The sequence below is a fragment of the Lampetra fluviatilis genome, chromosome 38 (genome assembly GCF_964198595.1).
Source record: "Lampetra fluviatilis chromosome 38, kcLamFluv1.1, whole genome shotgun sequence".
NCBI classification, from domain to species: domain Eukaryota; kingdom Metazoa; phylum Chordata; class Hyperoartia; order Petromyzontiformes; family Petromyzontidae; genus Lampetra; species Lampetra fluviatilis.
The window spans coordinates 9,831,097-9,958,119 of record NC_136312.1 but is presented as its reverse complement, the minus strand read 5'-3'; the positions used below and the strand labels follow the sequence as shown (position 1 = coordinate 9,958,119).

The 127,023-nt window shown below is 53.3% G+C and overlaps 2 protein-coding genes across 3 annotated transcripts; one reads left to right on the top strand and one right to left on the bottom strand.

Moving 5' to 3' along the window:
* The first annotated feature begins 28,554 nt into the window (after window positions 1-28,554).
* LOC144945625 (protein Wnt-7b-like) lies at window positions 28,555-50,400 on the top strand. Its single transcript, XM_078874162.1, has 4 exons — window positions 28,555-29,210; window positions 36,859-37,085; window positions 43,924-44,216; window positions 48,712-50,400. Exons 1-4 carry the CDS (start codon window positions 29,140-29,142, stop codon window positions 49,192-49,194), a joined length of 1,074 nt encoding a protein of 357 aa, XP_078730288.1. The 5' UTR covers window positions 28,555-29,139; the 3' UTR covers window positions 49,195-50,400.
* Window positions 50,401-67,289: 16,889 nt separating this feature from the next.
* Window positions 67,290-126,477, bottom strand: ATXN10 (ataxin 10). Of its 2 annotated transcripts, XM_078874160.1 has the most exons (11): window positions 126,255-126,477; window positions 118,623-118,805; window positions 117,850-117,935; window positions 117,628-117,724; window positions 116,743-116,907; window positions 115,944-116,024; window positions 115,637-115,817; window positions 115,006-115,114; window positions 112,027-112,196; window positions 94,577-94,640; window positions 67,290-68,586 (listed from the first exon to the last, which is right to left on the bottom strand). In XM_078874160.1, exons 1-11 carry the CDS (start codon window positions 126,452-126,454, stop codon window positions 68,393-68,395), a joined length of 1,530 nt encoding a protein of 509 aa, XP_078730286.1. In that variant the 5' UTR covers window positions 126,455-126,477; the 3' UTR covers window positions 67,290-68,392. The 2 variants fall into 2 exon arrangements, with proteins under 2 accessions (XP_078730286.1, XP_078730287.1); XM_078874161.1 differs by lacking the exon at window positions 112,027-112,196.
* Window positions 126,478-127,023: the final 546 nt, after the last annotated feature.

The window sequence follows — 127,023 nt, the reverse complement described above, 5'->3', positions numbered from 1 at the left end:
CGCACACGCAGTCGCCAAACTAGAAGACTCGCATATCTCCACACTCGCTCACAGACGCGCAAACACGCGCACGCGTAAAGACAAGCAAGCATACGCGCACACACACACACTCGCCAAACATGCACCAAACACACACACACACAGACGCGCACACATTCGACCAAACGCGCGCACGCGCACACAAACAGGCCGGCGAAAATCCGAAACCCTACCCTGCACGCCCCGGCGCTCCATCCTCGATCCCACCAGCATCACCGTGCACACTGTACTGTGCTCGCACTCAACTTGGCTCAAGGCCAAGTCTGCGAGCAGCACGCAGAGGGAGGGCCGACGGGAGGGAGGGAGGGCGAAGGGGTGGGAGGCTGAGCGGGGAGCACGATCGCCCGTGGGGGGGGGATGGGCGGCTTGGCGGGCAAGAGGGCGAGGGCTTGCGTCCCGGCTGGGAGTTGCGGAGAGGAGGAGGAGGGGGGGGAGGCGAGTGGGGGGAGGGGGTAGCGCCGCGAGATGCTGGATGGCACGTGGGGTCGAGAGTTACGCGGCGGGAGGAGCTGGGCGAGTGGGAGAGAGTGGGAGAGAGTGGGAGAGGGTCCTGGGGAAATGGGCTCACAAGTGAGAAGAGGTTGATGGCGATCGCGGCGGAGCGATGGAAGCGATGGGGTGATGGGAGTGATGGGGCGATGGGAGCGATGGGAGCGATGGGGGCGATGGGGGCGATGGGGGCGATGAGGGCGATGGGGGCGATGGGGGCGATGGGGGCGATGGGGGCGATGGGGGCGATGGGGGCGATGGGGGCGATGGGGGCGATGGGGCGATGGGGCGATGGGGGCGATGGGGGCGATGGGGGGCGATGGGAGCGATGGGAGCGATGGGGGCGATGGGGGCGATGGGGGCGATGGGGGCGATGGGGGCGATGGGGGCGATGGGGGCGATGGGGGCGATGGGGGCGATGGGAGCGATGGGAGCGATGGGGGCGATGGGAGCGATGGGGGCGATGGGGGCGATGGGAGCGATGGGAGCGATGGGGGGCGATGGGAGCGATGGGGGCGAGCGCCGCCCCAGAGACTCGCACTCTCCTCGGTACGCCACGTGTGAACAAAGGAGAACGAAATGGATTGAAGCCAGAGGCACAGAAACCGGGGTGACATTGAGCACAAAACCACTCAACGGTCATGACGACAACCAGAACGTCAGCCACTAAATCATTACGGAGCCATCAGATGCCGCCTGCACGACAGGTGAGAACCGATGTGGAGGTGCAGCTTTGGCCAACGTCGATGCCATGTAGGCCCTGAGTGGAGCCGATTGCAATCGGGCTTGTTCGCGAAATACCCACCCGGTCCGATTTGGGATAAACCGAGAGCAAAGGCGGGACTACCCCACTCATCCGACCACGTGGCTCTGCGGTCAGAGCGTGTGCGGGGTCGCAGCCACGGAGTCGCCTGAGGTGAAATTCTGCCGGGAAGCTGACTCGGCAGGGTGGCGACACTCGCGTCTCACGGCAAAGAGGGGCCCGGGTTCGATTCCCGAATCGGTTCCTCCCCTGTTCTGCATGGGGTTTCCTCTGCGTTCTCCGGTTTATTCCCATAGCTAAACAAAATCGCACAATGTAACCCTGGTATTGGCCAAATAGCCCAAATGCTGGGGAAAAAAATACCTACAAACAACTCGATTGGGATTACGCGCAGCAGCGGCAGCAGCGTCGTCATCAACTCACCCCCTGCTGTGAAAACTTGGCAGGACCCTCCTGGAAAATAATCTCGGGACTCGGTGAAGCTATCCCCGAGTAAAGGTCTCTACGATGTCCTTCATTACAGCAGGACTTTGTCAACTTTCAGAGAAATGTGGTCTTCATGCCACTGCCACTTCGGATCCCACCAGCGAGAGACGGCCACTGCCGCCACCCCCCCCCCCATCGCTTTGAGCAGGAGGACACTCTGACCTTGACCTTGACACCGAGCCCGTGACGTTCACTCACGACGGGAGGAATCGTCGGAGCGAGACCGTGGTGGGGGTGGGGGGTGGGACGCCATTCGGAGGGCACAAGAGCCGTGGCCGGCCTACGGTGGAGCCAGCAGGGTGGACCAACTCGCTAAGCGGTGGGGAGGCGGGGGGTGGACCCACCGCTTCGACGTTTCACGTCAAGAAAAGTCCGTCCCAATCCCCGCGTCAAAAATTTCTCATCCCAGTCCGCGCCAAGGCTGCGGCAGATGCCACGGGTCGATCGTAGCGAGAGACGCCGAAGGGTGGACGAAGCGAGCGAGCGGCAAACGGCGAGCGAGCCGCTGCAATTCACGTCGCCCTTGGGCGATATCCGCCGAAGGGGCGCGAGAGGTGTCGGGGGACGTCGGGGGGGGGGGCCGGGAGCCTAACCGCCCGTGCTGCGGAGAGAGCGACGTAGTTCGCGGGCGGCCCCGAATGACGACAAACAAACAAACAACAAGCGGCAGCGGCGCGTTTGTCGCCGCGCTGCGCTCAGACTCGAGAGATCGCGCCGAGAAACGTTCCGGAAGGGGGGGGGGTCGGTCCCCGTCGGATTCGGCGACGGACGGACGGAACCAACGCCGAGCGGAGCGACGAGAGAGGGACGATACACGACGGGCGCGCGGGCAGCCGCCGAAACAAGTAGGGGGCAAAGAGCAGAGGTGGGGGGGGTGGGGTGAGAGTGGGGCACGGCAGCGAGAGCACTGTAACGGACAAGGTGACAGGATGAAGGTTTATGGCGTAGTCTAGACAGGAAATTTATGGGCTGTTGACACAGGCCGTGAAAAAAAAACTCGCGTAGCCTTACCTGACCCCTCCAGCCTCCTCCTTCCCCCGTTTTTTTGGCGTCAGAAAGCTGCGTCCGTCCCGGCTTGGGGGGGTGGAGAGTCCGGGGGGGGCGTGGGGGAGGGGGAGGGCGTGGGGGAGGGGGAGGTGGCGGAGGGGACGGTGCGCGAGAGAGGAGCCGCGGGACGATGAACGTGTGGCCCGGGGTTACCGCGGCGCCGGACCCTCGCGGTCGCGTCGGTCACGCCGCTTGCGGCCTTGCCTGCAGAGAGAGAGACACGCACGCAGCAACACGCGCGTGACAAATACGGCACGCACCGCCCCCACAACACACAAATATTCACGTGACATGCAACATATATACGCCACACACAATTTGCATGAATACATACATACGTGCAAACACGACGCAAACAACACGCACAAATGCACACGCGTAAATACAAACACGACAACACACACAAAAGTCCACACAAAGAGCATGAACAAATGCACACAGCATACACACACGGCACAGGCAACACACACGCAGCGTACACAACATGCAGGCACACACGACACACACAACACACATACACCCACAGTGTGTACACATGCACACAACTTGCACATACGACGCATGGCACAAACGCACAAACACCCAACACACACGGTGGAGTCACGCGAAGATCCCCCGTATAGCCACAGGGGCTGTCGCGGCAAGTTTTCTTAGCGAGCACCTATTAAGGTCCGCAACGGTGTTCAAGGCGGTGGTGTGGCCGGCACCACGCCTGGCCATCTTTGTCTTCCCTCCCCCCCTCCCACCGTGGTGACGTTCACTCGCCGCGCCGGATGCTCATTTGAGGGCCGAGTCGACCTAGGAGAGGCGCGTGAGAGGTTTCGGCAGCGCTCGCCACCGAGGTCATCCGAGGACAGGCTTCAAAAAAACTTGCTGGGCTCTCGGCGAGGGTGTGCGGGGAACCACAGCGCCACCACTCCCCAAAAACGTGCACAAGCGCAGCCACACACGGACATACACATCGGCAGAGACCCCCCCCACAGCTATCCACGGCACAGGCATACCACACGTCCAAACCTACACGTGAACACACGCGAACTGCACACGCGCACACGCGTGCACGTGCGCGTGTGTGTCGGTATGTTGAATTTCTTTCGCACCGCAGTACGTAGCCAACCGCGCTAATCGGAGCTGGCTTTTCAATCCACTCTTGCACGAGGGTCTGCCCCACACAGTGCGGGCCACGGGTGATATTTGACCATACTTCACCACGCCGGTCAGTGCGAGCTGGTAGGAGAGGAGCAAAGGCTACAATCTAATCTTATTTTCTATTTATATAGAGGGCCTTCAACTCAAGGCGCTCGGCGTAGTTTAAACAGCGGTGACAGAATAGAATCATTTCAACGGCAGGAGGGGACGTGCACGAATTGAGTCACCGTGATTGAGGGGTTACGTTGAGATCACGAAGAGGGTGGGGGGGGGTAGGGACGGTGAGGAGTGGAGGAGGAAAGACGAAGGGAATGGGCGCTAGACAAGAGGTGAGGCTTCAAGAGAGCTGCAGCCATCCAGGCCTCTGTCCAGGCTCCAAACTGCTTAGCTTCTGAGATCCAACTGGATCCAGTCCCTTGCTGTTGATTCGATCGTAGAAAAATGCACACGTGGGTGCAACTTCGCCCACCGATTCCTCCCATCCAGGATGAGGACTCGGGTCTACCAGACTGCGTCATCTCCATGCACACTGCAGGTCACGGGAACACACTCGCTCACCTCACTCCCAGCCCCCCGCAAGCCCACTCACCAAAAATCACCCACCACGCACGGCGTCTCAACACTTCTCTTCCCCCCGCTTCTTCGCTCGCACTGAATCGCTCTGAAAAAATGCCCTCCCGCCTTAGACACAGAGCCGCAGGTGGTGTGATTGTGTCCATGCAGCCCCAAGTAGGGACCAGCGAGTAAAACCCGCTGCAGTCTGCGTTCCTTCGAGGGAGGAGCAGCGGCAAAACGACACGAGCTCTCTCCCTCCTGAAAGCCCTCTCGTCGTCGTGGCCCGCAGACCTCGGCACTGGCACCTCGCTCCAGAACACATTGCCATTAGGTAAGAATATAGCGTTGAAAACAAGACGTCACGAAAACCACGCTCAATTCAACAAATGTGCTGCACACTCTCATCTATCACAACGCTGCCAGTGCTCCTCGTCGCTGGCTCCTTGGCGTGTCGTGTTGGGTTTTTAGTGATTGTGCTCAGCAACTGTTTAAAAAGAACAAATTGCATCAGCCCCCCTCCCCCGGGTTGACTGTTCCCCCCCTTCAGCAGGTGGATGCGTCGGGTGCATAGGCCCGGGGGATACTCACATACGGTTGTTCGCGAGTAGCCCAGCGCTTTGCTACGGGGCCTACTGCCTTCCTGTGTCTAACAAAAAACGAACACAAATATTTAATAGATCTTCTTGGTTCTTTCGGTAAAGTCACGTAGAATGGAAATAATAAAATAATACAAATAAAACCTGTTCTCCACCTGAGGACGGCTGCTTGCGTTGTGACTGAAACGTCGTGAGAATTATTTTATTATGTTTTATTTGTATTATTTTATTATTTCCATTCTACGTGACTTTACCGAAAGACCGAAGAAGATGAATCCCTGCCGTCACGAAAGCTTTAAATTGATATTTAATACATGTCAAAAAAAACTTGCGCATGGACTCACTTCTGAAAGCGGAAATACCAACGTTGAAATCTCGATGCCGACGATTGGGAAAATCCCTGGCCTTGGCGTGAGCATTGCGCAGAGCTGACCTGCACCGTCCGACTCATCTCGGCCTCGAATACTTGTGGAAGCCGGTGGATTCCGGTGAATTCTCGCCTCCTGCCAGTCGTGCTGACGCGTCTGTCTCGCCGCTGCCGGCGAAAAGAGCTGCGGTCAAATTTGTCCATTGCAGGACCATCTTCCACGTAGTACAATTCAATTTAACACGTAGGCTCTCTCGACCGATATCATTCATGTTTTTTTATGGGTTGGAGCACGTAAACCAGCTTCACCTGGCGATTTTGCCAGATGAAGCTGGCTGCAATCACGAGCGAAACATCGTACTCAAGTTGTAAATGTCGTAGGGGGTTTACTCTCCAACACACCGGTGTGCTGAAGCAGTCACTAATTGGCACGCTTTGTTTACGTCACAAACCTCACTTACATTTTGATTTAAAGCTTTCGTGACTACAGGGATTCATATTCTTGATTCTTTCGGTAAAGTCAATTAGAAGAGAAATAATAAATTAATGTTTTTTTTTTATTTCCCTTCTACGTGACTTTACCCTTCTACGTGACTTTACCGAAAGAACCAAGAATATAAACCTCACTTAGTTGGCTGCGTCAGGTGGTGGTGGGTTATCAAACCCAAAAAAAATTACTTTATTACGAGAGTGAGTCAAGCACTTCATAGATTAACACTGCATCGAACGACTTGTACAGCACCCATACACTTTCACCCATTTACATAGGACACACAAACTTAACACAGCAACCATAAACTAAATTTGGACCCGTACACTAATACAGGACCCAAAGACTAACACAGGAGCCCGAGTGTAACTAGGGTTGTTAAGTGATAATCGGTAAACCAGTAAACTTTTTTCAAATTTTATTGCTGTGGATTTCACACCTGATGATGATTGCTTGTGTTGCAGTCGAAACGTCGTGAGAATTTTTTATTGTTTTATATTTATATTATTTTATTATTTCCCTTCTACGTGACTTTACTGAAAGAACCAAGAATATGAAACCAATAAACTTTTCAGAATCGATTACCCGTTCTCAACAGTCAGGAGCCGGTCCCCACTTTCCCGTGGAACGCAACGAACGCACCACGTTTGGCGTGCGCAGACGTACAAACCGCACGGCGGCAAGTCACCGCGTGGTACACGTGCCCTCGTCTCTCAGTTACCAAGGTAACGGTGCGACGCTGCAGTTTGCGGCTTACGCCAATTCTGGCGGAGAAGCCTCCACTGCAGCGAGGACTAGCTGCGAACATCTTGCCACCGTGGCTAGGAGATGTTAACTACCTCGCATGGTATACAGGAGGTTGTGGGCTCGATCCCGACCCCGACACCTGCTGCATATTTGGAGTTTGCAAGTTCTCCCTGTGGTCGCGTGGATTTCCGTCTTTTCCCTCCACATTTAGAATCACGCGTTTCGAGCGTTTGGCTACTATACATTTCCACATGAGCCACTCCGTTATCATTTGTGGCCAGGGCGCTTGTGAAAATGAGCTACATAACTCAGTGGGTCCTTACCTCATAAAATAAAAATAGTTTAGTTTTTAATACTTGGCCTAATCTTCCACATTGACCAGCGATCTTGGAAGAGGCAGGCGTACACCCCACACTTTACCCCATTACACACAACCAGGGCAGGGGCGGGGGAAGGGGAATTGAAGAAAATTAATGTTGATTCAACCGCCACGCCGCACAATTTAATCCGACCAGCGACCTCCGAGTTGCAAGTCCTGTGGGCTGACCGTGACGCCGCGGCGACATCTTGCCAGTCAGAATCTCGCGAATGGGTAAAACAGGGCAATGCGTAAATTTTTGTTAAGACGTATTACTCGCGAAACGTCGTATTTAAGATTTAATCGTTGGGGATTTACTCTCCAACACACCGGTGTGCTGTATTAGTAACGAACTGGCTACGTTCTGTTTACGTGACAAACCTTACTAATTGGCTGTCGGTGGGTGGCGGGTTTAACGACACATTTATATTCCCCAACCCAAAGAAAACCCTGTATTATGGGTGTGAGAGAAGTTCAACATCGATACATATATACAAACGTATAAATGGAGCAGAGAAACATAATTCAAATGTCTGCAGGGTTGAGCGTGGATGGTGAGTAAATGGGTGACCGGCACACACGCGCTCGGTTGTCATAGCTGGCTACGCGGTGGACAACGCAGCGCAGTCATGCAACAAAATCCATTGTTGTACCGTACTATGCTCCCACGTCAATGCTTCCCACCTTCACCAACTCGCTCTGACCAGCATGGTGAAGTGTGGTGGAATAACCACACCCATCCCCCCACACCACACCCATGCACACGCACACCCCAACACCACACCTTCACATTTGTTTTACAAATGTAAAATGCTGTGGCCGCATTGGGTGCAGGCATGCTGCAAGGTTAGGGCAGGTCCCCCATAGCCAACTGTGAAGTTCACTAAACATTAACTCACAAACTGTTGGCAAATATTAAACTTTGGCCAGAATCCATGAAGGGGGATGGAGAATGGGGGGGCTGCCTTTTTTTATCAAAGAAGCAGGAAAGGATGCTGACGCAAAAGGCACGCTCTGTCACAGAGGGCACGTCGGCCTGTCACCAGCGTCACCGCGGTGATTCACCGCTCGCTCACAAAGACAAAGATCTCCCGCATAGCCTTAACAGACTTTGGGGGCAAGTGCCGTTAGCGAGCACCTATGAAGGCCAGCACGGCACGCAAGGCGGGTGGGCGGCCAGCACCACGCCCGAGCGCCTTTGTCTCCCCGGTGGCGGTGTTTACACACCCGTATCAGGCACTCATTTGAGGCTGAGTCGACCTAGGGGAGGCCCAGGACCGGTTCAGATAATCGTGACCGGTGTTGGCATGTGAGCGGGAATCAAACCTCGGGTCGGCGGATTCGTAGCACGGCGTACTCACCGCTGCACTCCCCACCAATACCAACACCCACCCTTCGCCACTCAGCGACGATGACGACACCACGGCGCCTGTGCCAGGCCACACCACCGTGCACACGAGGCACGTGTCACGGTGTCACGTGTCGCGGTGTCACGTGGGGGTGTACATGTGTTAGACACATGTGTTAGACACAAGGCCATTTTTTACAAATCCCGGCTCGATCACAAGGGTTCTTTGACCGCACTCCCCATCACGATGGTCCGCGAGTAACAACGTCGGTATGCAGACAATGCGCCTTTCACGTGTATCTGCCTCTCCATGTCAATAACAACAATAATGATAAAAGTGTTTCTTACACAACTAATTGGCTGCAACGGGAACGCATTTCAGCAGCATTGATTCGGTGCTGTACAAGCAAACTATGGACCGGTTTCGACATGCAGTCTCTCGTCAGCAGTAACAGTTTCTTGGATCATCAATGCTGGTGAACTGGCAGATGTTATAGGCAAGGAACCTCACTTTAAGATAAGGGTACGGCGCAAAATTAAGAAGTAAAACGTAACTCCGAATGGTCACAAGCGTCGTTGTGTCGATAGGCAACACAGATAAGCATTGTCTCCTTCATATATCTGCCTCTCCGCATAGAACAATCTAAGTATTCTTCACATAAGCCATCAGCCTCACGGCCTATGAGACACTGTGTGTGGTGGCGCGGTGTTGTCTCCCTCACCTAATATGCAGGAGGTCGCGGGTTCGATCGCGGACCCGGACAATGCCTGTTGTTTATTTGGAGTTTGCGTGTTCTCTCGGCCCGTCACGGTCGAGTGGATTTGTGGTTCCTCCGGTGTTGCCCTGCACATTTATAAATATAATGCTAGATTTGAAGCTTTCGTGACTGCAAGGATTCATACTCTTAGGTTTTTTCGGTAAAGTCACGTAGGTAAAAAATAATAATAAAATGAAATAATAATAAATGAAAATAAGTCAATTAAATCACGACGTTTCGGAGGCAACACAAGTCTCCGTCTTCAGGTGGGACCGTCACAGCCAAATTTACCGTATCAAGTGAAGAGAAATCCAAGAGACAAGATCTTATATACTGGTTAAGGGGAGGGGGGAGGAGCTTATCTAAATGTGTCAGTCAGGGACTGGGAGGGTGGGGGGGAAAGTGGGCGGGGCTAGAAGGGAAAGTGGGCGGGGCTAGAAGGGGATTTCGCGCCACCGACTTCCGACGTCCTTCTGGGCCATATTCCCCGCGTGAGATCAGAAAGGAATTGATGCGTTTTACTGCAACCGCAGCGCTAGCTACAAAGACATCAGTGTGGCTCGTCATGACCCAGACTGCTCTCCATTTCTCTCTCTCCCTGAAGAGCGCAGCGGGAAAGCAGCCCCCCGTCTCGTTGCGCTCGCAGTTCACGACAGTTTCGAGAATTCGCGCTAAACGAGCGGAGACGCGGGAGTCACACGCAGGCCCACGCTCACAGCGCCTCCCCATCGCCGCTTCGCACTCCAGCGTGCCGAATATCACACCAAACAATTTCATTCTAAACGCCCCGGGTCTCATTTGTGAATCTCGCAGAGCCGCTGCATTGAGAGGTGGCCCGGGAGATAACAGCACAGCAAGCGGGTGAATGAAACTCATACACTCGGATCTTCGAGTGTAATCCTACACGCCTCGTGGCCGGGACGTTTATATTGACACCGATCGCTGGTTCTCTACTAAAGAAACTAAAACGATTTTTACTTTACCAGCTAAGGCCCACTGAGCTATAAGCACTTTTTCAGAAGCGACCCGGCCACAAATGAAAATTTATAGCAGCCAAATATTCTAAACGCACGTCGATTCTAATTGTGGACGGAAAAAAAAACCGGAGGACCCGAGTGTGACCATGGGCCCCAGGCTGCGCCCGTGGACACCGCAGCCGAAGCATGAACCACACATCGGACGACACTGCCCCCCACGTACACCATTCACCAGGCAATATCGAGAGAAATCCACTACATCGCAACATCACCCCTGCAGCCTGCGACTGGCTCAGCAACCAACCGATGTTCACAGAGAACCACGGGCTGGGCACCCCTCCACCCTCTGGGCCATATGACATGAGAAGGAAAAAAGCGTTTTCCTCTGGTACGCGTGGCGGTCGGATTTCTCGGGTCTCCCTCGGTCCCCTTCAAAAACGTGACACACGTTCCAGAGTAGGGTTCTTAATTTTGCGGGTGGCATGCGTGTGCGTACGAGAAGTTTATTTCCCGAGTAAAGCCCGATAAGATGTGGACAGCTCGTCCATGCAGACAACAGCGGCAGCAGAGCGCTACAAGTGACCAGCATATGATTGACACTGCGCACGCGAGTTTGGCCTGTGCCTTAATTTCCAAAGCGTCTTGCGGACCGCAGGATAAGGTACGCACAAAGCTTCTCCATCGATGGCGTTGTGCAATGTACGTATGTCTCCGAACCGCACGTAGCCAACCGTGCTACTCGGAGTTGTGCAACGGACACCAGGTTAAGTCGGGCAAAACACACAAACCATTTTCTTTCCTCGCAATGGCAACAAAACAGCCGCCCGTTATAATTTTGAATTTACCCGTTATTCAGTAAAAAAAAACTGCCGCTCAGCCCGACTCTACTCTAATTGGTGGCTGTAATGCGACGGTAATGAATCATTATAATTTGTCCCCGGCGAGAGGTGACACGCCAAAAGTCGCCAGCAGAAGCAGCCGCCACGCTCCGCGGTGGTTTGAGTAATGAAACACGGGAACGCGTTTGTAAATTACGTTCGTGCTGCTTCAGCAAGACGTAGAAACAAAACTAGATAATTTTTTTTAAAGCAACGCAATTTTATATTTTCACGTTGCCGGAAAGCCTAACGCCGATGCCTCGGCCGACAAAGATCAAGACGTCGGCAGGACCAAAGCCCTCGCTGCTGCTGCTGCCACCAACACCTCCTTGCTCCCAACGCTCTCCGCCACCACCAGATCCCACGGCAGCTGCTGCACAGTCGGCAACCGACCTCCAAGACCAGCCCCGAACAACGATCTCGGCATCTGGTGGCCTAAGATGTTCTCTTTTCACTCGGTGACCGGATTTGAGACGATTCTAATTTACCCTTTCGGCAATCCGTTATCCTGCACGCAACGTGCCCCACACCCAGCACAACCGTTTTTGCTTGATCATATCTCAAACACTTGTCCGCCACGTTCCCTTAAAGACCTCTGCATTGCTTATATCGTCTCTGGGCAGATAATTCTCAAGCGTCCATCTTAGATACCTGTGCTCAAATAACAAACATCTATTATTTTCGAGCAGCTAAGTTATGGTCCAGCTCTTCGATTCATGCAAAAATAGACAGCCGACAGGCCTTGAAGAAAGGCATGATGGGAAGCCTGCAGTATAGAAATGGTTCGTCATCAAACCGCACAGCCAGGAGACAGGACATAGTGATACGATTTGCATTCATAGGACACATGCTTGAATGCGTCAATATCACAGAGCGCCTGACATCACACCTCATATCAACCATTACATTGCCCGTCGGCAGTCTTGGCTAGGGGACCCCCCGTGGTAACCATCCCTACGCAGTGCAATGTGTACGCAGCACCGGCCTCCAAATGTGATCTACATGACGATACGCACCACATCACCGTGCACGCCGCAATGCCAATCGGCAAACATATTATGGGACTCACCGTAGCACACATTACACAACATGTTGCACATCACAGTAAACACCACAGCACACACCACAATACACATCACGCGTAACAATACATAGAAAACACGCCGCAACAGAACACACGAGACCACCTAACAGCACACGGCACAACCACCGCGGCACAACCACGAGGGACGCGGGAGCATCGCACGCGGTCCCCATCACTGTCACCGCTCCCGGTCAAACACGCCGGGGTTAATGGCAGATTACGCGACACCTAAAAGGCTTGTTTTTTTGTATTCCTGCGCAGGAAATTAATCGAGTTGTACAAGTCGACGGCGGCGGCGGCGACACGGCCGCCGGTAACGGAGCGGCGCGCGTCTGCACTAGCGGAGCGCAGCCTCGTGCCGGTCATCATCAATTACGCGTAATTAGCCGAGTGGTGCCGGCGTGGAAGTGAACGAGCTCGTCGGGCGGCGCCGACAGGCGGCGGCGGGGGCTTCCACGCTCTCGCGCGCGTTCCCGATAATCCACAGCAACAAACCGCGGCGGGCTTAACGCGATTTAGGCGGCGCGTAATTAGGACGTGTTTATTTTGATGTGCACGCCGAGGGGGGGGGGGCGGCGTGGAGGGGGGCGGGTTTCCGCAGGCCGCTCCTATTCATCGGCGCGCGGCGTTACCGTAAATTTAGCATCGGAGACGATCGCAGCTGTTCCTGGCGTAATTCAATAATGAAAACACCTCTTACCCGAGGCCATGCTGCCTGCCAACTCGCTCCTGCCGACTCTCCGCACCTCTACCGTCGGAGAGAAGTGGGGTGGATGATGTCAGCCTTCTCGCAGCACACCCTGTTAGGCGAAGTTTACAAACGAAATCCAATACGAATGACATCGCTGAGGAAACCGTATCTTGCCTGGGTCATAGCAGAAAAGAACAATCCTGGCAACAAAGGTCCTCCTCAGAGCCAGACGTGCCGATCCATCGGCCCCCCCTTGGTTCGAACCATGCCAGCTAAATGTCGAGGGAAGACAGATGTCCTCGCAAATATCCTTCAGTGGGATTAGAAAAGTGGCGGCACCTTGACGGGGGGGGCTTTCATCCAACAGTGTACTGGTCTTGGCTTAATGATGATTATTATCTCCGCAGGGCGAGTTGATCTGCGTGCTAACACTGCGGCGTAATGGTTGGCACCGCGGCAGTTAGTGCAATTGTGCTAATTTATTAAATCTCCCCCCCCCCTCCACCACAACCATCCAGCGGTATAAATGGGTATCACCACAGTTAGTCGACTCGCAAGTCACACGTGGTGGGGGACAATGTGGGTGCTCCGAACTCTATCAAGACGTCTGGCTAGCATCGGCCAAAAATATCTCCTAGATTGACTCAGAGACCTCCCTCTAGTGGAGGCCCTTCCACCAATCGCGGACTGATGAGCGGCACTACCACCTCCCGTCCCACAAAGTGGTACATATTTTAACGACGCCAAAGTGGTGATGATGTGATGATGATAATGGGATGACCCTGAAATATCCCGTGACTGCCCGCCACTGCCGACGGTCTTGGGATGTAGTTCGTTATTGTAAAAAAAGCTGCTTATGCTCAATGGGCCTCGCCAATTGAGTCCGAGCTGAAAAGCGGACGGGGTAATTTTCCTTCTAATTTGAAACTGGGAGCGGAGCGTTCCCATGCATGCCGATCGGATTGTGGACGCGGAATGTGTGCATGACTGCATCGTTACTCAGTATCTAGAGCACAATCGTAGTCGATTGCCTTTGACCCAAATCACACACAATGTTCCATGTCTCCGATGCTAAGCAAGTTTGCACCTGCTGTTACTGGCTGGGCGACCACAAGACTTGACCGTTTCCCAACTAAAAGAAAATAACTTTATCGGTACGTCACCAGGTCAGAAGACATACCGAGGCTCCCACAAGGCCATGCCGGGTGGGCGTGTGGCAGTTTGGTGCCAGCTATGGTAGAGTGCGGTCGTGTCACTACAGTTCTCTGCGGTGAGTAAAACGTCTTATAAAAACAACTGCGCCACGCCTCTCTAGATAAAATGAAGGCTGAGCCGCTTGCGTGTTCCGAGATTCAGCGGTGAAAGGGACCCACCCTGCAACTTGCAGATGTCTTGGAATGGGAAAGGGTTAGCAGGTGTTATAGGCTGCTGTTAGCAGAGCGCTGTGCAGCCAAATGTACGGACCAGCGTTGTGAAGAAAGGTCAAATAACGCCCACGAAGCTTGGAAAACACGGCCTAAAAGCAAATAAAAGACCAGTGCATAAATATGAAACGGGAGGATACGTACGCATTTCGGATCAGTGTTTAAAGGTAAAGGTGCAGCCCTGCAGTTGTTCACTCACACCACTGCAAGCAGATAGGCCTCCACAAGAGGAAGCCGGAGGACCCTCTAGAGAATGGTTAGAATGTAAAATCTTTTTCAGCTACACACCTTTTGATTGTTTTTCAAAATTTTCCACCTCATTTGTATCGCTCGCCCCATCCGTTCGTCTGGTTTTCATGCATTGTCCGTCTCGTTTCTTCCACGGGCCTGAATGTAAACTAGCGCATCGCTTGCAGTGCACCTTAAACAATCGATTCTCACGCTCGCACACGGCTCCAAGGCGCGCGAGGACGAATCGAGCGCGGCTGATGAATCGATGCATCGGCGCTCACCCGCTGCACTGTCCACCCCACCCTCCGTGCCCTGCCCGCCCGTGTCCGCTCCCTGGCAGCCCACGGTGGGTCAACCGCCACCGAGTCGGATGGCGATGGGCGCCTGCGCAGTGTTGCCCCGGTCTGCCCCCAGCGCTGGCGCCATGCCAGCACAGACCAGGGGGCACAACAGCTCATCCTGCACGCGAGAAGCGGCGGCGGCGGCGAAGGGACCGCACGCACGCCCTCTCCCTGCGGCGAGAAGCACGACGGCTCTCGGCAAAAAAGGCCTGCCGCACAGAGGTCGCAAACGCGTTTTGATTCCTTACCTGTACCCGGCCGCACCAGGGTCACAAACAGGTACCCGTACCCGGCCGTACCCGTACCCTACCCGTACCCGGCCGCTGCTATTGCCGCCGCTGTTGCTGCTGCAGCAGCAGAGGTCGCAACCGGGTACCCGATACCTGTACTCTACCCGATACCCGGCAACCCGTACCCGGCCGGGTACGGGTAGGGTACGGGTATCGGGTACCTGATTGCGACCTCTGGGATGAAGCCATGTTGCAGGCGCGGGTGGGTTGATTCTAGGAACTTGAATTGTGAGAAGAAACAAGACGTTGGGAAATGAGTGACAAACAGTTACTCACCAGTGACTCACGGGCTACCCGTACCCGACCGGGTACGGGTAGCCGGGAATCGGGTAGGGTACGGGTATCGGGTACCCGGTTGCGACCTCTGCTGCCGCAGCAACAACAGCGGCGGCAATAGCAGCGGCGAGCGCAAGGTGGTTATCTCACCGCGATATATGGCTGCGAGGACTGTTAAACTTACCGGTGAGCCGAGACAAATATAATAATTGGCGATCTGAACGCTTGCACGCGTGACAATTTCACTTTGTTTTGCCACGTCAGTTTGTGGAAGGCCTTAAGGAAAGCATTTCGCCAGGTCACTTACATGGCCCAACCCAAAGGTCAACTTATTAAGTTAACCTTTGGCTTACCTGCCACGGGGTGATGAGAACAGCGGAAACGTCGAAGAAAACAGGGATCTCTCCCCCAGCCGCCGCCACAGTCAAATGCAGTGGTAGCCTTCTACAGGCGTGAAAACCTGCAGACGATGAACGCAAAAACACGCGCACGTCAAGACAATCTCAAAGCAACGAGAATTTTTTTTTTTTAAACACGCTTTAAGGAAATGTACTGTACTCGTAATGGCAGAACTCCACGACTCCAGGAAGTGGCCCCGCAGCTTGCCACAGCGTAAGGGGCCGTCATTTACAGGCAACGTGAGTTGAGCGTGGACAATTAGACCCGTAAAAATATTGTTAAAAAATATATTTTTAATTTTTAATGATAGAATATAGTATTGTCATCAGTATCACATACCTATACCAAGTTTGCAGTGGATACGGCATTGGGAAGACGGTTGAAATTGAGTTACAAGATTTGAGGATACAACAAGACAGAGCGAGTTAAATAAAAGCATGTAAAATGTTTAAAAATATATATTTTTTTGTATGATAGAATATAGTCTTGTCATCAGTATGACAAAAGTATACCAAGTTTGCAGTCGATATCACATTGGGAAGTGGGTAAAAATTTAGTTACAAGATATTTTTTAAGGATATGTGACTGAGTTGAGTTAAATAAAATCGTGTAAAAACTCCCACTAAGGACGTGCACACAAACACAACGAGCCATGGGTCCGGCACCTGAGTTTAGACGGCTACAAGCAATGAGAAACCTCTTCCGTCACGGCAAAACATGTGGAGCATGGAGTTGATCAGCATACGTTCATGTATTCATGTAGAGCAGTCGTTTTTCATTGCAAGGCTCACGGGCCAAGTGGCGGCCCCTGGTGACCTTTAGTGGGGCCCCCAACAATACACAAAGATCCCCCGTATAGCCTAAACAGACTGCAGGGGCAAGTGCTGTTAGCGAGCACCTATGAAGGCCGGTACGGCACACGAGGGGGTGGTTGGCCAGCACCACGCCCGACCGCCTTTGTCTCCCCAGTGGCAATGTTTACTCACCGCACCGGGTGCTAATTTGAGGCCGAGTCGACCTAGGGGAGGCCCAGGACCGGTTCAGATAATCGTCACCGGTGTTGGCCGCGGGCGGGAATCGAACTCGGGTGGCCGGGTTCGTAGCGCAGCGCGCTAACCGCTGCGCCACCGCTCCCCACGACAGATGTGAAAACGCCCGCATGCCAGCAAATGAGGGCAGGGGACCTTGTGGCCTGTGATTTGAGATACAGACCGCTTGTGTTGAGATCGTCGTGGGGTTTTTGGCTTTTATTATTTTCAATAAAATAATATTTTATTTTACTTTACTATTTTTATCGTGTTTTGTTGCTTTAATTTTCAATTAATTTTATTTAAAAATTTTATTGTATTTTTTTTTCTATCTACGTGACTTTACCGAAAGAACCAAGAATATGAATTTGAGATGCAGACACGCGCACAAGAGAATCCATAGACTTGCATTGAGACCCGCGGACTCAAATAGACGCTCCTTTTTATATGCGCACACTTTCACAGCAATATGTTATTGGGTGTGTGAAAGTTGTTTTATTGGCATTACGTCTACACGATCTAAAAAGTACGTACGAATCATCTCTTTCTTGCGTCGAAGACTTTTAAAAGAGGTTAGCGAGTGAGCCAATGGATTCATTGGGGTTCAGCAGCAGAAGCCTGGTGCGGTGCCGGATTAAGGTTCTTACAGGCCCTCGGCACTTCTGTTTCGTAGGCCTTCAAGTGATAACTTTCTACAATTGCTGCTGCCCCATTGCTACGACTACCGCCGCCGTCACTCGTGGGGCACTTCGTTCAGTCGCCGGACAGACGTCGTGAACTGCCGACACGACGTTTCATTGTTTAGTCTGCGCACTCGGCAAGCAGATTTAATTTTAAATGACTAAAGAAAAAACACGGTAAGCCTAAAAAAATATTACAAAGCGAAAATGTCTCCGACAATCTTTTACAGCTTTAAAAGGATGCCGTTCATTATCATCGATTAACAGATTCGGGGACACCCTGACAGGGCCGACCACGTGGCGAGCGCCATTTTGCTTTACACTCGTTTAAACTTTAAACAGAAATGTTAGAGTATAGATATTAGGCTGTTATTTTAGGTGTTAATATGCCACACTTACAAGCCGAGCCAACGACTTATCGACACTTGCAAAGAAATTTCAAGGAGCGACCATCGAAATATATTCATTCACAAGAAGATATCTTGTTTAAAAAAAAAAATGCATACATACTAACAAAAACATGGTTTCAAAAAGCATTTTGGCATGAATACAAACAAAAAGATGGTTTTAAAAACATTTTGTCATACATACAAACAAAAACATGGTTTTAAAAACATTTTGTCATACATACAAACAAAAACATGGTTTTTAAAACATTTTGGCATACATACAAACAAAAACATGGTTTTAAAAACATTTTGTCATACATACAAACAAAAACATGGTTTTAAAAATATGTTAGTAGGCCGTAGGCACAGTGCCTCGTTGACAATACCTGGCCTGGTGGACACGTGAATGGTGTCAGACGGTGCTGGGGTTTCTCCAGTGTTGGTCCACGGTTCGAGATCTGTGGCCGCAGTCCTCGGCCACCGGAGTTCAATTCCCGGCCACGGCTAACATCAGTTTGGCGAAGTGGCATCCGACCCGGCGCTTTAGTCTATTACCTCTCTGCTACATTGTTACAGACCGATTCAGACCTTACTGGTCACCCCGTGCACCTTATAAATGTCAACGTTCATCTTACAAAGTCTCATCACAAGGGAGAAACGCCGCATGGACCTCAAAACTAATTTCCCTCCACGGGAACACGAGTTTGTTCAACCCCGCATTGGTTGACGGCTATCTATAAAAAAGGCAAAGATCCCCCATATAGCCTTAACAGACTGTATGGGCAAGTGCTGTTAGCGAGCACCTGTGAAAGCCGGAACGGTACACGAGGTGGGTGGGTGGCCAGCACCACGCCCGACCGCCTTTATCTCCCCAGTGGCGATGTTTACACGCCGCACCGGGTACTCATTTGAGGCCGAGCCGACCTAGGGGAGGCCCAGGTACCGGTTCAGATAATCGTCACCGGCGTTGGCCGCGGGCGGGAATCGAACTCGGGTGGCCGGGTTAGTAGGGCTCACCGCTACGAGCCGTACAACCTCATCGGTGTTGTTGTTGTTGTCTACAACAACAAAATCACAACAACAGAGTGCCACGTGTGGCGTTGGGGAAGTGGGGGGGAGCGGTGGCGCAGTGGTTAGCGCACTGCGATACGAACGCACGACGAAGGCGACGATCGTCTTACAGCACCCGGGCTTGGACCTCACCTAGGTTGACTCGGCCTCAAATGAGTACCGTGCCTGGCTCTGCGTACACGTCGGTGCTGGGGATAGAAAGGTTGCCGTGCGTGGTTGCTAGGCCACACAACTCCCCAAAAAAGTCTGCTAAGGCTGTTACATAAGATAATGTGATTCTAATGATTAATGTGATTCTAATAATTGGAAATGTTACGGTGGTGCAGACGGTTGATCTTGTTGTGTTTAAAGTCGCGGTGACCCAATCACGAGGCCTCACGTGGCTCTGTTGGGGTTGTTAGCAAGGCTCGGAGGGGTTTCCACCACGTTGTGAGTTGAACAAGGGCGTTGCTGAGCAAGGTTATGATTGTTAGAACTTGGTGGCAGAGAGAGAGAGATGCAATAAGCAGCAAGAAAAGTTAGTTTTACCTGCAGTGGGGTGGTTGCAGAGCGGGTTACAAAACGGTCTGCAGTTGATGATGATCAGCGTGCTCACGCGGTTAATGATTGTGGTGATCGTGGTGGTGGTGGTGGTTGTGAATGTGATAATGGTGGTTGTGATGATTATAATGGTAGTTGTGATGGTGATAATGGTGGTTGTGAATGTGATGGTCGTGGTGATAATGGTAGTTGCGATGGTGATAAATGTGGTGGTGATAATTGTGGTTGTGATGGTGATACTTGTGGTTGTGATGGTGATTATAATGGTGGTTGTGATGATGGTGGTTGTGATAATGGTGGTTGTGAAAGTGATGGTGGTGGTTATTATTGTGGTGGTGGTGATTATAATGGTAGTTGTGACGGTGATAATGGTGGTTGTGAATGTGATGGTGATAATGGTGGTTGTGAATGTGATGGTGATGATTGTGATGGTGGTGATGATTGTGGTGGTGGTGGTGATGATTGTGATGGTAGTGATGATTGTGGTGGTGATTATTTCAATGGTGATTATGACTGTAACGGTGGCGGCGGTGATGATGGGTGCTGATAATGTTAATGACAAGTAATTACGAATGCGATGGTGGTGGTGGTGGTAATGGTGATGAACGTATCCGTGTGGAGTACGGCACAACAACAGCAGGACGTTCAACCTTTACGTGGAGCGAGCATCCCCCTGCCTTAATGACGCCGGAGAATAGACAGCCTCCTACATCACATTCACAATGGCCACACACACACACGTGCCTTTAGGGGCCGTCCATAAATGACGTCACGCACCTGGGGGGGGGGGTCAGATATTTGTGACGATGGGGGGGGGGGTGTGAGAAATGTGACGTCACATCAAAATGCGTAACTTTAAATAAATATAAACACGTTATACTTAATTAAATATACTTGTTGATGTTTTCTCCTACATCACAGTGCAGCGCCACATTGTATCGCTTTAAACAATAGTTTAAACCGATTTGAAGAATGTTTTTTTTTTAAAAAAATTGGGGGGGCAGAGCTTTGTGACGTCATATCTGAGGGGGGGGTCTGACTTTTTGTGACGCCGTGTGACGATGGGGGGGGGGGTCCAAAAATCTACCATAATCGCGTGACGTCATTTATGGACGACCCCTTATTACCACGTGCCATGTTGCAATCTCCTTGTCAATCCACTGCTGGATGGAGGCCTCCTTTCCCGGTGCCGTGCCGATCGCGGGGGTGATTGGACCATACTTCACCCCGCTGGTTCAGCGACAGCATAGGGGAGCATAGGGAGTAGAGTACAGCACCACTCTGCTGAACAGGAACCAACCACGACTGGTCGCTGCGCTCATTGCCTGCCCCCTGCTGGCGAACTTAGCCAAAACTCCCGGAGATTAATTATTTATTTGTAAAAATGGAACCAAAAGAGAGATTTACACCTGTGGGGGGGGCCGAGACTCCCTGGAAGACTTGGTCCCCCCCAATGTTGACTCCATGGCTACGACATTGGTGTGTGTGGTGTGTGAACATCTTAGCGCCTGCTAATTATTGCCAGAGAGGGTCAAACCCCATTGTTGAGGTGCCGTGATTCCGTAGTTATTGTAGGCAGTAGATACAGCTGGCGGCAACCAGAGGGCGCTCTGACCACAGCCACCACCACCACGACCACCACCACGATACCAGCATCAACACGACCACCTCCCATCACGACTACCACCATCACGACCACCACCACGACCACCGCCACCACGACCACCACCACGACGACCACCACGACTACCACGACCATCACAACGACCACCACTACCATGACCACCACCACGACCACCACTACCATGACCACCACTACGACCACCACCAAAATCCTCCACCATTGAGTCATCGGACGACACTGAAAAATCCATAGAATTAAATCAGTATGTGTCTATGTATGTATGTATGTTGATCTTTCGCACCGTACGTAGCCAACCGTGCTAGTCGGAGGTGCTGGCGAAGGACAACAAACACACACACAAAAAGCAGTTACAAAGAAATCCGTTTTCAATCCGGACTTAAAAGTGCTCTTCCTCGTATCGGAAGGAACAAGAGCGTTCCAGACGGCCGCAGAAGCGCATCCGAAAGGGAGCGCGATGCGGTTGGCGAACAAAAAAATCCGCGGCTGCTGCTGCGATGGATGATGAGCGAAGTTTGCGCGATGGTGGTTTATGCTCCTTTAGTGGCACTAGTTTGTGTGCATGGCTCCAACAAACAGCAACACAAATGGGAGTGACAACTTGCATGGCAGTGGTGCTATACTCTACACTGTACAATACACTATACACTACATACTACACTACTGTACTCTACACTATACACTACAATATACACTACATACTACACTACTATACTCTACACTAGACACTACATACTACACTACTGTACTCTACACTACACTATACACTACATACTACACTACTATACTCTACACTACACACTACATACCACACTGCTATACTCTACACTATACACTGCACTATACACTCCTATACTCTACACTATACACTACATGCTACACTACTATACTATACACTACTATACTACTATGCACAAACACGAAGAACAAAATCACCAGTTGATACCATTGTGTGAGAGTGCGCATGCGTGGCTTTTAAAGGGCAGATATACAATAAAGCGACGTTTCGGGCAGTGGTCCTCTTCAGAGTGCACTCGCTAAATGAGGTTAGTGCACGAGTCAAGGTGTTGGGTACAAAACTCAAATTCTTAGTTCTAGATTTGAAGCTTTCGTGACTGCAAGGATTCATATTCTTAGGTTTTTTCGGTAAAGTCACGTAGGTAAAAAATTAATAAAAATAAAATAAAATTACGACGTTTCGGAGGCAACACAAGCTTCCGTTTTCAGGTGGAACAGTCACAGCACGATAGCTGTTATTAATTTTAAATTTTTACCTACGTGACTTTACCGAAAACACCTAAGAATATGAATCCTTGCAGTCACGAAAGCTTCAAATCTAGAATTAATACAAAACTCAAGTTTTGCCATCTACAGAGGGCACCAACAACGCAACAAAAGTATTCTGTCTGGGCCCATGGACTATGTTACAGGGGTCGTCAACCAAAATAAGAGGCATTTTTATTTCTAGAATTCGGTGAAAGAAAATAAAAACTCAATATTCAAAGAGCCGCGATGCACTGTGGCGGTGAATACGAGACCGGCTGGGGGCTGCCTAATGACCAACGCCACGGGGCAGTCCTTGAAGAGGCAGCAGTCTGGCTAGGGAGCCCAGGAGGCGTGCCGTGTGGGAGCCTGGACAATGCTCGCATGAGCTACCACCCTCGATACCCAAGGATGCACAACACAATCGATCGTTGTGGCGTACATCTATGCTCCCGCGTTTCCGCTCCTAGCCTTCACGAACCCCCCCACCCCCCGCACCGTACTGATCGGCGTGCTTGAAGTACGGTCAACATTATCTCCAGCGAGGATCATCAGCACGACGTGGGGAGGCCTTCATCCAGCAGTGGATTTATAGCGAGCCGTATCACTGATGCTGCACTGCGCACGGACACTGGAATTAATTCGGCCGGAATTGCCTGCGACAATGTACTAGATGTTATGTTGGCACGCCAAATCCATGGCACCTTATCCCTAAGAGTATGATGTTGATTAAGCTTTTACACTATGAGACATCTCCTTTACCAGTGGCAAAATATAGTAATAGGTTTTTACCCTTTCAACTGGTACAAAAACTGACACCTTTATACAAGGCATCATGTTTGCAATAACCACAACACAAGCAGTCAAAATGCAAACAAAAAGATCAACTCCGATGATGATGATAATGATATGCACGGTCTTGAAGTTGATTGGTCCACACCCGAGACAGCTTTTCTTAGAGCCTATTATTATCTTCATCAGAGTTGTTTATTTTTGTTTGCATTTTGAATGCTTGTGTTGTGGTTATTGCAAACATGATGCCTTGTATAAAGGTGTCAGTTTTTGTACCAGTTGAAAGGGTAAAAACCTATTACTATGTTGATGAAGCTGTTCGTAGAATTTTAGAAATACAGTATATGCAAGTATATGATTTATTATTATTCTTGAGAAACACAGAGTAGATATTATACTCTCGTGGAAGTGCCTTATGCATAGCCTAGAAGCAGCGTCCTGGAAAAAAATATCAAATGCGAATTTAAGTCCTGCCGATCTATCATAGCCCTGACCAACAAGCCAACCCAGGGCGCTATCCATGACCGTCCACATCACTCAACACTCACCCTTATTAACCCGTAATGACACCTCTGGTGCTTGCAAAGCGCCAGTAGCTTTCACGTTGTGTTTGCCGGTCCGTCTTGATGTCCACATGCGCTCGCCTGATTTGCGCGACCTTAATTGCGATGGGTGTTACTTAATTACGATGGATAATCAAGGGGATGATTTACGCGGCCATTAAACCACTTTGATCATCACGGCGCACGGGCTGATGTCTACGTGAATGTTTGAAGTGAAGTCATTTACAACGTCAGCTCAATAAGATTTAGGTCGCCTCCATAATAGGGGCAGCGTTTAACGTGTAGCGAATTGTCAATTCACTGCTGGATGGACGGATAGATTTTAGATAGATGATTTTTTTGAGAATTTTAGCAGGAAGAGACCAATTAGCTGCTAGACTATATTCCATAGGCGTCTTTGAGACTGCGCAGATGTTACACAGTCCAGATCTTACAATCACTGTTGCATCGGTCGGGACAGCAAGTATCGGGTTATTTGACCATACTTCACCAGTCTGGACCAGTACGAGTTGCTGAATGCGGCGAGCACATCCGTACGGTCTACAACCTTGCCGCGTGCTGCCCAGAGCGTGCCCTCGCAGCCTGTAACACCCGTTACGCATGGCGGTCGTGAACCCCTGCCGTCCAGGATTGACCCCCTTGCTTAGCTCAGGAGGTCTGACGATTTCGACGGGTCAGCAGGCAACTCCCCCAGTGCGGCACCGGTGCGTCATCTCTGCAGGCGGATTTTGAACCAGTGGTGGACATTCCACATTCATATGACCGGGAGGGCGGTGCTGGGCACCCCCTGTGAATTGACGTGCCCACAATTCCTGTTGACGTCCCACACAGTTCTGTTGACGTTATTGACTCGACGGGGGGAGGGGGGGCGGGGAATCTGCTGAGCCGCGCGCGTTCGCTTCCCATGCAAGAGACATCGGATTAGCTCCGTTGGCTACCGATTCAATGCGTAAGCGCCAATGCGTCGTCTCACTTCGTTGGTATGATCACGCTTGTTTACCCGGCATTGGCTCAAGCAGAAGAAGAGAACTGCCACTGTTTGGACACACGTGTGTGGGGGGGGGGAATGACAACAGGAAAATTTAACGTGTTGTTCGGAAAAATGGAAGAAACCGGACAGAGAGGAAGACCTAACGGAGAGTGGCTTGACTTAGGACGACATCGCAAGAGATCGGTGCCAGGAGGATGTGGCCCACTACTTGGGCATATTGGCACAAGACGAAGGAAAGTGGAAATAAAATGACGAAATGTGTAGTGGATACCCGTGGGCCTTCTGCCCATGCATGGATTGTGATGATGATGGTGATGATAATTACCCAGCAAAGCCTCACTGAGTCTCGGCGCTCTTTATTCAGGAGGTTCCCTGCGGAGTTGTTCGCAGTCGAGAGCGATGTTGCCGATGCGTAGCCCCAAGGGAGTCAAATTCTGCGGGCGACATTTCGCCGTTGCGATGTTTGGGAGACACCGGTTACACTCTGTGATTTTGCTCAGCTGTGGGAAGCAACCGATGCAGAGATACGAGAGACGCCCGAGTTTGGCATCGAACCCATGGGTTTTTGCTGTGAGTCACGAGTGTCAATCACCACTGAGGCACCCAGCCACCCGGTAAAGGGTATACACGGTAGGTATGTTAGCTCCGTGGTGGTGATGATGATGATGATGTTGATCGTAAACAACGATGAAAGAATGGTGAATATAAGTAACACGATAAATACACCGACGATTATACATATCTGTTGTGTATTGATGTGTTCGTCAGTTTAACACGTAGGCTTTCGCGACCAATGTCGTCCAAAATACGGGTTTTTTGGGGGTTACATCGCGTAAATATATAAATGTGTCGTTAAACCCGCCACCACCCGACACAGCCAACTAGTGAGGGTTGTCACGAAAACAGAACGTGACCAATTCGTCACTAGTACAGCAGCACCGGTGTGTTGGAGAGCCAAGCCACAACATTTACAATCTGAGTTCGTATGTACGTTGAACTTCTTTCGCACCTTACGTAGCCAACCGTGCTAATCGGAGGGGTGGGGGTGGGTGGGGGTGGGTAAGGATAACAAACTAAAATATATCTTTTTTTTGCATAGGACTGTAACATATCTAACAGAAAGGGTTTCTTGCCTATAAACATCTGGAAGTTCACCAACGTTGATTCACTGACGCTGCTAACGAAACACAAAATGTCGAATTGGGTCGAGAATGTGCTCATATCAAACCAGTGCTGCTGAAATGATGCACTCCCACAAGGCCGTGCGGCTCATGGGTGTGTAAAATAAACGTTGATTTATGTTGAGAAACAGACATGTAAAGGAAGAATATCGTCTGATTGTTAAGGATGATGTTGATCGGTGATGAAAATAATGACTCCGATCATGATATTGCTGATGATTATCATCATCAGCATCAGCCACCATCACCATCAATAATAATGACGATCGTAATGCTTTTACTGCTGCAGATGATAATGATGACAATGAAGATGATTATGATGCTACTGATGCTACTGATACAGCTGCTGCTGACGATGTTGACGATTGGTGTAAACGATGCTGCTGCTGATGATGACGCTGCTGATGCTGCTATTGATACTTACACTGATGCTGCCGATAGCTACGACGATGATGACGATCACAATTATGATCACGATCGATTTAGATGATCTTCTCATGGTGATGCTGCTGATGATACTGGCCGTGTGAAGGGACAAAAACAAAGACAAAGATCCCCCGTATAGCCTGTGACAGACAGTTGGGGCAAGTGCTGTTAACGAAAACCTATGAAGGCCAGCACGACACACGAGGGGGTGGGTGGCCAACACCACGCCCCACCGCCTTTGTATCCCCAGTGGTGATGTTTACACACCGCACCAAGTATTCATTTGCGGCTGAGTCGACCTAAGACAGGCCCAGGCCCCGTTCAGATAATCATCACTGGTGTTGTCCCGTGAGCCGGAATCGAACCCGGATCGTTCTGCGGGTAACACAGCGCCCTGACCGCTACACTACCGCTCCCCACACACACGCCACGCACCACACACACGTCCGCACCCTCTCGCTGTGGTGAGAGCCCCACTGGCTGATGTATTAAACTCGCTCTCGTCGCACGCACGCACGCCGACCAACCACACTACCGTTGCCATGAACGCGCATATACGAAGCGAGGGGGGGGGGTGTCGGGCGAATTGATGCGGTGGGGGGGTTGTGGGGGGTGGTGATGTGGAATGGGGGGGGGGGGGACTTAAACAATTATATATGTTAAAAGTCACTGAGTCACTTATAAACGAGGAGGCGAGCAGCCCGTGAACCCCCGCACCCCCATCAGTATGCATGCCTGGCCGAGACCGGCTTCGCTCCAAAGTTACAAAAACCCCAAAGCCTCAATTCCTCAATTCTCGCCCCTCCACTCCGTTTCCCTCTCGCTCAAATGAACGATTATTCCTCTAAAGAAACGAGAGGGGGGGGAGGGGGCGGAGGGGGAGGCAATGGGAGCAGATAGACAGAATAAGAAAGGAATGAAAAGAAGAGCATTAGAACGCAGCGGCGTGACTTTGGCTTTGAGCGAGAGGGGTTTTTTGAAAAGGTGCAAACAGCCGCTTCTTGCGGCAGGAGAGTGATGGTGTGGGATGGCTACTCGGTGGTTGTGTGGATGTCAGCAGTTGGGGTGATGCTGGCCCATTATAGGGGCCCTAAGCAGAATAATTATTTTTTAGGGGGTGGGCCCTTCTCCCGTGGAGCGATAAACTCCCAGCGAGATATGGACACGACATGGAGGTGGAGCGAGATTACAGATACCAGCGGTCGTGAGATGAGAGAGGAGTGATGACAGAGATGACAGCCACGATCGAGATGAGAGATTCATGAGCGTGTTAATGTCCATTTAGGTTTTGAATTTGAGCTGACATTTGGTTCACCGCTAATTTACGTGAAATGTGTGGACCCTTGGGCTGCTTGGGACCCCAAGTGTTGGCTTAGTATGCTTATTGCAAACGTCACCACTGAGTGTCATCACACGAGGATGCGCGGTGTTCAACGTAACTTTCATCATAGTGATAAGAATGCACGTATTCCCATTTGTTTGCCACGGTGCAAAATTCGCCGAGTCTCAAGAACCCCTTTTCAAGAGGGTCCTACTGCATCGGGATTTTTGGCCAAAGTCCATTAATGAGTTGCCTGTCTTCGAGTGGGAGGAAATCTGGGAACGGGGAGAAACCCCACCACGAATACGACGCGGGTAACGCTTAAAACTCCGCACAGATAGGTTCAAGGATGCAACGTTGTGCAATACTAACATTTCCCGGTCACCTCGTAGCTCTCTGGTCTACATAACACCTCATGGGCCCTGGCAGTTTCCCGTACGAGTGCGAACCAGGCTCAACAATTAAATCCGTATTATCTCACGATATTGGGCACATTGAGGGCCCATTTGGGTCAGCAGCGATGACGATTATTATTTTCATCATCGCTTCACCCGCGCACACAAGCAGACAGGTTTTCGCTGGGATGAGCTGAAAGTATTCGTGGTTTGATCGTTGCTTTTTTAAAAAATATTTTTGTGGTTTGATCGTTGCATTTAAAAAAAAATGTTCATCCAATGCACGAACAGCAGTAGCAACCATTCCATGTAGCACCACACCTCGCCGGAGCTCCCACGTGGCCGAACGCGCACACGGTTCACTGCATGAATACTGATAGGGGAGGAGGAGCAGGACTCTGGGAGGGGAGGTAGGGATGTAGGGAGGGAGGGAGGTAGGTGGGTGGGTGAGTGAGTGGGAAAGAGCGAGGGAGGGTGTGTGTAGAGAGAGAGAGCGCGCGGGAGAAACGGAGAGCGAGAGAGACACAGAGACACCAAACTCCGGTGGAAGTCAGAGCAGACGTTTGCCTCAATGCGCCGAGACTCCGAGACCCCTCAGCTCCAGGGACGCGGCCACCCCATGCTGCCCCGGGCGAGCATCGCGAACCCAGGAGCAGTCGACCTGGAGGAGGAACTCTCCTCTCGTCCCACGCCAGACTTCGCCGCCCTCAATCTCGCCGGTGTCACGAAAGCAGCAGTCGCCGCGTTTTACTTAAACGCCTAAAAGGGAATTATCAACGACGTTTTTTTTCTTTTTTTAAATACATTTTCATCTTATTCCAAGAACTGTCACGTGCATCGCGCACTCGGTCACAGGACCCGCGGCGCGCACTCGGAGTGCGCGCGCGTGCGTGTGAGTGAGAGAGAGAGAGCGAAACAAAACGTCTGTTGCGTTTGAACTTTTCACTGGTGGAGCCGGGAGTGGAGCCGGGAGTAGGAGGAGGTGGTGGTGCTGGCGGTTGCAAGGTGGCCCCCGGTGCTCACGTGTAAACCCGAGCGGCTTTTGGGCTCCCGCGCGAGATTTTTCGCCCAGCGATGAGCCGGGACCTCCAGCGTTGGCTCCCGCAGGTGTTGCTGTGCCTCGGCCTCGTCTACTTGCGCATTGGGTAAGAAGGAGAAGACCCCCCCCCCACACTCCACCCCCCGAACGCGCGCGCGCACACTGCTCACACTCGGCTCCGATTAAGCACGGTCGGCTACGTACGGTGCGAAAGAAGTTCAACATACGTACGTACACGCGTGCTCATCTCCATCACTGCTTACACGCTCATCGATCGATCGATCCCTCCCTCTCTCCGGTCCACCAAAATCTGTTTTCCTACTCACCTGTCCATCTCTCTGATAACAAAACAGATACGCAGACAACGCATCTCCTTTATATGTTTGTCTTTCCACGTAGCGATGAAAAACGCGTTTCTTGTTTAGCACGACCGATACGACCCACGACCCCCTGTGAGTGAAATCATTTCGGCACTATCGATTGAGTTGATACAAGCAGACTGTGCGCCGGTTTTGACATCCCGTGTCCCATCGGCAGAGTCGGACTTGCTTGAATCAATCAATGCTGGTGAACTGGTAGGTTTCAATCGCTAAGGGCCCTCTCTTTAAGACGCGGACTCGAGATCGACTCACACTTGTGTAATGCAGAGAACCCTAATGCAGCTGCGTGATACATCAGTATCTAACCACCTATCTCTCGAACTCACCCCCCACCCCCCCCGGGGTTCTCAGTTGGTTCCGCGGAAGCGATTTCGCCCAAGGTGAAAGGCGCGCACAGCGCGGTGAGCATGGTGGAGCCCTTGGTGCCAGCGATGAGAAATGCCCCCCCCCCCACCCCATGTTCAATGCCCCCCCCCCACCCCATGTTCAATGCCCCCCCCCACCCCATGTTCAATGCCCCCCCCCCATCCCATGTTCAATGCCCCCACCCTCTTGGTAGTCCGCCGCCTAAGCCCGATTCGGCCCCTGGAACCCAGAATAAGAATCAGAATGTTGATTTATACGCGAGCTGTAAAGCTTCATTTTTGTTGCACAGATGTCCAGTAGTCCGGCGCAGTTGCACCGCCTGCTACCACAGGCCACTTGGCGCAAAGTCTGAGTCTCGAGGCTATCGTCCAAGAGGCTCCTGCGGAATTTGTACATTTGGTTGATTTCATCAGTACAAGTTGTTTGGCTTCGCATGGGAGGAAACCAGAATTGCCCCGATAAAGTCCACATAGCCGCCGAGCAACTAACACTTAAAAGCTCCGCACAGAGCGGTGCGTTTAAATCCACCTCGCAAGCCAAGAGCCAGCAACACGTGATGTTATTATTACTCGGCACGAACCAGGCTCAGCGCTGCTTAGCTTCGAGCGCACGCGTGCGTGTACGCTCAACTTCTTTCGCACCGCGCGTAGACAACCGTGCCAACCGGAGGTGCGTTGCTGGTTCGGCGGCGAGCGTGTGATCCTGTTAACGCGTTGCACGAGCTCACCGAAGCGGAGCGGAGACTTTGGAGCCAAATCTGTGGCGTGCGTAGACGTGGGCTCCCCGCATTCGCCAAACACGCGCTGACTACCAGCGCGGTGAAGTATGGTCGAGTTAACCCCCACGCATCCCCAAGGCACCGGGGGAAGCTGGCCATTCCTCCATCCAGCAGTGAGTTGGCAAAGGGGCTCTACACACGCGTGCGTGGGTGTGGGTGGGTGTGCGCGAAGCTGAGTGGTTTGACTCGAGCATTGCATGTTGCTGGGAGTTTAGCAGGTGAGTGGCAGTCATTCTCACACGAGTGGACAGAGACAAAGATGCCCCGTGTAGACTTAACGGACTGTTGGGGCAAGTGCTGTTAGCGAGTGCCTCTGAACGCCGGCACGGCTTTTATAGGAAGGGGGGTTGATAGGTAGGTGGCTAACATCACGCACGCCTGGCCGCCTTTGTCTCTCCCGCGCCGATATTTACACATCGCACCAGATAGAAATTTGAGGCTGAGTCGACCTAAGGGGCGGTCCGAGACCGGTTTAGATACTCTTCGCCGGTGTTGCTGGGTTTCGCAGTAACGGCAAAGCAGTTATAAGTAACTCAGAATTGTGCGCAGTTGCGTATCCAGTACACGACTTCCCTGAAGGCATCAACACCTTCAGTGAGCGCGATGCCGATCACACGACGCGGTTCGAATTCGACCCTCGATCGATGGCTGCGCCATCGCCGCACACGCGTCGAACAAAAAACAAGGGACAAGTCCTTACTCACTAGCGCCCGCTGTCTGTGTACAACTATCCAGATCTGGCTCCCCACTCGCACGCCTCCCGGATTATAAGACGCATCCCCAACTTTTGCCTAAACACGGATAACCATCCATAATGCAGGGTTCTTTTTTGGGGTTAGATCGCGTAAATATATAAATGTGTCGTTAAACCCGCCACCACCCGACACAGCCAGCTAGTAAGGTTTGTCACGGAAACAGAACGTGGCCAATTCGTCACTAGTACAGCACACCGGTTGTGTGTTGGAGAGCCAAGCCACAACATTTACCATCTGAGTACGACGTTTCGCCAGTCATTACAACCAGCTTCATCAGGCGACGGGCAGATTTGTGGAACAGGTGGACTTCTCCACAAATCTGGCCGTTGCCTGATGAAGCTAGGCTCTGGGTTAGATTGCGTAATTTACGTAATTTACGCGATATAATCTGTATTATGGATGATATTGGTCGCGAATGCCTACTACGTGTTAAACAGATAAGTATGGTATCACAGACGATCGTGGTGGTGGTGGTGAATATCTAACGCCAATATGTGCAGAAGAGATGTACCGGTAGAGGAAGATATTTTACCACTCCACTGCTGGACGAGGGCCTCTCCACGTCGTTCGTGTTGTGTGTGGGGACGGGGGAGGAGGGAACAGTGCCGGATGATCCTAGTAGCAAAAGTAGCTACAACACGTGTAGTAGCTGCAACACGTGTAGTAGCAGCTGCTACTACACGTGTAGCAGCTGCTGCTACACGTGTTGTAGCTACGGGCCCCGCACTTTCAAGGGCCCCGCGCTAAATGCTTTCAAGCTATCAATTCCGGTTCAGTGATTCTGCACTTGCTCTATTACTATAGTACTATACCGCCTTCAACTTTTATGAACGACTGGGTGTTTAAGGTTAGCGATTTGTCGTATTATCTGTGACTGTATAGCAAATAAAAAAATACAATTACTTTACTGTGCAAGTAAAAAAACAAATATTTTTATATATGTATTTTTTTTTATTTAGGGCCCCTTTATAACATATGCTACAGGCCACGCACTAGCTTAATCCGGTACTGGCTGGGGGGTATATTTGACCATACTTCACCACGCCGGTGCGTGCTGGTGAAGGCAGGGCGCATCTTCGCTTGCGGGCATGGCGCAGTACAGCAATGGATGTCGCTCGACTGCTTCCTGCTGCAAGCAGCAACAGCAGCAGCGGTAGAAGCAGCCTACAACACCTGTTATGCATTGCGGAGTCAACCCATCCAAGCACGAGTCAGGGGCAGCGCTGCTTAGCGTCCGAGATCTCACAAAGTGTGTCCGTGTCTCTGTGTGTGTCTCCGTATGTCTGTGTGTGTCTGCGTGTCTCTGTGTGTATTCGTGTCTGTGTATCTCCATGTCTCTCCGTGTATATTTGTGTTTTTGTGTGTTTCTGTATGTCTCCGTGTTTTTGTGTGTGTATTTGTGTCTGTGCGTGTGTCTGTGTGTGTTTGCGTGTCTGTGTGTGTCTCCGTGTCTCTGTGTGTGTCTCCATGTCTTTGTGTGTGTCTCAGTGTCTCTGTGTGTGTGTGTTTCCGTATCTTTATGTGTGCCTCTGTGTGTGTCTCCGTGTCTTTGTGTGTGTCTCCGTGTCCCCGTGTGTGTCTCCGTGTTTCTGTGTGTGTCTCTGTGTGTTCGTGTGTGTCTCCGTGTCTCTGTGTGTGTCTCCGTGTCTCTGTGTGTGTCTCCGTGTCCCTGTGTGTGTCCTCTTTTCCGCAGGAAAGAATCGCGACTCTTAGGACTCAGCTATGCGTTACGGTTAAAATCGCGGATAATAGGATTAAATAGAGCGGCGGTTAAGAGGGGTTTTCGCGGACCATTTAGCTTTTGGACTTAAAACTTTCGTGACTGCAGGAATTCATATTCTTTGTTCTTTCGGTAAAGTCACATAAATAGAAAAAATTTGTAAATAAAAATGATATTTTAAATGTATTTTGCTACATTTTTAAAATAATTTTCAAATAATTTTTTTATTTAACTTTGTTGTATTTAAATTTTTTTCTTATTTTTTATATTTTTATATTTACGTGACTATACCGAAAGAACCAAGAATATAACCATATAGCTGCCGCGGATAATAGGAATGCGGGTGCTGTATTCAGTACTGTGAATTCACTGGCATATATATTGTAGTCATTTTTGTATTACTTTGTTGTTTAGTTTCTGACTTTATGTGAACGAAAAGACACAAATTCGCCCGTTTTCTCATTGAAAATAGGTACATTTCTAAATATCACTGTCCTGGTCACAAAAGCAAAGTTTGTGGGGAATAATAGCTATTTTCTGTACTTTTGAGGCATAAGCAATTTGGAAATAACACTACCCAGGAACAAAAAAAATTGTTACCCGGTGTTATTCAACTGACTCTCACATGCCGGAGCATTGATAGCCTCGATTCATGCACACTGTGTTGAGTGGAGCTTGGATTATGCATGTGTAGTGTAATAGCGCCAGCTGGTGGACAGTAGCGGCAACTGTGGTGGACAGACAGGGCACCCGCCGGTGAGGGTGTGCACGGTGTGTTGGCAGAGCGGAGAAACTGGGGTAAGGGTCACGGAGGACCCCGTCTGGAGGCCCCTGGAACCTGCTAGCGGGTTCGAGAAGGGAGGCGCGGTCAGAGCAGAGCCAGGCTGCGCTGGTAGCATAAAAGGAGCCAAGAGCGGGGAGCTCGAAGCTGCCGGTTCTGGGCGTGGACTCGTCTCATCGTTGCTGTCGTCTCGTCGCCATCGTCGCTGCCATCTCCGCTAGATATTGCGCTACGAAGGATAGTAGTTGGCTATCTCAGCCAGTGCCATCAGTGTTAGATGGCTGGTGTTGTGTACAGGCTAGGCTAAGCTTCTGTGGAGAGTGTGTGGACGAGTCCGTGGTAGTTGTTAACAAAGAAGGTGCCTCCTATAAACTCTGTCTCTGAATCGTTGACACTACAACTGGTGTCAGAAGTGGTTGGAAAATTTTACAGGCATTAGAGTATAAGTTACAATGTCGAAGCTATCCAGGAAGAGGAACCCACCCGTAGTGTCATCAGAAGACGAGGACGGCGAGACGGTCATCCCTCCGACAGCCTCGGGACCTCGGTTAGAAACCCAGTGGGCATACGGGAGAGAGGCACCGATCCTCCTGAGTCGCGAATGGGGTGGCGCGAGGAGGTTGGCCGCCTCAACCTGCTCCCCGTGACCATCAGCCAGCTGGTCACGCAGCTCTCCGCGTCCAAACCTGCCGTCCAGGGGACGGCGAGTGGGCCGCGAGGCTCGTCAGAGCTGCCGCTTGCAGCGGTGATTCCCACGGCGGAGACCACGCGATTGCCGGGCGCCATTTTGCCCGTGGAGGGCACGGCATGGCCGGCAGGTGCCATTTGGAGTGGGACGCGGGACGACGCTAAGGCGGTGCTACAAGGGGCCGAATGCCGACCATGATGGTTGTCTCCCTTTCGGGAATTTGTGGCGGCGGGAGGCGATTGGACGGCGTTCCATCATCGCTTTGAGGCAGCTTGGTTTTCCGTCGGGTGAATGGAAGAGGATGCCCTGCGAGCCCTACCGATGGCCGTCGATGACGATGCGTTGGTGGCATTTAGGGCCATCCCGGAAGGTGATCGGTCAACTCTCCAGCGGGCATATGCCCAAATAGTCGGAGTCTTTGACCCGCCATACAACGCCCGCAGTAGATTTTTGCAGCGGAAGTGAGGGGAGGCCAAGATGCCTCTCGCGTTTCGTAGGACTCTGCTGGCATTGGGGCAGGAGGCATATCCCCACATGGACCGGATGGCGCTCGACTCTCTAGCAGTGAAGAGGCTGCTATCGCTGGCACAGGAGTTGGGGGTCGTCCTGGCAATCATGGAGGACGATGAGTAAACGTCTTTGAAGGTGGCCCGGTGGATTCATGCCCACAATAACATGCAGCAGTGACTCAAGGTGGCGACTTGGACTGGAGACGCCAAGGCACAGGAACCCAAGTGCCAGGAGGTGGAGATGGTGGCTGCGGTGTACGGCTATGAGATGCGCTTGGAGGGGCTTCTTCCGAAGGCCGACGGGATAAAGTTGGTAAGAGTGGCTGCCCCTTCCACCTTGGAGACCCACGGCCACCTGTTTCAGGAGTGGTCGGCCGGGCCACGTCGCAAGAGAGTGCCGGGGTATCAACGCGACATCGGTAGCACCACCAACGCCCTCCACCCTGCTGGCTTTTGCCCACCAAGCCCCACAGGACCCAAGCCTTTGATGCCAGAAAATATTCCGAGGTCGCCGTGTGTGAGAAATCTGAGGCTGGAGCCTGGTCAAGTGCTGCTAATGACTCCAGGCAGGGGCCGTGCCCTTTCGGCTGTTTTTTGTGTATTCCTCGGAGCCCCACAAGAAGTGCAAGATCCTGCCCAATGTGGGGGACTGGCGTCAAGGACCCGGTTCACATGATCAATGTTCCAGTAAAGCGGACTTTCCCTTGTACTGTGTGATTGGGGAAAATTGTGTGTTAAGGGTAATGGGTGCTGAGAAGGGGTTTATGGTGCTGCGTGTTTTGTGTTAATGGTTGTTGTTGTCGTTCATGGGTATTTTTTGCCTGCGCCGCGCGCCGAGTGTCACATCTGTTGCGTTGTCAGTTGGCGGGGGTGCCGCGGTTGTGCTGTGTGCCTGCGTGCACGCCGACTTGCTCAGGTGAAGCAGGTGTTTGGTTGTTGGTTTGCTGGGAGTATCGCGACGATGGTTTGGTTGGCTGTTTTTTTTTGGTGCTTTTTGACGTTCCTCGGTTGTGGGAGTTGCTCTGCCTGGCCACCCGGTTGCGTTGCTGTGTATCAGCCGGAATGGCTGTTTTTTTTAAAGAAGCGGGGGGGGGGGTGATGTAGTGTAATAGCGCCGGCTGGTGGACAGCAGTAGCAACTGTGGTGGACAGACAGTACACACGCCGGTGAGGGTGTGCACGGTGTGTTGGCAGAGCGGAGGAACTAGGGCAAGGGTCACAGAGGACCCCATCTGAAGGCCCCTGGAACCTGCTAGCGGGTCCGAGAAGGGAGGTGGGGTCAGGTGCTGGGTTGCATTAAAGGAGCCGAGAGCGGGAGCTCGAGGCTGTCGGTTCTGGGAGTGGACTCGTCTCATCGTTGCTGTCGTCTCGTTGCCGTTGTCGCTACTGACTGTCTCCGCTAGATATATCGCTACGAAGGATAGTAGTTGGATATCTCAGTCAGCGCCGTCAGTGATAGACATGGTAAATTGGACTTTCATGGTTAATTAGACTCCCATGGTGAATTGGACTTCCATGGTAAACTGGGCACCCATGGTGAATTGGACTTCCATGGAAAACTGGACTTCCATGGTAAACCGGACTTCCATGATGAAATGGGCTTCCATGGTAAACTGAACTTCCATGGTGAATTGCACTTTCTTGGTAAACTAGACTCCCACGGTAAATTGGATTTCCACGGTAAATTGGACTCAAGTGGTAAACTGGACTGCTGCTGCTGATATTGCAACTGATGACGATCCGCGTGCACCCCCCCCACTCCCCCCCCCTCTCCCCAGGGCCTTATCGTCCGTGGTGGCGCTGGGGGCTAACGTGATCTGCAACAAGATTCCGGGGCTGGCGCCGCGGCAGCGCGCCATCTGCCAGAGCCGGCCCGACGCGATCATCGTTATCGGCGAGGGGGCCCAGCTCGGCCTCGCCGAGTGCCACTTCCAGTTCCGCCACGGCCGCTGGAACTGCTCGGCGCTGGGCGACACCACAGTGTTTGGACAGGAGCTGCGAGTCGGTGAGTCACACGGCGGTGCTCGCTGACAGCGCTTGCCCCAACGGTCTGTTAAAGGCTATACGGGGGACCTTTGTCTTTGTACTTTGGTGGTGCCGATGGTGGCGGTGGTGGTAGCGGTGAGCTCGCCGCACTACAAACCTGGCGGTCCGAGTTCGATTCCCGCTCACGACCATCAGCACCGGTGACAATTATCTGAACCTGTCCTATGCCTCCCCTAGGTCGACTCAGCCTCAAATGAGTACCTGGTTCGGTGTGTGAACATCGCAACAAGGGAGAAAAAGGCGTGGTACTGGCCACCCACCCCCTCGTGTGCCGTGCCGGTCTTCATAGGTGCTCGCTAACAGCACTTGCCCCAACAGTCCATTAAGGCTATATGGGGGATCTTTGTCTTCAGTGGTTGGGTGTTTGTGGTGCATCGGTCAGTCATCTTTGTCGGCCAACCCATGGCACCTGGGTCTGTCCCGTGACCTCCTGTCCGCGAGCCTTCGACATTTCACCTGGCCTCGATGTGCACCTCGCCTGGTACAAGCGCCATGGTGACGTCACCGCCACTTAGTTGCGAACAGCGATTTTATGTTGTTGCTGCGTGTGATGTGTGAGCTATGATACGATTCCCATTCACGGCCAAAACAGTGGCGAATATTTGAACAGGTCCTAGACCTTCCCTAGGCTGACTCGGCCTTCAACGAGTACCTGGTGCGGTGTGTAAACTTCAGCACTGGGACGACAAAGGTGGCCGGGCATGGTGTTGGCTACCCACCCACTTCGTGTGCCATGCCGGCCTTCATAGGTGTCCCGCTAACAGCACTTGCTCCAACAGCCTGTTCAGGGCTATATGGGGGGGGATCTTTGTCTTTGTGAGCCCGAGTAGTGCGTATTTGCCGAGACCAGCCTAACCATAGGACAACCACTGTTGATGAGCCACAGGGTGGTATGACTGCCGTTAATATAATAACCCAATGTGTCCTGACTTTTTTGGGCCACCCCTGTAGAGAGCGGTCTGACTGCAGAGGTCTCACTCTGACTTGGCTGTGCAGCGCTGTGTGCCAGCTGCCTGCCAAGGTAACTCCACACGTAGCACCTGGGCCTTCTCATCCGCAAATATTGGGCCTTCTCTCTCTACCCTCGCAATTAAAAACATAACCCCCAATGCAGAAACGCCTACGCCGGCATATGCCTTACAATCCATCCTGTCTATAATAGAGGTTTTTTTGGGTTAGATCGAGGAAATATGAATGTGTCGTTCAACCCGCCACCACCCGACACAGCCAATTATTAAGGTTTGTCACATAAACAAAATATGCCAATTATTTGCTAGTTCAGCACACCGGTGTGTTGGAGAGTACTCGAACGGTGAATGTTGTGGGTTTACTCTCCAACACACGGGTCTGCTGAACGAGCATCAAATTTCCATGATTTGTTTACGAGACGAACCTTACAAATTGGCTGTGTGTCTGGTGGTGGCGGGTTTAATGACACGTTTCATATTCACGCGACCCAAACCCAAACAGACCTCTATCATGGACAAATGTGGGTCGCGAAAGCCAACGCGCTGAGCAATCCATCCTGTGCTTTAGATTCCGAGAGGATCTGAGCAGAGTGCCTTCAGCAGGCGAGGAGGAGGAGAAGGAGGAGATTGCGACGACTGTGTTTGCGTTGTCCACGCGTCCAAACCGCCGCACGTTTCGCGCAGCTTCCGTGTGTCCCGCTTCTAAGGGAGGCTCATGGAATTGCAGCCCGGGCTAGAGAGGGGATGGGGCCATCGTGCCACGCAGAGGCACCTGGAGCCCCGAGTCGTCTCGGCAGGCACTGGGAGGGACCGGGGGGGGGGGGGTCGTGAAAGACGCTACTAGGCAGTGGAGGCAGCTGCCCTCCACAAACAAAAAGGACACGCGGAGAGAAGCTCGTAACATTTAGTGGAGTTACACGGCGGCTAAATCAACGAGTTCGGTATGTTTGTGGTGCGCGTGCCGATCGCCTCGGTCCGTTAACCCGTAACACTTGGGTCTGTCCCACGACCTCAAAGTGTCGGTAGCCTGGAGCAAGCACAAGGTTATGTCACTGCCATTTATCGGGGAATAGCAGCAGCTGGTGGTGGTGGTGTTTATGAGTCCCCAAGTAGTGTGTGCATCTCAGTGGTCTCCATCTGCACATGGATCTCTGTCCCAGTAGTGTGCACACGTCTGTGTAGCGGTTGCTCCTGAACAGCACTTGACCCAACGGCCTGTTCAAGCTATACGGGGGGCCTTTGCCTTCGTAGCGGTTAGCACGCTGCGTTACGAACCCGGCGACCCGAGTTCGATTCCCGCTCACGGCCAACACCAGTGGCGACTCGGCATCAAATGAGTACCTGGTGCAGTGTGTAAAATCATCGCCACTGGGGGAGACAAAGGCGGTGGGGGCGTGGTGCTGGCCACCCACCCCCTCGTGTGCCGTGCCGGCCTTGATAGGTGCTGCTCGCTAACAGCACTTGTCCCAACAATCTGTTCAGGCTATACGGGGGATCTTTGTCTTGGCGTGGTCCCCATTGATTATAAGGAAATCGCCTTGAGCGCAACAACCATTGAGGCCTGTCCCCTGCTCGGCGTGCCTGTGTAACGTTACAGGGCAGCTACCTGACCAGTTGCTCCATACGAAGTCATTTTTACAGCAACGCCTGCACCGGCTTGAAGCATTCAGGCCGATCCGGCCGCGTGATACACCCTGGGTTCAACCGGGCAATATTGTGCGAGGAGCTCACAGATCATTGGAAGCTCTAAGCACGATCTAGTTTGAGGCGCCATGGTAGCGAGATGTTAACTACATCGCCTGGTATACATGAGGTCGTGGCTTCGATCCAGACCTTGACGCCTGCTGTATAATTGGGGTTTTCATGTTCTTCTCGTGGTCGCGTGGATTTTTGTTTCCGGTCCTCCGGTGTTTCCCCTCCAAATTTATAAACGTGCGTTTAGAGCGTATTTGGATGCTACAAATGTCCACGTGATAAGCCACTTCCTTGAGCTGTCATTTGTGGCCAGGTCGCTGCTGGGAAAAAAAAAAGATCTAGATCGCTCAGTGGGGCCTTACCTGGTAAAACAAAATAAAAAGTTGAGTTGAATAGTTTTCGTTCGGCACTGGCACGTGCCGAGTGGCAGTTGTTGCCCTGTTTGTTCTCGTCACGTGTGCGCACGACACGCAAGGGTTGTAGTTCCCGGTGTGGGTACACGGGTGAGCACGTGCGCGTGTTCCATGCGTGTGCATTTGACCTAGCACTGTGTGCGTGCGTGTGCCTGCATGTGTTCCATTCGCATGTGGGGAGCAGCGGCGCAGAGGTTAGATTACATGAACCAGTCCTATGCCTCCCCTAGGTTGACTCAACCTCAAATGTACGGAGTGTAAGCTTTGCCACTGCAGAGACAAAGGTGGACAGGCTTGGTGCTCGTCACACCGACCCCCTCGTGCGCCATGCCCCGCATCTCAGATTAGCACGGTTGGTTACGTGCGGTGAAAAAGAAGTTCAACATACATACATCTGTAGTGTGCCAATTCACAGACACTCGTAGGAGGCGCTCTCTCTCTCTCTTATTCCGGCCTTCACAGCCTTAGGGGATAACCACACACCGGGTCGGGACAGCCAACATGCTGCCAGACCCACAGCTAGAAGAATGCAAATATCACAACGACGACGAGGACACGACGTGTTCCACTCCAGCTCGCAGCAGCCCCGAGTATAAGTCGGAGCTCGCCCTTTTATCCTCCCCAGCGTGGCCAGGCTACGCTCTCGGCCCCGCCCCCCTCTGGATCCCCCAGAGGGCTTCGTGCCTTGCCCACAGGTGCAACTGGTAGAACGGGCTGCTACCCATAATTCTATTGTCTACCAATCTCCCAGCCTGCAGAACGCGCTACAGTGACTCATTCCATGTGCTCGCAAACAGCACGCGCCTGAACATCACGTGTAAGCTACATAGGGGATCTTGATCTTGGTGCGCTCGGGGAAGCTTTCAACAGCGCGTCTCGGTAAAGTGCGAGATTTGACAGCACGCCTATCCCAGCTGTTCAGCAACGTGGTCATTCGGCGAAGTGTCGCAATTCGATTCGCGTGAGAATTCACGTTTCGTCTCGTTTGCGTTGCATGTTGTTATTGATTTTTTTCTTCTTCTCCGTGTCGCTCGTACACCTTTTTGTTCACCCCATTAGCCGAAGCAGGATATCAATCGCAACCGCTCGTCCGTTTCTCTCGCACGCGATCCGACGTGAGCAGAAGGAATCCATTTGAAGAGACGCATCGAATGCGGACACGCCAAGGTCGTGAACGAAATATATCACATCGATCGTAACCTGCAAAAGTCTGCTGCATGCAGAGACGCAGGCTTGGAATTACACCTGCCGACAAAACAGAGAGAGAGGTGCACGTGGGTTAGAGAATACACACACACACAGGTTGCATGCCATCATCCAAAGTATTGAGAAAAGTGATTGTGGCTTGGGCAGGACGCGTCAATCAATCAATCCGAGATTTGTCACGCGCCACGCTTAGCAGCAATCTGAGATGGAAGGGGCGGGCGGCGCTGAGAACATTCAACCGAAGGCGAGGAGCAGAACAAAAAGCAATGTTATTAGTCCGATCTTAAAATCACCGATCGTCGCGGCTGAGCGGACTTTCAGGTGGCAGAGCCTGTTCCAAACCACGTGCCTGCCGGTGAGAAGCTGCGTTCTGCTGTCCTAAGCCGAGTGGATGTTAAACTAAACTGAACACATTTTTTTATTTACCAGGTAAGGCCCAATGAGCTGTATAGCTCTTTTTCAGAAGCGATCCGGCCACAAATGATAGCTCACCGAAGTGGCTTATCATCATCACGTGTAAATGTATAGCAGCCAAATACTCTAAACGCGTGATTCTAAACGTGGAGGGAAAATCCACGTGACCACGGGGGAAAAAAACATGCAAATTCTAAATATACATATATATCCTAAATACCTGGCGAGATAGCTAACATCTCGCCACCGTGCCAGCAGGTCCATGCCGTCACTGGAAGGGTCGATGTATCGATGGTCAAGCATAATAACGGAGTGGCATTCAAGGAACTGAACGCATCCGAGGAGATGGAGCTGTGAAATCGGTGCAATCACAAGGTCGTCAGAGGTGACGACGGCTTGGACAGGCCTTCATCCAGCAGTGGATTGGCCACGACTGATGATGATGAATAATGCGTCCTTACACGCCCACTTGTTAGAGTGAAGTGTTTGTGTGACCTTCAACAAAGGGCTTGGGCGATCTGGCCAACTCACATTACCGGGTCTGACCCGGCGTGATGTGTGGGTATGTGGTGCTGTTGGGGCGTCCTGTGGGGAGCGGTGGCGTAGGGGGTAGCGCTACGCTGCGCTACGAAACCGACAAAGACCTGAATTCGATTCACGCTCGCGGCCAACACCGGTGACGATTTGTCTGAACGGGTCCTGGGCCTACCCTAGATCGACTCAGCCTCAAATGAGTACCTGGTGTATGATATGTAAACATCGACTTTCGGGAGACAGAGGCGACCGGGCGTGGTGCCGGACACCCACCCCCTCGTGTGCCGTGACGGCCTTCATAGGTGCCCGCTAACATCACTTTGCCCTTCCAGCCTGTGAATGCTACACGGGGTGTTTCGCCGCCGTGCCGAGGGAGATGTGATCGCCCTCGCCTGTTGCACAGCAGCGCGTGGGTTCGATCCCGCACCCTGATCGATGCCTGTTGTATATTTGGAGTACGCGTGTTCTCTCTCGCCCGTGGTGGTCGCGTGGACTATTCGCCGAGCTCCTCCGGTTTTTTTTTGCTCTCCAAATTTATATAAAAGTGTCCACGTGTGGTGATGATCCCAGCCACTTGGATGGGCTATCGTCACACGCGGTGGCCAGGTCGCCCTCCGAAAAAAAAGAGCTCATCGCTCGGTGGGCTCTTTACGTGGTAAAATAAATATTAATTTTTTTAAATGTTAGTTTCATCTTAGTCTCTTGGTGGCGATGACCAACCACGCCCGCTGAACTTCCTTCGTACCGCAGCAAGCCAGCCGTGCTCATCGGGAGGCAGTCGGGCGGTTGTGGCGCGCATTGCCGGGTAGCCGGAAAGGCCACCTCCACATACTCGCTGCTGACCGCCGGGGCCACCCGCGCCGTCGCGTCGACCTGCAGCCGCGACACTCAGGGCCCATCCATTGAGTCCGTACGCATGGAGGGGGGAGGAGGGAGGGGTCAACCCAAATGTGTTCGCTTGCGTATGGGAGGTCTGCTGACAAAAGTGCGTACGCATAGGAAACGGGGGGAGGGGGGTGAAGCCTCGATAATAATTTGTCTACAATGGCCTTCAAATGAGCCACAGTTCAGTTTCTTTAGCTGTCAGACAAGTACGACCGGGAGAAGTGGGACTGTGGGAGAGGTGTCACTCGTGTTCCACCGTACCCCTGACCGCAGCTATCACGCAGCTCAGCAAAATAAGTGGCCAAGGTACGCAACTTAATTATTTAATGCAGCCGGCGGTGGACTATCTATTTGCTTAAACACGTTAATATTATTAATCCTTGATCGTTTCTGCGTGGATTAAATATCGGCCGTTCTGTAGGATTCGGGGTTGGGGGGGGATGTAAAAAGTCCGCGTGCGTACAGAGAGAGGGGGGAGGGGGGCTCAAGTTCTGACAGATTTTTGCGTACCGACTAAATGGATGGGCCCCTAAGCCAGCCGTGATAATTGGGAGGCGTTCGTGCGGTTGTTCACGTCTCGTGGCGCTGCTGCTGCTGCCGCTGCCGCTGCTGCTGCTGCTCCTGCTGCTGCTGCTGCTCCTGCTGCTGCTGCTCCTGCTGCTGCTGCTCCTGCCGCTGCCAGGGAGCCGAGAGGCCGCCTTCACCTACTCGGTGCTGGCCGCCGGCGTGGCCCACGCCGTCACGTCGGCCTGCAGCCGCGGCAACTTGAGCGAGTGCGGCTGCGACCGCCACAAGCAGGGCTTCAGCGAGGCCCTCGGCCTCGCCGGGGAGCGCGACGAGGGCTGGAAATGGGGCGGCTGCTCGGCCGACATCCGCTACGGCCTCGACTTCTCGCGAATATTCGTGGACGCGCGGGAGATCAAGCAGAACGCGCGCACGCTCATGAATCTGCACAACAACGAGGTCGGTAGGAAGGTGAGAGAGCGGCACCCGGCCCCCCCCCCCACACACACCCCCCCCCCCCCCACACACACACCCCCCACACACACACCCCCCCACACACACCCCTCCACACACCTCCCAACCCCCCCCCCCACACACACCCCCCCCAACCGCCCCCCCCACACACACCCCCCCCACACCCCCCCCACACACACCCCCCCCACACCCCCCCACACACACCCCCCCCACACCCCCCACACCCCCCCCCCCAACAAACACCCCCCCACACATCCCCCCACACACCCCCCCCAACCCCCCCCCCCACACACCCCCCCAAACCCCCCCCCCACACATCCCCCCCCCCACACATCCCCCCCCCACTTCTTTGGTCATCCGTGGGGGGTTTTGTTGTTGCGCGCGGCCCCCATCTGGGCGAGCTCGGAAGCCGCTCGGTGGTGCTGCAGAGCAGGTGGGCAGAGCCGTTGGGCAGGGCAGGTGAGCAGAGCGGGTGGGGAGAGGCGGTGGGCAGAGCGGGTGGGGAGAGGCGGTGGGCAGAGCGGGTGGGGAGAGGCGGTGGGCAGAGCGGGTGGGGAGAGGCGGTGGGCCCTCTCTTCCCTCCTTGCCGCTCTTTCGCTCCTCCTGTCACGCTGTCATTCTGTCGCTCTCCCTGTGCCTCTCCACCACTCTCCCTGCCCCTCTCTCTCCACCACTCTCCCTGTGGCTCTCTCTCCCTGCCCCTCTCTCTCCCTGTCCCTGTGGCTCTCCACCACTCTCCCTGCCCCTCTCTCTCCCTGCCCCTCTCTCTCCCTGCCCCTCTCTCTCCGCTCTCCCTGTCGCGCTCCCCACGCCGCCGCCAACCCTGTGAGTGATAGCGGCGGCGTGGGGAAGTCTTCACCCAGCAGCGGATAGACACTGGCTGATGAGGCTCCTCATGGTGATCATGATGACAGCTGTTGATAATGGTAACGATACCAGCTGCTGCTGCTGCGACTACTGCTGATGATGATTTCCCTGCTGCTGCTGTGACGACGATGATGATGAGGATGATGATGAAGAATACACTGCCCTCGGCATTGCATTCCTCCACACAAAGTCACAGGCAACTGCCAAACCGGAGTCGCCACGTGTGGCAGGGCACGTGTCTCTGCCGGGGCTCATTGAGAAGTCGATCCGAAATGTTGGCTCCAGTGATCTCGAAGGTCTGAGGCTCAGGCTGGGAAGATACAAAAAAAATGTAAAATACATTTGTTCATGTTACCAGGTAAGGCCCACTGAGCTATGTAGCTCGTTTTCAGAAGCGACCTGGCCATTACGAATGACGGCTCCACAAAGTGGCTTGTCACGTGGACATTTATAGCAGCCAAATACTCTGAACTCGTATTTCCCGCACTGAGACAGAGAGAGACATGAAAACTCCAAATATTCAGATGTAAGGATGTTATAAGCACCTTTAGCAATCACACAGGCATCATGGTCGGGATCGAACCCACGACCTGCTGTATACCAGGAGAGGTAGCTAACAGAGGCGCTAGGAGGTGGGCAGCGGCAGGGGGCGACCACTCACTCGACCTCCTTCCCATGGGTGCTGCTCATGCGGATGGGAAGGACGGCTCGATCTGATCTCTCCCTGCCTCTCCCAGATCGCGCACGTAGCCACACGGGTGCAAGGTGGTAGTGGTGGGCTATCGAGTCATGCCTCGCCATCTTTGAGCCTCCCTCCTGTCTCCCTCCCTCCATCCCGTGTCTCACTCCCTCTAACCTCCTGACTCACTCTCCTTAGCTCACTGCTGTCTCCCTCCCTCCATCCCGTGTCTCCTTCCCTCTAACCTCCTGAATCCCTCTCATTACCTCCCTCCTACGCCTCCCTGTTCCGTCCCTCCCTGGCTCCCCGCTCGCTTCCTTCTGAGACATCGCCAAGCGTCTGCGGCCGTCTGGAACGCTCTTTCGATGTTAGGAAGCCACTGGAGCTATGCGATTCTAAATCATTGAGCTTGACAACGCATTTCTTTAAAACGGATTTTTATGTTGAGATTGTTGTCCTTCTCTCGCACTTTCGATTGGCACGGTTGAATACATACGGTGCAAAACAAGTTCTACATACATACAGGAGGGTGATCACTGATCGTTGCAAAGGTTAACGGTTCTAATCCAGCGGGCCACCCTGATTAATACTGCGTGGTGTAATACAACTAAACTTTTTTTTTTTACTAGGTAAGGCCCACTGAGCTATGTAACTCTTTTTCAGAAGCGACCTGGCCACAAATGATAGCTCAACGAAGTGGCTTATCGCGTGGAAATGTATAGCAGCTGAATACTCTAAACGCGTGATGTTGATTATAAATGTGGAGGGAAAATCGGAGGACCCAGAGAAAAAGCCACGCGACCATAGGGAGAGAGACACGCAAACTCCCATATATATAGCAGGCGTCAGGGTCGGGATCGAACCCACGACCTCCTGTATACCAGGCGAGGTAGTTAGCATCTCCTAGCCACCATGATGATGATGATAGTGAGAACACGCAATCACCAAATATACAGCAGGTGTCAGGGTCGGGATCGAACCCACGACCTCCTGTATACCCGGCGAGGTAGTTAACATCTCCTCACCACCATGGCGCCCCTGGCCGCAATGCCACTACGCGCCGTCTGCTTCACGGTGGACGTGAGAGATCCCGTGACGCCGTTGGCAAGAGTATGCCAATGGGGTGTTGGCGTCAGGGTCCTAATTTGCCACATTTCAAAAACGACACCGCAAATTACACGGCTGGGATTATGCAGCCAGCAATAAGTGCCCCCCCCCCCACCCTCACTTCCCCCGTGCCCCCACCGGGCCAGCAGATTCATTGCCCAGGCCACCCTCTCGCAGACGAGACGATCCCTCGTCGCTCGAGTTCTCGCCGCGTTAACACGGATCGACTCGAGACGCCACTCCTGCGTCGCGACGCTGCCTCCATCGTTGCCGCCCGGCCACCCCGACGCGCAATGACGATTTTGCGATACGAAACGATCGACGTTTTTTTTTCCTATTCAAGTTAACGACGACTATCGCGATGTCGGTTTAGCGGAACTTCGCAGTCGTACATTGAGCAGTTTCGCTGCGGTGTGCTTCGCCGCTCGTCCCAGTGCGCGTAACGACGGCCTTACAATCTATAGCATAACGCACGTGCTACGAGTTTCAACTAGATATCAAAATAAACAAATAAGTCAAACTACGAAAATAATTACTCGACAAAAAAGATTTACACCAAGCGCTCACTTACAGGCTGATAGGTATTTACTTAGAAATTAATGTATTATCTTTGTTACGTTGTAAATATAGTGTCAGCAAATAAATAACCGAGCCAAGACAGCGGAACGCCGTGGTGGCGAGATGTTAACTACCTCGCCTGGTATACAGGAGGTGGTGACGCCTGCTGTATATTTGGAGTTTGCGTGTCTCTCTCCCCGTGGTCGCGTGGATTTTTCTCCGGGTGCTCCGGTTTTTCCCCTCCACATTTAGAATCAACAAAACGTGTTTGGAGTATTTGGCTGCTATGAATTTCCACACGATGATAAGCTACTTCGTTGAGCTATCATTTGTGGCCAGGGCGCTTCTAAAAAGTTGAAATATATAGCTCAGTGGGCCTTACCTGGTAAAATAAAAAATAGTTTCGTAGTTTTACTTTAGTTTAATTCCGTTACCACCCAGTACACACCCCGAACAAATCCCCAAGTGAACTCGGACTCGACTATGCGCGTCTCTCGCTTGTCTCACCCCCTAAACGCCTCCATAGTCCCACACAATCAACCACACGTCCACCTAACTGCACACCCACGCAACTCGTACAAACACACATCCACCCACACGATAAACCATACACGTAGCTACCCACACATACACACACCAACACACACAAGCATCCAACTACACACACACAACCAAATATTCACAAAATCACTTACCCAAACACATCCATTTACCATGATACTCACCCAACACACAAACGTATCTACTTATTAACACTTCCACCAACACACACACACCCAACCACTTCTCATCGACACACACTCATCCACACACCAATCCACACAACCACCCACCCACACACCTCCATACCCCCCAACACACCCACACACACCTCCATACCCCCCAACACACCCACACACACCTTCATACCCCCCAACACACCCACACACACCTCGATACGCACCCACACACCCACACAAAGACAAAGATCCCCCTATAGCCTGTAACAGACTGTTGGGGCGAGTGCTGTTAGCGAGCGCCTACGAAGGCCGGCACGGCACACGAAGGGGTGTGTGGCCAGCACCACGCCCGACCGCCTCTGCCTCCCCCGAGTGGCGATGTTCCACCCCGCATCGGGTCCTCATTCGAGGCTGAGTCGTCCTAGGCGAGGCGCAGGACCAGCTCAGACAATCGCCACCGCGCGTCTTGGCCGTGTGCGGGCACTCGATCTCGGCTCGCCGGGTTTCGCGAGCGCAGCGCGACGCGCTAACCCACCGCCACCACCGCCGCCGCTCCCCGCAGGTTCTGGAGGAGCGCATGAAGCTGGAGTGCAAGTGCCACGGCGTGTCGGGCTCGTGCACGACGCGCACCTGCTGGACCATGCTGCCGCGCTTCCGCGAGGTGGGCCACGCGCTCAAGGAGAAGTACAACTCGGCCGTTCACGTGGAGCCGGTGCGCGCCAGCCCGCACCGGCGGCCCGCCTTCCTCAAGGTGAAGTCGACGCCGCGGAACTACCGCAAGCCCATGGAGACCGACCTGGTGTACATCGACCGCTCGCCCAGCTACTGCGAGGAGGACCCCGCGTCGGGCAGCCTGGGCACGCGTGGGCGGCTCTGCAACCGCACGTCGCCGCACGCCGACGGCTGCGACCTGCTGTGCTGCGGCCGCGGCTACAACACGCACCTGTACACGCGCTCGTGGCAGTGCAACTGCAAGTTCCACTGGTGCTGCTACGTCAAGTGCAATACCTGCAGCGAGCGAGTGGAGGTGTTCACCTGCAAGTGACGGGGGGGGGGGAGGCGGAGAGACAGGGAGAGAGACAGTGCTGGGATTAAAGCGGAGAGAGTGACGGGGAAATGTAGGTGGAGGAGGGTGGTGGAGAGAGAGACAGAGAGAGAGATAAGACAGAGGGAGGTGCAGGTGGTGGCGGAAGAGAAGGGAAGAGGAGGGCGGTTGCCGGGGGTTAAAGGCGGGGGAGATGTGCGTTGCGGACGGGACGCGGAGGAGACGGGAACGTCGGACGGGTTGGAGGAGAGATGTGCAAGTCGTCGACCGGGTGGGATGGAGCAGAGAAATTGTGGATGTTACGACTGGAGGTGGGACTTTGAACGTACGGGGCGATCGTGGTGCAGCACCATCATTGTCGGCAGAAGCAGCAGCAGCAGCAACAACAGCTGTAGCTGCGTCAAAATCATTACCATTGTCATAGCTGTTACCATCATCATCATCATCGTGATCATCCTCATCAGCAGCAGGAGCAGCATTAGCAGCCGATAACGCAAGCCAAGAGACTATGAACTCCTCTGTCGGACGTGAGGGTGGCGTGCCAGGGGCGCATGCCTCCTCCGCCCAGGCTATGGGCTTGAGCAATAATTGCTTGATAAATTTGAGCAATAAGGCCACTGTGGGACAATTTCACGCGCACATTTTGGGTTTATATTTCATGGATCCCTCGACCACTCTACATTGGTGGCCTGGGCCACGTAGGCCCTCACCCCAGGCCCGCCCGCACTCCCCTAATATATTAATATATTTGTTAACCAGGTAAGGCCCACTGTGCTCTGTGTCTTTTTTTCAGAAGCGACCTGGTCACATTTTATAGCTCAACGAAGTGGCTTGTCGTCACGTGGAAATTTCTAGCGGCCAAATACTCTTAACTTCACAATTGTTCCCACACGAACTCAGTTCCACATTGGTACGAGGTAAATAAAAACGAGTGCCACTTTGTCGGAGAGTCCGCAGTGCTTGTGCTACGATGAAATGGCTCATCCTCGCCAAGGGAATGGGGAATTTCCACCACCCGCCAGAGAGGTGAGCCACGCCTTGGCGTCATTGTTTGAGTGGTTGGGCCGGCTTGGAAGTTGACTTTTTTAATAAATGGTAACCACAAAATATCTTTAAAAAAAGATTCTAAAGAGAGATATATTTTCAATATATATAAGGGGCGGTCGAAAATTGTTGATTTCTATTTACTAGCCGTGCAAGGCTGCATTGGGTTCACCCCTTAAAAATCAAATCGTCCTCTCGTGGGTCGTGCATCAATTAGTTCGTTGGAAGACGCGATTATTTAGAATTCCTGCAAATCGTATGCAGGTTAGAAGGTCGTGCAACAGTTGGGTTAATGGGACAAACAAAAACAATACAAACGAGACAGGGGGGAAAAGAATCCCCCACCTCCCTCCACCAAGAAACAACGCGGACGACAACTCACGACCCCCCCCCCCCCCCACCGATTAATCAGAATTTCTGCGGGTGTCGAATTGTCACGTGACTACGATCGATGCTCCCGACACGCTTGTAGCCGTATGGAGCAATGGACCGTAACACCACGGCACGAGCATATACTGCACCGGCTGTGTGGTGATAGAAGTAATGAGGGTTGTGTAGGCACAAAAACGCAAGCAAGATGCCGGTCTCATTGCATTGTGGGTGGTCGGATTCAGACCTCCGCCGAACCGGGCTGGAACGCGTGGGCGCGATCTAGTCGCCAGACCGGTGATGACGGAGACCAGGGAACATCTTTGCCGAAACTCGGGACGGAGAGAGGCACCGTCGGTCGTGACGCGGTTTCGGGCCGCGTGGTTTTGTGCCGGGGGTATTTTACACGGCTCGTTCTTGAGGTTTGTTTTTGACAGCCCGTTGCTTGCATGCGTCGCGTGTGTACGCGCGCACACGCGTGTGCGTGTGTGTGTGCGTGTGTGTATATATAAGTTATATGGCAGGTTGCACTGGAATAACGTACCGTACACTTAACCGGAAGAGCGTCTCGATTCGATCACTACAAAACTGTAATTTTTCACAAATGCCGCGATATTGTGCGAGTGACACCCATGTTTGAACTTCTTCATTAGCACCGCACGTAGCCAGCCATGCTATGTGCGACGTCACCGGAGGGCCAAGGGGGTGGCCGTACAGCAGATCGGACGACTGAGTTGGTAGACTTTTGTAGGCAATTAATGAACCCTTTCCCATTCCGATGGCGTGCATGTACGTCATCAGTTTTTCTTCCAATTCCATTCTGATGACGTACGATTCTATTCCGATGACGTACGATTCCATTCCGACGACGTGAATGGACGTCATCAGTTTTTCTTCCAATTCCGTTCCGATGACATACGATTCCATTCCGATGACTTACGTGCATGTCAACGGAACGGAATTGGAAGTAGAAGGCCATGCGGGAGGGTGTGTGGCTCAGTTTGGCACCAACCATCGTAGAGTGCGGTCGTGTCGATACATTTCTTTGCGGGTAAGCACAGTACAATGTCTTTAAAAACGACGACGCTACACCTCTCTGAATAAAATGAACGCAGATCCACTTGCGCGTTCCGAGCTTCGGCAGTGAACGAGACACCCACCCTGCAACTTGCAGACGTCTCGGAAGGGGAAAGGGTGAATTGACCGAGCGAGAAAGGAGGTCAACTCACAACGAGGTCCAGGCGATTTCTGTCGCTCACTTGCCCCAAGCCTAACCCCAGTGGTGGCCCTCGGCATAATCAAACTAAGCGACTGTGTAGGGCCCCCAAGTAGCGCAAAGGCCCTCCAGATTCGTGAAGAGGGATGAAACAAAATACCAGCTCAAATTCAAATCCGAATATTCAAAGTCGCAGATTGGCATTAAAGGGGCTAACTCATCCCTCTCTCATCCCCATCTCGTCTGAAGTCTCTTATGGAGCTTCATTTTTGTCTCTTGGCTATACCTCCCTTATTTCACTCCAGCTGTCTTCTCTGCTGATGATCTCGAGTCTCTGATCTCACTACGTCGCTATCTCGTGTCTATGTCTCTCCTGTCATCTCATTAAGAGTTTATGTATCGAACGGAGGGCCCCCAATGAACCCGCACGACTACTGACCTCAACCCTGGACTCTAAAATCACATTTCCGGCTATTTAGGAACAACCGTTGCAATTATTTGAGACTTCTACCAATTTTGAGGGCATGTGAATTTATATTTCTCCTGAACGTTCAGTTTGTGTGGAACTGTCAGACAATCTCGGTGGATTGTCAGGCTGTCCTAGTGGATTGTCAGGCAGTGTGGGTGGATTGCCAGGCAATCTTAGCAAAATTGTCGGTCAGTCTCGGTGGGCAGTCAGGGAGATTCGGTGAAAAAATCGGGCCGTCACAGCGACCTGCGAGGAGGCCCAGAAACAGCTCGAAGCATGTCAGGCGATTCGCCCGCGTCGCACCGAAACCGCCGTGCAGCGGTGCATTGTGGGCGACAGAGATTCTACTGATGAATGTCAACTACTGACGGATCGTGAGCGAGTCGACGCAGGGGGTGAGCGGGTGGGAGATGAGCAATTTTCTTTTGTTTGTCGTCACCGCCGTCCGATGGGATTGCCCGCGACCTCAACACGGCCACCGAGACGACGAATCTCTCTCTCGCTTTGTTCATCTCAGCGACGCGCCTGGGGAGGTGGGGGGTGGGGGGCTGTCCCGGCGATGGCGGTTATTTATTTATTTACTTGACGCTATGCGGCGATCTTTGCAGAGAAGTGCCGGTGGCGGTCGTGGTGGTGGTGGTGGTCGTGGCGGCGCGTGCTCCAGGCCATGGAGTGGGAACCGCGCAGAGACCGCACGGAATTTGTCGCTCGAATCAAGCGAGGCCAATGACGACTGCCGACGGCTGCCCCCCCCCCCCCAACCTGCTGTGCCTTCTTAGCGTAGGCTCTGGTCGCGACTCTGAATGCAGCCCCAGCACAAGGCGACACCCTGACCTTATGAACCCTGATTGTAATGCTAATCAAGCGCAATGTGAGGCTAAACCATAGTCCTAATGCTCACCCTATCCCAGTTTAATATGCCACTAAACCATAGCCCTGACTCTAACCCTCACCCAGTCTAACAATACACTAAACCATAGCCCTGACTCTAACCCTCACCCAGTCTAACAATCCACTACACCATAGCCCTGACTCTAACCCTCACCCAGTCTAACAATCCACTACACCATAGCCCTGACCCTGACTCTAACCCAGTCTAACGTTCCACTAAACCATAGCCCTCACCCTAACCCAGTCTAACATTCCACTAAACCATAGCCTTGACCCTAACTCACCCGAATAAGACATTCAACGTAAAGCCAAACCATAGAGCCCCCTTGACCCTTTACGTCGACGTTGAATGGAGACGAATTCGAGGCTAAATCAATTCGCAAAAAAAGGTGACGAGACGCAAGAGACGATGCCAATTTCTTTTTAATCCGCGGAAAACTGGGACCAAGTTGAATTGTAACAGAGGCGCATTTTTAAATCTCCTATTCTCTCTTTATTCGTTTTTTTTGTTTTGCCAAATCGGCAGCGGCGGCGGCGGCTATTGTGTATTTTGCAAGCGAGTGTATATTTGGCGAGACGTTATTTTTATATTAAAATATTTATTCACACGCACGCGTTTTTTTTGCTTTTCGCTCCACACGCGGCGCGGTGTGATAATAAACCTCTCGCGTGAGAGCCAAGAGCGTCGAGGGGGTGTACGTGTGTGTGTACGTGTGTGTGTACGTGTGTGTACGTGTGTGTGTGTACGTGTGTGTACGTGTGTGTGTACGTGTGTGTGTTTACGTGTGTGTGTGTACGTGTGTGTGCGTGTGTACGTGTGTGTGTACGTGTGTGTGTACGTGTGTGTGTACGTGTGTGTGTTTATGACTGTGTGTGTACGTGTGTGGGTGGGTGTTTATGAGTGACTATGTGTGTGTGTATATACGTGTGTATACGTGTGTGTGTGTATATATGTGCACGCTCCAGTCTCAGACTGGAGCGTGCACATAGTCTCTGCACATAGGCTCCAGTCTCAGACTGGAGCGTGCCACTAAGAGGTGGGGCCTTACCATCAGCCCCACCAAAACTGAGTACCTGCCTGGGTATTTTGTACTATCGGACACTCCACCCCCACAACTCCCAATCGGTGATGGGGCAGTAGTGGAGAGAGTGGAGAGTTTCCCATACCTGGGCAGTGTGCTTATGACCGGCTCCAGTTTAACAGCAGAGGTCTCACTCCGAATCAGTCGAGCGGCAATATATTTTCATCGGTTGCGTAACGCTGTGTGGAAGCTACCTGGTCTGTCGCTCCGCACGAAGCTTCAGGTCTTCTCGGCCACAGTCATTCCCTCCCTTCTTTACGCTTGCAAAACGTGGACCCCCCTAATGGAACATCTTCGCCGGTTGGAAACATTTAGGCTGGCCTGCCTACGATCCATCTTGGGTTTAACCAAGCTGGATTGTGTGAGGAGCTCACAAATCCTCGAAAGATCTGGACAAAGTCCCATCAGTGAGCTCCTCCGGCGAGCAAGGCTGCGTTGGCTGGGTCATGTATCCCGCATGCCCAGCCACCGCATGCTTAAACAGCTTTTGTTCGGCCGGATCGAGGGGGCTAAACGGGCGCGGCACGGGCTAGAGAAGAGATGGAGTGATGTGGTACAGGAGGATGCGGAGCTGAGTGGACTTGCCGATGACTGGTACCAGCGGTGTCAAGATCGGCCTCTGTGGAGGAGGCTCGTGAAGGACGCTACGGAGCAAGTTGGAGGCAGTCGACCTCCAAACAACAGCGGGGCTGGGCGGGGGGGGGGGACGCTGCTCACAACAGCGAGCGCAGAGCAGGGCGGATAAACCACAGTGTGAGTGCACTGGTGGCGCATCTGCCCTGTCAGTAAACCCGTAGCCATGGGTCACCGTCCCGCGCCTCCTGCCAGCGAACATTGCACACTTCACGTGGCCTCAAAGTGCACCTAGCCAGGCACGAATGAATACCCCTCGTAGTGTGTAAACATCGGCACTTGGGAGACAAAGGCGGCTGGGCCTGGTGATATGGTCACCTCCTCGCGCGCCGTGCTGACCTTCACTAGGTGCTCGATAAATACACACGTGACCCAACAGACACGTGGGCTACATTGGGAGATCTGTGTGCAGTGTGTACACGTGTGTGTGTGTATACACACGCGTGTGTGTGTGTACACACAGTTCGAGTGATGCCACACACTAGGCTGGGCACTGTGCCAACACTTACATATCTGCTCATGCCAAAAACATTTGTCTGTTTTGTGGTTTACTCGGTCATTATCTCCCCCCCCCACCCCCCCATGTCGCTCGTGTTAACATGAGGCGAGACCACAAACCACAGCACTGACCCTACCACAGACCAACTAGAGGCTACACCACAGCACTGACCCTGACCCTAACACAGGTCAACACAATGTTACTGGTAGGATACTCTCAGTTCTTTCGGTAAAGTCACGTAGGTAAAAAATGAAATTAAAATTAATACAAATAAAATAATAAAATCACGACGTTTCGGAGGCAACACAAGTCTCCGTCATCAGGTGGGACCGTCACAGCCAGATTTGCTGCATCAAGTGAGTTCGGTAGGAACCTCCTGGTTACACCAGCCCACAGGGGATTATTGTGTCCGTCCGTCCGTCGTGCATACAAAAATGGGTGGGGCTGGGTGGAGAGGGTGGGGAGGGGCTGGGTGGGGAGGGTGAGGAGGGGATGGGTGCGGAGGGTGGGGCTGGGTGGGGGGTGGGAGGGGTGACGCTGGGTGGGAAGGGAAGGGGCTGGTCACACCGTGGTGCCCTTATAAAACTCAACGTTTAACCTACTCACGCCGGCTTGTGCCCGCCCTCACAGTCGGGCATATTTGCGGAATACACCACGCCGCCGTTGACCCTGGCCATTGACCGAGCAACCCAACGTTCCTACCAGCTCCCTCCGCAGGAATGTGTTAAAGCCCTTGCCTGGACTCTCACCCGAACACATTCAATTCTGGTCACTCGTCGATGCTGGAGGTGACCTCATTCAAGGGCCCCCGCGCGAAATGCTTTCAAGCTATCAATTCCGGTTCCGTGATTCTGCACTTGCTCTATTATTATAGTACTATACCGTCTTCGACTGTCGAACGACTGGGTGTTTAAAATCAGCGATTTGTCGTATTATCTGGCTGTTTAGCAAATGAAAACATACAATTATTTGACTAAGCAAGTAAAAAAAATATTTTAATATATAAATTTAGGGCCCCTTTATAACATCACGCTACGGGCCCCAGTTTAATCCGGCACTGTCTACCTGGCGAGACAATTAACATCTCGCCACACATCCGACACCCCCCACCCACCCGCCCCGATCAGGGCTCACACGAGGGGGGCGTGGGGGGGTGTGGAGGGACACACGGGGGGGGGGGGAAACACGGGGGGGGGGGGAGACACGGGGAGGGGAAGATACGGAGAGGAGACACGGGGGGGGGAGACACGGGGAGGGAGAGACACGGGGGGGGGGGAGACACGGGGGGGGAGACGCGTTGAGAGAGAGACACGGGGGGGGGGAGACACGGGGGGGGAGACACGGGGAGGGGGAGACACGGGGGGGGAGACACAGGGAGACACGGGGGGGGGGAGACACGGGGAGGGGGAGACATGGGGGGGGGAGACACGGGGGGGGGGGAGACACGGGGGGGGGGAGACACGGGGGGGGAGACACGAGGGGGGGAGACACGGGGGGGAGGGGGAGACACGGGGGGGGGGAGACACGGGGGGGGGGAGACACGGGGGGGGAGGGGGAGTCACGGGAGGGGGAGACACGGGAGGGAGAGACACGGGGGGGAGACGAGGGGAGGGGGGACGCGGGGGGGGGGGGGGAGACGCGGGGGGGGGAGTGACACGGGGGGGGGGGGGAAGACACGGAGAGGGAGAGACACGTCGAGATCCACTCTTGAGCCCACCCCCCCCCCCCCCCGGGGCTTAGGCGCTGCCCGCTCGCATCTCCGGCTTCAAAGCCGCGCGCGTCCCACAGCGCCGCCGCTTTTGTTGGGAACAAAAGCGGCGGCGCGCTGGAGCAGCCCGGGCCCCCCCCTCCCCCCCCTCCCCCCCAGGGGATTTGCGGAGAATTCAACCCCCGCGCCGCGGACAAAAACAGCGGCGGCGGCGGCGCCTCGCTGGGTCCGTCGCGCGGTGCCTGTGTGGCGGTGACAGCGCCCCACGTTATTAGCGTGGGGGCCGACGGGCGAGCGAGCGGGTGGGTTGGTGGGTGGGTGGGTTGGTGAGTGGGTGGATGGGCTGGTGAGTGGGTGGGTTGGTGGGTGGGTAGATTGGTAGGTGGGTGGGTGGGTTGGTGGGTGGGTGGGTTGGTGAGTGGGTGGATGGGCTGGTGAGTGGGTGGGTTGGTGGGTGGGTGGATTGGTAGGTGGGTGGGTTGGTGGGTGGGTTGGTGGGTGGGTTGGTGAGTGGGTGGGTTGGTGGGTGGGTTGGTGGGTGGGTTGGTGGGTGGGTTGGTGAGCGAGCGGGTGGATTGGTGGGTTGGTGAGTGGGTGGGTGGGTTGGTGAGTGGGTGGGTTGGTGGGTGGGTTGGTGAGTGGGTGGGTTGGTGAGTGGGTGGGTTGGTTGGTTGGTGAGTGGGTGGGTTGGTGGGTGAGTGGGTGGGTGGGTTTGCTGCGTCGATGTCGCGGGTGGTGTTGATGACAGCGGGACACCCATTTGGGGCCCCGGGCAACTAAGAGCCGTTGCTGGACCATTCATGAAATAACCGATCGTGTCAAGCCCGATGAAAGCTCTCTTTCTCTCCACCTCTCATCTCACTCGCCTACCCCTCCACACACTCTCCTACCTCTCCCCTCTCATCTGACTCCACTCCCCTCCACGCTCTCTCCTGCCTCTCTACTCTCATCTCACTCCACTCCCCTCCACACACTCTCCTGCCTCTCCCTCTCATCTCACTCCACTCCCCTCCACGCACTCTCCTGCCTCTCCCTCTCATCTCACTCCCCTAGAACTCAACCCGTGCTGTCGGCTCCCTGTTGCTTGTTCAGATCCGGCCCTTGAGATGTCGTCGCATTTGGACGCGATTTAAAAGATCGTACCCATGGGTACAAACACAGCTACGCACAGAGACAAAGATCCCCCGTATAGTCTTCTACCAGACTGTCGGGGCAAGTGCAGTTTCGCGAACACCAACGAAGGCCGGCACGGCACACGAGGGGGTCGAGTGGACAGCACCAAACCCGGCCGCCTTTGTCTCCCCAGTGGCGAGGATGGCTAAACACAGCACCGCGTTACTCGTTTGAGGAATCGTCGACCTAGGGGCGGCCCAGGAACGGTTCAGATCATCCTCGCTGGGCGTTGTGCCCGTGAGCGGTGATTCGTCGGGTTCCTAACGCAGTGCGCTAACCACCACACTGCACTACCACTGCCGACGGGCAACACACAACTGGTGTACAAAGACAAAGATCCCCCGTGTAGCCTTACCCAGACTGTAGGGGCAAGTGCTGTTAGCGAGTAGGACTTATGAAGGTAGGCACGGCACACGAGCGGATTTGGTGGCCAACACCACGCCCGGCCGCCTTTGTCTCCCCAGTGGCGATATTTGCTACACACCGCACCAGGTACTCGTTTGAGGCTGAGTCAACCTAGGCAGGGCACAAGATAGATCGGGATAATCGTCAGCGGTGTTGGCCGTGAGCGGGGGATCGGACTCGGTTGGCCAGGTTCGTAGCGCAGCGTAGCGCTAACCGCTACACCACCGCTCCACACACACACACGCGTGTACACACACGTGCACACACACACGCGTGTACACACACGTGCACACACACACGCGTGTACACACACACACGTGCACACACACACGCGTGTACACACACACGTACACACACGCGCGCGCACTCCGGCAGCGTCAGCCTGCTGTGTTCCTCCGACTGTCTGGATAACGTGGCGAGCGTCACCCTTCCCCGCCCGCGAGACCCACAATGAAAATGTTTTTGATATCGCAACAGATCGCGCGCCACGTCACACGAGAGAAGAAAAGCAGCAGCAGCAGCACCACCCAGAAGGCTCGCGTGCACGCGCGCGTGTTCGATTGTACACGCGCGCGCGTGTGTGTATACGTGTGTATACGTGTGTGTATACGTGTGTGTGAACACGCGTGTGTGTGCATACGTGTGTGTACGTGTGTGTATATATTCATAGGTGCTCGCTAACAGCACTTGCCCCTACAGTCTGTTAAGTCTATATGGGGGATCTTTGTGTTTGTACGTGTGTGTGTACGTGTGTGTACACGCGTGTGTGTGTGTATACGTGCGTGTATGTGTGTGTGTGTACACGCGTGTGTGTGTGTGTGTACACGTGTGTGTACGTGTGTGTGTACACGTGCGTGTGTGCACGTGTGTATGTTGAACTTCATTCGCACCGTACGCAGTGCCGGATTAATCTAGTGCGGGGCCCAATCTTGATTTGAAGCTTTCGTGACTGCAGGACTCCGTACTCTTTGGTTCTTTCGGTAAAGTCACGGAGGTAGAAAAATAAAATGAATCACGACGTTTCGATCGCAACACAAGCGGTCGTCCTCAGGCGGAAAAAAATATCATCCAGCAGTGGAACTGCTGAACCAGCGAGAGAGCTGTTACAACAAGATGTTATATATGTGGCGATGGGCAAGCAATTCCTTTCCAGCTCAAACCCCGCTTGTATCGTGCGGGGCCTGTAGCATATGTTATAAAGGGGCCCTAAATAAAAAAAAAAGCTAAAAACACAAAATATTAAAACACGTAATTTTTTTACTTAGTAAAGTACAGTTATTTTTTGTTGATTTGCTATACAGCCAGATAATACGACAAATCGCTAACCTTAAACAGCGAGTCGTTCATAAAAGTTGAAGGCGGTATAGTACTATAGTAATCGAGCAAGTGCAGAATCACTGAACCGGAATTGATAGCTTGAAAGCATTTAGCGCGGGGCCCTTGAAAGTGCACAGCTACACGTGTAGCAGCTACACGTGTAGCTACTACACATGTGTACTACATGTGTAGTAGCTACTACATGTGTAGCTGCTACATGTGTAGTAGCTACTTTTGCAACGAGGATAGCGAAAGTAGACAGCTGTTGAAGGCGTGCCCGGGATCCGAACGATGACAAATACAGAGAGGCTGACGAGAGCGTGGCGCAGAGCTTTCGAAGGGTCTTGTACTTGGCGACGAACAGCAGCACGGCTGTACAGCTACAGGAAGTAGTTTACAGTGTCCCTCTGCTGCTGCTGCTGTTGCTGCTGGTGGTGTCTGTGGCTCTTATTCGTGGGCATCGACCACAGAACGCGGACAGAAGTGATGAGTGCGCGAGGAAGGATGGAGAGGAATGCAAACTAGGGGATCGCAGCGAGAGACGGCCAAGCCGGACGGTGGCTAGGAGATGTTAACTCCCTCGCCTGGTATGCAGGAGCTCGCGGGTTCGATCCCAACCCTGCCGCCTGCCGCTGCTGTCTATTTGGAGTTTGCGTGCCTCTGTTTTTCTCTCCCCGTGGTCGCGTGGATTTATCTCCGGGTCCTCCGGTGTTTCGCTCCACATTTAGCATCGACAACAACACGCGTTTCGATTATTTTTTGGCCGCTGTACGTATCCAGGTGGTGATGAGCCGCTTCGTTGAGCTATCATTCGTGATAGCTGGGTCGCTTCTGCAAAAAAATAGCTCTTCATAGCTCAGTGGGCCTTACCTGCTAAAGTAATGAATCGTAGTAGAATCATATTCTTGACTATATTCTAGGTTCTTTCTGTAAAGTCACGTAGAAGGGAAATAATAAAATATTAATATAAAACAATAAAACAAATCTCACGACGTTTTATTATTTCCCTTCTACGTGACTTTACCGAAAGAACCAAGAATATGAATCCCTGCAGTCACGAAAGCTTTAAATCAAGATTTAATATTCTTGACTGTTTAAGAAACGCAAAGGGGGCTTTGGCCAGGAGGAACCCTGAGGGTCGAGGACATGGACCAGAGCGACAACAGCCAAAGTGAGGACGTCCACCATGCCGGGTACTCATTTGAGGCTGAGTCGACCTAGGAGCGTTGGTGGCCGCGAGCTGGAATCGAACTCGGCTCGCCGGCCTCGAAGCGCAGCGCCGCTAAACCGCTACGCCCACCGCCCCCCACACAAATATAAACACACGCGCGCTTGACTACACGTGCCCTGCTCTAATTGTGATTAATTCGAACGTTGCGCGGTGTTTACACGCAAACACGCGGTGCCACCATCTCACACCCCCCCCTCCACCCCCACCCCGTGAGAAATCTCAACACGAATGCCGTCGCCGCAAACTGCACCCCCACCCGCAGGAATAAAACAAAACAAGACCCCTCCGTGAACTAACGCGGACTCTCTCCGATGTTGGATCGTCTCCCTAATCGCTTACTGGAAACGCGGAACGATTTGGAGGAAGCAGGAGGAGGAGGCGGTGGCGGTACTGGGCAGGCGTCAACACGCGCGACGGTGGCGAGATGCTGGAGAGGGGCAGGGGGGGAGGGGCAGGGGGGGAGGGGCAGGGGGGCAGGGGGAGAGGGGCAGGGGGGGAGGGGCAGGGGGGAGGGGCAGGGGGGAGGGGCAGGGGCAGGGGGGAGGGGCAGGGGCAGGGGGGCAGGGGGAGAGGTCAGATCGACTCGGCTAGAGCCGTCCCTCCAATCCGCTGAGCAGTCGAGGCGATGGCCCCCTGCCGCTGTGTCCGCCGCGGTAGCGAGATGTTAACTACCTCGCCAGGTATACAGGAGGTCGTGGGCTTCGATCACCGACCCTGACGATGCATGCTGTATGTTTGGAGTTTGCTCGCGTGGATTTTACTCCGGGTCCTCCGGGTTTTTCCCTCCGCCAATTAGAATCAACATCACGCGTTTGGAGTATGTTTGAGCTGCTGTACATGTCCACATGCACGAGCTATCATTTGTGGCCAGTTCGCTTCTGAAAAAGAGTTTATACAGCTCAGTGGGCCTTATCTGGGAAAGTAAAATATAAAGTAATGAAGAGTTTAGTTTAAAGGCGAGATGATAAGACGGCTTGCTGCATCCAAATGCCCAGTTGCGTGCTTCATGAAACCTTATCCAGATACGTTCCAATTTTACTGGTAGGAACCTCCTGGTTACACCAGCCCACAGGGGATTATTGTGTCCGTCCGTCCGTCGTGCAGGGAGGAGCTGGGTGGGGAGGGAGCGGATGGGTGGGGAGGGTGGGGAGGGGCTGAGTGGGGAGAGAGGGGCTGGGTGGGGAGGGTGGGGAGGGGCTGGGTGGGGAGGGTAGGGAGGGGCTGGGTGGGGCTAGGTGGCGGGTGGGAGGGGTGGGAATGGGTGGGGAGGGGCTGGTCACCCCGTGGTGCCCTTATAAAACTCAACGTTTAACCTACTCACACCGGCTTGTGCCCGCCCTCACAGTCGGGCATATTTGCGGAATACACCACGCCGCCGTTGACCCTGACCATTGACCGAGCAACCCAACGTTCCTACCAGCTCCCTCCGCAGGAATGTGTTAGACTCGCGTCAAACATGGGAGGCCATTTTTATTGATGGATCCAATCAATTCAGTGCCACTGCAAAAAAATACTGAAATACACGCGGTTATCCCCAGGAGATAAACGCGGAGAGTAATACGAATACATTAATGGCACTTACAGCTTGTGCCTCATATCCTGACTTGTACAGAAGGCACCACAGCAAAATTGTGGCCTCCACCTCTGCTCCGTCTGGATGGGATATCGTGTTTCCCCCTCGCACGCGTGGGTTTCCTTCAAGTGCTCCGGTTTTCCCTCCCACAAGCGAACACTCATTGATTGGCCGATGCCTTGTTTCCATGTCGAGGACAGCAGACCTCGGGCAATTGTTTGCCGCGTGGCTGTTGCCCTTCACGCTCGTCCGTGATTCCTCCCCGCTACTCGAGTCGTTCTCTCGCTCCCTCTCTCTCTCTTTGGGGAGAGCGAGCGACTCCCGTGCGGCGGTGACGACAGCGTGACACGTTGTCATTGTTGTGATCATTAATCAGAATATTTATACTGCAGAAGGAATACGATGAGCTGTACAGCCTCTCTTATTTTTATTACGACTACACGCTTTTACTGGTAGGAACCTACTGGTTCCAGAGTGGTCTGTGAAACAGAAACACAGCTTCGCATATCGAATGCAATCAGACAGCACAGGAACCGCCCGAGTAATCAACAGTTCCCCATCAACCACGCGACAGTCTGGGGGGGGGGGGGTACGGCCCCCCCCCCGGGGGGAAGATTGTGGCATAGGTGGAACCGCGTGCGACCGACGGCGTGGAGAGTTCTTCATCCAGCAGCGGATAGACAATGACCGATGGCGGTGACCCCGTCTGCGCAGCGTGCACAGCAAGATGTCCAGGAGGATCGAAGGCTGCGGCAGGGACACCGTGCAGGACAAACGCCGAATGTGTGCTGGGGAACGTGAGTGCCACGTTGTGCGTGCAAGCACGTGGAACTTGATAATTGTTTTTTTAACCCTTCTATCTGGCAACAAAACTGACACCTTTTGTTGCCAGATAGAAGGGTAAAAAAACAATTATCATATTTTTTACTGGCAAATGAGGTTCCAATGGTGTAAACACGTGGAACTTCTTTCGCACCGCACGCGCTAAGCGGAGGTGTGGTGGGAAGAACAAACTTAAAAAAAAAACAAGAATTAGTTTTTAATTCCAGATGATTTGAAAGTGTACAGCTCCCGATGGCTTCTTAACACGGGATGGAGAACGGCGCTCCAGACGCGCGCAGAAGCGCAACGGAACACAACTCGCACACAAAACTCAAAACAGCTGAAGCGGCAATTTCACAAACGCAGTCTCGAGTCACGCCTGGCCAAGCGTTGCCCCCCCCCGACCCCCCACAATGTAAGGGGGGGGGGGGTGCACGTGGACTCAGCCCGGGCGATCGCGGCCACGCGTGCCTTGCGGTCACAGCTCGGCGACGAAGACGATCGGCGTGAACACGCGTATCAGCAGGAACGGAGCCAAGGTACACTGCCGCTTGGAAGGGCATTACGGTTCATGCCGAGCATACCTCCCCCCAGAGGCAGCAGAGACGTGATGATTAGGTGGGGGGGAGAGGGGGGGGGGTCTCCGCAAGGACGATCATAATTTCTGAATGCCACGATCTGGACGCATCACAAATACTCAACATATTTGAGCAACGCTGCGCGTGCGTGTGTGTGTGCGTGTGGGTGAGTGGGTGGGTGTGTGCGCACGTGTGTGTGTGCGCGAGTGTGGGCGTGCGCGTGTGGGTGTGCGCGCGCGTGTGGGTGTGCGCGCGCGTGTGGGCGTGTGGGTGTGCGCACGTGTGTGTGTGCGCGAGTGTGGGCGCGCGCGTGTGGGCGTGTGGGTGTGTGCGCGTGTGGGTGTGCGCGTGTGTGTGCGCGTGTGGGTGTGCGCCCGTGAGTGGGTGTGCGCGTGTGGGTGTGCGCCCGTGGGTGGATGTGCGCGTGTGCGCACGCGTGTGGGTGTGTGCGCGTGTGTGTGCGTGCGCGTGAGGGTGTGTGCGTGCGTGGGTGTGCGAGCGAGCGAGCAAGGTCACCTCGTGCAGGCCGTGCAACACGGCTTCGACTCCTGCGCACAGGTAAAGTTGAGTGGAAGGCCACGTCTGGACCTCCCCTAGGTCAATTCGGCCATAACAGAGTGCCGGGGAAGATGACGGTTGCCGGGCCTGGTTCTGGCCACACTTTTGAGTGCACCGAGCCGGACCTCAATAGGCGCTGGCTAACAGCCCTTGCCACCAACAGTCTGTATGGCTACGCGGTGAATGTTTGCCGTCTTATCGGTCTGCGTGCAGTGGTGGGGCAAGAGTGGAGCGCAGGTGGAGCATTGTGCCACTCATCTCAGTCACTTAACCCCATGGGTGGAGTTTGGGTGAGGGGTGGGTACGGGGGGGGTAACGTTCCCCCAAACTGGACACCTTTACGACTTTACTTTCAGTAATTAACAATTAAGATTAAACATAAGTAAATAGATTTATTATATTCATATTCTTAGGTTTTTTCGGTAAAGTCACGCAGGCAAAAAAATTAAATTAATAAAAGTAAAACAAAAATAAAAAATCACGACGTTTCGGAGGCAACACAAGCTTCCGTCTTCAGGTGGAATCGTCACAGCCCGACAGCTGTATCAAGTAATTTTAATTTTAATTTTTTACCTACGTGACTTTACCGAAACAACCTAAGAATATGAATCCTTGCAGTCACGAAAGCTTCAAATCTAGACTAGATTTATGATATGCTCCCACGATTCCTAATGCGAGGGGTAAAGTTAACCCCCCCTCCCCCCAAATATAGAAGTCAGTCCGCCTATGGTGAACCTGTAACACCTGGGGGTCTTACCCCGTGACCTCCTTCACCACACTTCGCGTGGCATCAAAGTGCACCTAGCCCGGCACAAGTGCTGTGGCGACATCGCAATCACCGTTGTTTGTGCCGAATATTTTGTTTTGCTGTTGTGATGTCGGTGGCCCAGGGCCCACTCTTGCAAACGAGGCTCAACCTGGTCTCTTTGAGCTCAACCTGGCGAAACCAAAAAAAAAAACAGTCTTCAACGCCTCCCATTCGTGCCAGTGGAATGCGACATCTGAACAGGTGACGGCCTCTGGCCTCCCTCGAGGTCAACTCAGCCGAAAAAGAAAGTACCTGCAGCAGAGGTGTGTTATTAAAATCAGCAGAGGCAGAGGCGTGACGATGACCGTGAAGCAAAGGCCCTCTTCAATCGGCGCTCGCTGTCAGCAAAGAGATGAATCATCACGATGCAAGACCACGATTCGATTCAATAATTTGCTTGTAGATTTTTTTGCATATTTTAGAGCGTGGATAAACGTAGCAGCCTCTTGCGGCTACACGGGCCACGTTCACGCATGGCGTTCTCTCTCTGTGCCATGGGCCTTTGTGTCCATGATGTTATTAGTCAATAACTTTGGATTGGATACTCCCAGTTGCATACAAATTGTTGACGAAACTTAATTGAGTCTTCCACGGCTTCTTGTCACAAGCCTATTATTTTCCGAGGTACAATAATATATTCAGTTTCTTGTTTTCCTCATTACGTCTCCAAAAAAGATCTAACCCTTCCTTTCTCTAATTATTATTAATCAGATTCCTTGATGTGCCTGCAGTCCGTGATGCATTACGCGACTCAAATCATCTGCATGTCCAATTGAAAACACACACACCCATGCGTACACACTCCACGCCCTCTATGCACGATTGTGAACTTAAGAATCAAGATGAACTGATGAATCGATGCGTTTTTACACAACTAATAATGAGGCTTAAACGTGTTTTTTGGTCAGTTTAACACACAGTAGTAGGCTATCGCGACCAATATCATCCATAAGAGGATTTTTGGGTTTGATCGCGTCAATGTAAATGTGTCGTTAAACCCGCCACCACCCGACACATCCAATTAGCAAGGTTTGTCACGTAAACAGAACATGCCAATTCGTTACTAGTACAGCACACCGGTGTGTTGGAGAGTAAATCCACATTGTAGGGCTTTTTTGGGTTAGATCGCGTATATTGCGTAGATACGTGATCTAACCCCACCAAAAAACCTATGTTATGGATGATATTTGTCGCGAAAGCCTACGTGTTAAACTAAATCCACAACATTTACAATTTGAGCACGTTTCCCCAGTAATTACAACGATCGTCATCGGACAACCCTGGCTGTCGCCTAACAAAGATAGTTGTGATTACTGGCGAAACGTCGTTCTCACATGGGAAACGTTGTGGGTTTACTCTCCTACACACTGGTTTTGCTGCTGTGCTAGCAACGAATTGTCAAGTTTCGTTAACGTGACAAACCTTACTAATTGGCTGTGTCGGGTGGTGGTGGGTTTAACGACACATAAATGTACTCGATCTAACTCAAAAACCTGTATTCTGGCCGTTGTGAGTTATCCTGTACGAGTGGACACATACATGTCTTGATATACAATGTTTGTTTAATTGCATCGAGGTGAACCCAAATGACCCCCTCTTCCTCCGGACACCCCCCCCCCAAAAAAAAATAAAACCCGACAAATAACCATCCAGGCCGCAACAAACAATACCGCCGATTGCGCAACACAAAAAAAACACGAAGGCGCATGCACACGCACGTGGCATTGAAATATTTATCTTGGTTTAGCCGACTTCCATCATCGACTCTGTTATGTTACACAGTGCGGGCACGACACCAAACTCAACACGCGGCATAGAAATGCAAAACACCCCCCACCCCCCCAACTTCATCCGCAGCTCCAGCCGCCCGCAACAATTATAGCTCCGGGTCGCGCCCGTGCCAGCGGCAACATTGTTGTTGTTGTTTAACGAGATCGAGACGAGTGGATGTTTTCACTGCGAGGCTCGCGTGTTTTGCCGGTCGGTCGGAACGGGAGACGAGGAGAGATGGGCGATTCCAGCTCGGGACAACCGGGGAGGGGAGGGTGGCGGCGGTGAGGGGGGGGGGTGGCGGGCGACCCCGTTTCCGACGGCTGGTCGATCGGCAGGACCCCCCCACCCCCCTCTGTCCCCATGGGCGACGTCCTCGCGTCCCGTAATTTGCATCAACAGGACACGCTTAGCACCCGTCACTTTTACACGCACGCGGGGGGGAGGGGGGGGGGCGGACTTACTCGCATCGCACAACGCCGACGGTGCTCACCGTGCGTGCCGGTAACGGCTCGCACATTTACAACCGATCGAGCGCTTCCACGCTCCTTCGGCGAAATCTCACGTCGCTAACTACTAGCACCACTCGTTTACTAACACACAAATAAAGGCGCGATTTCAAAATCTCGTGTTCCGTGAACGACGCGCAAACCAGGTGGGGGGGGGCGGGGGGTGGGGTCAGTACACGGCAGCGATCCGGTCTTGCAAAACACGCAGACGTCAAAGTCTGTGAATCACAATTAGCCATTCTAATCTAGTTCGATCAAGCAGTCAATCACGTCGCTCACGTCTAGCTATATTAAATATTAGTTTTTGCGGGTGCACCGTTCTCCCCCAGCCCCTCTAATTAACTTCGCAAAACTATCATGCGCCCACATGACGCCTTCAACATGATGGTACCGTGATCTTGTTTAAGGCCATCATGATGGTCCCGTGGTCCTGTGTAAGGCCCTCGTGAAAGTCCTGTGGACTTGTTCAAGGCCTTAATGAAGGTCCCGTGGTCTTGTCTTATTAATTCCTTCACGAAGCTCCACGGGTCCTGTGCAAGGCCTTCACGAAGGCGGCGTGGTCTTGCTGGTGGCCTTCACGTACACACGGCCTTCGCGCTCCTCCACCCCGACCCCGAGCGCTCCCAGGAGAGGGCTCTGGGCGGCGCCCCGTCGCTCCAGCCTCCTGATGGCCTCCTGGTTCTCCACGTTCCCCTGGGTCAGGTTCCTCACGGCCAGCACGGCCCACTGCGCGATGACTGCAGACACCGGGGCGCGAGGAGGAGGCGCGAGGGCGCGTCGAGCGGTCAGGGGTCAAGGAGGTCAAGTGGAAAACGCGTGCGTGCACGCACGTGTCTGTGCGTGCGTGCAAGTGCAGTAGGCCGGACAGAGCGGGAGGCCTGCCCATGAGCAAAAGACAAGCACATCATCATCATCATCATCCCTGTGAGGGCTGCATAAACTGGTTATTTCTCTCTCACTTTTACGTTATAATTTATTGTAAAGTATTCGTATTTTGAGGATCCACGCATCTAGTTGTGCATGCGACAAATAGATTATTAAAAGTTCATGCTCCGGGATGACAATTTATGCTCCAGGCTAATGCAGCGAGAAAAACTGGACAAGCGAAACCGAACGAATGAGACAAAGACAACTGGCTGTGATTAAAACTTCAGACTGAACAACAACCGATTCTTTAACGCAGGGGTGCCCAAGGTTTTTGCTTGGACAGATGGATTGACGAACAAGCTAAGCCGCTGTGTGACCCACGGTACCACCACTACTCCACAACCGTGAACCCTATATCCGTGGCATTTAAAATAACCACTGGGGAGACAGATTATCGCTACAACTACCTACAACTACCTCACCTGGTATGAAGGAGGTCGTGTACATTTGGAGTTTGCGTGTCTCTCTCTCTCTCTCCATGGCCGCGTGGATTTTTCTCTGGGTCCTTCGGTTTTTCCCTCCACATTTAGAATCAACGTCACACGTTTAGAGTATTTGGCTGGTAAAAATGTACACACGAGAAGCCACTTTCTTGAACTATATGTGGCCAAGTCACTTCTGAAAAAAGATCTCTATAGCTCAGTGGGCCTTACCTGATCAAATAAAAATAGTTTATTAGTTATATCCGAGCTATATAGATGATACGGCTGCTGTTAACATGCACAATAAATGACAACAGTCGTTTTTTGATTTATCCAGGAAATCCTCACTGGCTCTGAAGTGCTGTCGGTTGGATCGCGTGGGTTTTATTTGGGCACATTCCCACTTCCCCCGGCCTGAAAAACACCGCTTAAAAGAAAAAAAGTGGCAAACGAGTCCAACGGAGGCCAAGACAAAGGTGCAGGCCTGCAAGGGCCACCGCTGGCGGAGAGGACATCTGTGGAAAAAAGTTCATCGGATTCCTGCCGTCTAAATAAAAATATTTCGATAAAGAAAAGGTTACCAGAGATGACTCATCAGGAACGGAATTATGAAAACACTTTAATTTCTACAGCGGGTGCTCCCGTCATGTGACGGTTTGCACGCCGGACTTGCAATCCAGAGGACGTGCATCGACCGGATATCCTGGCATGCGTGGCAGTTAAAACGACGCAGCAAGTTTCTCAAATCCCACCGCCCAACAGCATAAATGGGTGAAGCATGGTCGATCGTCCGGTCAGCCTGGCACGAGTCGAGCAAAATACCCTTGAACAACTCCCTCGGGCGGAGGCCATTCGGCAAGCGGCGGCGAAATTTAAAAACAGATTTGCTGAAGGCAAAGCCCTCGTGGTCTCGAGCAAAATCTCTGGGATGATCTCGACTCCGAACGTCAACAGGATATTTGATGATGGCCCTGCAAAGACAATTGGCTGCCCTTGGTAGGACTCATCCTCAATGCAAATTAAACAAACGAATGCTGTTCTCGAGGAAACACGAGCCTGCAACCTTCTCCACTTCTAATTGTTTCTGCGGAATCTCAGCAACTTGAGAACATTTTATTGCAACATGTGGGAAGCGCAATTTGACTTCGTATTATTGATACCCGCTGCATCCCTACGCACGTGGCTATTTCTGTAGGACCGCTTCTTGTGTTTATGTTGTAGTCCTATTCCCCGCTCATCCGACGGGCACCGTTGGCTACGTACGGCGCAAAAGAAGTTCAACATACACACAGTAAACCCTTGGATTGCGAGTAACTTGGTCTGCGAGTGTTTTGCAAGAAGAGCACATTTTAAAAATTACTTTGATAAACGAGCGAGGTCTTGCAACACGAGTAGTACGTGTATACGCTTTGTCTGCCAAGCGTCACGTGATCACAACTGATACACGAGTGCTTTGATATGCGAGTGCTTTGGATTACAAACACGTTTCCGGAACGAATTATGCTCGCTATCCAAGGTTTTACTGTACATACATACAGGAAGAAACTGCAGGGCTGCTCCTTTACCAATACCCTGTAGGTCACTGCGAGAGGATGCTGGAATCAAAGGGTCGGCTGGCAAGAGTGGGGCCTACCCGCCGCACACCCACACTACGGGCAGCTTCATGCAGACAATCAAGCGCAGGTACCGGAGATACACGGTCCCAAGCAGCACTCACAAACACCCAATAACAAAGGCAGCTGCTACATAAAATGGGAATAATACTGACCCCCCCCCCCCGTTACGCACACGTAGACACACACACAGACACGCGGGCACGCCCACGCACACACAAACACAACCATCGGACGCACGGAGAGAGAGAGAAAAAAGCCCAAAATGCTGTGAAAATAAAAAACGGAAAACTTGTACACAAGCACAGGGGGGGGGGGGAGTCACCATTCGGGTTGAAAAGAGCGAGCGAGAGAGAGAGAAAATATACCCCCAAAAAACCTGGGTCCCAATTTCAATGCCAGGGACCCATTGAGGTGGCTCCTACCTCTCCCCTCCCACCTTCTCGTGGAAATGTGAAATGTAAAAAACTTTGAAAAAATGTACGTGCCAGGTTTACATTAAGACAGCCTCTACATTACAGACAGTCCCGAGTAGGGGAAGATCGCCCTGTCAGTAACACGGGCCGACGTTAACTACCTCGCCTGCTGTATATTTGGAGTCTGCGTGCCTCTCACTATCATCATCATCACGGTGGCTAGGAGATATGAACTCCCTCGCCTGGTAGGCAGGAGGTCGTGGGTTCGATCCCGACCCTGAGGTCTGCTGCTGTATATTTGGAGTTTGTGTCTCACTCTCCCCATGGTCGCGTGGATTTTTCTCTGGGTCCTCCGGTTTTTCCCTCCATACTTAGAATAGACGTCACACGTTCAGAGTATTTTAGCTGCTCTAAATTTCTACATAAGCCACTTCGTTGAGCTATCATTTGTGGCAGGATCGCTTCTGAAAAGAGCTTTTTATAGCTCAATGTGCCTTACCTGGTAAAATAAAAACAGCTTAATAGTATAGTTTCGAGCTATATTGATGGAACTATAAACAACAGCAGCCATTCGCCACTAAGTGGCGGTGACGTCACTGCGGAGCTTGTGCCAGGCTAGGTGCCCTTTGCGGCCACGTGCACATTGTGTCCATCAACAATAAAAAAAAAAACTCAAAGCGCCATAATTTGTAACTCATCTCAACCATTCAAATGCCCTGCTGCAGTCCAGCCAAGGGGAACCCCTCCCCATCCTATTCAGCGGCAGCTGACTCTGCGTGGCACAAAAAGGTGTACACAGCACCGGACATTAGCCTGCCATTGGGAGACCGCAACAAGCAAGAAAACAAGACCGGAGAGAGAGACTTCGAGTGGAAGCGTGAAGACGAGTCGCGACTATTCATGCCAAGGCTGCGGGGGGAGGCAAGGCGGGGGGGGGAAGCCGTTCCGTGGAACCGCGGGAAGGGGAACGGCGGGGGAGGGCGGGCGTGTCGTTACTGCGAGCGAGTAAAAGTTAAGTGAAAAAAAAGAGTTAAACGGCAGCGAGGTTTTACGGGAGACGGACGCGAACGACAACTCCCCCCCCCCCACCCGTTCATCTCGCCGCCGTCTCCCGGTGACAGCGGCGTTACCGCGGGCGGGCTGGCGGGCACGTAGGGGTGTGGGGGGGGTGGCCGGGCACGCGGTCCCAGGCTTTTACTGCTAATAACTTTAACGATAACGTGCAACACAAATGAAATAAAAAATAAACCAACTAAAATAGCGCCTTTCTACCCACGCGTTAAACCATCTCCCACCGCTCCCTCCTCCGCCCCCCCCCCCGTAGCTGACGGCTTTTGCCGAGCACAGGGCCCGAAGGCCAAATACGCCAAGAAGCCAGCAACAACCAGCACTTATGTATGTTGTTGAACTTTTTTCGCACCGTACGTAACCAACCGTGCTAAACGGAGGTGCGTAGGAAGCACAACAAACTAAACACAAAAAGCGGTCCTAAAGAAAGTAGTTTTCAATCTAGATTTTAAAAGTGCACAGCTCCAGTGGCTTCCTAATATCGTAAGGAAGAGGCACGCTCCAGACGGCCGCAGAAGCGCAATCTGAAAAGCGCGCGATGCGGTGACCGTCTTTGGCTGTGTTCTCACTCGGCAAATGGACCACTTCTGTTAAGAGTTTCACGAGATGAGCATTCATTGAAAGCGTGGCGGCTCTCGTCACGATCCATATCCATGCGGCTTCGTGGATTTTTTCCTCTTATTCCAAAAAAAAAACCACACCGCGCCAGGAGACATGGACAACGATCAGCTGGTGAGTGCTCGCGCAAAAGTGTTTTGCCCAACGGTGAGTGGTTGTGTGGTGCGCGCGTGACGCGCGAGTCCATGGCTATCCTGCGGTGATCGGATATAAGTGGCGAATGAGTGTGCGGTGAGCGAATGTGGCGAGCGGAGTATGTGGCGAGCAAGTGAGCGGTGAGCGGGTGCGCGGTGTAACGGATGTGTGGTCTAACGAATATGTGGTGAGTGGGTGAGCGAGTGAGCGGGTGCGCGGTGTAACAGATGTGTGGTGTAACGAATGTGTGGTGAGTGGGTGAGCGAGTGAGCGGGTGAGCGAGTGCGCGGTGAGCCTGTGTGCGGTGTAATGAATGTTTGGTGAGCGAGTGCGGTGAGTGAGTATGCAGTGAGCGAGTGTGTGGTGTAATGAGTGTGCGGTGAGCAGGTGTGTGGTGTAACGAGTGTGCGGTGAGCAGGTGTGTGGTGTAACGAGTGTGCGGTGAGAAGAGTGTACCGCCCCGTTGCCGTGGTGGTGGTGATGGTGGTGGCGGCCTGCGCTGCCACCACCACCACCACCACCTCGCTCTCCCGAATCCGCAAGTCACAACCAAACCGCGGTACGGCCACGCGAACCTCCGCGCAGCTTCACAAAACACCGCCGCTCGGCGCTCAAACAAATTGGGTGAAACGAGCACCGATGTTAAAAATGTAAAACAAACAGCGGTGGTGACACGAGGCAACGTCTCCGCTAAGTGGTTTCGAGCCGTTAAGTTTTTTTCAGCTCGGGGTTTTTTTATTGGATTGGACCAATGAGTTGAGATCAAAGATCGCCCCCCCCCCCCCCAAAGCTATGCGCAGCGGCCTTCATAAACTTTAATAGCGTCTGTGCCCCCCCCTCACCACCTCTCCCATGCTACCCCCACCGCGCACGACTTTCACGAGCTTTCAACTCTCACGGACTTCCCTGGCGAGCGGCACCCCGGCCCTCAAGCCCCGAGCTCGCACACTCCCGGCGCAACGAAACAGCACCACGCCACGCCGCCCCTCCCCCGAGGTCGTTTTACGATTCGTCTCGCAGCCACCGCCTTCAAATCAGCAACTGGCGACAAATAAAACGACCAACACCATCATCATCATCATCATCGTCACCAACATCACAAGAGGATAACAGCACGGCGCAGGCCGGAAAAAAAACCTCTCCCCGCCCCCCCCCCCTCCCATCATTTTCTAAAAACATACAAAACTTGTGCGAGAAGCACACTCGGCCTTTTTTTGCGTGCGTCATGCAAAAAGAGCCATCAGCGGCTCCCTGAAGGCAGCGCATCGTGGCCCTCTCGCGTCTTAAGAGGTCACCATCGAGCCAGGGCCGGCCGGCAGGCAGGCAGGCGGCGGATAGCCACAGGTGGATAACTCTCGGCCGGGTCGCATCCATTACCGGCGGGGCTCATCAGCATAGCTCGCGCCCCGCTGCCAAGTCTCCTTCTGGCGACCACAAACCAACGTGCGGTCCTAGTTTCCACACGACGGGTGCCCCACCAGCCCGGCGCGTGCCAACAGTCACCGCCCTGCTGACTGAGCTCCCAATTGAGGAGCGGGCACGAGAAGAGGGGAGAAAAAAAAATATATAAGCCTTTCATGTCACCACCTCAAATAAGAAGAGTCCACGCAACAAAACAAACAGCTCGTATCGAGTGACACAAACTATGCGATGATGAAAGTGGCGGTTTGGGAGATGTTGCCAGACCTATCGGGAAGACACTGGGGAGCTGTGCGTTTTTAAATGGTCCGGATTGAAAACTCATTTTTCTTCTTCAGGACTGCTTTTTGTGTTTCAGTTTGTTGTCCACCTCCGATTAGCACGGTCGGCTACGCACGGTGTGCGAAAGAAGCTCAACACACGTACACGCACACACACACGCACACACACACGAACACGTCTCTCAGTGCTATCAATGGCGTGGGATCCTCTGCCACGCAAACACACGGGTGCCTTCACGAGCCACGACTAATAGACAACTTCGGCCATGCGAGAGAGTGGCCGAGGCAAAAGGAAAGTGAAGCGATCAGAGGATGCGCATACATTGTTTATAAATCAAGGAGCAAACCGCCCCCGCCCGCCCCCACTCCCCACGAGAGAACGGCGGCGAACAAGCAGGAACGAGAAGACCAACGGAGATCTCCGCGGCGTTTGCGGCTCGTGGCGCGCGTTGGCCGACTGCCGACGCTTTGGCCCCACGTGCCGCCGGGGGGAGGGGGGGCGCGTCCGAAACGTCGGCCACGGCGCCGAACACGACGCGGAAAACCCGAAGACGCGTCGGGGGAGCCGGGCCGCCCAGCCGCAGTTGAGGGGCTAACGAGCCCTTTCCCGCTCCGAGACGTCACGTGGCGACGCACGTGCACGTGCACGTCGTCGGGACGGTATCGGTTTCGACGCTCCGGGTTAAGAAGGCGGCGGGGGAAAGTTTCAGCTTCTGTCTCCGCTCTCCCTGCCGGGCCCCCCAAGACTTCGCACCCCCCCCAACCCCCGCCGGTCGCACTCGGCGGCAAGCGGCGGCCGGGCCGAAGGGCGACGCGGCAAGAAGGACGGCGGGGACGTGACGCGACGCGGGTTTCGCACGACGCAGAGCGTATCCCGCCACTCGGGCCCCCGTCACCGTCTCCTCTGAAAGATGAGTATCCCCCCCCGGCCCCCCCCCCACCACCCCGAAACGGGGGGGAGCGGTGGGGGGTGGTGGGTAGGGGGGGGCAGGTGGGGGCGGCTTTAGCTGGCATGCTGCGGTGGCGCGCCGTGTTTTTCTCACCTGACTAAACCGCCCGCGGCCACAGCGCGCAAATCCCAGCCGCTGCCACAGCGGCAAGGTGCGGCACGACTCGCGACGAGGGTGGGAAAGGGACGGGGGGGGGGAAGTTTGCGAGTGAGAATCCCGAGCGAGCGACATGAAAGAGAGAGAGACACACACAGAGTGTAGTCGACATGGCTGCTTGTATTCTTGGGGGAGCAATGGGAAGATATTGCGCAGTCGGAGGGCGAGAAGAATCCCACGAAGAGTGAACAACATCACAGTCCCGAAAGTTCTCGGCAGATCGGGGTTAAGGACAGGGCTGGTGTTTGGGACAGGGATAAGAATGGGGTTAGGGCTCGCAACAGGGTTAGGGTCGAGTTGCAGTAAGGGATAGGGCCGGTGTTTAAGGATAGGGATTATAATTGGGTTAGGGCTGGAGATAGGGTTTGGGGTAGGGTTAGGGTTACGGTAAGGGATAGGGGTAAGGCTAAGTTTAAGAATAAGGTTTCAGGTGAGCGATATGGTAATGGATAGCGCTACAGTCAAGAGCTATGAATATGGATAGGGTGTTGTGTTAGAGGGGTTTGGCATCGGGCAATGGTTAGAGATAGGCGCAAAGAGAATAGAACGAGCATTAAAGTCATGGTTAACAAACCAGATGACAATAGGGTTAGGCTTAAAGGCACTCCGAGGCTAAGGGGTTAAGAACGGGATGAGTGTTGGAGGTGACCGAGTGGCTGAGAGGTCAGAGTGCTGAGCTGGCACCACTTAGCTCCAGGGTTCGAATCGAGGATTCAGCCGCCTGTGCTCATCACGGATGGGCAGCCACCCGTGATTAGTTAGGGGGTCTCTGGTGTAGCGAGTCCATGGTCTGAGACCAGTCATCAACGACCGTGCAAATTTATAAAATGTGTTCGCACTCGATGCGGTTAAATGTCAGCTTTGTCACGCAACAAAAATGCCATAGCAGAGATGAGGGGAAAGTGTGCCCCCTACTGTGTAGAGGATTAATGAGACAGCGTGAAGGATCTTGGCAGAAAAAAAGTTCTGCCAAACAAACAAAAAACCGCGACAACACAAAGCGTGTGGATAGTGTAGCACTCAGGAGTTCTACACTGGAGACTGATCACAATCCCCCATCATCACATCATCCTCGTCACAACCCCATTCATCACATCTCCATCGCAACCCCATTCATCATAACCCCAACACCACGTCATCCCCATCACTACCCCATCACCACGTCATCCCCATCACTACCCCATCACCACGTCATCCCCGTCACTACCCCATCATCACGTCTCCAACCCCGTCGCAACCCCCAACGCCATCACAACTCCAGCAACATGACGGGCCCAAAGCCATCGCAACCCAGGAGATGACTCTTGCAAAATGAGACCGACTCTACCGACTTCACCGCACCTGTCTACACAAATATTCCTGGCGCTATCTGAACATCCGGGAAAGAACTCAAATTTAAATGCCGCTCCCCGACCGAGTTCGCGTATCACAGACGGCACCACAGTTGGGGAGCGCAGAGGTCTTTGCCCCCTCCGCACCTTACGTACCGCATATAATTCGTGAAGTGCTGCTCAGCGAACACACTGAAGCCAAGGAGGTGTGGGTATAGGAGTACAGGGCAATGTTGAGGCAGCGGTTTAAACGCACATCCTTGGCGTGTTACACGAAACCTACCACTATCCCTTCGGCTACAGTTCCTCCATGCAGTACATGCTGATTTTGCCGGACTTAACATAATATTTTTTATATATTCCGACTTCTCTCCAATTTTTATCCCAAACGTGCGAACCGGCACCACGTCCACGAGGCAAAGAATCGATCAACATGTCTCGCACAGCAGGCCCACCCTGGGTGCTAAGAGAACAGCCCGCAGAAGCGGATATCACAGAGCTACATCCGAGATCCATCCTGTAAGTGACCTCTGGTTCACAAAGCCAGAGGCAGCACTTGCCCACCCAACCTGTTACACTCCTCACATGACAGTCGAACTAATATGTATATATTTTTTATCTCAAGAGCTGAAATTCAGCCAAATTACTCGCAAATCGAAATTTAACGTGGTGGCATTATCGTGCAGTCATTGGTGTCTCGGCCAAGACCATCATCTCGCTGCGCACTTCAGAAGCCGCTATAAATACAGGCGGCTGAAACTCGGATTCAAATCCAGGTCCTCCACGTTGTCAGCTGAGCGCTCCGACCCCTGAGGCCCCCCTGTCTGTGAAACAGTGGTGGCCACCGATGAGTGAGCCAGCCGTGATCCCCCGCAGATCGCGATCCACATCAGATCGCGATCCACACCAGATAACGATCCACATCAGATCGCGATCCACAGATCACGATACCCTGCAGATCGCGATCCACCGCAGGTCGCAAATCCGCAAGGTGGCCATCGGTTGGCACCAAGTCCGGCAACATCTTAGGTGGTGATTAAACAGAGCACGTACACGCGGCAATGGGTGTTATTACATACGCATTGCCAATGGTCAAGATCGGCCTCCATGGGAGAGGCTCGTGAAAGACGCGACTGGGCATTTGGAGGCAGCGTCGCTCCTCTTCCCTCCGCTGTTGTTGGAGGAGGGAGGAGGAGCGACGCTCACAACAACGAGCGGAGCGCTGGGCAGATAAAACTCAGCAAGTTGGCACAGTAGGGGAGCACAGGTGCTGCCTCTGCCGGCCATCTCAGTCAGTCATCCCATGGCGCCTGCGTCTGTCCCCATGACATCCTGCCCGCGGAACTTTGTACATGTTAAGTGTCCTCAAGGCGCACCTAGCCTGGCACAAGTGCCATGGTGTCATCACTGCCACTTAGTGGCGAACGACGGTTGTTGTTATTATTTGCAGGGTGCCTATGTAAATGTTATTACAGACTAATAATGAGCACTCCGCAGTTTGAATACTGGGGATGCGCAAAAAGGATCGCGTATTCCACGAAAGCGAAAGTCTTCCACGGCGCAAGACGGCGCAAGACGGCGCAAGACGGCACAATGCTCAACGCTGCGGGGGGGGGGGGGGTGACGAGACGATCGCACACGAGACGACGGTGGACGCCTGGGTGAAGACCCGGACCTCCGTAGGGCGTGCGGCGCCCACGCTCTGGCGGGCGCGTGGAGGTTTAGGGGAATGAGGCCCCGCGCGATAAAATCTTCACGTAACCAAGCGCGAGTGGCGAGTGTGCGTGTGGTTTTTAATCGGAACGTGCGGAGGGTTAGAGGGATTAAAAAAAACCAAAAACCCCCCATGATAGAATCTTTACACTCCCAATTATGTGCGCTGTCGCCTCGACAGACCTGGTTTCACCTGAGGACGGCTGCTTGCGTTGTGGCCGAAACGTCGTGAGAATTATTTTATGTTTTATTTTATTTATTTATTACTTCCCTTCTACGTGACTTTACCGAAAGAACCAAGAAGAAAAAAAACTATTTTGGGCACACCTGGTGTACGCTGCATGTTGTGACTGTGTGTGTAAGGTAGATCACCTGTGTCTGTGTGTGTAATGTATCTCACCTGTGTCTGTACGAGAAAAAACAAAGACAAAGGCAGAGAACGCGCACACCCTGTAATTAGCCCCCTCTGAAGCGAGTGGAGCGATGGGTGACATCATTCACTCGCTGCCAACCCCACAAAACCCCTCTCAGCAGCCGCCCAAATCCCTCTCAGCCACCACAATGCCCCTTCTCAGCCACCACAACGCTCCTAAAGCCACCCAAACCCATCAACCACCCAAACCCATCAGTCACCCGAACCTCTCAGCCACCCAAACCCCCTCTCAGCCACTGCGTACGTACAGCAGCCCCAACAACTCCCCCCCCCCCACTCTTCCCTTCTCCCTGCAATTTCGTAAAGGGCTTTGGGGGGTAAAAATCGCCCCTACTGGACATGTTAAAAGGAGCTTGATAGCTCATCGGATTCCCCCAGTATAAATACATATTCTGCTTCATGCCAACACCGGCAAAAGGGCCCCCCCCCCCTCCCTGCAATCTCTCGGGGTGGTACATTGGCCTTCTCTTCCATGCTGGCCAGACGTCGTTGGAAGATGTGCGTAGCTCTAAACTAAACCATTAAACTAGTTTTTATCTTACCAGGTAAGGCCCACTGAGCTGTACAGATATTTCTCAGAAGCGACCTGGCCACAAATGATCACTCAACGAAGTTGCTTATCACGTGGAAATGTATAGCAGCCAAATACTCGAAACGCGTGATGGCGATTCTAAACGTGGATGGAAAAACCGGAGGACCACGGGGAAAACTTGCAAACTCCAAAATATACAAGCGTCAGGGTCGGGATCGAACCCACGACTTCCCGGGCGGGGATGGGGGCGGGGCCGGGGGCGGGGGGAGCGGGCGGGGGAGGGGTTGTGGGGGCGGGGGGCGCTCTGCTGTCCAGAGGTTTGTCTGATTGACAGCTTAGCCAAGCAGAACCTGGCGGCTGACCTGTCAAAGTCTCAAGCCCACAGGAGGCGACAGGGCAGCAGGTGCGTTCATGGACCCATCTGTGCCGACCCCGGGTGTCATCTCCAGAATCAGAATATTTATTTATACTGGAGGAGGAATCCGATGAGCTACGAAGCTTTTTTTCACAGGTGGCCACTCAGGGGCACGGGGTTAGAACGTTACAACAAACAGTATAAAAAAAACACGATCAAAGTGCAAAGTACGTGAAAGGTAAACAAATCACCCAAACACATACAAATACAATTAAACCATCCCCATCCTACCAAGCAAACCCCAGAGGTATGAACTTCTTTTTCAAAAGTGACCTGGCCACATATGATGGCTCAACAACAAAGTAGTTTATCATTTGGACATTCAGAGCAGCAGAATAATATAAACATTGTGCAGATAATTGGTTTTTTACCCTTCTATCTGGCAACAAAACTGACACCTTTTTTACAAGGAGTCATGTCTTTTGGCGTCATCTGGTCCAACCCATGTGAGACTAGGCTCTAAGGAAAGCTGTCTCGGGTGTGGACCAATCAACTTCAAGGACAGTGCATATATTATCAGAGTTATGTTTTTTGTTTGCATTATGACTGCAGGTATTGTGGTCTATGCAAACATGACTCCTTGTAAAAAAAGGTGCCAGTTTTGTTGCCAGATAGAAGGGTAAAAAACTAATTATCATATTTTTTACTGGCAAATGAGGTTCCAATGATTGTGCAGGTAGTCCGTGGTTCCCTCCCGCAAAGCGATTCGTTCGTAACAAGACAAATCGGCGAAACATTTCCCCAATGCCTCCTGCACGGTCTCAAGGCTCTCCCGGAGGTCCTTCTGGACGAGCACCGCAGAGTGGCAGCAGGAGCGACGCCGTCAAGTGGAGGGCCCCGAGGTGGGAGAGACGCTGACGCTGACGCCGGAAGGGCAAGGGAAAGTCAAAAATGTATTCCATAAAAAATATATTTGGTTCGCAGAACCGGCACACCCAAAAATGGGGGAGGGGGTTAATTTGTAAAAAGAGGCACATCCCATTGATTAACCCGTGTGCTTATTTACACATTTATTTATTTGTTTCGTACGCTTACAGTCAATCCCAAAATCGCCTGGCTCGGTCCGTGTTTTGAAACGGGTCCAAAGTGTCAAAACAAATTCCTCCGCTGCCCGTGATCCTGCAGTGAGAAAATCCGCCCACCATCCAGCATCTTCCCCCCCACTTCCCCCCACCCAAGCACCAACAACCCTCCACCTCGCACTGCCTGCTGCACTCCCCCAGCTCCCCTCCCCTAACCCCCCCCCCCCCCCCCCCCCAGTGCTGCCACTCACCACCCAAAAACTAATCCACTCCCTCGCACACTCCCCCGCCCCGCATCTCCCCCCCCTTCCACGTCCGACCCCCCACTAATGTGGCACGAACGCCCGTGCAGGTTTTCACCAACTTTAGAATGATCACACATGGCCATGGAGCACCACTCGGGCAGGGTGGGGAGAGGGGGGGGAAGGAGGAGAGTGCCGTGCCGTTAAGAGGGACAAATAAACTCCAGCTAAACTATTTTGTATTTTACCAGGTAAGGCCCACTGAGCTATATTCAGAAGCGACCTGGACACAAATGACAGCTCAACGAAGTGGCTTATCATGTGGGAATTTACAGCAGTCAAATACTCTAAACGCACGTTGATTCTAAATGTGGAGGGAAAAAACCGGAGGACCCAGATAAAAAATCCACGCGACCATGGAGAGACCATGCAAACTCCAAATATACAGCAGGCATCAAGGGGTTGGGATCGGACCCAAGTTCTCCTGCACACCAGGCGAGGTAGTTAACATCTCGCCACCGTAGCGCCGCTACGAGAGAGCGGAGGATACGCCATTAAAATGTGAGCGGCTCGCAACCACTGTGCGCCACGGGTGTCACGAGAGATGCGAGAGATGCGAGAGCAAGATCACCGACATGGGGGAGGGGGGGGGCTCAGGTCCCGCACGTTGGAAAGCCCCGGGCCGCGATCAACTGCCAATCTCCCCCCCGGCCACCGCTCCCCCCCTCACACCAACCCCACCCCTCCGCTGCGCTTCTGCATCGCCACTCACAACTCTACCAATAGGGTTTTCCCCTTTTTTCTGGCAACAAAACTGACACCTTTTGCAAGGAATCATGTCTACATTAACCGCAATACTTGCAGTCAAATGCAAACAAAAAACAATACTCTGGTAATTTATGCATTGTCTTTGAAACTGATTGGTCCACACCAGAGACAGCTTTCTTTGGAGCCTCGTCTCATATGGTGTTCGACCAGATGACGCCAAAAGGCGCACAGTTCAAGACAACGCACAACCAGAGTAATAAGGACTCGGGGTAAGCAGCTACAATTTGGGACCTCCTTTGCCAGTACCAAAATATACCAATAGGGTTTTCCCCTTTTTTCTGGCAACAAAACTGACACCTTTTGCAAGGAATCATGTCTACATTAACCGCAATACTTGCAGTCAAATGCAAACAAAAAACAATACTCTGGTAATTTATGCATTGTCTTTGAAACTGATTGGTCCACACCAGAGACAGCTTTCTTTGGAGCCTCGTCTCATATGGTGTTCGACCAGATGACGCCAAAAGGCGCACAGTTCAAGACAACGCACAACCAGAGTAATAAGGACTCGGGGTAAGCAGCTACAATTTGGGACCTCCTTTGCCAGTACCAAAATATACCAATAGGGTTTTCCCCTTTTTTCTGGCAACAAAACTGACACCTTTTGCAAGGAATCATGTCTACATTAACCGCAATACTTGCAGTCAAATGCAAACAAAAAACAATACTCTGGTAATTTATGCATTGTCTTTGAAACTGATTGGTCCACACCAGAGACAGCTTTCTTTGGAGCCTCGTCTCATATGGTGTTCGACCAGATGACGCCAAAAGGCGCACAGTTCAAGACAACGCACAACCAGAGTAATAAGGACTCGGGGTAAGCAGCTACAATTTGGGACCTCCTTTGCCAGTACCAAAATATACCAATAGGGTTTTCCCCTTTTTTCTGGCAACAAAACTGACACCTTTTGCAAGGAATCATGTCTACATTAACCGCAATACTTGCAGTCAAATGCAAACAAAAAACAATACTCTGGTAATTTATGCATTGTCTTTGAAACTGATTGGTCCACACCAGAGACAGCTTTCTTTGGAGCCTCGTCTCATATGGTGTTCAACCAGATGACGCCAAAAGGCGCACAGTTCAAGACAACGCACAACCAGAGTAATAAGGACTCGGGGTAAGCAGCTACAATTTGGGACCTCCTTTGCCAGTACCAAAATATACCAATAGGGTTTTCCCCTTTTTTCTGGCAACAAAACTGACACCTTTTGCAAGGAATCATGTCTACATTAACCGCAATACTTGCAGTCAAATGCAAACAAAAAACAATACTCTGGTAATTTATGCATTGTCTTTGAAACTGATTGGTCCACACCAGAGACAGCTTTCTTTGGAGCCTCGTCTCATATGGTGTTCGACCAGATGACGCCAAAAGGCGCACAGTTCAAGACAACGCACAACCAGAGTAATAAGGACTCGGGGTAAGCAGCTACAATTTGGGACCTCCTTTGCCAGTACCAAAATATACCAATAGGGTTTTCCCCTTTTTTCTGGCAACAAAACTGACACCTTTTGCAAGGAATCATGTCTACATTAACCGCAATACTTGCAGTCAAATGCAAACAAAAAACAATACTCTGGTAATTTATGCATTGTCTTTGAAACTGATTGGTCCACACCAGAGACAGCTTTCTTTGGAGCCTCGTCTCATATGGTGTTCGACCAGATGACGCCAAAAGGCGCACAGTTCAAGACAACGCACAACCAGAGTAATAAGGACTCGGGGTAAGCAGCTACAATTTGGGACCTCCTTTTTTTTTTTTTTTTGCATTTGACTGCAAGTATTGCGGTTAATGTAGACATGATTCCTTGCAAAAGGTGTCAGTTTTGTTGCCAGAAAAAAGGGGAAAACCCTATTGGTATATTTTGGTACTGGCAAAGGAGGTCCCAAATTGTAGCCACTCACAACTCGTTAAGGGATCCGTCCATTAATCCGCTTAATCTGGGAGGCCCCTCCCCACCGATCCTGGGTGGCCGAACACACGGCGATTTTTAACGACAGCGGCGGTAGCGGCAGAAACAACAAAAAATAAAAGAGATGGGAGGGGGGGGCAGCAAGGGGTAGGGGGGGTGTTGTTGGACGTTGGAAAAGGAATTCCTGAACGCGGCGACCTCCGATAAATTCCGCCGCATCAAAAAAAATAACATCGGAGAAATGCACGAGACAGGAATTCTGTGAAAGGGAGGAATTGCAAACGGCGAAAGGTGAACGCGTTTTTTTTTTTTTAACACTACAACTCGGCCTCGTGGACAAATTATACGCAGGGCTCGGTCAGCCAGCAGTCGGGGAAAGTGGGGAGGCACTCGTGTCAGAAGTTCCGTCGACCTCTAAAGAGGGGGGGGGGGCAAAAGAGGTGCCGCAGTTTATGCTTTTCCACCGCAAAAAGGACTCGATTCGTCACCGACACCGCGGCGGAGAAATATATAAATTTCGATTTAAAGCTTTCGTGACTGCAGGGATTCATATTCTTGGTTCTTTCGGTAAAGTCACGTAGAAGGGAAATAATACAATAATATAAATACAACTATAAAATTCTCACGACGTTTCGATTGCAACACAAGCAAGGTGATGATGATTGTTTGTGTTGCAATCGAAACGTCGTGAGAATTGTATTGTTTTATTTGTATTCTTTTATTATTTCCCTTTCTACGTGACTTTACCGAAAGAACCAAGAAGAAGAAATATAAATATAAAGCTCGAGCAATTGCCATCTACCAATGGCGGCTGGCTCGAACGATGCAACGGTGGTCGCTCCCTCCCGCTTACGACTCCGAGCTGCCAGCCGAACGAGCGTTGTTAAGAGAGAGCTGCGGAGAGAGACCGCAGGCGGCAGGCGGGCCCCCCCCTTTGGTTGGCGGAGCAGAACAGAGGTGAGCCTGGCAGGCAGGTAACGCCGCCGACGTAAACAGGTTTCTTTTTTTTTCCTTGCCCTTCCCTCGGCGCGCCGCGCAGGTGCCAAATATAAAAGGGGAGCTTGTTTCGCGAGGGGCGTTCGTGTTTTGCTCGTCGGCGATAACGCACGGCCGCTTTACTCCGCGTTCCCCCCCCCCGCCACCTTCCCCTTCTGGTTTCTGTGATAGACACTAATTGAGGCCAATTATTAGTGGGTGGGAGAGGGAGGAGAAAAAAAAAAATCGCCAACTTTTTTCGCCTGCGGTCAAAGCACGGGGGAGTCGTGCAGCGGAACGACCGTCTGCATTTCTACCGTCGTCACTTTCATCACGATTTCCCCCTTGTTCCAGCTCGTGCTTGAGACAGATGCCGTTAACCCGAGTATTGCTTCGTGTGAAGCGTCCCGAGGTGCGATTGCGTTTAGGCGCCGCGCAAAGTGTGAAACCGTGCTGCATTAAATGTTGGCACCGCGTTAAATCGCTCACCCGCCCATCATACCGGAGATCTGTTGAAAAAGAGCTTCTTCATAAGCTCATCGGATTCCTCCAGTCCAAATAAAGATTCTGGGAGGATTTTCGCGCAAAACACCGAGGAACTGCTAAACACGGAAAGAAAAAAAACACGTGCGAAACACGGGGGCACGCACCCGCCCGCCCGCCCGCTCAAGCACACAAAAACCCCCCCTCCCCTCGCCGTCCGTCCCACTTCAGCGGCTGTATGAGAACTCCTCCGGCGGAGGATACCGGGCGCGGGGGGGGGGGTGTGGGGGGGGGATCACCATAATTGGTGTTTTGTGAACTTAATTGTGCCCTTCTTGTGGGAGCCACGGTGAGACTCGCCCCCCACTCGGCGGCCGGCTAACGACGGCCGCCCTCCCCTCATTAGCCCAGGCTCGCAAGCGAGCCGCCCGGCCGCGTCACGCACGCGGCCCCTGTTCCGCGGCTCTCCCAGCGGGCGCGCCGGACCGCAGCCAAAACACCATTGTTGGGGCCGCCCCCGGTATTTTGACACAGGCCGATTGAGTGGCCAAGAGGTGCTCATAATAAGACGCTTGTTTTTTTTTTGGCCGAGATAAAAACCGGACGGCGCGGGAGAATTAAACAGGGAGTTGGGAGGGGGATGAGAGGGTGGGCGATTAGGGATGGCGGGACGGATAGATGGAGGGAGGAGTAGATGGATGGAGAGAGGGACGGAGGGAGGGATAGACGGGAGGGAGGGGATGGAGGGAGGATTGGATGGATTGAGAGAGGTGCAGTGTAGCACACACAATGTGAAAGGGATAGAGGGCGGGCATTGAAAGGAGCTGGAGTAAAGTTGGGAGGTAGCGCACGGTCGCTGGGAACGGCGCAGGGAGGGAATTCCTTCGCTCAAAGTTCTTCATCGAAATTTTGTTACAAAGTCGGTGGCGATAAGAAAAAAAAGCAGGGTTATTTTTTTTCTTCCCCAACCCAAAATGATGATTCTGATGCCAGTTTTTTTTCTCTCGAGTAAACAAAAAAAGAAGCATCAACGCTTACGGACGGCATCTGTCCGTGACATCCCATGAGCCAGCATCGTTCTGCCAGTGTTGGTAATTACTGCATCAACAACACCTGCATCTAACCGCTGCCAGTTGAGGGGGGGGGGGCAGAGACAAAAAAGGGTCCAGGGTCGAACTTGCGCTTTCGTGCCCAGCCATGCCGGCTAATGGTGAGCGGCGGCGGCGGTGGCGTTGTTAGGCAGAGGCCTCCCTACGGGAGTTAGTGGGTGGGTGGGTCGTGGGTGGTGTAGATGGTGGGGATGGCTGGGGTGGCGAAGCCTGCAGGGGGTAGTGGTGGTGTTGGTGGTGGGGGTGTAGAGGATCATGAGGAGGGGGGGGGATGGGTGATCTGGCCACCCCTGTGAGAACTTCAGCCCATCTGCATTCCTTGCCTGTCACTGTAAAGAGCTTAAACAAATAGGAGAGGAGAGGCCCGCGAAGCTCAATCAAAGCGGGGGACGCAGCGGGGAGCGAAAGCTGCTCTCCTCGGTAACGAGGTCTCATCGGCCAACAACGGAGCGTGCTAATTGTTGCCAATTAGTGAGCGTCCTATTGGTTGCCAATTAGTGGGCGTGTTAACGACCACCAATTAACGAGCATGCCGATTAGCGGCAATTAATCAGGCTTGCCAGCCACTGCCAATTAACGAGCGTGCAGATTACGCCCGATAGGAAGCACGTTAACTTCCACCAAATGAGAACGCTACCAGATAATGGTGATCACGCCAATAAGTAATGTGCGCTTGTTAACTACAAATGGCTTATAATTGGTAAGCATGTGCTAAACAAGTGGTCAGCTGGTAACAGCAACCAAACATCCCGATATAGGATCACAGAACTTGGGCAATTGGTGGCACCAGTTGTGGCTGCCTTCCCGCTTGTCGTATATTAAGTAGCTAAACGTGCTAATCGGAGGGTGTCTGTGGTTTCCCCGCGACTCTTCAACTATTCTCTCTCTCGCACGGCGTGGACGAAAACTCTGCGTGCTACGAATTCTAAATCATTGTCATAATCCTGTTACGACCGATGCGCGCTCGATGCTCACGTTACGTTGAGGCTAATGGAGCGGAGAAACTCAGTGATTCTCGAATATAAGCGGGAGAATGGTTACGCGAGCATGACGGGCGCCGCAGTGGCGAGATGGCAGCTACCTCGCCTGGTATAGAGGAGGTCGTGGGTTCGATCCCGACCCTGACGCCTGCTGTAGATTTGGAGTTTACGTGTCTCTCACTATCATCATCACAGGAGCTAGGAGATGTTAACCACCTCGCGTGGTATAGAGGAGGTCGTAGGTAAGATTCCGACCCCCGACGCCTGCTGTATATTTGGAGTTTGCGTGTCCGTTCTCCCCGTGGTCGCGTGGACCCCCCGGTCAACCCTCCAACATTTAGAATCAACGTCACACGTTTTGAGTAATTGGCTGCAATAATATTCCAAACGACAATAAGCTACTTCCATGATAGCTACTTCCATTGCATTACCATTTGTGATAGCCTGGTCGCTTATTAAAAAAGCCACAAAGGCTCAGTGGGCCTTACCTGGTTAAATAAAAAAAATAAAAAATAAAAAATGTGAGCATGCGAACGGCTACCCATCAAAGAGCGCTCATGCTGCCCTCATCAATCTGCCCGCCTCGTTCTGAACGGGCCCTCGGTTAAGAGCCCCCCCCCCCCCCAGCCCACGTCCGCCGCGTGCGAGGGCCCGGGGGTTAACGAGCGCGGCAATCTCAATCAGTGACGCGCAATTAAGAGACTTCTGTTGCGACGGCCGTGGGAGCTGCCCGGCGCTAATTAACGAGGAAGCGCAAACCCCCGTTTTAGAAAAAATGCCCGTCGCCCGTTACCTCTCGGCGGGTTGCAAAGTTATTTTTTTTCTGAGCTGTAAATTGCTTCCTCTAAATCGATTATTGCTTAAACACAAGCCATGCTCATCAGCAGAACGTGGGCATTCAGAAAGTCTGCTAGGTGGTCAAAATCAAGTTCTACAAATATCGCCTCCCAAACAAGACACTGCGGATTCTAAGACTCAACCCGCCCCATTCCCCTCTAACTTTTACTTCATATAATACAGGGTAATAATTGCAAATGCAACGGAATTGTTTAAAACGCAAACATCCAAAACGCTTCCTAAGCTCCACTCAGAAAACTACAAAGCAAAGCACCTGCAAGCTGTAGTTTAGCACCGATACAGCAGCGGAGTGCGTGTGTGCGGTTTTCTTTTCTTCCTACAGAAACATCTGTTAACCCACAAACCTTCAAATTTGAGGCCCCAAGAAGGAGAGTGGGGGAGGCAGAGAGGGGTGGGTGGGTGAGATGGGGGGGCAAGAAAATGTGAACTCTTTCGTTTTTGCACCTCGGGTTACAAAGCTTGTATCTGGAGTTCTTCAAGGGCACCCTAATCTATATACAAGACAACAGATTTTTCAATAACTCAAAAGAATTGGTACCCCCCTTTTTTTTTTGGAAATGCCCGAGCGGAAAATGAGCGAAGCCTCACCCCGCCACCCGGCACGGGTGAAATCCGCTGGGAATTTAGCGACGATCGTAAACTATTAACGGCGTACGCGATTGGACGCACGCATCGCAAATCACTAATTCAGGCCTTAATAATCCCCCGAGTCGTTACATTGCACACGTATTAATCCTTCAAAATGTAATCAGCTGAAGGGAGAGGATCGCGCGTGTGCTTTAACCGGCGTTGGGAGTAACAGGCAACCACGCGGCTTCAAGAATCCTAAATTGGGGGGGGGTGGAGGGGGGGGGAGCTGAGCAGACCGTGGCAAAAGTGCAACGCGAGGGGTAGGAATAGGTGCTTATCAGCAGTTTCCTGACAGCTGGACACGGCGATAATCCCGCAATGAGATGGAGAGGGGCACCTCCCACGGTGCCGCTCAAAGCCCTGCGTATCAGCTCGCCGTTGAATAATATTCCGCGAAAACCCAGCGCAAGGAACGTTGGCGGGGCGGGCGGGCGGGCGGGCACGCGCTGACGCACACCCGGCGCGACTTTGAAACCCGGCAGCCCACACCAATGTGTCACTCTGCGGGCACCAACCAACGACTACTCCAGTTCCACGTTTTCATTCATTGCCCTCCTCCCACCTTTGCCAAGGGACCTAACCCAAAACATCCACCCACCCACCCATACTCACGTACCCACACCACCCTCCAACAAATATTTTGAGGGGGGGGGGGGGGAAAAAACCCACATTAAATGTCCTCCAATAGTTGGGTAATTCATTGTGGTATTATGATATGCCGGGTACATGAAGGTGTGCCCTCCCACAGGTTTTTAACGGCAATGGATTTACAGCTGTGCGAGCGCTGCCTGCCTGGACTGCCCCGGTGGTGAGCGATCGAGCGAGGAGCTCGGCAACAAAAAATTCAAGGCCTCCCCACGTTTCAGAGAGCGCACGCCGTTGGCCGCCGTTGGCCATCGGACGGAACTACCCAAAGTCGAACCTAGGAACGCGGCGCTGGCCGGCAGATTGTGAGGCCGTTCCATCGCGCAACGTCAACATTTTGGAGAAACACAAACCCTTGTCTGAGGACGAGCGACGCTGGGGTGAAGCGGAGGCTGCGGGGCTTAAGGGCTTGTATATTAATACCACTAAAGATTCTACAGATTCAATTAAGAAAGCTGTTGAACCACACCCAACGTAAATAATCTCTGCAGGTTGACAGCGATAAATGCTGTATATGAACAACACTGTCGAATCAAAAAGATTCAAAGCGACATAAATTCAACAGATTCACAACACCTTAGCTTCTTGAGATCTGCACCGCTAGATTCTGCCTTGTGCCATCGTGCTCATCAGCCATGGTCAATCCACTGCTGGATGAACGACCCCCACCCCCCTCACCCTCCCCAAGCTACCACCATCTCTCACGATCCTGCATCTGCTCCACACACAAACTGATTTCATCGCTCCATCTCCCCAGCGGACGTCCTCTCGCGGACTCGTTGCATTCCTTCGCTGCCGTTCAACTTTTATCTTTGACCATTGTCCGTCACCCTTGCGAGTGACGTGCCTTGCTCACATCCGCCTAAGACGTGTCCCTAAATCCGCGAGTTCATCCGTCAATTAAATTCTAAGCGTGCATCTCCCCAAGCTTCTACACCTCCGATTAGCACGGTTGGCTACGTACGTTGCGCGAAAGAAGTTCAAACATGCGTACAAACGTGCACTTCTTGCCCCAAGTTGTTTTGTAAACGACCGCGTTTCTGAACTAGCAGGTAGGAGGCAATGCAAGGACCACAAGGGCACAAAAGTAATAATGTTCGCAAACTCAACCGTGATCGGTGACAATTCACCGCATGGTGGATGGGGTACATCGATGATACGTTCCCACTGGGTGACGAGCCAACAACGCCGATAGCCTGGGCTAAAATCCCGGCCCCCAGCCAAAGATAAAAAGGGACGTTCCCACGTGGCGCTGTTGATGACCGCCCAAAGCGGGCGGGCTTGCCGCGCCGCTCGCAACGATAAAATGAAAGCAATTAAATTCAAATGGAGCGATACACGCGGATAGGCACAATCGACGGGCAGCTTTATCGGCTCTCGCGGGGCAGCGCGAGTTTCCTTCCACAGGGGCCGGGCCGATTCCCATCCCTCGGACCCGGCGCGATCAAAGGCTTCAAACGAGCGGCCGCGGGAACTGACGTCGCGGGCAAACACGAGCCGAGAACCCCGGGAAGACTCGCCCAACCACCCCACCAATCACCCACCCACCCACCCGTTCCGCCCAACCGGGGGGAGCGCCTCCACGCATATATAAGTTTACCCAACGTGCTCAACAGCCAAAGCGGATCGCTGAGCGCGCGCGCACACACGAGCGCGCGCGCGCTCCTTAAAATTCTGCCATCGACCACATTCAGTCACTCGCTCATTCATTCATTCTCAGTCTTTCAAATGAATGCCCTCGCATGCAGAATGGTTTCATTAAGCCGCGTGCAACTTACAAGGAAGCCTTGTTTTGTTTTTCGGGGAATACGGATGGATCATTTGGGCCACTGCATCCACGACAACGGCCCATTCTTGCGAGGGCGCTCTGGGGGGGTGGCCGGGGGGGGGGGGCGGTGGGGGGGGGCTGGGGGCTTAATGCTCGAGCGCAAACCCGGGGCCCCCGTTGGCTCAACATCCCTCCGGCGGAGACGGCGGCGCGCTTTGGGAAAACCCCGACCGTTACGCGGCAACAACGCGTCGGGGGCGGCGCGCCGGTCGGGGGGGGGGGCGGTGCGAGCGCGTGACCAGCGAACGGAAAGAATGGACGGCGAGAAATAGGCGGTGGCAAAAGCCACTCTCTCTCTCGATCTTAATTTCGTACGTCGCCCCTCCCCCCCACCGTGAAAAATGTCGCTCGCAAAAAAATCTGCCGACGTTGCGTCGCAGGGTGGCGATGACGGCTGATGCTGCTGCTGATGCTGCTGACGATGACGACGACGACGATGATGATAATCCCGGTGAATCTCATTAAACGGACCGAAAGGCAGGAATGCACCATCATCACGATCATCATCTCCCGATCTCACGCCAAACCAAAATTTGCCAGCTGGCGCCGGAAGCTTTGATAGACATAATGACGTCCCCCCCCCCCCCCCCCCTTGTCATGAAGGGGAGCTTCAGTAAATGTGAATACGACACTCGGAGGGGTCCTGCATTGAGATGTCTGGCCGGTTTCAGTTTCGCACGCGGGCAGAAAGCAGAATTGTGTCCGGATGAAACGCACGCGTAACGAGCGGACGGAAATCTCCGCAATAGAGACGGCGTTGTCCCGCAGAGGTTCTGGGTGTCACAACATTCACAATCACCAACCCTGCGGCCCAAAAGCACCGGGAGTTGAGGCGCGTGCGCGTCGATGGACGGAGGCGGCGCTCGACGCGCACGCGGCCACGATGCGACGCGCACGCACGCGCGGTCGGTCGTCCATCGCTGAACGCGGTGGGAGTGGATGCGTTCCTGCCGAGGTGGGGGTTGCGACAACGGCGTACGAGCAGATGGTAAGATGGCGGGACGAAGAGGTGAGATGAGGGTTACGTGTCATTCCGCACCCAGAATTCCCACACCGCTCAGCCGCCGCAGCTGAAGAAAGTAGTCCGTCGTCGACCGCCGCTCAAGAGGCCGTGTCAATACGGTGCGTGCGTCCCACGTTATAACGCTGAGCGTTACGTGTTGAAACGCTGCGTGCGTTCCGCGCTGTAACGGTGCGTGCCTTCCGCCTTGTGCGAAAACTGTTCCCTAATAGAGTAGCCGCGCGTCAAGCGAAGGCTAACTATACACCGACAAGCACGGACACACCGACACACACATGTGCAATGTACAGGGGAACAGAGACAAATATCATTCGCGTAGCCTTCAACAAACTGTTGGGGTAATTGCTATTGACGAGTAGCACCAATGAAGGCACGCACGACGCGTGACGGGCTGGGTGGCCAGGACCACGGCCGACCCGCCTTTGTCTCCCCAGCGCTGATGGTTAACACACCGCACAACTTGCGATACTCATAGCAGGGCTGAGCCAACCTTGGGAAGGCCCAGGAACGGTTCAGGCATTCGCCTCCGTTGTTGGCCGTGGGTGGGAATGGAACTGGGATCGGTTGGGTTCGTCGTGCAGCGGACGCACACGCGCACGTACACGCAGTCGCACGCCAACACACACGTACAGAACACGCGCACACGCGGACATGCACGGGGAAACAATCATCGCACGCGTGCAGTCGTACGCACCAGCGCGCGCGCACGTGTACGCACACGCACGCACACGCACAACAGTACAGCACAATGGGTTCGTATTACACGTTGAAGGGACACTTTAAAGAAGGGGTGGGCGGGGAGGAGGGGTGGAGGATTGGGGGGGTTGGGGAGGGTGGTGCGCAGGGGTGGCAGGAAGGCGGGGGAGCGCCGTGGCATTCGGTGCATCTTTGCCGGAGGGGTAGGGGCCGTGCGTGTGTGCGCGTGTGTGCGCGTGTATGTGCATGAGCACAGATATGGGGAGCAGTAGGGCAGTGGTCAGCATGCTGCGCTACGAACCCGGCTGCCTGAGTTCGATTCCCACTCACGGCCAATACCGGTGACGATTGTCTGAACCGGTACCTGAGCCTCCCCTAAGTCGACTGAGCCTAGAATGATTACCCGGTGCAATGTGTAAACATCGGCCGGGCGTAGTGCTGCCCATCCACCCCCCCCCTTGTGTGCCGTGCCAGCCTTCATAGGCGCTCGCTAACAGCACTTGCCCCTGCAGTTTGTCGAGGCTACATGGGGGATCTGTGTATTTGTGTGCTTGCGGCAGGAATTCTGAACCGGACAGGAGGTTAACGCGACTGCTTTGCTCCCTCTCAACAAAACCCTCCCGGTTTCCCCCGCCATCACATTTTTTTTTAAAGGAAAAAAAGAAAGCCAATCTTTTCCTCTCTGGGACGAACCGCTCCCTCCCGTCCAACAATGCATCAAGTGAAGAGCGCGCCATATATCGGCGGCGGCGGGCTGATAGGTTGGGTTGGTTTTTTTGTTTCGTGAAAAGTTTTACTTGAAAAAGAGTTTCGCAGAATGCTCACCCCCCCCCCCACGCCCACTCGCCCGCCGGCCCACCCGCTCGCTCGCCCGCCCGCCCACCTCTGATTTGGCGCCACAGCCTAGGACGATGACGACAACGGCGGGACGTGGGACGGCGACGCGGGACAGCGAAGCGGAGGAGACGCTGTGGAGGTGGTAGCAGCGGAGGCCGGATGGGCCGGACGGACGCCCGCGGACAAACGTGGCGAAGCGAGCGTCGTTGGCGAAAAACAAGGATACAGGGGTTGTTGTCGTCGATGTTGGTGCTCTCCAGGATCAGGGGGATGCCTTCCAGATCGCGCACCTGGACGCACGCGCACCACAGAGAGACACAGGCCACACCGATATGACTCGCACTGCCGCGGTCATTGGACATCCGCTGTCGACGTCCCACCCCCGCGACATGCTATTCTCAATGACGAAAGCCGCTGTGTGAGAGTAAAAAAATTAAAAGAGACTCCGGTTTAAACGGAAGGTCATTCGTCGATCGATCGCGTTGAACACCGCCCTGCTGCTCGACTAATTTCCAACGCCCGGCGAGCAAGCGGACGAGAGGGCGGCCGCGGCCGTCCGCCCGCGTCGTTGCTTAAAGGGGCAGGGGAGGGGCGCTGTGACAGCTCAAGTCGAACCTACTCGGCTACCTGAGCCACACCCAAGCACCCGGGGGGCACCGGGTCGCCATTCCAAAACGCGCTCACCCCGACGGCCCCCCTCGTTATAGATGCGGCGGCCGGAAGAGAGAGGGGCTCTCGCTCGCTCGCTCGCTCCCCCGCCGTTCCGCGAATTCGCGACGAGCGCGGCAGGAAAAAGAAACCCGTGGTGAGATGCGAGTGATAACCCAGAAGGGAGGGGAGTCGGCGAGAGCTACCACGATGTCATCTACTTATTTACCGCGGGGAAACAGTGAGTCCCAAGTCGTTTGTTTTTTAAAAGGATGATCCTAATCGAATTCAAATTTATAGAACGCCTTCGCTTGAGGTGCTGGTTCGGACGATTGGCCAATATCTCTGCGTATTTAATGTCCCAAGAGAGCCAGTCAGGTGGCTGATATTCATTCGCAAAAAAAAATAACAACTTATAATCATTTACAGCCGCTTTTGTCAATTACACTGTTGGATGAAGGCCTACCCATGCTGTGCCAGTCGTGGCGTGGAAGAGCAATCCAACGCTGCGCACAGAGGGGCCAGAAACCGACTGGCGGGCGCTGTCTCTCCCAGAGGTCCCCTTGCACACGCACGTCAGGAATCGCAGTCTTAACCAATTCTCTTCATTTCACGGCAATCGCTGGCTCAGCAATGCCAGCGATTTGTTTCCCTCCCCCCTCCGCAGGATTCGCTAGCGGATTCGCGAGCCCTTTTTCTCGACAACGCTACTGCGTGAAGGTGCAAACCCGAAACAAAATCCAAAAGCACAAGAAGCTGTCATCTTGGCTCTGTGTGTGCGTGTCCCCCAGGCTCGCCCACGGCAGCGTGAAGCTTGCTAGGCACCATCCAGCTGTGTCGCTACGTGAGGCTGCAGTAGCTAACGGCTCTGTCGGCTTCACCTGGTAAAATAAAATAAAAGTTTTTTTGTGATTTGTTTACCTTGCCTATACTATCGTGTTGTTGTACTCTTTGTTGTTGTCACGTTCTGAACCTGCCTGTGAAAAAGAGCTTAATAGCTCATCCTATTCCTGGGGGAGCATAGATAACTGATTATGATTACGGGAACGATGTTGTGACTCTGCCTCGGTTGCTGACGGGGAACGCAGGAAGCGCGTGGGCACCGTTGGGTCGACTGCACGCAACTGGCCAACGAACCTCGACATCGACGCAACTGACAATGCTAATCGCCCTGCCTTACAAAAAGAGGGGGATGATGAAGCAGAAGAAGATATCACGGACTCGTGTTGGACGACCCCAGATGCATGGGGTGGGGGGGTGGGGGCCTAGTCAAACACAATTCTAAACATAAATTTTAATAAAGATGAGACTGAACATACAAAATGCAGGCCCTCCCTGAAGTATGGCCTTGAACACTCAGTGAACCTTTCTTGGATTCTCTTCAATAAAGTTATGCAAGTTGTGTTTGTCTTGGGATGCACACTCCTCCAATGGATTGGCGAGTGGGTGAGAAGCGCTGCAGCGGTTAGCACGCCGTGCTGAGAACCCAGCGGCCACAGATAATCGTTGGTGAAACGTCACGAGACTTGAATGGTAAATGTTGTGGGTTGACTCTCCAACACAGCGGTGTGCTAAACTAAGAACGAATTGGCACGGTCTGTTTACGTGACAAAACCTTGCTATTGGCCGTGTCGGGTGGTGGTGGGTTTAACGACGCGTTTATATTTACGCAATCTAACCCAAAAACCTATCGATAATATTGGTCGGGAAAGCCTACTACTACGCGTTAAACAGACGGATTCCCGGTCGCCACACCTCCACGGTTGGCTACGTACGGTGTGAAAGAAGCTCAACGTGCATACACACACACACGAAACCGGTTTAGGGCCTTCCCTTCACCAATCTGCATTGACCAGCTCGGTGAAGTATGTTGTTGAAACGACCCCATGGCTGAAACGGAATGGGTAGGGCCGTCATCAGACAGCTCATTCATAGGGGGCTGCAAAAATAATAAAACACGGTAATTTTATTCACACGGGAAAAAAGCCTCTTGAAAAGAGTCGTGAGAGTTGTCGAGGAGGCTTCCGCGTTCGGTCGTTTAGCCAATTCCAGTAACGGGTGCTTGGGCCTACGAAAGGAAACCGGAGTACTCAGCGAAGACCCAGACACAGCACCAGAGGACGATAACTCTCAACGCTCCCCACTGCTGTGCTGCCATCTCCCGGCCACCTCGCAGCCTTAAAGGAACCTAGTGCAGCATGCAAAGCCGGGCAGTGTCAGGGCACGCATCGCGGTATCGCCGGCACCGCGAGCGATTGATGGCGTGGAGAATTCTTCATCCAGCAGCGGATGGACGATGGCAGATGGCGGTGACCCCGTCATCGCAGCGGTTTTCAACTCGTGGGGCGAGCAGCCAACCCCCCCCACCACCGCCTGGAGCAGGGCGGGGGGTGCACAGTAGACGTTCAGGGGATCGGGAGGCTGCAGCAGGGATAGCGTGTGAGAGAAATGTCCAAGGTGCGCAGGGGATGACGGCGCCTCGTTGTATGTCAGGTGAACTTCTTTCGCGCCATACAATGCCAACCGCGCCAATCGGAGGAGCGACATAGCGGTGGCGTTCGTTGAAGATGCCCCGACGTCGTCTGCAGGAGTGGTTTTGCCGGCGCTGGGGGCCCAAATTTGCAAATTAAAATAAAATACTATTTGGTTCTTTCGGTAAAGTCACGTAGGTAGAAATATAAAATAAAAATAATAAATCACGACGTTTCGATCGCAACACAAGCCGTCGTCCTCAGGAGGAAAAAAAAATCCAGCAGTGGAACTGCTGAACCAGCGAGAGAGCTGTTACAACAACAAGAGGTTTTTTATGTGGCGATGGGCAAGCAAGCGGGGTCTGAGCTGGAAAGGAATTCCATCTCCGGACGCAAGCACGTCAGTTGTGTTAATGGGAGATTAGCACTATGTTGATGGGAGAGATTAGGCAGGGAGATTAGGGGGATTAGCAAGTTCATGTCATGTCTATGTGTAGCACAAGTTGCGGCGCTGCCAACTGCGCTGTGAGGCAAGCGCGTCCACGCAAGAGAACCACCGCAACGGTGGTCGCGCCAGTGAGACACAAAGCCCATCACACAGCCAGAACCATCGGTACATCGAGGCTAATCGAGCAGAAGTGGCCATGTTAGTGAGACCCCAGCCCGTTAATGCAGAGGCACCCAACAGGGCAATGCAACTCAGAGAGTCGGAGATAGCAGCCAAACGGCAGGGAAGAATGGAAGCACCACAGCAAGTGACGACTTTGCTTGGTTAATAACGTCCTTCCAATGATTGCTCGGCCTATACCCATCTTCTCGGTTGAAATTGTCTCCGTATTTATATATCTGGATGGCTTCATGGACACAAATCTTTGATGATAGCCTGAAGGTTTGCAGAGTACCTTGGTCTCGGAAAAAGCAATATCGTGCGAGCCCATTGCGTTATAACAATGATCAGCCACTGCAGAGGTATTGCTTCTGCCATGTTTCAAATCTGCCCTTGTGTTCGTGAAAATGTCCGAGACATGTCGTTTCGTTTCCCCAATGTAACTGTTGCCGCAGACACAACTTAGTTTGTAGACACCAGGGTATTTACATGTCAGGAATGACATCCTTCACAGATGGGATCAAATCACGGATTCTGTGTACTGTATTGAATCGGACCTGGATCTTGTGTTTACTTACGATTTTTTAATTATTTTTGGTAACACCTGCTATGTATGGCAAGGTGATGGTTTTGATTGGGTCCTCAGATGGTTGTCTCCCCATGGTTGGGGATACAGCTTTGCGGATTGTGCGGCCTGAGTATCCATTCATCTTGAGGGCTTGGTGTACGTGCCCCAGTTCACTGGCTAGGTGGCGTTGGTCGGAGATGCAGCGGGCCCTGTGGTGTAGTGTTTTGATGAGGGAGTTCTTCTGGGCCGGATGGTGGTGGGAGTCAGGCTTTAGATAGGAATCCGTGTGGGTGGCTTTCCTGTCGACGGAATGTCCCAACGAGCCATCAGGCCTCTTCTCGATCAAAACATCCAGGAATGGCAGCTTGCCATCATTTTCCACTTCCATGGTGAATTTGATGGATGGGTGTATGGAATTGATGCGGTTGAAAAACTGGTTCAGTGCCAGCTGGCCATGTGGCCAGATGACGAAAGAGTCATCTACATATCTCTTCCACAAGGAAGGACGTAGGGTGGATGTCAGGATGATATCTGTTTCAAATTTCTCCACGAAAACATTCGCTACCACTGGTGATAAGGGAGAACCCATCGGGGTACCTTCATTCTCACCTCATCAAACAAAATTAACCAACCGACTTTCACTTCGATCCTCCATGTAAGCGTTGATAATGTGTTTAACTTATTTGGCACCGGACAGAACCAACTGTGCTAATCGGACATGCGGGAGGACAACAAACAAGCGAGGTCAACACCCGGGCCCGTGTCACGTTGGCGGTGCAGGCTCAAGTGCGAGGGCACGAAAGGAACCATCCACGATCTCTCCTTGTGCGCGTGTTTGCGTTTGAGCATGTGTCGCCCATGGTCGCAAAATACAACAACTCAGAGCCTCAGGACCTCGTTGCTACGGTCTCTTTGAGTTACGGCTCTGCTGTACCCCACTTAAAATATTGCGAGCACTAAATACAAGCTTTAGCCATGTAAATATGCCACGAATGGTAGGCAAGCAGTCAACACGAGCAGATTAATCTGTTGAAATGTACAGGAGGTCGGCTTGTGCCGTTCGTTGTCCCACATCCGTCGTGTTCGAGTGGTGCGAGAGGTTTAAACAAACGGACGCGGGTCGGTAACAGGCGGCAAAACATGGTTCCCACGCAACCACGCGCGGCTAACTCGCGCAATCGCTCCCCGTGGGGACCGGCGAGCATTGGGACAATCCGCCACTTCACACCCTGCGCCGTGATTCAGGAGGACCGAGCGGAACCGTCGGAGGTGTGGAAGCCTTCATTCGTGATCAGAAGGCAGTCCGATTGGCCGATTGAGGCTGCTGCTGCTGCTGATGATACATCAAATATACGATGTTATTTGTTTGAATATATAGGCGCTGCACGTAAAAAGCAAATGCGCGCGCATTTTTCCGCAGCACGTACACCAACGTCACACGTGCGTGCGTGTAACGACGGTGGCGGCGACGATGGTGAACAGGTTCCCCCGTCCCCACCCCCCTTTATCCACGACCCCCAAAATCGCCGCGAGAGAAAAGGCGCGGAGGCCTTCATCTGGCGGTCAACTGATCGCGGCCAATGTTGATGACGAACGCCGGAGACCCACGGCGGGACGGGCCACTCGTGGGCCCGGCCGCCTGCCGACGTTCCCAGCGAGCGGACGGACGGCGCTCGGGGCGGGCGGGCGGGCGGTTGGAGCGACCGCGCCGGCGGATGCCAGCGATCGCGGCATCCGGAAAGCCGCCCGCCTCGGAGCCCGCGAGCACAAAGCGGCGAGCGGGCGAGCGGGGATTACACGCTCGGGCGACTCCCAATAGAGAGCGCCGGAGGTGGCCGGGCGGCTCACGGCGCTAATGCCGTGTCACAGAGCACTGAGTCGGCAGCAACGGGGTGGTGCTGGGTTTGCGTCCAGGTTTCACCCAGCCGTGATTAAAGCGGGTTCTCAAGTGCAGCGAGCCGGCGGTCTCAGCCCGGTCACCCGATGACGGCACGCGCGCACAAAGAGTAATCGTGTTAAGTTCGGGTTTTTGACCTAATCGCGCTCATTCCAGCGGAGCATGAATAACACTTTGGCTTGACTGTCGTGCGACGAACGCTCCCCGCAGCAGCGCAAGCGAGCAGGTGACACCGCCTGGCGTGGACGAGAGACGAGTGATGGAGACTCAGGAGGTAGTTCTTTGACGTCATCTTCCAAACGCCATTCTCCAATCGTGTGGCGATGTTACGCGTATTGCTCCCGACGAGAATTTGCAAACGGAAATTACTTTATCTCGTTCCAAAACGAGACGCCAAAAAGGCACGGCTGGAACACAACCGACAGATAAAATAAATGCAAAGAAAATAAAAGCGCTAAAAAAATACACGGGACGCGCCCTCTGAGCTCGCCCGCGACAAACCGTAATCGCCCGGGAAAGCGCACAGCAGGTCACGCGTGAAAGGCCAATGCGACAACTCTCAAAATCCCTGTCACACAACGCCAACGCGTGGACCAAGCCACCGCCTTTCGCAAGCAAAAAAAAAGAAAACAAACCCGAGTCGTGAAACCTGCCCACACAGAAACCGTACGCGAGCGGCGAGCGACACACGGGTGAGCGGTGAGTGGAGGGTGAAAAAACACGAAGCCCCGGGGGCAGCGCTGACAACTGTGACGGCGTTTACAACGTCCCGAGCCGTCAAGACGAATGAATGAACGGACGGACGAACGGACGGGCGCGACCCTTCACGTGTCGCGCGGTGACAGCGAGGCGAGGTGAAACGTTATCTGCGCCCGACGACGGAGGGAGAGAGAGATGCCCCGACGTCACCCTGCGGTGTTCCGCAAAAACAGAGCGAGCCATTGTGCGCAGGTGCGGCGGACAGCGGCCGGCCCGATGTCGCGCACCTGAAAATTACCCCCGCAATCCAACCGGTGACAAAAACGAGCCGTCCCCCCTTAGCGACGTCGACCGCAAAAGCCGACAAAAGCAAACCGTCGCCCCCCAAATCGATTCGTCAGCCCGCGTTGCACGTTCGCCCGCGGATCGCGTGGGTTTGACGATGCGCTGTTTAACGAATCGTGTGATGTTACCCTGAAGGGTTAATGGGAGTTTAAAAAAAAGTTTGATGGTGAGACCGGAGGCATGAAACAAGAATTAGTGACGAATGAGGGGGCCATATAAAAACAGTGACAAAAACTATCTCGACAAACGGTCGAATCGCCGCGACGGTAGAATCGTTAAGACGTCTGTCGGCAACGCAACTCACTCGGCACTAGACCCGCTCCCCGACCCTCTCTGTGCGCCGTGGAAGAAGAATTAACGTCGCTCCCTTTATATTGGTATAAATGTTTAAGGCGGTGCTCTTGACGGAAACTGTTGAACATTTTTTGAATCGGCTGCACATGGGTATCCCTGCCAGAAACACGATGTTTCAATGGCCTCTCACCTGGTTACATCAAGACGAACCTGTCTGCGAAGTTACGAGCGTTTTCTTGCACAAAGGTGTTTCTCAAACTTTCACTCAAGCCGATGCAAACCACCCAAATGCTTCACTATTCCCAGATGACAAAACGCATTCACTTCTCTCTCTAAATATGAGTAATATAAAATGATTCATATTACCGGAACATAAAAACACTATTTTATGCAGCTATAAGGGGTTTTTTTAGGTGGTGGGGAGGGGGGGGGCATTTAGATCTTCGGGTTAGGGAAGTTTACCATCTTAGTTTTTAATTAAGTAAAAGTAAAACAAAAGGTAGAATAAACCTGCGTTTGCATCACAGCCCCTGCGGACCACCTGGAGGAGGAGCGTCGCAGATCGCCGGTGGTCGGTCGGTCAGGGACCACACTTTTGAGAACCACCGCTCTGCATGGACGGTGACGGACGCTGGCACCACGTCGCCCTCCACGCCAATGTCATCAATTCGTTTTCAATGGCCCCCTTCGGGTGGAGGGGCAGGGCTCGACTACAGCGCTCGGACTCACGACCGCGCACACCAGCGGCACCAGCGGCACCAGCGGCACCAGCGGCGGTCTTCCAACCCCCGTAACCGGACGTCCCCCACCCCCCCGCAGGTCGACTCGGCCTTGACAGAGCTGCCCCCCCACACGTACGTACGCGCATACACAAGTATGCGCGTACGTACGTGCGCGTGTCTTCACCTGCGGCTCCCGTCGCACAACGCAGCGACGGCCCTCGTCCTGCTGCCGCCGCCAGCAATCGCGCCGAGTGGCTATCGGCCCCCTTAATTAGATTAAACATTATTTGGTCTAGCAACGGGATATTTTTTTTTTCACCCTAATGCAGCCAATCCTTCACGTGAGTAACCGAACTGAGCTTAAACTTTAATGGAAGAGGACGGGTCCAAGGTAAAGCCGCTTGTAAAATACCTGCTGTTGGAGTCCGCTGCTAGCTGGGGCCCCGATGCGTTTTTAACCGCGGGAGTGAGGAGCGGGCGAAGGCAGCGGATGGAGAATTAGCAGCTGCCAAAGTGACAGCCGTGCTGAAGTAAAAACAGTGTTCGGTTACAGCGCGTCAAAAATCAAGAGCGTGGATAATTTTATGAACGTTTGGGAAGGCGAGTTTCTTTTTTTCGGGGAGCACTTGAAGGGCTCCTAAACGGTGGAGGCGGGAGGGTGGGATCATAGTAGGAGGCACCCCCCCCCCTTTTTCCGAGGTACCCGTTAGTCAGCCCGCCAACCTACCGACCCGGCCAGACCCATAGGCTGCCAGTCGACTCACCGGGCCAGTCCGCCAAGCACACCAGCCAAAGCAACCCACTGACCCACCACACTCCAGTCCACTGGCCCACCGAATCCCATCAACACGCCAGTCCCATTGGCCATGCAGCACACCAGTACATCAGCCCACCAGAGAAGCAGCTAGAAGGTCCTACTAGCCCACTGACCCACCAGGACATTAACGCACCGGCCCCAATGGTCAAACGGCACAATGGAACAAAAACATACCAGTCCACAAGCCCACCAAATCTAGGAAGCTCGTGCACCCGTTCACTGACTAATTAGCTCAACAGCTCATTAGCACACCAGTGAGCCAGCCCCCCCAATGACCCATCAAGTACACGAGCCCACTAGGACCTCAGTCCTAAAGCCCACCAGCCTACTGACAACACCAGCACACAAAACACATCAGTCCACTCGCACACTCGTCCATGAATCCACTCGCCCGATTCACCGGCCGCCCGACCTACCCGACGGCCTACACGCGCCCAGCAGACAAGCAGCCCACCGCCACACCTGCCTACATACACGCGCACCCACGTACACAAACACGCACACGCACGCACACATGCCATCATCTACTCCAATTGACACGGCGCCCACTCGGCACCCGTCAAACGCGCCACTGTGGCCAATTTCGCCGGAATCCTGGTTTTTCCTGATTCTATTTTTTGTGTGCATGTGTAAGTACTGTATAAGAGACAAAGATCCCCCTTATAGCCTTTAACAAACTGTTGTGACAAGTGCTGTTAGCGAGCATCCTATGAAGGCCGGCACGGCACGCCAGGGGGTAGGTGTCCAGCACCACGCCCGGCCGGCTTTGTCTCCCCAGTGCCGATGTTTACACAGCGCACCAGGTACTCATTTGAGGCTAAGTCGACCTTGGGGAGGCCCAGGACCGGTTCAGATAATCGTCAACCGGTGTTGGCCGTGAGCGGGAATCGAACTCGAGCCATCGGGTTTGTAGCGCAGCGCGCTAACCGCCACGCCACCGCCCCCCACGTGATATAAACAAAGATACCCTCACATACCCCTAACAGACTGTTGGGGCAAGTGCTGTTTGCGAGCACCCATGATATACACACACACACACAACGTACACGTGCGCACACACGAGTTTGGGTGACAACCGCGTCTCAAGTGCTCGACACGAGGAGTGCGAATTGCTCGCTGCCAACGGCTCGACAGCCGACTCCACAAACTGCCGACTCCAAAGATCTCAGAGCAGCCGGTGCTAGTTAGTCGTTGCCAATCAGTGATTACGCGTGAAAGCATCCTCGCGTGTAATTGGCAACCAAAACTGGGACCGGAAGACTAATGGAGCACCAACTGAATTTCACAAGCTACCGTACGCGCGTGCGAAAAGAATCGTTCATTCCGATATCGTGTTTCTTGTTGTTGTTGTTGTTGGTGCCCCGGAATCCGTTTACATTTTTTTGTTTGTTCGTTTGTTTCGCGAAAAACCTGTCCGAACAAAAAACCTGGCGCGTGGAGTTTGCCCGCGGAGCGGAAGCACGGCCGGGGCACCGCACCAGCGAACTTCCAAGACGAAAGCAAACTCGGCTGAACGCATTCGCTCGTAGGGAACCTGCTACGTCGGCCAGAGGTCAACGTTTTAAGTGTTGCGTTCGGCTCTGGCTAAGTTTTCTTCCCACGATAACGTCGCGTTCACTCACTGCACATATTTAGGGAGGAGGGGGGGTGAGGGGGCACGGGGAGGGGGGGGGGGGCGGAGAAGGGGAAGGAGGGGGGCACAAGCTCGATCAAACGTGTCACGCGTGTCACACGCGTGTCACATCAAGGCGCGCGCCGGGATTAATAGCGCATTAATCCCTGCCCAAGCGCGCAAACCCCGGGCTTCGCCCAGGTGCGCTTCAGCCTGCGCGAATAAATAAATAACGAACTAACTAACTAAATAAATAAGGCGCATATTTCCACGCCGGCTCGCCGCGAAACCTGCGAGGGTGGCTGCCGCGTTCCGTTCCGTTTCTTCTAATCCGGGGGAATTTGGCGGCAGCGTCCTCCTCCAGTGCCCTGAGGGCTCCTTGGCCTTGCGGTGAGGGGTGGGGGAATGGGGGGGTGATGGGGGGGTGGGGGGGGTAATGGGGGGGGGGGGTGCGCGCACTCCTCGCGGTCGCGAGATTAGCGCGGCTAAGACTCCCCTCGAATCCCATAATGGACTCAGCCGCAGGGAGGGTGGAGCGAGAGGACCAGGGATTGCCCTCTAGGGGTCACCGAGACCAAACCGTCGAGAAGGCCCCGAGGCGGGAGGGGGGGGGCGTTGGCAGCGCCAGCTTCTTCTTGGTAGGACGGTGACGCTGCGCCCGGGGGACAAGTTACCGGTTTGCGGAGCAGATACGAAAGGATACGAATCGATGCTTCTATGTACGTATGTGTGTTGAACGTCTTTCGCACCGTACGTAGCCAACGGTTCTGAACGGGGGTGCGATGTCTGGGTTCTTCGGCCGTTCTGCGATGTTGGTTGTCGGCTGGTGGATCACCTTTGGTGTCGCCGTTGAGTGATCTTGATGGGCAGCAGTGTGACGATGGGATCCTTAGCCAACCCCCCCCCCCCCCAACCTAGGCCCCCCCAACGCTTCACCTCCCTGCGGACATCGGGGTAGGGTCTAGAGCAGGGGTCTCAAACTCAAATTACCTGGGGGCCGCTGGAGGCAGTATCTGGGTGAGGCTGGGCCGCATCAGGTATTCCACAAAAAAAACTTTGCTAAAAAAATCCAAACTTCTCAAATGTCATTACTAACAGTTATTTAACTTCAATGGGTTCTTCTGAACATGAATAGAATATTGAAGAACATGAACGGTTCTTCTGAACATGGCTTCTCTTGCCTACTTCCTGCTGCCAGAGACCTGGCAGCGCTTCCTCTCACATAGCTGAGCCACATTTGGCTTGAGGGAGGAAGCAGTTGAGACCCTCAGTATGGCTTGAAGATGATCATCAGTAAGTCTGGACCTGTACTTGGACTTATTGAAGTTCAAGGTGGAGAAGAGCTTTTCACACAAATATGTGCTCCCAAAAAGGCACATGGTCCGCTTAAACATTCGGGAAAGCTCAGGGAAGCTGGGCTTCAATTCTCGCAAAAATTGCCCAAGCTTGTCTTCTTTTCCACTCACCTCCCTGAACTTGGTTTTGAGGTCAGAGTTGCACTGCAGGTCAATGAGCTCCATTTGAAGCACAGGAGGGGCATCTTGCACATCAAAGGATAAGGGATCCGCAAAAATTTGAAAAGTGGCTCTGTGCGTCTTGAAGTCTGCAAATCTGTGACCAAATTCCTCCTGTAGCCTCAAAATGGCACCAACATACTTCTCACCACTGAATGGTGTGCCTGCATTCAGGAGTGCCTTGCATGCTGGGAAATGGCAAAGGTTTGTCTGAGAGAGCTGGGCTTTCCATAACACAAGTTTTGTGGAGAATGCTCTCATGTTGTCATAGGCAGCACTGACGAGCTGCCCCTGGGCTTGTAACTTATTGTTCAGTACATTCAGCTCATGCGTGATGTCAACAAGAAAAGCTAAGTCCATGAGCCATTTGGGATCACTTAGCACAGGAACAGCCACCCCATCCTTCTCCATGAAGGCTTTCACTTCTGCTCTCAACTCAAAAAATCTCTTCAAGACGTTTCCCCTGCTGAGCCAACGTACCTCGGTGAAGTAGAGCACATCCTCATATTCTGACTCCATTTCCTCTAAAAAAGTACGGAACATCCGGTGCTTTAAGCCCCTGGATCTGATTTGGTTGATGCATTTCACAACAACAGACATCACATTGTCAAACTTCAGGCATTTGCTGCAAAGGGCCTGCTGATGTATGATGCAGTGCAGAGCAATGGCCTCCTCCACACCCTCCTCTTCTAGTTTTCTTTGAACAAGTGCCACCAGTCCATTTTTCCTCCCTGTCATTGATGGCGCTCCGTCAGTTGTTATTCCAACAAACTTCTTCCATGGCAAACCGGCATTCACAATGGCATCACACAGCTGGCAAAATATCTCCTGAGCGGTGGTGTGGCCATGCATTGGAATTACTGTGAGCAACTCCTCCATCACTTCAAAATTGTCATCAACACCACGACATATATTGTGAGCTGGGCAGTGTCAGTGATGTCTGAACTCTCGTCAAGAGCGACTGAGTATGCATTGAAAAATTTGGCTTTCTCACGCAGTTGATCATAAATGTCACTTGACAGGTCAGAAATGCGCTCTGCCACGGTGTTAGCAGAAAGGCTGATGTTGCTAAACTGACCTTTCTTTTCCGGACAGACTATACTTGCAGCCTGTAAGATGCACTTTTTGATAAACTCGCCTTCTGTGAATGGCTTTCCTGCCTTAGCAATCATCTCACTAACCATGTAGCTTACTTCGACTGCTGCATTATTCTCTTTGGTTGCTTTCTTGAAGACATGTTGTTGCCTCAGTAGACATGTTTTAAGATTGGCAACCCGGTTGGCTCTCTCATCTCCCTGGTATTTTGCATACTCCTCAGCATGTCTAGTTGAGTAATGACGTTTGAGGTTGTATTCCTTGTGCACCGCAACTTTTTCTGTATAATTAAGACACGTCGGGGTGCTCATATGCTCAACAAAGAAATATTGTATCTCCCACTTTTCCTGAAATTGTCTGTGCTCGTCACCAACCTTTCTCTTCACTGCATGCTTTGAAAAAGACATGATTGGGGCTGTGTGACAAGATATATATTCATTCCATTTGCTGTCGCTCAAGCAATAAAGTTTCAGTCAAGTGTTAAGCCAACCAGCGACGCACGGAGACATAATTTCCGCAAATTCACGTCATTTCCGCTTTTTCCGGTAACAACAGATGCGTAGATTATGGGGGGGGGGGGTGTAATGCGTTCCCATCAGATTTCGTCCCCACACCCCAGTCACAGGCAGACACAGCTGTAGCGGCTGCTACTATACACGCTTCTCTGTTCAAAGCACGGGGATCTGAGCCGGGATGAGCTGTGGATCTGTGCTTTGACGCGCTCCGGTGCGCGCACAGTGGAGAGCCGAAAGAGGGAGAGGAGAGGACTATATGAGGCAGTGTCATTGTGTGACCACGGGGTTCAAATGCTGCTGGCCACTGTCGGGGCTTTCGCTTCCTTCAGTCACATCATCACATTTTTCTATCCATTTTTGTGCTTACTTTGTGCCGGCGTGTTGGCTTGCCTGCATTCCGGGACTTATTTGAGCAGATCCGGTTCCTCTCGTATCGAAAAAAATATGAATATTAAAAAAAGTTTTTTAAGAAATTATTAAAATAAAATATAACATTATAATGTAATCACTAGAATATTACGGAGCCCCTGTTGACATCGGTGGATGAATTACTAATTTGTGGCCACGCAATAACAAGATAATATAATAAGTTATATATAAAGCTTTTTTAATAACAGCATCACAATTTCATAAAATAATAACAAATGCAGACTTCTAAGATGAACCAAAATAATTATGCACATCGTCATGTACAGTCTGTGGCTCGGTGCGTAAATGTCACCACCAGAGGATGAGGGAATTTAAATCATTAAAATTCATCCACACATATCAGGTGTAAATAATAATGTAAAACAGCCCAGACTGTAAAATGTAGACATTAGCTCAATGACGTGTTATAAACTGCTGCGGTTTAGAATAATCCGTCTGCGTAAAGAAGCTCCCAATACCTCACAGCGCAGCGTGTGCGTAAAGGAGCTGTGGTGTCCCTTGAATTTACCTTCAATTTAACAAATTGTGTATGTGTGTGTTCCGTTCGTTTTCTCCGCTGGACACAGAAGTCGCCTTTGCTCAAGATGCCACTTTATTAATCACTGACACAAAGACTGATACCGTCACTGCAGTATAGCCTAAATAAGTCCCACTGCATTGTAAGTGGCATGTGTGTGCTGTTTTAAGCGTCGTTTTATGTGCGTTCCGGGACCTGTGCTCGTCGTACCTGCGCTGTCATATGTACTTAGCGTTCCGGCACCTTGTGATTTACAAATGAAGCACTGGATACATCATGACCTGCGCGAAAGAGGGTGGAAAACTATGAATTTCACCCTCCTGCTCTCCGCACATCCAAAGCCACTCTTTTCTCTCCCGGCTCTCTCTCTCACTCACTCTCACACGTACACAAACACACACACACACGACCCCGCCCCCCATGTCACTCACATGCATGCCGCATTCACTGGACAGGCACACAGTAAGAAACCAGAACATCATAACATTGTCCCACACAGCAGCTAACACCGGGGTTGCTACAATATGAAACTCGCGGGCCCCACTAACATGAAACTTTCATATTAAGGTGGGGGCGACAAAATATCGTCCCGAGGGCCGCAATTGGCCCGCGGGCCGCGAGTTTGAGACCCCTGGTCTAGAGAGCAAGCAGAAAGCATTGTTATAAATGCGTTATTTTTCAATGGTTTACAAATGAAGTGGAAAGTGTTTGTCCATTAGTTACGTCCATCCCGATTGTATCGCGAGCGGAGACGATTGTTAGCTCTGTTGCTACTGGCGACCGAAACCAGTCAAGCTGACCGAATCGTCGTCCAAAACGTTGAGGCTTAACGCTGGAGAAGTTGTTTTACTTTTTTTTTTGCAAAAATTCAAAACGCCTTTCGCCCCGAAGCTACCCATCCAATTCCCTCCCGCTAAGCGAACGCTCTTGAAGACAAAACGCACGTTGGAAAGCATCACACTATCCATTCGCACACAGAAACACTTTACTGTTGTACGCAAATCTATGCACTTTTTGTTATATCCTATACCTTTCCTTACATCCATCATCGTCATCAGCAGCAGCCGTGATCTATCCACTGCTTGATAGAGGCTTCCACCAAGCCTTTGCCATCTCTCTCTCGGTCTCGTGATACAACAATCCATCCAGCTTCCTTCCCCCGCACGTCCGATTAGCACAGTTGGAAACGTACGGTGCGAAATAATTTAAATTATTTCAACATACGTCCTGCTTCTGCGCATGAGATGCTTTCGTCGGCGCTCCCATCTGTGCGGAGCACGTTTCCCCTCCTTTGGCTACGATCCCTTCCAGAGCGGCGTGGTCTTGGCCAAGACCGCTCGCTTTAGTTAACGCTCACTATACCATCGGCTGCAGGACAACATCGTTCAGAGTGGAGACACACAGCCTTCGACGCTGGCGGAGGCTGTGTGTGCCCATTGTTGCTCTTTGTGGACCGTGACGTCGGCACACACACACACAAAGACAAAGTTCCCCTGAATAGCCTTCAACAGACTGTTGGGGCAAGTGCAGTTAGCGAGCACCTATGGAGGGCGGCATGGCACACGAGGGGGTGGGTAGCCAGCACCACGCCCGGCCGGGTCTCCTTCATGGCAATGTTTACACATCGCACCAGATACTTATTTGAGGCTGAGACGACCTAGGAGAGGTCCAGGTACCGGTTCAAATAATCGCCATCGGTGCTGGCCGTGAGCGGGAATCGAACTCGGCGCGCCGGGTTCGTGACGTCGGCACACAAATTCACAAGCGTGGCCTCAACCGCAAAGCTCCGCCAACGAGCGGCAAAAAAGCGCTACCGCTCGGCCACGTCACCGCCCCCGTCCCCTCCCTCCCTCCAACTCTCCCCCCCCCGACCCACAGTCCCTCGCCGCAACTATAACTTCCCCCACCTGCGGTTTGCCTCGCGTCACCCGTGGGAAGAATCTCCACCGACGGCGGTGGCGGCCGTTGCAGCGCGGAGGGACGGGCGCGGCGCTGGATGGCCGAGCGGCTCGTTAATCTCACTCGGCCACTCGTCGTCGTCGCCGTCACGGCGAGCGGCCGACCGCCTGCGCTGACCCCTTGCGCGAACCCTGACCCCCCCCCACCATCCGCCCGATCCCCCGCAAACCGTGACCCGCAGCCGATGAAACCGGACGGGCGAGACGCTCGCGCGGAACAACGCCCGCTCGCCGTGTGCCCAACGAGAGGGCGCGGGGAGGAGGGGGGGGAGCGGACGCAAACGGCGTCCGTTTGGTCGTCGATACCGTAGATGCTCTGTTGCCAATTGGTAAACGATAAACATCGGTCACCACGGGATTCTGGCGTCGGCCAGCAAGGTTAGCGAGCTGTTAGGTAGGAGAGCGGTTGAGTGGGGAGAGCAGTCCCTAGGGGGTACACGGCAAATCGGGGCGACCGCCCCCGGCCCCGCGTTTCGGGAGGCCCCACGCTTTGACGTCACGGTTCATTTGTTCGTTTCCCAGTCCGCTATGTCCTGGCGAGGGTCGCTGCGGCAGCGTGTTCACTAGCGCGGTCCAGACCTCCCTTTCCCTGGCGACAAACTCTAGCTCTTCCTGGAGAATTCCCAGGTGTTCCCAGGCCAGCCGAGTGACATATTCCCACCTGCGTGTCCTGAGCCAGCCCCGGGGTCTTCGCCCAGATGTAAAACTTCCGATTTAGTTTGAATGCATCAGTGGGCGGGGGGGGGAGACTACACAGTGTCACTCGCCCCGGGTCCCGCACCCCCACCCCGCTGTGGACAGACCCTGTGGGTAGGCGAGTGGTCAGGGAGGTGACAGACACGGGTGAGCAGTCGGCCAGCGAAACATTCCACGCAGGACGGTGCACCAGGCAGCCTAGGCGAGCGTAAAGTCTGGCCGGCGTGACGGTCGCGATTTCGCCACGGCCGCCGGTCGCCGCGCGCGGTCACCTGGTCCTGGTTGCTGCGGTGAGCGAAACACAGGTTGCCGACGAGCCGCACGAGGTCGCGCTTGACGCCGTGCGCGGGGTGCGCCGCTGAGGAGAGGCCGCCGTAGCCCTGGGCCAGGCTGAAGGCGTTGCGTTCTTCGCGGCCCACGCGGTGGCACTCCCCGAGCAGGTCTGCTCGCGGACACACGACGGCACGCGACGCGACGATGTCAGGTATTGTTCCACCCCAACTGTAAATCTGTTAAAAAAAGAGCGGATTTCTCCAGGATAAAGAAAGAGCCCGATTCTGAAAGCGTCACGGAGTCTCAAGACTCGTTTGTAAGAAGGAACCCGCTGCGTTGAGACATCTGCACGATTCCTTTTAATTCCGCACTTCAGAGTGACCCTTCCCCGTGAGACAGTAGGACCACGGAAGCGGATGGAGAGCTGCTTCTGGGATTTCACAGAAAGGTTAATTTGTTGTGGTCGTGAGCTTGGTCCTCCCTCCCATAACGCACACAGGCTCGCTTTAAACCACCGGCTCAAAACTGTGGCCGTGTCATTTAGCAGCAGCAGGACGAGACGACTGCACACCGGTTTCGCCCTCGTTATGAATCATCAGCACAGTGTAGCCATCGTCGCCTCCTGCTGCCTTGTACCTCGCGGGGGCCTTACGCTGTGGGGTGACAGTTCGCCTCGTGGTGAGACACCGACAGCACAAACCACGATAAAATGGGGTAAATAAACAGAAAAATATTTTTCTAAAACAGCGTCTCCGAGAAGGGACTGCACTACAAACCGCGCTCTCGGCATTGGGCCGAACCGCACGGCACAAGCGCCGCGCGTTGTTTTGTCCCGCATGGGACACGCGCGTGCTCGCAGACGCAAACACTTATCGAGTGTCACGGCCTCGTCTTTCCTCAGCCACCGAACGCTGCGGGGCGCCCGGTTTTAACCCCGCAGGGGGACGAGCGACGAGACTGAGAGGGAGGGAGGGAGGGGGGGGAATTGTTCCCCCGCCACCACCACCCCCTCCCCGCCCCCCTCAGTGCTCGCCGAGGCCGGCGCAGTCGCCTACAACCCAACGGAATTCCCGTCCGCGGCTTCCCTCTGTGACCTGCCGCCCCCTCGAACGGAGGGTCATCAATCACCGCGGAGGGGGCCGCTGTCAGGGCGGCACAGTTTGGCCGACGTCGGGGTGCGCGACACCGGGCAGGGCGAGGTGGCTTGGTGCCCGCTAGCCGCGGGTCTCTGCTAGCGCGCGGCCGACGCTCGTTAGCACGGCGGGCGCCCGCTAGCGTGGCCGACGCTCGTTAGCACGGCGGGCGCCCGCTAGCACGGCCGACGCGGGCATCGGAGTCCTCCCCACCGATGGCGGACGCTCACTTGAAACGAGACGTTCGCAAGCGCTGCGAGGAGGAGCACGTAGACACACACGCACACTCGCGCACGCACGCGGTGTGTGTCAGCAGGCTCGGTGGTGCGGTGGTTCGAGCGCCCCGGCTCACACAAGTCATGAGAACCTGGTCAAGAGTCAATTCGGCCTTTTATAACGTGTGCACAAGTGCAGCCCCTTTCATCAGTCCACAGCTGGAGGGCCTCCCCACGCCGTGCGGGTCGTGGGGCAAGTTTGACCATACTTCTCCGTGCTCATCAGTGCGGGTTGGTGAATAAAGGGAGTACAGTACAATGGGTTTTGTTGCACGACGCTCTACAACACCTGTTGTAGGCTGAGCTTAGCTTTTAATATCTAACAATATTGGGTGCATTCCGGGTGAGTTGGGCATAGGAATGTGGAATTTCCACTGCTGGTTCGGAGCTGCGAGCTCGAGATGGGTAGCACCACCCCTTGTTAATTTGTGCGGGAAGCTACCGCCACTTAACTTTCATAACTTTACCAATCTTACTAAGTTCTCGTTCTAAATGAAAGCTGTTTTTACTAGACTCCTTTATAATTATTTTCCTGGACACATTTTAAAATAAAGTTTTGTGAATGCCAGTGTTGTGGATGGACCAAGAGGGAAGGCCGTGGCTTCGGGAAGGCCTTCGTGCAGCAGTGGATCGAGCATGGCTGATGATGATGACGATGATTTTAAAACAAGGGGCTCTGACGAGTCTACTGTGATGATGGGGACCTAAGTTCTAAACACTACAAAAGCACAAGTTAGCACGCACGAACGCACGCACACACACACACAAACGGGTGGCACTGTAGCCGAACGCACAACTCAAAACGCAATTGAGATTTATACAGCATCTAAACACGTCGCTTCTTCAACGAAGCCCTGCTTTGATGTGGTGAAGAAACGTGAGAGCCCTGAAGACTCGAGTAGCTATCACGGGATAGGGGCACCCACACCAATCAGATAAGTCGGTGCACGGGGGAGACAAAATAATCCTTTCTTCCCAAACTCGCACCGACCAGCACGGTGAAGTATGGTGAGACAACCCCCATGAGCTGCAGGCCTAAACCATGCCCCCCCCCCAGCCCGACCCGCCAGAATCCCACGAAGCTCTGGATGATGGCCAATGAACCGGTGATGAAAAAGAGGACGACCACTGTGGAGTGTGGTGCTGCGGTAGCGAGATGTTAACTCCCTCGCCTGGTATGAAGGCGGTCGTGGGTTCGATCCCGACCCTGACGCCTGCTGTGCGTTGGCGTGTCTCTCTCTCCCCGTGCTCACGTGGATTTTTCTCCGTTTTTCCCCCCACATTTAGAATCGGCGTGGGTTTGGAGTATTTTTGCCGCTATGAATTTCCACGTAATGGTGAGCCACTTCGCCCAGCTATCATTTGTGATCGCCAGGTCGCGTCTGGAAAGAAGAGCTACATAGCTCAGTGGGGCGCAAACTCCAAATATACAGCAGGCGTCAACATCGGGATTGAACCCACGGCCTCCTGTGTACAAGGTGGGGGGTGCCACCGGAAACCCACGGGGAGAAGGAACCGTCGAGTCCCGCCCGGGGATGCGGCGCCCCGACCCGGCGCTCGGCAAACTCACCGACGGCGGCGGCGAGCAAGGTGGGGTGGTCGCGCAGGCACGAGTCTCCGCGCGGTTCGGAGGTCGCCTCGCACAGCACGGACAGCGTCCTCGCCACGAGCAGGGCCTCCTGCCGGAGAGAAGACGACGGCGATGACGACAGCTGCGGCCGCGCGCGCAAAAACCGTCGCACGCGGAAACCGTCACACCGTACGTAGCCATCCGCGCTAATCGGAGACGTGGACGAAGGACAACAGACTAAACCCAAAAAGCAGTTCGAAGGAAATGAGTTTTCAATCTAGACGATTTAAGAGTGCACAGCACCAGTGGCTTCCTAATATTGGAAGGAGCAAGGGCGTTCCAGACGGCCGCAGCGGCGCATCTGAACGCGCGCAATGCGGGGCGCGACCGCCTCTTTTTTTGATGGCCAGGCAAGAGCCGCTACTCTGGCCACGTGAGCGACGGCTGAAGTTGCACCGCCTGTCACACTCGACGTGCTGCACCACGCCACGCCACTTATCTATCCGACGTGCCTTCTTATCACGATGTTTGTTTGGCTGCTGGATGCGTGGGGGGTGGGGGGTTTGTGCCGTTTGGCCTGCGCTCAATAACGATGTTGAAGAAGACCCGACGAGACGGCCTCCCCACTCGCCTCGTCGCCAGCGGCGGCCTCGGCGCAGAGCGATGCCAGTCTCAGCACGGCCGGCCCCGTCGTGCGCAGCTCGTCGGCCAGCCGCATGAGGAACGGCGCCGGCGCGGGGGTCGTCGCCTCCGCCGAAGCCGACGGGGACTCCTCGGCCAGACTCGCGAGGAGCAGCTCCAGCAGCGTCAGCCTGGGAACACGCGCGCGGCGACGCGGGGTCACGGCTCGGGTGACCTCCGGCGGATTTATTCCGGGCGAGGAACTCGAGAGAGAGAGAGACCGCGGTGACGTTCGTTCAACTTGACGGTGCCGTCACCTCAGCTTGAGGTCCAGGTGTTCGTACAGCTGCGCCAGAAGGGTCGAGGACTTGAGAAAGCGTTCCGTCACCATCAGCAGCCTGCAAACGCCAGACCGCAAAAAACGCAAGCTTTTGTACACTTGCCTATACATACGAATATATGTGGATATATGAATATATATATAAAAAAGGGCCGTGATTTGTAATTATATTGGACGATCCGTCACGAGCATTCGTACTCACCCAGGTTTACCACTCGACACAGAGGCCCGCAAGACAAACAGGATAGGAGCTACAACAACCAAGATGCTAGTAGGGCGACACGAAGCACGGCATTCGCTCTCGTGTGTGTGTGTAGAACTTCTATCGCACAGTACTTAGCCAGCCGCGCTCGAAAAGAGAGGACGACTCAGGAGCACGAGGGACAACAGGCAAACGGGAAGGCAGCCACGCGGTGAGCGGGCGTCAACAATTGCCCGAGCTCCGCGCTCCTCTACATATGAAGGTGCGTTCATTGGCCAACAGACGAGTGATTGCCCGTGCCAGCGTAGCACACTCAACCTTTCTCGCGAGCTCTCCAAACCCCGAGGGCGGGGACTCACAGGGCCGTTTCGACCCGACCCCCCCCAAAGCCTCGTCGTGTCTAACGGACGTCGCCACGCCTCCTTCGGCTGCGAGCGGCCTACACCGGGACACGCATTGGTACCCAAATCGTTTCAACAGCAGCCAGAACGCACACGCGCAACGTGTCGTCGTGCAGCAACGGTAACCTCCGCGGGGGTGGGGGGGGGGGCCACGGGCACGCGGAGACACTCACGGCCACTCCAGGTGCGGGCGGGAGCACAGCGCGAGCAGCGCGCGAGCAATGAGCACCCCCGGGGGGTCGCACGCCAGGCGCGCCACCTGGGCGGGGCCCGCGCACGTGTGCAGCGCCATGCAGCTGTAGTCCAGCGTCTTCGCGTCGCCACACTGCAGGAACTTCCTGCGAGGGGCAGAGGCGGAGGTCAAAGGGTTAAACGTGCAGCGCCGGCGGCAAATCGACCGCTCGTGCCACCGAATGCGCGTCGCGATGATCGTTGTCGCGATGATCATTCGCTCACGCGGTACTCTCACTCTGTGTGTGCGACGGAGCACGATCTCACTCCTGCTTGGGGCCTATATGTACTTGGCCCGAGCCAGGGCACAGCGTAATTGTCTGCAACTGATGAGCGCTATCAGTCCTCCACCTGGTCCACTCGGTAAAACAACCATCCCTCCTCCCTCCTCCTCCAATTCCACAATACGCGTCACAGCCTGCACCTGTCCTCACACGCAGCTCCGGCGATCCCAGATGCCCCATCTGGTCCCCATCTGGTCCTGGTGGCCCCCGCAGTCACCTTGTCCAGTGCCAGCTCGAGTCGGCGGAACCGCACCTCCGATTAGCAGGGTTGGCCACGTGCGGTGCGAAAGAAGCTCAACGTACGTGCATTGTGCGGGGCCGGCATGGCTGCGGGTCAACACCTGGTCATCGACTAAAAAAAATACACGGTTCGTTGACTGCTGACGAGGCCCATTGTGCCCCGAGACGCTGTTGCGAAACAACGGGCGACGATGGCTCCCGGTCGGTTTGACCGCTCAGGCCGACGCCGGAGCCAGCTGCGTCCTGGGACGACAGCGAACCTACGAACCGCGACCGCGAGACCGGGACGACAACGTCACGTACAGGTAGAGCTGTGGGTAGGTGGCGGCCCACACCGCCTCCCGCGTGTCCGCGTTCCCGGCCGCGACGTTGCCGAGCACCTGCAGGCCGCAGCGCGCCGCTGTCGCGACGGCAGGACAGGAAAAAAACGACAGAAAAAAAACACCGGCCATGAGCGTGCACGCGATATACACCGACATAGCAAATCGGCGATGTTAGAACACGACCGCTCGCTCGCTCGCCCACCGGTGAAGTACGGCTCATCCGGGGCAGATGGAGGCGGTGGAAACGCAAGCAGCAGCTGCGCCACAGCGTTGATCAGCCCGGCCTCCCTGCGCAACACAAGACAGGCTGCTAAGCACATGCCGGCCTAACAGCATGTACACAATGCACACACAGAGCACATCGCACGCACGCACGCACACACACACACAGAGCACATCACACACACACACAGCACGGCACGTACATATAAACAACAAAGACAAAGATCCCCCGTGTCGCCTAAACAGGCTGTTAGTGCTGTTGACAAGCACCTATGAAGGCCGGTATGACACACGAGGGGGTGGGTGGCCAGCACCACGCCCGGCCACCTTTGTCTCCCCAGTGGTGATGTTTACACATCACACCGAGTCGAACTAGGGGAGGCCCACGATCGGTTCAGAAAATCGTCACCGGTGTTGGCCATAAGCAGGAATCGAACTCGGGTCACCGGGTTCGTAGCGCAGCACGCTAACCAACACATTACCGCTCCCCAAAATAAAAAGACAGACACACACACATGGACACAAAGACAGACACACACCATCACAGACACACACAGACACACAAAGACACACAAAGACACACACCATCACAGACACATAAAGACACAGACACACAAAGACAGACACATACCATCACAGACACACACACCATCACAGACACACAAAGACACAGACACCGGCCGCAACAACCCGGCAGCACCGGTCACGGCGGCACCCGCCGGGCGCGCCGCATGGTGCCGGGCGAGGGCTCACCGGACACGGCGCTGGTTGGCGGGGCACTGCACACACGCGTTGCGGAGGCAGCGGAAGCACTCGCCGGCCACCTCGAGCTCCGCCCGGTCGGACCCCGCGCCGGCGCCGCCCGCTCGGACGGGCGCCGTCACGGCCTCCAGCAGCTGACCAAGGCAGTCGAACAGTGCGGGCTCCGTCGCTTCCCTTCGCCGTCGCACGCCAGCGGTGGCGGAGAGAGAGAGAGGGATAGGGCGAGAGAGGGAGAGATAGGGCGAGGGGTTGGTGAACAAGCAGAGCGAGCCGGGGTGGCAGCACGCTCCCCGCGCTAGCCGGGTCACACCGCACCGCGAACACGCGCCATCTGCGTACGTATGTTGAACTTCTTTCGCACTGTACGCGCTTACCAAAGGCGCGGGGGGAAAAACAACAAACTCAACACAAAAAAGGAGTTCTGAAGAAATGAGTTTTCAATCGAGATTATTTAAAAGTGCACAGCTCGTAGTGGCTTCCTAAGGAAGGAAGAGCATTCCAGACGGCCGCGGGAGCGCATATGAAAGCTTCGCGATGCCGGTGACCGTCTTCGTTCGACGATTAACCAAAAGCCGCTGCTGCTGCGAGGACGACCGGAGTTCGCGTGATGCACTTTGACAAGATCAGCGCGGTATTGTGGTTCATTTGTGGCAAGCACTTTGCCGAACGTCAAGAGTGGACTTAGTGGTACAATAAGCAGATCGTCAGTCGGGCTGACATGGTCAGGCTGACGTGTTCGCTTGGGCAAACAGGCATCCGTCGATTCTCGAGCCGGGCTATGCGACCATTTAAACAATCGATTACTCGAACGAGTATCAGTTCGGATGCGCGATTAATAAACAAGTTTGGGGGTGGGGGGGGAAGTGTCACCTCTTTTACCACGTGTGCCGCTGGATGGGAGGTGACGGCCATGGATTTGTGACTCCATCGGCACATACGTACATGCGTGCTTCATCCCCAGATCGGCAACGTCACGCGCAACAATCCACTCGTTTCCGATACAATTTGACAAGAATAGCATGCGAGGAATGCCGCCGTGGTTGCAATGGTCACCCACTCAATGGACTAGCGATCCATTCATACGAAGCGGTATGAATGGGTACAGCACAGTTAGTCGATTGGCAGGACCCAAGTGGTGGATTAAAGTGTCGCTACTCCCACCTCTGTCTTCTTCCAAGAATTCTGAGCGGTGCGCAAGAGTAGACACTCAAATTCCCCTCTATTGTGGCCATCCAGAGCCCCCTCGAGTGGAGGGAAATTCACCATCACTGGCGTGAGAAGGTAGCTCCGGGTCTGCCACCACTACCTGTCGAGTCCAAGCCAACTTGGTTGCAGGTCGGGGATCCATCACAGGGAAGCGACGGCGAGGTGCGGAGGATTCAACGGCGACGGCCGGGATGACCTCTCGACCTTCACATTCGCGGCTTTTGCGCGCCGAGCACCGGAGGCGGTGTCCCTTCACGGTCCCCAGACCGCCCCCCCACCCCCGGCTCGCCCCCACCCCTCCCCCCCCCCCCCACGAGTTTTCGCTTCCACGTCTCGTTGGGCGCAGTCACGTTCGAGTGTTAACGCCGCCCCCGGCCACGAGGCGTAAACAGTGTCAGGGGCACGTCGCGCGGCAAGTGCTCGCGCAACAGACACCGGCTTCCGACTGACAGACAGCGCCAGCGATCTGAAGACGGGCGCGGCGGCGTGGACGCGGGCACGCCGAGCGATCTCCGCGCCGACGCGGTGGAACAGCGCCGACGCGGCTCAATGCACGTCCCTTCACCCATGTCCCCGCTGTCTGCCCGCGCCCGCCGTCGCCCCCCCCACCCACCCACCCCGCCCCGTTCCACAACAACGAGTGGCGGAGGGGGGCCAGCACAGGATGGTTCGGTGGAGCCCCGGACCAACTGTGTGTGCAGCACCCACCGAGTCTGTCCATCTGTACGATTTGTTGATTTCGCACGTAATCCCGATCAATCCACGTCATGTACTGGCGATCGCGGCAGCGGTTTTTGGCTGGCCATCCAACAAAGACGGCCACTGCATCGCGCGCATTCGAATGCGCTTCTGCAGCCAGGTGGAACGCTCTTCCTTCCGATGTTAGGAAGAAACTCGAGCTATCCACAGATTGAGAACTCATTTCTTGAAGACTGCATTTCGTGTTTAGTTTGTTGTCCTTCCCCCACACCTCCGAGTACCACGGTTTGCTGCATATGGTGCCAAAGAAGTTAAACTTGCATATACACAACATACATACAACACCTCAAACATTGGACTCGCTTGCAGTTAAGGGTTAACATTAATCTTTCACGGTTCGATTTTCACGATTCGATTCAATAACCGAGATCGTTTATAGCGTCCGCTGCGTACGCGCTGGCAAGTTTCGTCCGGTAGCCCACGCGCAATGGGTACGTGTCCAGTCTGTTTTGACTTTCCGCTGCTGAATGAGGGCCTACCCACATCGTGAGTGTCGTGGGGGTTATTTTACCATACTTCGCCATTCTGGTTAATGCTAGTTTGTGAAGGCGTAAAGCAAGGATGCAGGAGCGCAGACATACAAACTAAACTATTCTTATTTTACAAAGGAAAGGCCCACAGAGCCATACAGCTCTTTTTCAGAAGTGACCTGGCCACAAATGATAGCTCAACAAAGCGGCTTATCACGTGGACATTTGTAGCAGGCAAATACTCTAAACATGTCAATTCTAAATGTAGAGGGAACAACCGGAGGAGTCGGAGAAAAATCCACGGGACCGCCAGAAGAATATGCAAACTCCAAATATACAGCAGGCTTCAGGGTCGTGATCGAAACCCACGGCCTCCTGCATACCAGGCGAGGGAGTTAACATTTTTAATATTCGTCTCAAAATACTTGTACTGTCCCAAGAATAACTATAATCACTTGAGCATGTGTTGACGTCATTCTCCAACAGATGAAAAAAACCCATGTACATCCCTCTTACAATACGGTTAAAAAAAACGACCCTCTGCTTGACCATCACTTGGGCCACATAGCCCTTTGACAACTCGTTGTGTGCATGGTGTGTCACCCATCCAGGCACTATCCAGGCTAGAACCTGCTTGGCTTCTGAAGATCCGACGAGCTCGGGTGCGTTCCAGGTGCGATTTCGCAGAAGTTCACACAAGCCTCAAAATGCGTGTACGTTCCCAAGAGGCAATGAAATATTTTTTAAATGCATTGACATCATTCTCCTCATAGATGGAAAAAAAATCCATTTCCATCCTTCTTCCAACATGGTTAAAAAACACACGATCCTCTCTGCTTTACTACCACTTGTAGGGCGACATATCCCTTTAACCCGTTGTGTGCATGGTGTGTCGCCCATCCAAACACTATCCAGGCTCGAACCTGCTTGGCTTCTGAGGACCCAACGAGCCCGGGTGCATTCCAGGTGCGATTTTGCTTACAAGCAGCAAATTCACACAAGCCCTCAAAGTGCGTGTACTGTCCCAAGAGCGAATACAATCGTTTGAAAATGTTTTGACGTAATTCTGTTCGTAGATGAAGAAAAAAAATGCATTTACGTCCTTCTTAACAAATTTAATAACTCCTCCATTGCTTTGCAGTTAACTTTTATCGAGCAATTGTTCTTTGGTTACTACGAATGTGCGTGCTTTTTGTACTGTACCGTGCGTGCTCAAGCTAAAATGTCCATTACCGTACTGGAAATGAATTACGATGTTAAACGTTACACTGCTGTATTGTTTATTGCTGTTAAACCGTGTCGACTGATGAATATTGTTCATTGTTATGGATTTTGTTTATAAGCGTAGTGTAACGTTACGGAGCCAGCTCTCCGTTGAAAAAAGACTTTTGTTCACACTGGGCTCCACCTGGTTTTAATAAATATTTGATGATGATGATGATGAATCCATCTTACATTCGAGAAGGAAAAACGCCCTGGTATTTAACGGGAGTGGTGAAGTGCATTCCTTCATTCGGCAAATCCCATTGCGAGACTGTGGCATCTCCAATCAGACACGTTCAAATGACTTAGGTCTGGTTGGTCTTGCGCTGCACATCTTTGCGTGTGTTTTTTACGCTGTATGTATGTGTTGAACTTCTTTCGCACCGTACGTAGCAAAACCGTGCCAATGCCACCACATCTACACCCTCGACCCCCGGCTTTCGCCAATCCACGCTGACCAGCATGACAAAGCATCATCGAAACAATCAAATAAACGCCACAAGCCGCACGGCGCGGGGAGGCCCTCAACCAGCAATAGATCGACAAAACTGTTCCACAAGTACATGCACTGGTACATCTAATTGTGATTATATGAATGACATTTTTTACCCGACACCATCTTCGTATATTGCCGATCGCGTTCGTATCTGCCTCTTCCAATCACACTTCCCTAGCGAGGTGATTCTTCTTATCAGTTATTAACGCTTCTTCTCATAAGATGCCCAAAACAAATTATCTCCATTGAAATAGTATTACCCAACATAGAGCCAAAGTGTGTCCCTTCTCCAATGAGCACGGTGTGTCACTCAACTCTGTCGGAAGCCCTGAAGCAGTGGTGGAAATTGCACATTCCTATCACTGGCAACAGTCTATCCGTAAAAAAAAAACGCCAGTTAACTTCACGTATAAATTGTTGCTCAATTTATACACCGCCCAAGTGGATGATGGGTTGAAATGACCTCGTTATAGCAAGGGTAATTACGGATGTGAACGCCGTGGAAAGATCGTGGTGGTGCATGCCTGTCCATAGTCCAGCACTTTTTGAGGCAAGTGGATCGTGGAGATTTGTGAAACTCCCAAACCCGCCTGAGCTTGCGAAGTGGCCAGGGCCGGTCAGTACAGCAAGTCGGTTCGTGAACCTAACCGTACGGACCTTGTAAGTGTTATTCTGACGCATGCGTCGTTTTCGTGCTGCGGTGGCGAGATGTTAACTGCCTCGTCTGGTATACGGGAGGTAGTGGGTTCGGTCCCAACCTTTGACAGCCTGTATATTTGGAGTTGGTATGTTTCATTCTCTCCGCGTGATTGCGTGCATTTTTCTTCAGGTCCTTCGAGTATTTAGCGACTATAAATTTCCACATTGATAAGCCACTTCTTTGAGCTATGATGTGTGGCCAGGTCGCTTCTGAAAGAGCTATATAGCTCAGTGGGCCTTAACTAGTAAAATATAAATAGCTAGTTAGATAGGTTTCACCGAGTCCACCGGTTTCCCATCGCTCATGAAACGTGTGCATGAAGAGATGCGAGCGGTGGCCATCTCACATGCGTGCAATTGTTTTTTCCATAAACGCTCCCGATTTCCCCGAACATGCAAACCGTCGCAATCTTACCGAGACGCTCCTTGAGGAGAGCCTCGAGACTCGGCAAAGGCCTTTTTTTCCGGACGAATGACACGACGACCGATGGAGAATGTCCGAACGGTAAATGTGTGGTGTGTGCGCGCTCGCGTTGAGGAAAAACAAAAGGTTAAAGGGTTAAACGTGGACACGGGAAGGCTTGTTTTGAATTCCTCACCACGAAAGCGGCAGCCCGTCTCACGAGTGAAACGCTAGACCGCAGCAGAGTCCGGGGCGCGGGGCGGGTGCATGTCGCCCTCACCTGCGGAACGTTAACTGGCCGGAGCTGAAAGACTAAAAGGTGCCTAATGACCAATGGGGCAAGAGGAAGCGCCCACCGTTTAAGCCGCAAGGGCCACTCAAGCCACATTCCAAAACAGCCGAGGTACCCAAAAGTCGGGGGAACGCACGAGGTGCTGAAATGAAATAGGATAAAACCCCGAGGGGGTGAGTGTACACTGGCCGATACCGTGGCCTTTTAGGAGGAGATTTTTGGCGTTCGGATGGGTTTTTTAAGAGTGGGATTAAATGTCAAATGCGCATCGCTCTCGAACCAGACAAGTGCTGCTTTCAAGACAGCTTACACCTGATCACAATAAATTACACTTCACCTGCTGCCATCGTTACGTCGCCACCAGAAGCGCCATGTCAATGACAGATGTCGCCATGGAGCAAGCATCTTAGAGACGGCGCGGAATTCGTATTAAGTACACAGCGTTTGAATGTAAGGGTTATTTCCTCAATATGATATACGTAGTGGAACTTTTATTTCACCAGGAGATGGAAACAACCCGTTAATACATGAAACATGGTCTCATTCGCAAGGATGTACTTGGGTTCAAGCACGAGTTTGGTTTCAAAAATCTAACAGGTTAAAACAAAGCATCAATAGCACAGATCTGAACGACAAACAAAACTAGAAACGAACTTCCACTTGCAGGCTTAATTCAGAAAAAGAACCAGTCAAGCATCTAAGACCAGGACTCCTCCTGACACAGCATCAACGTGGCTTCTACAATGTGGCTTAACAGGTGTCATCTAAGCCCACGTTCTTTCTTATTTCGTGTGGCACGTTGTAGGCACGAGCGACACACTTTTGAAACTGTGATGTTACAATTGGACGTCTAGGAAAATTGAGTCATTCAACAGCATTGGCTTGTCCACTGGTGAACTGCTTTGGTGGCGCCATGCAACGTAGTTGATGGGCAGTCAGCAGTTGACTTTATTGCGAACTAATAGGGCTGTACGATTCATCGATTTCAAATCGAAATCGCAATTTGAAACAATGTGATAAATAAATCTCAAAGGCTGCGATTTTTGCGATTTGAAAAGTCATTTTACTTTCTTATTGGAATTGTTATATTTTTTATTATTCTAACTTTATTTATTTAACTTAACACTTGTTCTATGTTTGATTGTTCGATATCAATTAAACCATTTTAATAAATACATGTTGGAAGCAAATAATTTCTTTTAAGTTCTCATGCTTGCATTAGAATACACAGAGCAGTTCATATTTTGATGGTATCATGTGGTAATGCTCCATCACATGTTTTATATCTATTACACAGTGAATATTCAACTGAAGCTTGACAAATCCAATGGGCAGTCAGCAGTTGACTTTGTTGCTACCGAAGAGCAGCAGTCCACTCGTAACGTAGACGGCTTCACAGCGCCACCACGTGTGAGCTCGTGCGACTACATCAGCGGGCCACAGTTCTCCAGATCACGGCGACAAAATGATTCGCATTCAATCCCTGAAGCACTGCGCCTCTCAACCAGGGGGGGCTCTGTGCTAGACAAGGGGGGGAGGCTCTGTGGTAGACAAGGGGGGGGCTCTGTGATAGACAAGGGGGGGAGGCTCTGTGGTAGACAAGGGGGGGGGGCTCTGTGGTAGACAAGGGGGGCTCTGTGGTAGACAAGGGGGGGGGCTCTGTAGTAGACAGGGGGGGGGCTCTGTGGTAGACAAGGGGGGGGGCTCTGTGGTAGACAGGGGGGGGGCTCTGTGGTAGACAGGGGGGGGGGCTCTGTGGTAGACAAGGGGGGGGGGCTCTGTGGTAGACAAGAGGGGGGGGCTCTGTGGTAGACAGGGGGGGGCTCTGTGGTAGACAAGGGGGGGGGCTCTGTGGTAGACAGGGGGGGGCGGCTCTGTGGTAGACAAGAGGGGGGGGCTCTGTGGTAGACAAGGGGGGGGGCTCTGTGGTAGACAACCCAGGGGAGGGGGGCTCTGTGCTAGTCACGCTGGAGGGTGGGGGGGGGGTCCATGAGAGTGCACCAGGCCGCAGTCCAGCCCCGGCCGTTACCCGCACCTGTTCGCCGGGTGAACGAAAGCGGCTGTCAGGGACCGGAGTGTGCCCAGCAGCGGCCTCCACGCGGCTGCCGCGGCGCCCGGGTCCCTCGCGCCGGAGTTGGCGGCAGCGGCGGCGTCGTCCGCTACGCGCGAAGCGACCTCGTCCCGCAGGCGAGCCGTGAGAGCCGCCACGTCCATAGCCTCCATGGAGGCCGCCATGATGGCCCGGTCCCCCGCCCCGCCCCGCCCCTCCGCCGTTGGTATCACGTGACTCGTCGCGCGTACGCCCACGGTAGGGAGGGAGTCACGTGACGCGCCCCGCCCCCCCGCCGTTGTTACCACGTGACTCGTCGCGCGTGCGCCCACGGTGGGGAGGGAGTCACGTGACGCGCACCGCCCCCCCCCGTTGTTACCACGTGACTCGTCGCGCGTGCACCCACGGTGGGGGGGGGGAATCACGTGACGCTACCCACACACCTCTCCCTCCTTCCCCCGAGCCCCCCCACCCACCACGTTCGCGGACCACGTGGGGTCAGTGGGGAGACGCGTTGCACGACGCACGAGGCTTTCGCGGATTTTCGGAAGGCGTCCAGAATCAGAATATTAAATGTTTTTTTTGCAGACCGGAGGAAATCCGATGGGCTACGAAGTTTTTGTTTACACAGATGTCCAGTATGGGTCAGAACGCTAGGCCGCGAACAGTTGGCGGAATGTCCCGTGGTGTTTGGCAGAGAATGGGGCGAGATTTACAAACAAAACTGGTTCGTCGAAGAAAACTAATTATATAC

Coding starts and splice junctions, on each gene's coding strand:
- LOC144945625 (XM_078874162.1), top strand. CDS start 29,140: ATGAGCCGGGACCTCCAGCGTTGGCTCCCGCAGGTGTTGCTGTGCCTC. Junction 29,211..36,858: donor CTCGTCTACTTGCGCATTGG/GTAAGAAGGAGA, acceptor CCCTCTCCCCAG/GGCCTTATCGTCCGTGGTGG. Junction 44,217..48,711: donor ACAACGAGGTCGGTAGGAAG/GTGAGAGAGCGG, acceptor CGCTCCCCGCAG/GTTCTGGAGGAGCGCATGAA.
- ATXN10 (XM_078874160.1), bottom strand. CDS start 126,454: ATGGCGGCCTCCATGGAGGCTATGGACGTGGCGGCTCTCACGGCTCGC. Junction 112,197..115,005: donor CTTGCTCGCCGCCGCCGTCG/GTGAGTTTGCCG, acceptor GTCCGCGAGCAG/ACCTGCTCGGGGAGTGCCAC. Junction 68,587..94,576: donor CATCGACGACAACAACCCCT/GTATCCTTGTTT, acceptor CGGTGTCTGCAG/TCATCGCGCAGTGGGCCGTG.